Source organism: Mus caroli, unplaced genomic scaffold (genome assembly GCF_978045245.1).
Source record: "Mus caroli unplaced genomic scaffold, Mus_caroli_1 scaffold_3, whole genome shotgun sequence".
Lineage (NCBI taxonomy): Eukaryota > Metazoa > Chordata > Mammalia > Rodentia > Muridae > Mus > Mus caroli.
In genome coordinates, this window is record NW_028227258.1 from 5,152,687 (window position 1) to 5,283,858 (window position 131,172).

Sequence of the window (131,172 nt, forward strand, 5' to 3'; positions counted from 1 at the left end):
CGTTCCTGGTGAAATGATCTGTCTATTCTCTGTGCCAACATGTCTGCTCTGGTACAGCTCTATCACTGGTTATCACAAAGCTCCATTGTTCATCAGAATTAAAACCATCTATAACAACAGGACATCTTGACAAGAGAAATACAAAGCAGATGGCAGACCGCATGACTCCTCAACTTTGGCTACATAATAGAATCAAGAAAATTAAAATATTGATGCATTTAAACCTAGATATATCTGAAGCTTTTGTGGGGCAAGAGTTCACTCATAAAAGTGCCCCATAAAAGGTTGATTCTCCTCCTGGCTGGGAAATTGCTGTCTTGGAAATTTTTCTTCTCCTCACTTTTTAAAAGGGGTCAACACTGTGAGCTTTGGAGCATGGACCGTGTTAACGGAAACCCAGCCCCTCAGAACAGGCTGATACCCAACAAGGAAATGTTATCTGGGTGCCATCTGGAGAGCGGTTGTGACTGCTGGCTTACTGTGCACTGTGGGGTCACTCAGGTTTGAAATAACAGAACTTTGGAGGGTGGGCTGCTGATCTTCAGGGTGACATCAGGTACAGACGGTGTCAGATAGACCACATCTTCCCAGAGTGTGTGTGATGGACCATGTCTTCCCCCCATGGCCATCACACCCCTCTCACACTTACCTAGATTATATACATATCTCATTTACATTTGCGACGCCTGGTAGATAATGCTCCCAAGAACAAAATGCTGAGAGCCATACATTTCTTCTCCACCAAATAAAACAGGATTCAAACACATATAAAGGACCTTTTCAGGAAGATTTGCACATTACCTTTCCCACCTCTCAGGTGTAAATAGAAAGAGGTAACGTTTCCAAGAGACAGTGAATTTCTAAGGTGGCTAAGATACAATACCCATGCATGAACTTAGGAATAATATTTAACTGTCAGATAAGTGATTAAAACAAAATCAAGCCATCAGCCTTCTGGTAATCTTTGGTAAAAGTCAAATGTTTGAATAAATCATCACTTTGATTTAAATATAGGCACACTACCTGTGTGGAATGTTCAGTACCCTCTCCCCCCCCCCCCGCCCCAGTTCTCTGTTTGGGGCCACAGCTCCCTTGAGGGGACATCTACTTGAGCTATATCATCATGGTTACTAACCTACTGACCAGTGTCAACAATTGAGACCAGCTCAGGCCAGCAGTGAGCTAAAAGAAACGCTGAACTCCTGGTGAAGAACCCACCTCAGTCTGTTCCCACTCTGCATCTTTAACCAAGACAGTTTCACAATATCCTGGCAAGGAAAAAGATAGTACTGATGATAAAATCACTCAAAATAATAGTAAGTATGTGCTAGCTAGCAATGTGATGATATCTTGGAAATGACAGACTGTAAAATAAATATATTTTGGTGTTTACTAACACCATTCAAAACTTAGGCATTTTAAACATTGCATATTAAATATGTATAGCGTTTGTAATCTATGCATGGGAAACATACATTGATTAAACTTTGTAAAACATCAGAGGTAAAAGCACAGAAGCATTACAAGATTAAATGTCCACAGACGAGTTTTATTCCATCCTGCAAAAACCAAAGCCGTGGTGGCGATTTGGGAGGAATCGAGGGTGTGGATTTTATATGTGTGTGTGAAAGAAAGCTAATGTGGAGAATTCAAAATGACTTTTAACTCTTTCTTTCTGGGCTCTGTAACTGAGGGCACATTCTTCTCTGCATGCTTTTTAAATTTTTCATACAATATAATTTGGTCACACTCTTTCTCCTCCCTGAGCTCCTCAGTGTCCGACCTCTCTATTGTATATTTTGTCCTTGAGCCTTGTGAGACTTACAGACTTCAATTCGGGAAACCCCGTTTACAAAGATGGCGTGTGAGTAAAGGACCACAGAGAGAGCTCCTTTGCCTCCTCTGAGTGCTTTAGCGCCTCCCCGTGTCCACCAGACCCTTCAGGCCAGCTCGGGGCTGAGCAGCACGGAACTGAAGAACACATAAGAACATGGGAGACACCAGTGAAGGCTGCGTCACAGACAGGAGACCCATGCGAGCTTTCTAAGATGTCCTGGAAACACACCAGACTGCAGCTCACCGGCTGTCATGAGACCTCTTACTCAAGGGCACATCGGCCCTCTTACGTTCTCTTTGCAGTCTCTCCAGATGCTTCTGAGTTCTAGAAAAATCCAGTTTCCTTGGAGGTGCTGCCTCTAGACACACTCTGCTAAGCTGTCTCTCTCTGAGACACTGATTCTCTGAACTCTTCAGCTGCTCCTGACTGGTGTTCCTCGTCCTTCCCTGTAGACCCTGTGTCCTCCCCAGCAGTACCTGTGTGCTGAGAAGCCTTTGCTTCCCCTCCCTCTCTGTCCTGCGCTTCAGGCGCCTGTTCCTGTTCGGTCTCCACCATAGCCCCTGCTGATGTCACTTCCTCCACCACTGCTACCTTCTCTGTTCTTGGCGTCATGTCCTCGGTGCCCGTCCTTTCTTCCACTGCTGCTGCTTCTCCTAGAGCCTCACCTGCCCTGTCCCGGGTTTCCTTTTGAGCATTTGCAGTGGAAGAGACCGCAGGGATCCCATCAGCTGACTTTGACTCTGCCGACTCCTCCTCCCTCTGCTCTGCAGTTGGTTCTTCAATTCCTCCTCCATGTGGATCCTCTTCAGCCTCCACTATGCTTCCTCCCATGTTCCAGTTTTGCCCTGTCAGGCTGCCAGTCCCTGTCCCTGGAAGACACTCTTTATCCTCGCTCCCTTCCCCCTGCGGGTTCTCACCCTTGGCTTCTCCACAGACCACCACTGCCCTGGTGAGCCTTTCCTTGGGAAGGTTTCCCTGGGTCATTCTCTGGATGTCCTCTCTTTGTGCTTGCAAAGGCTGGTCTTCCTCCAGTCTCTCTGGCCCCACACTGCTGTCCAGTTCCTTGGCAGCCCACTCTTCACATCTGGCTGTGAAAAAGCCCTCTGGTCCCTGGGCTTTGTCTGCTGGCTCAGGTCCAGGAGCTCCTAACAGCCCTTCTCCATCATGGCTGAGGCCCCTCCCCTGAGGCAATAGAGCCTTGCTCTCCTGGCCTGGCAGCTCCTCTCCTCCTTTGTGTTCTGTGGCTGTGGCTTCACTCTCTTTTGGGGATTTCTCAAACTGAGGTGTTGTTTCAGACAAGGTAATGGCTCTTTCTTTGGGAGGATCTTCTAGAAGCTTTGTAGCCTCCCCCAACTCAGTAGCCCCTGTGGGTTCTACATCGTTGACATGAGCCTCCATCTCAGGGCTGGATACACGGTCCTCTTCCTCAAAACCCACTTCCTTCACTGTGCCCTCCTCTTCCCCTTTAACCTTTTGCTTTCCTAACAAGTCTTCTGTCTTCAGCACCTCAGGTCCTGTCTCCTTTTCTCTTTCAGATCCAGTTTCCCTCAGAGGTGGTGTGAGCCTCTCAACTTTCTCTATGCCTCCAGCTGCAGCTAATTCCCCAGGGAACACTGCTCGCAGATCCTGTTCCACGGTGGATTCTGTGTCAGCTATGACGCCCTCCCTTGCTGTGTCTTCCTTACAGAGTTCCTCATGGTTGCCCCTGAAAACCTCCCTGGGGCTTGCTTGAACTTCTGTTGAGGTGCTGAAGGGAGCTTCTTCCAGAAAGTCCTTCCTCTCTGTGGCTGCTCTCTCTCCCCCGAGTACTGTCTCTTCAAAACCATCCTTTCTCTCTGGCCCTGTGTCCTCCATAGGCCCCATGATCTCCAGCTCTGTAAGAGCTTCCTCTTCTCCTTGGTCTCCATCTGTTTTGGGGGAGCCCACTTCCCTCTCTGCCTCCTTCACTTCAGAAGTGCCTACTTCTTTCAGAACTGCTGCTTCCTCAAGAGTCTCTGAGCTGAGCCCTGCGCTGTCTGTGAACTCTGCCTTCTCCAATTCTTGCCCAGCTTCAGAAACTGCTCTTCCTTTCTCCATCTGTGTCTGCGGCAAGGCCTGCCTGCCCAGGTCCTCATCCTTCTGTCTGTCTCCAGCCTGCTCTACACTTAGAAACACAGAGCCTTCTGCTGCTACCTTTCCTGTGGGGATCAACTGCTCCTCCCCATGCCTGCCACTTCCTTCTGTGCCTGCCTCTGCCTCGCTAGCTATGTTCAGATAACACTCCCCTTTCTCTGTAGACTGTTCTGCTGATGCCAGCAGAACTCCTGTAGGACTCCTCTCCCCTAAGGGAACCTCTGAAATCCCTGCTTTCTCCCTCAGTCCCACATCCATGTTAGCATTCTGGGGATAGCAGGTACCATCTTCCTGTATCCCTGCTCTCTCCCTCAATCCCACATCCATGTCAGCATCCTGGGGATGGTGGGTACCATCTTCCTGCATCCCTGTTCTCTCTTCCAGTTCCACATCCATGCCAGCATTCTGGGGATGACAGGTACCATCTTCCTCCATTCCTGCTCTCTCTCTCAGTTCTACATCCATGTCAGCATCCTGGAGATGGTGGGTACCATCTTCCTGCATCCCTGTTTTCTCTTCCAGTTCCACATCCATGCCAGCATCCTGGGGATGGCAGGTACCATCTTCCTGCATCCCTACTCTCTCCCTTAGTCCCACATTCATGTCAGCATCCTGGGGATAGTGGGTACCATCTTCCTGCATCCCTGCTCTCTCCTTTAATCCCACATCCATGTCAGCACCCTGGGGATGACAGGTACCATCTTCCTGCATCCCCACTCTCTCTCTGAGTTCCACATCTATGCCAGCATCCTGGGGATGGCGGGTACCATTTTTCTGCATCCTTGCTTCCTCCCTCACTCCTGCATGGGCATCAGTATCCCCAGGCTGGAAAGATTCATCTTTCTTCATGGCTTCTTCTTTCAGTGTGTGCATCTCTTGTGCAGCTTGCTCTGGTTGCTCATTTGCACTGATGGCTGTTTTTTCCTCTGTCCCTAGATTTCCATTCAGTGCCACAAAAAGAGAGAGGCAGGGTGGGGAGGGAGAGGGAGAGGGAAAGAGAGATATGAGAAATAGGTCACTTAGATCAATGTGTACAAAGCAGAATCTAAAATATAGAATTTTATAGGCTATGTATGAGATTTTATATGTCATCAAGGGGGACACTAAAGTTATATATCAAACCTTCAGTTGATAAGATGTTAACAACATGGACCATGATTGGGAAATGCCTTTCCTTCATTGTGAAAAGAAATACTTTCAAATTTAATAAACACATTAATATAAAAATTGAACATCGGGCATGTTGAAGTGAGCAAACACAACACTCTCCACTACACTTATATCTTATTATCAATAAATTATCTCACAATTACAATGCACAATATACCCTACTTTCATTTCAAATACTAATATTTGAAAGAAAATATTTCACAATAAGCAGAAAAGTATTTATATGTCTTCAAACTCATAGCCTCCCACAACATCAAGAGTACCTCTACCTCAGTAGACATTTAGACACGGGGCCATGGTCCCGACATAACAAATATATCACATACCACCCCAATATGTTAAAGCATCTCTGGTTAGATTCAATCATCAAAAAACCTTTATTGTTGAGGTATGACATTTTAGTAGAGATGCCAATTTGTATTCCATGTCGGGTTACATGCCATCTATGCTTAGAAACCAATGAATTTGTCAAAACAGGACCACAGAGTGAGACTGGACCTTGTGGTGTGGGACAGTGTCCAACATAAACAACATTTCTACAACACTGCTGAAGTATTTCACAAGTTCTGATGTAAGACTCCCTGGAGAATCAGGATTCACAGGTTTGCTATGTCTTTGAAAGTTCACTTGGGTTTCCGAGTATTTACTGGGTTACTCGTCCTTCTGAACGATGCGTGCAGGAGAGATGAAAGTGGGTGACTGCGAATTCCCAAATGAAGGCTCAGAGACACAGAGCTTCCAAGGCATTATCTCAGCATTTTCCATTGCCTTAATGATTCATTAAATATTAAATCTGATATATGATGTGTTTCTGTCTGGTGTGTGCATGTCCAAAGCAGGACCTAACCATGTCACAGGACATCTCTGTGGAGTCAGTTCTCTTCTCCACCTTCCTGTGTGTTGCAGAGGTGGAATTCAGTCACAAGACTTGGCACAGGAAACGTCTTTACCCACTGAGGCATCTCTCCAGCCCAATTATTCTAATATTTTTCATTTACAAACCAAAGTTAGGACTGGGGAGATAGCTCAGTCAGTAAGGCATGCTGTGTCCAGGTGTTGTAGTCCACACCTGTAAATTAGCGCTAGGGATCAGGAGGTAGGTGGGGTCCTGGGGATTGCTGGCCCCTCCCACTATGTTACTTGAAGGTTACTTACAGGTTCAGTAAGAGATTCTGTCTCAAAACAAACCAAACACAACAACAAATGAAACAGGATGAACAATGCTTTAGAAATGACAACCAAGGGTGACCTCTGACCTACATACACACTTGGACATTCACCCACACATGCAGGTACACGCACACACCAACATAGATACCGCGGTGGTTTGGATGAGAATGAATCCCCAACGGTCATGTACTTGGACATTAGTCATGTGGTTTGAATACTTGTTGGAACTGCTTGGGAAGGATTAGAAGGTGTGGTGTTTTGGCTTGGAATTTCCTCCCTATGACCCCTTCTCCACTCTTCAATAGTAATATATATTCTGTACCATTGTGTATTGCAAGCATTGATTTAGGTTTTTTTTTTCTTTATTTTACATGGGTTTAGAATTAAAGCATTGCCTTGAAGATCAGAAGACATGTAGACTTGGATACGTATTCAATGTTGAGACTGTAAAAGCCTACAGGGACTCTTGAAGTAGGACTAAGTTAGTTTTGCGCTATGATGTGGCTACAGGCCTATGGGGACAAGGAATTGGAATTTGGTAGGATGAACGAGTGTCCCCCATAGGCTCATATATTTGAATACTTGGTCTCTGGTTGAAGGAACTGTTTTAGAATGATTAGAGTGTGGCTTTGTTGGAGGAAGTGTGCCATAAGGGGTGAGCTTTGAGGTTTCAAAAGACCAGCCATTCTCAGTGTTCTCTCATGACTCCTCCTTGCACATCACATGAGCACTGGGTGGCCTGTGTGCTGCCATCATATGCTCCAGTCCTCTCAAACAATAATGCAAAATTAAACTAAACCATTTTCTTTGATAAGTTGCCTCGTGCTATTATTGGTTGTCAACTTGACTACATCAAAAATTAATTAAAATGCAAAGCACTGTACACACCCATGAGAAATTTTTTTCTTAATTAAATCATTTAAAGTGGGAGAGCCACTTGTAATCCAGATCTTTGAGGTGGGAACATCCACCTTTAATTTGGCAATACCTTTTTCTGACAGCCTATATAAAGGATATGAAAGAAGGAAGCTCTGTCTCTTCCTTTGTCTTCTCTTGCTCTCTCTAGTAAGTCCATTTCTTCATTGGCATTGGAGCCTACTTATTCAGAACTCAAGCATATGATAAAGACTGGATGAGATTGTTGGGCTGAACAACGATTATAGGATTAGCTGGACCACAGTCTAAAGATCATTCTAATAAATCCACTTTCTGTACACATAGAGAGATCCATTTTATACATTGTTATCTAGAAAACCCTGACTAACACACTTGGCCATGGTATTTTATCACAGTAATAGAAAATTACCCAAGACAGATAGACAAATACATACACATGTACATATACACACAAAAGGACACATGTACAAATTCTATGAATTATTACAAATTATTCTACCAGTATATAATGTAAACTTATGCAAACATATCTTCCTTATTTTCTTTGCTCCCTTGAGTCCTCAATTTTTTTTTTTTTGCATTTGTATATTGTATGTGTGGGGAGTGGTTGTTTGACATACCACAGTGCACAAATGGAGGTCAGAGGTCAACTTTCAGTAGTCAGTTTTCTCCCTCCACTCTGTGGAAGCCAGGGACGGAACTCAGATCATGATGTTTGATACTGAGTCCTTTATCTTCTCAACTTGGCCTTGATTTCGATTTTTGGTAACTATTTTACCTATAGTACTGCCAGTGAGAATCTAAGAGAAACAAAACCCTGGTCTTATCTTCCCCTTTCCCTCCACAGACTCTACAATGTTGACACTCCACTCTTCAAACATATTCTTTGTTGTCTGCCTCAGTCTCTTGCCAGGTAGTACTGCAAACCACTTGGATAATAGGCAGAAAAATAGCTGACATGACATTCCCTTAAAACCTATATTTAGAAATATATTTTTACATTTGTACAAAGGTGTAAAATTTTAATAATAATGAGGCTAAGGTTGGCTTTTATGAGTCATCTACTTATAAGGGATTCAATTGGTAATTTCGAAAACTGTACATAAGAGCTCTGGAGGGATATATAGAGTCAAATTGCCTGCCCAGATGGCATGTAGCAAAGTCACCTGAAAAAAGATGTAGTCCATTTTTATTTCACTACAGACTGTGACTGATTTAGAACACAACTATGTTGGAACAATGGTGAAAAGCCCAGGATGTCAAATTTCTTCTTAGTTTATCTGTCACTGTTCAAATTCCTGCACAAAATGTTATTGAAGAGTCAGTTATGGAAAACACTTAAATAATGTCATCTGGTTTTTAAACCTGCCCTCTAAATTTATGGATTAATTAAAGAGCATTCATGAAAACAGGGGAATAAAATTGCCTAGTCACCATGTAATAATATACTGTCTAAATTCTGGGAGAAAATGTGCTAATGACACCCAGCTGAGCTATTATATGAACACACACAGCACAGAGAAGGCAAACAGAACATTCCCAAAGCACCAGAGAGTGGGTAATTGAAGCCTTCCTCAGAGATAGCAGTGAGTAAAAAGAGTAGTTTTCATGGCAATCTCATGAGCTTTGAGGAAGCATTTTACAGAGCAATATTCATCAACAGGCCCACTGGATCTGTGTCTGGAGCATGTGCCTGGTGGGTGGGGGTCAGATAGGCTTAGTGCACATGTAGCTCTTGTGTTTACTAGCTACAGGAACCTAGCAAAAGGCACTTCTCTAAGCTTTCATTTTCTTATCTATAAAATGGTAGTATCCATATTCAACTGGCAAAATTCTTGTGGCAATCAATAGTATTGTTCGTGTGGTCAGTACTGCATCTGGTTGTAAGAGCCTCATGACTCCCCCCTTTTTCTTCCCAAGGCCTAGACTTCCTTCCTGGAGTGCAGTCTCCTCAAGAACATCCTTGTATATAATGTGTGTTTGGGAGGTTCACCAGAATTCCTCTAAAGGGATGTCCCCTCCAATAGTTCAGCTTCGCTCTCCTGTGACTCCACTGCAAATGTCACCTGACCTTTTCATGATGACCAAAGTGGAAGGATGTCTCTCGTGTACCTTCTATGGCATCCATGAAGCTGTCTCATAGTGCTTGATAACTTGTGTTAAACATTGGAAATAGGATGATGTGGTGAAAAGAATGAGTTCCCATCCACATATACATTCAAACCAGAGTGATTTTAAACAGCATTCATCAAAGACACAGAACATTGAGCAGATGTGTGAGTCACATTCGTTGACTTGATGCTTAGCTGGCAATCCTGAAGATGAGCTATCAGTCCCATTATACATCGACAGCACTGAATTCTTCCCTAATTCTGAAAAGGCTGAAAAGTTTACACGAACCCTTGTAAAGAATGGTCTATCTTGGGTATCCTAAGTTTCTGGGCTAATATCCACTTATTAGTAAGATACCCAAGATATAAGATACAATTTGCTAAACGCATGAAACTCAAGAACGAAGACCAAAGTGTGGACACTGTGCCCCTTCTTAGAATTGGGAACAAAACACCCATGGAAGGAATTACAGAGACAAAGTTTGGAGCTGTGACGAAAGGATGGACCATCCAGAGACTGCCATATCCAGGGATCCACCCCATAATCAGCTTCCAAACGCTGACACCATTGCATACACTAGCAAGATTTTGCTGAAAGGACCCAGATATAGCTGTCTCTTGTGAGACTATGCCAGGGCCTAGCAAACATAGAAGTGGATGCTCACAGTCAGCTATTGGATGGATCACAGGGCCCCCAATGGAGAAAGTACCCAAGGAGCTAAAGGGATTTGCAACCCTATTGGTGGAACAACATTATGAACTAACCAGTACTCCGGAGCTCTTGACTCTAGCTGCATATGTATCAAAAGATGGCCTAGTCGGCCATCACTGGAAAGAGAGGCCCATTGGACTTGCAAACTTTATATGCCCCAGTACAGGGGAACACCAGGGCCAAAAAAGTGGGAGTGGGTGGGTAGGGGAGTAGGGGTAGGGTATGGGGGACTTTTGGGATAGCATTGGAAATGTAAATGAGGAAAATACCTAATTATATATATATATATATATATATATATATATATATATATATATATATAAAGAATGGTCTAGTGGAGCTCTTAATGTCCATTACCTTGTTATCAAAGATATATTCACCTGTTTGGTCAGTTAATGGAGAGTATGGCTATAGCATATGATTAATCTGAAAATTAACACCAGAAATTTTATTTTTGTTTTTTATCTTAAGCATCAATGCATTTTTAAAAACACAGCATTTATAGCTAATTTCAGTATCAAAACTCCTCTTCAGGACTCTGGGCCAACTCCTGCCATCATATCCCATATCCATTAGAAGAGAATAAACTTAATTATAATTAATTTAAAAGGGGCAAATGGACAAAACAAGGACTTGAAGATGAAAGACAGAGACAGGGCAGCATCTGTGTATAATTCCTAAGGATCTTCACTAGGTAACGACCAGCCCTTACCTCTGCCCAGGTTGACCTCCGGTTTCCTCATGGGTGTCACCCCATCATCTGTGGGGCTAAGTCTAGGAGCAGTGTTAGAGCAGCAGTGACCAGGTTCTTGGGCTTCACCTGTTATCTGTCCGACTGATTGGAGAGCACATAAAATATCAAAAAGCGTAATAAAAATATTAAAAATCAAAAAAAATATCAAAAAGCATAAGAGAGGCCATTGGAACACCAGCATTTCACATCATTCAAGCAAATGGGATCAATTTAATTTAAACAGATTCACATGAAAATGTGACTTGTTTCTAAAAATAGAGATCAAACAGACACCAAGCTATGATTCTTGGGTTTTTTTTTAGAGGAAAACACAGCACACCATAGTCAATCATGAAGGGAGGAGACACATGCAAAGAAATACTTCCATTAAAATAAGACAACAGCCAATGTAGTGATAGTCGCCAAGTGCACATGCCATGATGTGAGTGGAGAAGCAGCCAAGTTGCTTTTTGCTTTTTAGAAATGTGTGTTCTCTATTTGATGCTCCTTTAGACAGCTAACCCTACTCCTGCTGACTGCACCCAGAGCATTTCACCAATTAGTAGATTTAATGATTTGACCCCAGTGCTCACCCAATATGAACAGAAGCCATAAGAGGCTGCCACCGAATTCCTATCAGTTTGACAGTACACACTCCTACACGCAATTCTATTCTATGCTAATTACTACCATAGACCTCCAAGGCACAGAGGTCCAGGTTCAAGTTCCATGCTATCTCTTTGGCTTACCTATCTGTCAAAAGAGATATGGAATCACAGGTATCAGAGGGATTAAATGAAGTACTGTATACAGAGCATGCTGGGCTTCCCTGTGCTAACAAGTGCTTCTGTGGACTTGATAGCAGTATCTACTGTTGCAGGACAGGGTCAATAGTAAGCATTTTGCATATTTTGCCACCCATGCCCAAGCCAGCATTGTTTACCAAATGTAAAGTCAATTACATTTGGTTTTACTGTCTGACAATTCTGTCTTCCTCACTGCTGGCCATCTGAAGGGCTGTGCCTCTAACTTCATAACGTCCATGATGATACATCACCTTGTGGTTAACTCCATCAATAATATGAGACTGAGATCTGCTTTCTGGATCAATCTCCAGTCTGGCCCTCTACTTCTGTGCCTGCCCCCCCACTTTTTTTCTTCCTCTTCCCTACCCTCTAACATCATGATCCAATGACTATGCTTTGAAGGAAAAAAAAAAAGAGCTATTATACCTTCTCTAACTCTTGACTAGTTTAAAATAAATTTCTGAGAGGTAGTTGGGAAGAAATACTGCGGTATCTATGGTGAATCTCAGTGGGTGAAATGATGAATTGATTATTGATCTTAATACAAATGTGGAAACAAAAAGGAATGTCATATAGCTCAGATATATTGTTTACATTTTTCTTTGAGCATTAGGTTTCTTCATACATCCAATATACAAGCTGAAATATTTACGTACCACACTACAGTTTGGAGTCCACTTTCCCTTGTGACAACCCCATTAGAGTTGGATGTGTTTCTAAGTCTGCTTTAGGGCATTAACAAATGGAGGATACATAATGCACATATCATTTTTCTAATATGATAATGCCATCGTAATGTGGTGTATTTAAGACTTAAGTAAGCAGTGGTTTGGGGATTTGCGTAACAGTTCAGTTGACTCAGTGAGGGCAATCACCATGATGTTAGGGCACAGGGTGGAGGTTGACTCAGCAACTGCTGAACAAGGCTGAATTTTTGCAGTAGCATCAGACACCTGGGTCTATCTTAAGTACCAAAATCTGCTAGGAAATGAGGGTTTGGTTTTTTGGGGGTTTTGTTTTTTGTTTTGTTTGTTTGTTTGTTTGTTTGTTTTACTGAAAAAAAAAGCCAAACTCCAATGGACAAATACTGCATGTTCTCTGTCACATGTGAGCTCTAGACGCAAACTCACTTTTGTTTGTAGATACGAAAGTGGGTGGTGGCTTGGAATAGAAGTAAGAGGTCTTGGGGGATAGAAAAGGCAGAAAAGATCCTGTCATGGGAGAGGCATGATGTAGGAGGGGTGTTTGTGATGGAGGAGGGGAACCAAGAAGAAGAGAGTGAGGAGGAGGGGGTGGGTTATAGTTGAACCAGAAAAAAAGTGCATTATATGTGGATGTGAATGCTGTAATTAAATAATTACATAGTTAAATAATTAAATTATGTTAACTAAAAACGTTGAAGAAATATGGCTAATAACAATATAATTAGTAGTAATGATAACAATGATAAGAAACAATAGTTAAATAGCAACCACTGAAACAAAACTAGTCTAAGAAGCTATGCATTCATCTCACCACTATGACTCCAAGTCAACAGTGAGGCTGCCTTCTAGTGAGTCAAGGCTGAAGTTATCATCTGGCTGGTATGCTGACCTCCCCAGAGGGGAGTGCTATGGAGCTGAAGTGGCCTCTTGGCAGGGAGGCCATTCTGCTCCAGAGGCTCCAGCTCTGGTCAGGCCCTCACTCCCCTTACTGCCATTGTGAAGGAGAGTGTTCTCATTTCCCTAAGCTGTAGCATCACTGCGAGCTGACATCTAGGAAGAGTTCTTACAGTTTCTGTGTGTTCCCTTCCCCTTTCTCGTGAGAAATGACCTCCAGGGAGATCCTTGTGTTTTCCTCCCGTGCTCTTGTCTAACAAATCCTGTGGATTGTGCAAAATCTGGGTAGAGAAGATGCCTGTGGCTCAAGAGAAAACTTGAAACTTTCAAAGTACAGTCTTTTACATTCTTCCTGATTTCAAACACAATGGAGGGAGGGAAACACTAGGCACAAGAGCTCATATCACTGAGTGCACTGGTATTCTCCAGATTTTTCTGCTTTTTCTTGAATGTTTCCAATTCCCCCCTTATCCTCTGCTAGAGAAACAAACTGAGCTGTCCCCACCTTAAAGCATACTGAGACTACTGAGATGCTCAACAGCAGATGAAAATGATGCCAATGGTTTGATCTAAAACCCTTAAATCATCAAAAAATTCATGGAAATAGAGTGAAGACACACTGAAGTTCAGTTTCAGCCCACAGTCACCTTGGAGAGTACCTTTGTGTCTTGATCATTCTTTATAGATAGTCATTTATCGTCTCAAAAGCTCACCACGACAAAACTCACACCTCACATCATGTGCCTCCACGGTGGAGGTGTTCTGGTGTTACCTTTGACATTGAAGCATGGCCCACAGAACCCAGAATTAATTACAAACTCGAGGCCACAGCTGTTCAAGGGCAAATTCTATCCCTCTACTGTGGTGAGAGTCATCCTTCTTAAACTTTCTGATCATGTCACCTGTCCACTCTTAAATTTCCAGTGAACATATTTCCCATGGCAGAATGAGTGCTGCACAGTGTTCTGTAAGTCTGCCTCTCTGACCTCACTTCTGTCTGTGTCCCTCTTCCCCTACCCATCCCCCCTCCCCTCCCCTTTCACTCAAATCCATTACACCAGCTTCCTCTCCAAACTTGTGCCAGCAGCACCTCTCCAGCCCAGGCAGCCTCCTAGCTGTCCTTTAGATCTTCTGCAGGTGATAGAGTTGCTGCCCTCTGCCCTGCATCATGCCCTCTGCCCTGCATCATGACCTCTGCCCTGCATCATGACCTCTGCCCTGCATCATGACCTCTGCCCTGCATCATGACCTCTGCCCTGCATCATGACCTCTGCCCTGCATCATGACCTCTGCCCTGCATCATGACCTCTTCCCTGCATCATGCCCTCTGCCCTGCATCATGACCTCTGCCCTGCATCATGACCTCTGCCCTGCATCATGACCTCTGCCCTGCATCATGACCTCTGCCCTGCATCATGACCTCTGCCCTGCATCATGACCTCTGCCCTGCATCATGACCTCTGCCCTGCATCATGACCTCTGCCCTGCATCATGACCTCTGCCCTGCATCATGACCTCTGCCCTGCATCATGACCTCTGCTCAAATGTTCTATCTGCAGAGAGGCCAGCCCTCAAAGGCATCCCCTAGATAATCAGGTCTGTGCCCCCTGATAACCCACCATGCTTACTTTCCATTTGTTAAACCTATTTCCTCCCTGATTTCAAGCTTTGTATAGTCATGGACTTCATGATATTCACACCAGGAACAGTGTTTGACAGAAAGCATATGCCTGGTGCACAGTGGCAGAGGGATTTACTGGAACAGACCTTGAGTGCTTCCACAGTCGTTCAGACTTTATACTTAGACCTCAGCTCAGAAGGTTTGTTTTCCATTCAGTCCTTTTGTGTCCTGTGCACATAATTACAAACCAAATTTTACCTTATTTATTTTTAATCTACACATAAAAATACAAAATAAAGCTGCAGATATTGATGGAGCACAAACTCAAGTCCCTAGGTTCAGTTCCCAGCAACACAAACACACACACACACACACACACACACCAGAACTTACTTCTGTAAGCCTTTTATATTTTATATTGTAGCTAACAGAAAACTATTCTTCCCTTATATTATGTTCACAATCTGTATATATATCTCTGTAAATTTTCTAGGATCATGAATGTTTTGTTAGCCACAGCTACACACATGAGAATGGCGGGAAGCTGTGCAGAATAAGCTTTGACTCTCGCCCTGCCCACCTCCCTGTGATAGTTCAACTTTGAGCCAATTGTTTGTAAGTGAGAAAAAAAGTTTATAAAGACCCATGGAAAATCTGCAACGTTTTATCCAGGAATTTCATATAACCTATCCTAAGGAAAAATTTGTGAATTTGAAATAAATTGGGTAATCAAACATTAAAGTAATATTAATCGTAGTCAATATTTAAAATCTATAATAATGAAATGGAAAACTATAAGCATTCAGCAGTAGGGAAGTGGTTAGCTTCTGAGGAAACCCCAGAATGCCTCCTCAAGGCCACAGCGGAGTGATTGCGGCCACACATTGAAACATAAGGCAGACCATGCTTTAGAAGTACTTTCTAAATTTATAAAATATGACAATTAACTATAAAGTGTCAGTTTGAACATTTAAAATCTGACAGAACATTGAAAGAAAATTTGCATTTAAAATGCATGAAAAATATGTAAACTTTATTTATAGATGTTATTCCATGTGTATTATACAAAAATTAATGAAAAACAAACATTAAAATTAAACTTAGCTCATGCTTTAAAGCTTAACAAAGATAAAAGCTTATCCCTTGCCATCTAGTGACAAGCCTATATTAATAAAAAGATAACAAAACATTTGTGAAATTAGAGATATCAAGTAAAAATATTTGCTACTATATAGAGAAAATAATAAACAAATATACTTATCATTTCTAAAACGTGAGGTATAACATCTACTGATATGCTCATCATCAGTTACTTTCTTCATCAGCATATTACAATCCATTTTATAGAACCTTATTTTTCAAAACTTATCTACTTAAATAAATACAGGTCAAAACTTATGCTTCAAATATTTCAAATAACTTGGCCCTTTCTGTCATATATTTTGATATGTGGTATTTATAGGATGAGTTATTTACTCTAAGTTCTACTTTCGGCTGCTTATTGCCCATGTCAAGTGATTCATGCATGCTTAATTTGTTTGGAATATTTGGAACATGGAGTAGTTTTGCCTGCTTAAAAAGCCATGTCCTTATCTTCCAAGTCTATGAGTATCACTTGGCATTGCAAACATGACAAAGAGCCTTGATGGGAGGAGTCTGTTGTGCACCTATGTGCACTTATGAGACAGAGGCAGAGGGGCAGGAGATAGATGAGGCATGGCTAGGGGAGAAAAAGTCTGAAGGAAGAAAGACTTAGAGATGGTACAGCAGGATTTGAAATGAAGCTGATAAGAGATTGACCCAAGTTAAATGGGAAACTGGAGAAGAGAAGAGACTGAATTTTCCTCAAGCGTCCAGAATCAATGCAAGTCATCCTTTATGGTGGTTTTAACTCTACAGGGCTCTGATTTTCATCCAAGAAGCATTGCACAGTTAGTATGTTATCTCAGACATTAAGTCTAGTCTATTAGACTTTATTATAACAGTATATTATTATAGCAGTAATATTAAAGTTAAAGATAATACTTATTTAAATATATTATGTTCCTATACATTGCATTAATATGTATAATATGTATACTGTCCTTGAAAGATGTATCACTTAGAAATATGTGTATGTATGTATCTACACACAGCAGCAACATAAAATGTATGCACATATATACACATATATGTTGTTCATATATACAATAACTTGACATTAAGTATATATTTTACCCATGTTATGAATCTCTTAAGTATGAGATGGCCTTCTGCTCATCTTAAGGAACAGAGAAACTCGACCACCTTGCTGATATTTATACTATGCAACTGTATTGTGTATTGTGGGCCACAGAAAGGGAACAGTTTCTAGGGTGGTTCTGGATTCCCTGAGAGTGCAGATCTGCCGAGTGGCAGGATTCTCCAACTCCACTGCAACCACAGTGGGCTTTCCTCAAACCATCACCCTTAATCCCAGACACTCATTTTTTCCCAAATATATGTGATTTAACACTGAAAGAACTTTCAAAACAAATATTATCCTAAAAACAGTCCATATATCACTTTGTTTGAATTGCAGTAAAGCAATAAAGTCAAGAGTATACACAAGTGTGAGTGTAGACACAGTTCATCAAACCCCGAGGGAAAGGGAGACTGGAGCAAGCTGCTAAGAGAACATGTGTGCCATCAAAACATGGAGTGGGTTCTGGGCTTAGGCAGAAAAAGGGAGAAAGGATCCAGGATGGGGGAAAAACTGTCAACAAATACAAATTGCACATGCAAATATCATAATGAATTCTAATACTTTGCATGCTAATTTTTAAAAAGATAAATAACCAGTTTTCTGAAATTAAAATAATGACAAAAATCAATGTTACATCTGTGTGTTTTTCCAATGCTGGAGCTCAAATCCAGAGCCATGCTCTGGGCAAGCTCTGTACCATTAAGCTGTGTCCTCAGCCCACATGTCAGCCTTCCTTGTTAATAACTTGCTAAATTTCTCAGATCTGTTATACTATGCCAGAATATAATGACTAAATCCAAGATCAAAGATTTTAATTATTTTTATCAAAGTGTTTCAAGAATATTTTAATAGAAATTTTAGTCTGCATAAGACAAATCCTTTTGAAATGTCAGTACTCTTTGTAGAATAATTTGAGGGCCAAGATTGATAGGCCTAAGAAACTAAATCCCTCTGGTCTTTTGGACCATTTAAAAGTATAAAAATCCATTTTTAGCTTATACTACCTACTTTTGAGGGCGTACTTGCAGGTCATGTCCCTGTGTAGATCACCAATCCAGATCACTTTGCCTTGTGCCCCCACACATCCAGAGCACCTTGCCTTGTGTCCCCACCTTTAAACTTGAATCCAGCCTTAACACAGTCCTCATGAAACCTTGCTTTCCTTTTTAAAAAGATCTTGAGATTATAATGTAATTTCATCATTTTTGATTTCTTCTCATCTCTCTGATTTTATATGTAGTTAATGACCTTAGCCCTGTCGTTGACCCTTCTTAACATGTTCTGGTAGGAGTTTCCTTTACACATTTGTTTTGACTATACTACCATGATACACTACAAGATTGCATTAACAGTTCAACAGGAAGATAACTGTTCAGTACAAACTATTCCTACTTTTAAAGATCTAAAAAGTATAGCAATTAATAGGACTCGAAGTTTAAAAAAATAGCTGGACTTTGTAATATTAAAATGTGAAACAAATTTATTGTGGAACCCTGAAGAATGGCTGTGGCATAGTCAGGGGGAGGGGAAACCAGGGAAGGGCAGGACCTGGAGGTCTGGTAGAGTTCAGGGTGCTCTTTGAGAAGCAGCTGTCAGGCAGGTATAGTTCACCTGTCTACACACTCAGCTCAGTCCCCTACTTGCTTCTGAGAGGTGACAGCAGCCTATGGCTGCCCATGCATCTGTGGTCCTGGGGACATGCTGCCCTACATCCTAAATGTGCCTCTTCAAACAGGACCTGCCCATGTACCCTGGAACCCCCAGGATGGTGAAAGAGCTCAGAGTCAGGAAATATTTAAGAGTGAAATTGAAATATCTTGGAGGATCTTCATATTTTTATCAAATCTAAGTTACAGTGACAGGGACATAATAGAAGTCTCTAGAAACTCTAGAACCACCCCACCTGACCCAATGCAGAATGCCCTTGGCTGTTCAGTTCTCAGCAGTGTAACCCTCTTAAGAAATAGCTGCTTCCCCTAGAACAGAGATGGCAGTGCTTGAGATGTAGTGAGTTCATATCCAATGTACAGTCATGCATAAGACATGCTGAGCACCATCCATGTGAGCTATGCACATACAAATGTATACATGACTCAGAACAAAGAGCAATGTTAGTATTAATCTCTAAAAGGCCAGACAAATCTTTGACTTTATACATGCATTGCGTTTTATTTGATTCTTGAGATAGAATTATCATAGGAAGGAATTTACAGAAAATAGGAAACAAGCTATTTAAGAATGATGAAGTGATTTTTAAAATGCAATAGAAGGGAAATAGCAAGCTGAAAATACATGTGTAATTCTGTGACAAGAAGAAAGGGAAATAAAGAATCCTTCCAGAATCATCCAGCCAATTGCTCTGGCAGTAGCAATGACCAAATCAGCTTCCATGCACAGGTACAGCGGCATGTCACCTCATGGGCTGTACTTACCCTCTTCTTCCACCCCAGGGAGGCCTGCTTCCTTCTGGAGCTGACTCTTAGCCCTCACCTCTGAAGAAGCCACCCTGTGTTCACTCTCCGATAAAGCTTGGATTCCCATAGTTGGTTTTCCCTCAGTAACATGCATACCGCTGAGCTCGGTCAACCAAGGTCCGTTATGCCCCTCGGTGATTTCTTGCTCTTCGATCTCAGTTTCCAAGTACTTCTCGATTGGAAAGTGTGGTTTTCCTGGGTCATCATTTTCCCTCAGATCCTGAGAAGAGGAACTTCTGGAACTTCCCCCTTGGCTGACAGAGTCGGCTTCCCCACCCACCTCTGTAGAATCATCTTCACTTTCGCTAGAGTAGGGGTGACTTCTAGATGAGATTGATGACATGGTTTTAACATCTACAAAAACAAAAAAAATGATAACATTTTTGTTATATTCTGAATTTATCAGCTGACATGGAGCTATATTGGGAAATAACCATATAAAATCTGTAACAAACGTTAGGGGAAATTGTTCACTTTCTCAATGCATTCTGTATTATCATAATAAAAGAAAAAATGATCTATAAACCACCAAGGTTTTTTTTTATGGGGGTCTTTGTTGCTTTGTTTTGTTTTGTTTTCTCTTGTTATTTTGACATGGAGTCTCCTGCACTGCCTTCATTCTCCAAGTGTCCAGCTTCTACCTCCCAAGTGATGCTCCTACACCTGTGCCCCATATTCAGCTTATGAACAACGAAAGATTTTTAATAGACCACATTTAACTGAAAACCAACTCCAGGTTTGACTTGTCTCTGTGAACCTCTAGAACGGCTATATATATTTTTGTTATTGGAAATTTTGAATAATGGTTTGTTTTTTATAAGAACACACATTTCCTTCCTCTCCTGGTTAACCACATCAGTAATTTCAATTATTTTATCTACTTTAAAATATACCATCCTAGAACGCTCTGGTGTCTGGGTACTATCTCTGCATTTACAAAGTAGGTAGGTGTTAATGGTTTTAGGGTCTGTGTATAAGTAGATACTCCCTTCTTAGAGTCACTCTAAGCAAGATCTTAAAAGGAAGCTGCCCACAAAGAAGACATGGAGTACAAGCTCCAGGAGGAAGTCTTAGGGGAATTAGGAAGCCAGACAAGGATGGGAGATAGTAAGATCTGTCTCAAGGGACAGCTCAACTGAAACCATGGGAACTTCAGAAGGGAGAGCTGTCCTAAAAGGAAATAATAAAAGTAACAGGGAGCTGGGGTTTCACACTTTGAACCAGTGCGATATTGGCTGTGAGCAACCCTAGGAAGATATGAACTCCCTGGTTTCTCTGGGCATTTTATGCCCAAGGGTGAAGAAATTCCAGTAGCCCAAGGCAATCCATGAAGAACACAAGAGACAGAAACCAGGAAGCAGACCACAGAGCAAAAACAGAGGCCCAAGCTGAACTCCCAGATGGAGTCACAGATTTTCATATATATATATGAAACATATAGTAGTCAAAAATAGCTTGCACCTGAACCCAACAAGACTTGTGGAAGCTCCCAAGAATTCACACACATGTTGAATATCTATAAGGAAGAGGCACTGTGTAAAAAGTCCCTGCTTTCATAACATTACTTCAGATGAGAGAAATACAAAGTTAATGTTTGCTTTCTAAAACAATTGCTCTGAAATCATTTTATAAATACTTTCCCTCGGTGGGGCATCAGGGACCACACATTAGTATAGACTCTATCAAGTGCATCCAGGGCTTCCTAGGTTTCCAGTTCACTTGCTGATTCGTCTATCACTATGTGACAGCTACAGACACTATGTCAGCTAGTGTGGAGCTAATGATGAAAACTAACTAAATAAAACCACCAGCCTTTCCTTCCTCCTCCTGTCCCTCTTGGCTCTTCCAGCTCCCAGTGGCTCATTTTCACATTCTAAGTACAGCCATGGAGACATACCAACACTTCCAAGAAGGCACAAGTGAGGCTCGAATGGTTTCTTTAAGCAGCAGGCCCTTTTAAGTGCCATTCATCTCATCTCAATACCTCAAGAGAGCCCTCGTCTGGACCGTTGGCTCCCTGTTCTCCCTTCTACATCTGCACCTGCCATCCAGAATTCAAGAGGACCGACCTCTCTTATTTGTACCAATCCAAAAACTTTGAGTCTAACACTCAGCAGCTCTTGTAAATGCTTCACACAATTTTAAAGAGGAACAACTCATACGTATTAGTGGTCCCATGGATGACTCTATCTGATGCACCGTGAGCTGAGACATGATGCTTAGCTGGCTTAGAGACCCCAGAACTGCATGTAATGACCGGGTATCTATTGGTAGGATGATTCCCACTTCGGGCTCAGTGAATCATTCACATGATAATAAATAGCCACCCCCCCCCCCCGATCATTCTTTAGTAGCTTCTATTAGGTGTATTATCTGATTTCAAAAGGCTGACAGCTCATCATGGTTCAATTTTGAGTAAGGTCAGTAAATAAAGAAGGGGAACTGAGAGACCTCAAAGTGGCAAGCAGACCTAACATCTGATACAAACTCATTTCCGTTTCCAAATGTCTCCTTCATCTCCTGATGTAATTTACACTCACGCTCACTCCTTGTTCCCATTTCTATACAGACCCTGGGGTAACATGGGGCCCAGAGAAAAAGCTTCAGGATCATGCAATGGGATTTCCACCATGAGTTGTGTGTGGTTTTTTTTTTTTTTTCATTTTATTTTATTTTAGAAATTAAGCAAAATTTATTTTTTTAAAACAAACGTCCATATAAAGCAATCTTGAGGACATATTTGAAACTGTCATTAGAATAGAAAGGCTACAGGAGGCAGATAGTAAAGCAACAGCCTCCTGCCTGACTCTGTCCCACAAAGTCTCCCCCACCCCAGTGCTGTGGTTCAAGGACCCTGCTCCTGGTTTCCTTGGGCAGGAAAGGATGCATCCTCGGTGTCTGAGATTCTGCCAAAGCCGACTGCATGTTCCCCACTGATCCCAGCCCCTAGCAGAATCATTGCTTTCCCCTGGACATCCATTCAGTCACCATCTCTCTTTTTTCTGTGTCATTAACAATATCAACTAACTACATGGACTCACCACCCATAAATGCTGAGAGCATCCCATGTGCCCAGAAATATTCTACAAAGGAAAGAAAGCAGTGCCTTGGCCTCTGTATAGAGTGCACTTTCTTGGGTGACTATCTATTGGCTCTCATTTGCAGAGGAGATGGATGACTGCACTGTATACCTGGTGTTTGTTTACTTCCCTAGCAGCACCATGGAGACCTCTCAGAAAGGGTTGCTGCCTTACCATCAGGACCTGCACGGTCTGTCTTAAACCGGGGGCAAGAGCCAGCTGGGTTTTCAACAATCCCCTCTCCTCAGTACGGAGCATGCTTTAAAATTTGCTAGTTCCTTATAGTCCTGGTTTTTACCTTGTTCTGTTGTTGTTTAAGCTAGAATCTAAGATATCTTAATTAATTTTGATTAAAATTTTATATCAAGTCCATGGAGCCCAACCCAGTAAAGCCCACAGCTCTTTCAGCTGTGATACTAATGGCATCTTTCTTATTACTAAGTTTAAGAAGTCTTGATGAATGACACTTTTTTATCTTCTTCATCAGTGTCCAGGACATATGGTTACATGTATCATGCACACATATATGTCATACATATATGACACTTGGATACTCATTAGTTTGTGAACTATTATATCTCATACCAGGTATCAGGATTCAGGTGAACTCTCCACAGACAATACCTAATGAGACAAGTAATTGATACTTAATGAACATTCTAGAACAGTGGTTCTTAACCTTCCTAACACTGCAACCCTTTAATACATTTCCTCATGTTGTGGTGAAGCTCATAAAATTGTTCTCATGGCTACTTCATGAATCATAATATGAATATCTGACATGCATGATATCACATGCCCTGACCTACATGTTGAAACCCACTGTTTTAGAATGAATAGAGAATTTAAAATGTGGAAATACAAATTAAACTAATATATGAGCTAATCATTTGTCCTAAAAGCAGGCATATGATCACCAAAAAATATTTATCACTCACTTATTTCAATCCACCAGTGAGATAAATGTATACATTACCTTATAAGGACATATCTGCTGACAATACAGCTACAACAGGAAGAAAGGGCCCCAGGGTGTGTAGCCACCTTTGCACTGTCTAGTTGAACCTGCTAAGCCTCGTAGTGAATACAGCATTGAGATTAGAACAATCACAAGTCACACCATTCCACCATTCTATACCTTTATGTATTTGTATACTGATCTGGTCAATCAAGCTTCCTTTGGAACTGTACTAAGTCACAGAATCACTACTTGTACCATCCAGGTCCAGGAGTGTAGTGAAGACAGGTACTGTGGCCCGTGCTTCTGTTTCCAGAATGTGAGAGGCTGAGTCAAAAGGACCTCAAGTTCAAGGCTAGCCTTAGAAACACAGTGAGATTATGCCTTGAAAAGTCAAAACTATAAAGAAAGAATTAACTTGATGTTATTTTTGTGTAAACTACTCAATGGTGAATTTAACCAGTTTTTTTTTTTTAATCTGTGAATTCCTACTCCAGGAACCATGTTATTAAGAAATGACTAACTGTGACCAGAGAGGTGGTTCAGCAGGTAGAAGCACTTGCTGTTCTTGCAGAGCTTTTGGGTTTTTTGTTCCCAGCACCCACTTAGAAGTGATTATAATTCCAGTTACAGGGCATCCAAAGCCTTTTCTTGTCTCCACAGGCAAAAATCACATGCACCATGTACCTACATACATGGAGGCAAACATCCAAACACGTAAATTAAATAAATATGCAAAGATTACAAATAAAGTCTTTCCATCCATCATGGATATTCTGCTTATGGTTCTCCCCCATCCGAACGTGGGCACAATATACTGTGAGCTCAGTACATGACAGCATGCCCAATACAATGTCAGTATAGAAGGCGACCTTGCCATGTGCCTCTCTTCAAGTTCATACATAGTCAAACCAGTATGATCAAAATGCATAGTGTGGACATATGAAACTCTCAAAAAATACATTCAAGTTAAGTAAAATCCAAAACCGGTAGAACTCTTGATGTCAAGTAAATTGAATATTTTGTGACTCTGAGATTTTTAGGTCTATGACATGTACTTCATCAGATTGAAAAATACGCAAATGAATGCTTTCTTAGAAGAAAAAAGATGCTTCCAGTCTGGCTCTTTTAGCAGTCTGAGAACCAACACTGTCCGTCCCTTGATCTCTTGCCTCTCTTTGATGTCCCTCCCTTCCCTCTCCTGAGCAATTAGCCTTTACCTCTTCACAGGCATTGTTACCCAAAGTGCCCATGAAAAGTGTATTCCTAGTCATACTGTGTTTTCCCATCAGAACTACAGCATCCATCTTTGACAATACATTTTCTGCTGGTAAATTAGTGTCCGGGGTTGCAAGCACAAATGCAGAGAGCAGAGCTGTCATTCCTCTTAAATGGCAGGAAACTGCACACATCATTCCTGGAGCAGGGTCCTCTCTTAGTCGGCTATTCTTTATCACTCATGGGCCACAAAAATGTGTTCATCAAAGTGCGCTAGTGCAAGTGTTAGCTGGCAGTTTAAACAGGGCTGACTTGCCATGAGAGTGACAGTCTGGGCAATTGTTTGCCCCTGGGAACAGGTGCAGGCAGGTTCAAATGAAACACATCCAAACATGAACAGCAAGCTTCTTAATCATGTCAATAAAAGGGATGAATGGGTGTCTGGGATTCAATGCCTAAGCTATGCTTCTCACACATTCGTAGGTGAAATGCTGTATTTTCCATGAAATCCACCATGATATTGTCATTTTTAATAAATGCTATGTACTAGCCAAATAAAATCACTAACTCTTATACTTCTCATACTATCAGGCATACTGTTGAACATCACAAAGAAACATGATTAAAATAAAGGGTCAGGAGACAGGAGAGACATCCTGGGAACAGACAAGTGGTGAGATTATATTTCAGGGCACTGCTGAGGTGGCAGTGTATGTGCACAGCCAGGATGCAAAGATGTCTTTGAAAGGGTACTTGGATAAGTCCATTATTGAAATGAGAAGAACTAATAGATGGCAAGTTCAATTCTGAGTCATAAATTTCCAGTATTTGTGAAATGACTATGACTACAACCATATTAAAACATTGCATATTTTGCCTCTATGTAATAACGGGAATTCTACATAACTTTTTCAATGACTATACCAAGAACCACATATCATGAACATCGATCAGAGATCACAAGAGTACTTGAGGTACTTTGGAAGGTATGCTACAAAACCTCTTGTGATACTATCCCTATGAGAAGAAAAGCAAAACAACACCACATCCTGGCCTCCTTCGCATCGTTTTGTTTGCTATGAGTTTGGCTAATTTCAGAAACAAAACTTAATACATGGAAATGTCTGAAAACTGACCCACTACAGGATAGGGCTTAGAGGCTTAGCTCAGGCTGCCCCGGAAAGCAGAATCACTAGGAGGAGACCTTACAAAGCTTAGGAATGAGGAGGGACATCTATGCATGGAGACAAATGCCAATCTAGCAAGACTTAGAAACTGATCATTATTTATTTCTCTTTTGCAAAAACAAAACGGGCTAAATGAGAAACTAGAGTTAGTGGAAATTCAAAAGGCCTCTGAGCTACAGACGCCCCAGAAAAGAAACAACTTCTTTTCATTTGGGTTGAAAGGCTGTTCGAATTTTAGGTACATGGATATTTTTGGATTTTGAAAATGTATGTTTCCGACAAAGTCCAGGTTTTGAGGTTTGGTTATAATAGGAACTGTATGGCAGTTCTTTCTGGCTATGTACTGGCTTTGGCATTATTTAATTTCGCTATTTGCAAGCTTATGTATTGTGAAATGTAGATAAAGGGGAATGTAATTGCTCTTCAGGTTGTTTGGGGTAAATGACGAGTTCATGCAGCATATTTAGTGTGGGGCTCAGCACATAAAAGGATTCTAATAGACAGGAATCAGCTCACGAGCTACGGCACCGCCTCCGTGCCTCCCTGCCTCCACAGCATGCCTTTCCAGTCAGGGACTGGCAGTGGCATTGGCATCAAAGTTTCCCAACCCTTGGTTATTCAGTAATTATGGTACAAATAATCAAAGCTTTCCCTTTGAAAAAAGGCAAGTACTTCCTGTATCCTGCTCTTTGTGAATATATACATATACACATACACCCACACACACACACACACATACACACGCATACACACACACACACATACACATACATACATACACACACATACACACAAACACACATACACACATACATACACACACACATAGACACACACACACACACACACACATACACAGATGAAAATCTATGTGATCTCCAGAAAGTGTAAAACTCAGATAATTGATAGCCAAGGACTTCACAGAATCTTTGTGATATCCACAGCTTCATAATCTCCCACTATTACAACAGGCATGAAAACCCAAGCCACGTGTATTCTGAGCCACTTATATTTATACCCAAATACATTTTCAATCAGTTTATTAATAAATCCCATGGATAATTTCCTTAAGAATATTGAATGAGGTGAATTCTTTTCTATGACACTTTTTATATTGACTAATTTAGTTTTGTGTCACAAAGAAATATAAACTAAACTGCTCCAGCATGTGTATTCGAATTGAGAAGAGATCTTACCTACTACACATATTTAGTGTAAGAAATATAAAGTGTGAATAACAGAAATTATAGAATATTTCACTATATTAAGATACTGTAATGTTTGACATTGTAATAAATATGAATGTTGATCTCATTTGCAAATGTGCTGAGTTAACTTCATTCTGATTTTTAAAATTATGTTTCATTTACTCCTTACCTTAGCCATTGAAGAGTTTAGTTTAAATATGTTGTTGTTGTCATACTCATGAACCCATTTTGGTTTTGAAACAAAACCATTTTCTCTTTTACCCTACATAAATCTCCTGGGTTTGCTTTAAATACACATACATTAAATATTAGAACAAGTTTTCTTACATTGTAGTTTAAGAACGTGGAATTGTTAACTAAATATTTTCCAAGAATGAAACCGATTACTTAATTCCTTTTAGACTATCTAAATAATTCCCAAATTCAAGATTTGGTAATTTTATGTAGAAAATACTCTGGAATAAAAAAGAATATTTTAAAAAGTTGTCAATTCAAAAAGTCACCAAATGTGACCTAATTCTCAAGTTATAAATTTCAGAGCCATGCAGACTTAAATATGTAAGAATTATTGTTATTATTATTGATAAAAACCATGAAGTGCCAAGAGAAAATTTTCAGACAAAGGCCACAGATCATAAACCAAATATGAGTATCCAACAAAATAGACAAATGTAAGTCAATTACAATCTTTTAAAAAGTCCTTTCCTGCCAAAAAATGACCTTTATTTTTCCTTTGAACACTTACAGCTGTCTTAAGCTGAAAGATTTTAAAGAAGCCACAGACTGTTCTATGAACTTAGTAGGTCTACATCCTCTGATCATGGCAGAATTAAAAAGAAATAAAAAGAGACAAGTACCCAAAGCTATTAGAACCCATTTTGTAAACAGAAGCTGCTGAGCTTGGGTTAGGGTCTCCTCAGGCCAGGTTCACATGCAGCAGCTTCATTCTCTACCCTCAGAGCTGACCCTGCCATTCTCACTGTCACAGGGAAATGACAGGCACCCAACTGATACAGCCTGCCTATGAGCCTCTCTCTGTCAGTTTCAATGTCCCAAGGAGTTTTTAGGATTCCCAGTGCAATCAGGAGCACAGGGAGCATGGCAGCATGTGCAGTACCATGGACACACTAATGGGCTGAAAAGTTGTCCTTCCTCCCGCTGTCTGAGCCAGGAATCAGAGTCAGTCTGGCTGCGGGCAGGTATCAGGTGTTACCCACGAATCATATGACCTAGGATCCCTGGAAACTGTGAGGGGACCTTCACTCAGAACTCCTGCCACACTGTGGACTTTATCTCAATGGTATTAGTAACACTTCCAATAAATCTGTTACCCAAAAGGTCAGCCTGCCTCACTATCTTTCTGGAAACCACCCAAGCCTTTTACAGGAGCTACTTTGTGTGTAGACATGTGTGGGCATATGTGTGTGTGTGTGTGTGTGTGTGTGTACTGAAATATTTTGAGATCAAAGGATGTAGTAACTTTTTAACTAGACAGAACCTAAGTCACCACAAGCCTAATCTGACATCTTGCTAAAGTTCCCCAAACTAGGGAAAACAAGCTGGCTAAGAAACAACTCTGCAATTCAGAAGTGCACTGAGGGGTGGCTGGCTGGGACTCTTGGGTTAGGTAGTCACACATCTGTCTTCCTTAAAAGGAAAGGTGAGCTCCCCTCACAGTGTACCACACTCTGCCACCTGCCTTGTCTGTCATCCTCTTCACTGTCCGAGCATCCGGTATCCTCGTTCTCACTGTCACGGGCAGCTACGCCCTTCTCTGAAGAGGTTTCAATCTTTTCGGGGTTTCGGTTGTCTTTTTCACTTCCGGTGGGTGTCTTGGATCCTCCACTCATCTGGTCATCAGCCGGGTCCTCATCTTCATCCACCTTCTCATCCTGTTTGTCATCATCTACCTCAAAATCTTCTTCATAGTCTGAAAGAAGAAGCTTCAGTGTAACAATGAAGACAGAAGCCTGGGAGCGTCAACTACTTTACTCTAATGGGATCTCTGGCTCCATTGTCCTCTGGCTCCTGGGTCTTTCTCTGCTGCTTTTTAACACATTTATGAAACAGGGATGACTAATAGTCAATGGTCAGAGACTGCAATCAGCTACACACAACAGCACAAAAAGAAATGAAGCCCAAAATGACAAGGCTGGAAGCTAATAAAGGCTCATTTACAAATGGACACCATTACCCACGGTGACCAAATGGAAAAGGGGAAGCTTTATATGAAAGAATAAATTAGAAGTAAATTAAAAATGAGGAAAACAGGATTACAATAATAGAAGTTAATCTAGAGACCCAGTGAGGTCATATTTCATATGAAGATTGTTCAAAATATTTGGATATCACTCTAATTAATAGTGAAGTGGAAAAATTCAATTAATCACATCCAAAGGACCTGAGAGATAGCCTGTGAATAGCATGTTGAGAGCCGAATGGACAATGAGCAAAGCTCTAAAGATGATTTTAGAGCTAAGCCAGAACAGAAACCATGTAAAGTGTTCATTCCTACAATGCAGAGAATAATTACAACTCAAGAATAAAAACTCTACGAAATAGAACATCGCTGTCACAGCCTCAAATTTACTTCATTCCCTACAGGGACAGAGCAAATTTGTACCAGGGAAAGCAAATTGTCACATCGTATAAACTCCAGCTGTCTCTCGTGGTTATAATTTTTCACCTTTCATATTTAATTGTTTCCTCTTAATTCACCACCCAAACTTAAAATCTCAAAGTGACAGCAGACTGAAGACAGACAGCAACAGGCTCTCATGCAGAACCAATTAAGCAAGTAAACAATTATCCTCAAGCTAAAAGATAGAAGGAAATAAAAGGTTCCCAATTTTTGTGTGTTTTAGTTACTAGACACTTCGGCTCTTCTGCAGTGGGGCCTCCTGGGTAATGGACTTGAGAACTGCCCACCCTCTGCAATCAAAGAAACGAGTTTCCTATCCACAGAAAATGTCTCCTTTGTGAAAACAAGAGTAAGGTAAAAATAAGAATAAAGTGGACACACCAAGATGGCTAACGTGAAATCTGCCATCTCAGGATGGCACATGTCAGGAAACAACACCATAGAAGAAATGGCAGAGTGCAGGATTTAGCTTACATTTCAACAACAGAGTAAATGCTAAGAGAGTAAGGTGATTAATATTCAAACACTGCTGGGCAAGTTACAGGGCAATTTCTCTCTATAAGATTTTATTTTTATGTGTGTGTCATGTGTTTGTGTCACACATTTGTGTCGTGTATGTGACACACATCACGTGTCATGGTGTGTCATGTGTTGTATCATGTTGTGTTGTGTCACATGTATATGTCATGTGTGTCACATGTATGTATCATGTATGAGTCACGTGTGTGTGTCACATGTGTATATTGTGTTATGTGTGTGTCACATGTGTGTGTGTCGCATGTGCAGGTGTCTACAGAAGTCATAGGGAGCATTAGATCCTCTACAGTTGGACTTAAGTTGTTGTGAGCCACCAATGTAGGTGGTGAGAGCTGAACCTGGGTACCCTGGAAGAGCAGCCAGCACTTTTAACAGCTGGGCCATCTCTCCAGCCCCCAAGGAAACTTCATAACTGATCACTAATAAGCTTTAATTCAGAAATTTCTATGTAAAAGAGTATAAAGTTTCAAAAGAAGACATGATGGTAATATAATTCCAGCCACCAAGGAATCTCCAGTCTTTGTTAAGGAAATATGATGTAGGTAAATAGTGCACTCACTATCTGCAGCAGTCTCTGCGGTTACCTTTGACATGTGAGTGTTCACAATGTGGGTTTTTAGTTAGAATTCATCATTAATTATGTGAAATGGTACCAAGGGCAGCTCCTGCTTTATCCTTGGTTTAACTGTGTGTGCTTTCACTCTCCCATGCTCAAATGCAGTCAGAAAATAATACATGGGAATTCCTAGAAGTTAAACTATAATTAAAAATATAACTATTACTAGAGAATCCACCCGTCCTCTGGAGGCTGAGCTCAGGGTCTTGTGAGTGCTAAGTAAGCTTAGTACCACTGAGCTAACCCTCAGCTCTACCCTCACCATGTGTTCTCATAGTTATCCTGTTGTAGGAGTTATTGCTATTAATCTTCCGTGACTAATTTATGAACTACATTTTGTTATATGAATGTATGTATATTTAAAAATGTGTACAGGATTCATCATGATCTGTGGCTTTAGACATTGGCAGAACACTTTGGGACAAAGCTCCACAGATGAAGAGTAAACCTAAGTGAAATGAGATCAAAGAAATATTAGAAGTCAGATTAGTGTATCTGTGTGTGTGTGTGTGTGTGTGTGTGTGTGTGTGTGTGTGTGTAAGTATGTGTATGTCTGTGCACAAGTGTATGTGCATTGTGTGGCTGTGCCTACATGTATGCATGTGAGTGTATGTGTGCATGTGTATGTGTGCAAGTGTGTGTAGTGTGCACATGTGTGTGGCTGTGCACACACATATGTGTAGATATGCACATGTGTGGTTGTTCACATGTGTGGGCACATGTGTGTCTACGTACACATGTGTGAATTTGTGCACTACTTGCACTTGCATGTAGATGGCAGGTATCCTCCTCTATCTCTCTTCCTCGTCATCCCTTCTTGCTCTCCATCTTTATCCTTTGAGACAGGGTCTCTCACTGAACCTGCTAGCTGCTGGTTCAGCTTCTTCATCCATGTCATGGCTAGCACAAAGCTGTGGTATTAGAAGCAGCAATACTCAACCCAAATCGTGAGCTATAGGTCATCGGGAGCATATGACTCAGCACTAACAAGGTTGTCAAGGGCGGTGGAAGAGCTGGTCTTAAATGGGACAAATGGGACAAATCACATTAAAGTGCTGTTGTTTGGGAGCACTTTACAGGTTACTAGAGGACCTCACTCTAAACCAGCACAGTGGCCACAGTCAGGCCAGGGACAGGAAAGGGGCATCCAAGGAAAACAGAAATAGCCCTGCATCTTATTTTTGAAAATTCAACCCTGCCAGAGCACTGTGCTAACCTCTCATCACCCCTAGGAAAGCTCAGTCCTCCATCAGCCACCAGCCTTCCGTTTTCATTGGAACATAAGAAGGTGACCTTTGTGTCACCTACTCATGGCTTAAATGGGAATGACCTGGTGGTTAAGTGTTTGAGCATCCTTCCTTGCATAAGGTCTGCTCTCCTATCCCAAGTTCTTCAGTTAGATTGTTATCTCAAATACCCACTTAAGAGGAGGGGCACTGGGTGAACAGATGTGGAGCACTACATCTGCGAGAATCTCTCCTAACACCGCTCCGGCTATGTGATCAGCCAAGGCCATGTAGAGAGGTGTGACTTGCTGCCAGTTCTCCTGGGGTCTTCATGGAATTGGCAGTTAAAGCCTAGCAACCTCGAGGTAAAGGCCACTGTCACAGCACAACCATGTTGGTGAAAGGAAAACAAGGGAAAGCAGTGAAGCCTCCCCTTGCCCATCCTTTTCAAGCCCCATGTCTTATGAGAGAAAGCACTGGGACGTAACTCTATGCCATTGCTGCAATGATGCCTGATAGATTAAAATTCCCCATCCAGAGCAGGAAAAAAGCTAGGGCAGATCATAAAGAGAAGAGAGTGGGGTTCCAGCATTAGGAGTGAAATAGCCACATTATCTCTGTCATCAACACACGAGACCCAGAACGCTGGCCTTTCTCCAGGATTTCTGAAACTCTTGTCCAGCCGCATAATGTAAGAAAGAGGATTCTGAAGCCAGAACTTCCATAGAGAATGTGAACCTGTGGCTACTGCTCCACTAATCCAGCCTTTGTGTTCAAGAAGTAAGGGAACACACTATCATAAGTGGCCTAGTACTAGCTGAGAACACTGGTACAGAGTGAACGATTCAATAGTTTGAAAATAGAGCCACATGGGTACGAATTGGAATTCTGCTATGCTGCCTACGCATGAGTGAGACCTGTTTCCAACTGTAAAATGGAGAGAGGAGCATGCTTCCATGTAGGTGAGAGTGAGGGGAGGGAGTGGGGAAAGTGTCTGGCAACACGCACTGCTCAGAGCCTGGCAACATTATTCTTGTTACTATCACTTTAGGTTACACTGCGCAGGTGTGTGAGTGTATGTCTCTCAGTGTGCTTGCATCTGTGTGCATATGGATGTGTAGAGAGAGGAGTCAAGAAGGGAAGAGGGAGACGAAAGAGGGAGGAAAAGGTAGAGAAACAGAATATACAGACTCTAGGGCTTCTAACTGAATACAAGCTGCGGTTAGAATGTAAGTCCTAGCTCCAAATGATCATGAATATTGTACTTACCAAACCCAAAATGGACAACCAATGTCACTCCTGCAACCATGTCCAAAAACTATATAAATAGACACAATTTTATTTGTTTGGTCAAATGATCTCTATGGGTGTGAATCTTGGCTCTGGCAAGCAGGACAGAAACTTCCTTATATCTTCATACCTGTAGCAAGCACCTCCACACTCACGAAGCCAGGAAGCCTCCCCTCAAAACAGCACGGGACAAAGTGAAAGAAGTAGGCTGTGGCTGCCTACAGATTACAGCTAATCTACAGTGCACAGGTTACTATGAAGACTTGAGACAGCTATAACGACAAGGGAAGCCCGCTCTGGGTTACCGTATTTAACAGCGTTGTCCTGGTCCTCTTCCCAGGCGTCTTGTCCTGACTTGCCCTTCCATTCCATTTCCTCAATAGCCGTCCTCACTTCTTTGACCCCTAATTTTATTTCCTCAGCTGAAAAGGCAGCTGAGATGCAGGACTCTTTCCTCTCCATCTCGTTCCTTTTCGATGGTGCAGTCGTTCTGTCCTTCCTCGGTTTCCCCTGACTCTTCTTTGCTGGCTCCTCCTTTTTCTCAGCAATCTTTTCCTTCTTAGGTCTTGTGGAAGATGGTTTTCTGTCAAGGCCCATGGCGATAATGCACCTGTGAGAAATAGCAGCATGAAGCCTTTACCAACTTGTAGAGTAGGTTGATGGAGTCGTAAACTTTATAACTCAAGTTTATAACATGTGTACCATGTTCTAATAAAATTAGGAAAAATATGCTACCTGCTTTCATAGACTGATTTAAAATAAACAATTTTATTTTTATTAATATAAAAATCTTGCATATGAACATAATTCTTAATTTTAACCACAATAACAAATATTTTAAAAGCACTCATCAACCAAAAACTATAATATCAAATTTTTACAAGGCTTATTTATATAAAGGTAATTTATATGTGACTGTAATTTGTATACAAATGTAATTTATATACAAATATAATTTATACATAAGTAGACACATAGGTAATGATTCAATAGATTGTTATATGATAGGTAGGTAGATGGATGATTGATTGAAAAATGCATGATAGATAGATAGATAGATAGATAGATAGATAGATAGATAGATAGATAGATAGATAGATGATAGATAGGCCATCAATCCTTAGCTATTATATAGGGCTGGAGAGATGGCTCAGCACTTTAAAGTTCCTCCTGTCCTCACAGGAGACAAGAGTTTCGTTCCTAGAAAACATGACTTGGTTGCCTCATAACCACCTGTAACTCTAGCTCCAAGTAATCAAATACCCTTTTCTGGCCTCTGTGGCACTACACACCTGTGACATACACTCATATATATATACATGTACGCATAAAATAAAGCTATTAAACAAAGGAATGTAAATAATCGGGAAAAAATGTTATTGCCTTTGCAATTCATTACTCCAAGAACACATTAATGACTTGCATTTAAGTTCAATTCAAAGTGTGTAATTAGTTTTTAAGAAACAAAATCATCCATTGTTTGTTGTGCGTTTTAAGTAACCTGGGAGTCTGTGCATTGTTTTTAACAGAATTTCCATTATTGCTTTTTAAGAATGGCTTCTTCTTTTTTTTTTTCAAAGCCCTTCCCTACAATCTTCTCTGGATTCACTGGTGGTATGCTTTCATTCCTCAAAACTAGAAACACTCTGTAGAAGTCATTGCATCTCGAATTTAGTGACCCATCCAGATGTTCTGAACATTTTGTGTATGTGGAGATCAGAGAAACCCTCAGCTGCTGCTTGTAACCATACTCCCTCCTGCTCTGGGACAGGGTCTCCTGTTGGGTCTCCGTACACCAGCTTAGCTCCAAGCTTCTGGGGAGTTACTAGACAAACACAGCCATTTCACCGTGGAAGGAGGATACACAGCCATGTCCAGCTTGGTATAGCTTCAGTGCATAACTGAGGCCCTCATAGTTGAGCAATCACTGAGCCATGCCCTAGCCCAGGACAATTTCTTAAACTGAAGATTTTTACTGAATTTTCAGCCATCTTGAGTCTTCAAGTAGCATGGAAATTGCTTAGTCAGTTTTTTCAAAAATGGTAGCATCAAGAAGTACCACATTCTATCACCTAACATTGTAGCATCCCCTTGTGTGACAGAGCTGAGAGGACTTGCACTCCAGCTGAAGATCAAGCTGTCAAATAAGAGGAGGTGGGAACCAAGCATCTCACCCAAATTAAGCATGATAAGGGCTTTTCCCGTCATGATGATGTGCTTAGTGTGCGGTGTACCCCAGGATAACGATGCCACACATCTTCACAGGGTGTCATCATTAGCCTTGCCTTCTGTACAAACATTTCTTCCTTGATCAGTGGCAACCACAAATCTAGGGTCTAGAGTCTGTGATTCGCTGCTACCTTGAATGTATGCTGTGCTGGGTAAAGGCTTTGGGGCCTCCCTGCTGAAAGCTCAGACGTTTTATAGCCCATCTGCTGAAGGGAATTGGACAGAGTGAGTAACATCTGGCTCCCCCAACACTGACTCCCTCTTTCACTTCTGAGTGTAATTCAGCATGATGGTTCTGATTACTGACGCTCAAATAAATTACTGGAATATCTGAAGTCATCTAAGTGGGACAGAAGTCAAGTAAACAGGACTCCATGACCACCCATCCTTCGCCATTTCTGTTGCTATGAGAGGAATTTTACCTCACCTGTGACAAGTAGACAGCAAAGGAGAGTTCCTCAAGCATTCACCGATATCTTTGGAAGAAGTGGGTTTGAAGCTAAGGTTTTAAAAAGTAACTATCAGAGCCCCCAATGGAGGAGCTAGAGAAAGTACCCAAGGAGATGAAGGGGCCTGCAACCCTATAGGTGGAACAACAATATGAACTAACCAGTACCCCCAGAGCTCTTGACTCTAGCTGCATATGTAGCAGAAGATGGCCTAGTCGGCCATCATTGGGAAGAGAGGCCCCTTGGTCTTGCAAACTTTATATGTCCCAGTACAGGGGACCACCAGGGCCAAGAAGTGGGAGTGGGTGGGTAGGGGAGTGTGTGGGGGGTAGGGTATAGGGGACTTTCAGGTAGCATTTGAAATGTAAATGAAGTAAATACCTAATAAAAATTGGAGGAAAAAAAAGTAACTATCCTCTAAGAACTGTAAGTAAATCACTTGAGAGTGAAGAGCCCCATTCAATTTCTGTTTTTGTTTTTGTTTTTTTTGTTTCGAGACAGGGTTTCTCTGTGTAGCCCTGGCTGTCCTGAAACTCACCCTGTAGACCAGGCTGGCCTCAAACTCAGAAATCTGCCTGTCTCTGCCTCCCTAGTGCTGGGACTAAAGGCATGCACCACCACGCCTGGCTGAAGGGCCCCATTCTTTAATCTCATAACTATTTTTATATCCTTGGAAAGAGCAAGAAAATAAACTCATAGGATTGCAGAGAAGGTAGGAAGCACTGAGAAGAAAAGCAGTTGTCAACAGTCACATGTTGTGCTCGTTCCAAGTCCCGCAAAGAGAGTGCTCAGAGCTTAGTAATCCAGTTTCCAATTACGCAACAACTCATAAAGAATATTCTGTGCTTGGGTTACTTTTCTGTTGCTAAGATAGGAAAGGACAGGAAAGTCAACGTGGGGAAGAATGGGCAAGTTTAGCTTGCAGTTACAGAGAACTGGAGTCCATCCTGGGAAGGAAGCTGCCAGTCAAAAGCAGAGACCTCTCATCTCATCCACACATAGGACTCAGGTTGAACAGGAAGTGAGGCCAGGACATCAAACCTCAAAGCTCTCCCAGAGTTGTACTTCCTCCAGGAGGCTCCTTTCCCTACAAGTTCAATTTCCTTCCCAAGCAATGGAACAAATCGATAACCAAGTGTTTAAACGCAGGAGCCCAACTTCTCATTCAAGTGCCCTGACTTCACATGGATGATTGAGTTCAGTAAAAACCTCTGAAATGATTTCCCAACAACTGGATAGTACATACCAACTGGAAACAGAATGCCATCCTGCCTGGGCTAAGCTGGGCCTTAAGGGACCTTTCACTTGCCTACTTGCCATCCTGCCTGGGCTAAGCTGGGCCTTATGGCATGGGACCTTTCACTTGCCTGCTCTCTGGACTTTGTTTCACATCTCCTCTCGTCTCTACAACCTCCCATTCATCCTCAACCACAAGTGAGAAATGTATTTCTTTTTTGAAGAAATAGTGCAAATAGCGCTTTCCAGCAGCTAGTGCCCATGCACATCCACCAGCTAACATCCACTGCACACCCACCAGCAATACCCAATGCACACTCACAGCTAACACCCACTGCACACTCACCAGCTAACACCCACTGCACATTCTGCAGCTAACACCCACTGCACACTCACCAGCTAACACCCACTGCACATCCACCAGCTAACACCCACTGCACACTCTGCAGCTAACACCCACTGCACACTCACAGCTAACACCCACTGCACACTCACCAGCTAACACTCACTGCATATCCACCAGCTAACACTCACTGCACACTCTGAAGCTAACACCCACTGCACACTCTGCAGCTAACACCCACTGCACACTCACAGCTAACACCCACTGGACACTCATAGTTAACACCCACTGCACACTCTGCAGCTAACACCCACTGCACATTCACCAGTTAGCACCCTGCATACTCCACAGCTAACACCCACTTCACACTCATAGCTAACACCCACTGCACATTCACCAGCTAACACCCACTGCACACTCTGCAGCTAACACCCACTGCACACTCACAGCTACACCCAACGCACACCCACCAGCAAGCACCCACTGCACACTCACAGCTAACACCCACTGCACATTCACCAGCTAACACCCACTGCACACTCTGCAGCTAACACCCACTGCACACTCACAGCTACACCCAACGCACACCCACCAGCAAGCACCCACTGCATACTCACAGCTAACACCCACTGCACACTCACAGCTAACACCCACTGCACACTCACAGCTAACACCCACTACACACTCACAGCTTACACCCACTGTACACTCACAGCTAGCACCCACTGCACACTCACAGCTAACACCCACTGCACACTCTGCAGCTTACACCTACTGCACACTCACAGCTAACACCCACTGCACACTCTGCAGCTAACACCCACTGCACACTCACCAGCTAACACCCACTTCACACTCACCAGCTAACACCCACTGCACAATCACAGCTAACACCCAATCCATACTCTACAGCTAACACCCACTGCACACTCTGCAGCTAACACCTACTGCACACTCACAGCTAACACCCACTGCACACTCACAGCTAATACCCACTGCACACTCACAGCTAACACCCACTGCACACTCTATAGCTAACACCCACTGCACACCTACCAGCTAACACCCACTGCACACTCTACAGCTAATGCCTGCTACACAACCATCTCTTCTTTTCTCAAGAATGAAAGTTCTACTTGAAATCTCAATCCAAGTTTCTCAAATCTACTGAAGTATTAAACTCTAACAATTTCTCCCTTTATATATCTAAGTTTTTCCCAAGCATCAATATTACCTATTAGCATAAATTAATGCATAATACTGCATCTTGTAAACTAAGAGGCCCTTCAAGCCCTATACTGTCAAGGAAACCATACAGTTATCATTTTTTAAGGAAAATTCCCATAAAACATTTTCTGTATCACTAGTTCACTCCTTACTCTGTAAGGTCACTGTGGTCAAGTTCCCATCCCTGCTACCTTGCTTGGATGTTAATTCTGGTTGTCAACCCAGGAGGATCAATAAGCATCTATGGTATCTATTAGTGAGGCTCATCTTTGTGTATGTGAGGACTTTTCCAGAAAGAACTGACTGAAGGCAAAAGACTTGGACACAGGCAGCACCATCCCACAGGCTGGGGTCTGGTTTTCCACATAATTAACCTCTCTGCTTCCTGACCATCAAAACCTCCACACACTCCTGTTGCCCAACCTCCTTGACCGTGATGCCCTTCACCCTCAGACCGTGGGCCAGAGTAAACCCTTCGCCTCTCCAGCTCTTCTCGGGTATTTGCTCACTTCACTGTGAGAAGTTTAAGACACCAGTCTTCATTGTACTATGTAGCCTGTCCACACATTTGGCTCAGGAAATCACTGCCTTATTCTTCAAACATTCACTTCTAAGATAATCCTCCCTCTGGGCTCCCTTGTGAACATTGCCCTTCCTTCTCTAGAGGCTCCTCCTCCATGAGATCCTGAGGGGAGCAGTATGAAGCTTGCTTGTCAGGAGTCCTCACTGTCTTAAGAAAGCCCTCCCTCTCTCGATTTCCTGCCATCGCTATACAAATTATTCTCAAATCCAAACAGGTCACCTCACCCAAGATTCAGAACCCAACTGGCTAGTCACCATGAATTCTGTCATTTGAGTTATCTCACAGAAATCTAAAATTTCCTGTGTTCAAAACTAAACCCCATTCTTCCACCCCTCCAAACTGCATCTTCTACCACTAATCCTAAATTCGTGTTGAGCGCACACCTTTCTGGTTGTTCGGGGCAAACCTCTTTTCTTTAGTTCTGTGTTTGGTTTTGGTTTTGGTGTGAGAAGGGATGAAGCAGCCACTGAGTTCTGTGAATAGAACAATACCTGGATATCAACCTCCATCCCCTCTGAGGCAAGGTCTCCCGGCTGATCAGCAAGCTCACTGTTTCAGAGGCTGGCTGGCCATCAGACTCTTGGGATCTTCTTGTCTCTGCCTCCTAATGCTGGAGTGCAGACACATGAATCCATGTCTGAATCCTGTGTGCTGGGATATGAACTTGACCCTCGCTTACACAGCAAGTATGCTTACCCACTGGACCATCTCATCAGGCCCTAGGACAAAAATGTTGGAGTCACCTTTGACTATGCTTTTCAAATTTATGCCTGGATCCAACCAGTGCAGCCATATCCCAGAATACACGAGAGAGAGAGAGAGAGAGAGAGACAGAGACAGAGACAGAGACAGAGACAGAGACAGAGACAGAGACAGAGAGATATTATGGCACATGGGTATGGGGTATTAGTCTCTGGCCATTACCAAGAATAACAAGAAAGAAATGATGAAAATTTGGCTCCTCTCCCCACAGAGGTAGAAGTTAAGGCAGTGTGAGGTAAGCGATGAGAAGTGAGACAGAATTCAAAATGTTACCACCTTTTATCTCATCTGTATAACACATTTGGGAATCTGTTTGACATCTTATAAGGTTGTATATACTGATTGATTTTCTTTGAGAACTGTGCAAAGAAAAGCATTAGTGGAGGAAAACCTGGCATTGTCCTCTCTAGCAAAGGGCATGCTCCCATACCTGTAGCAAGGAGATGCCTTCTCCACACACACGAACCCGAAGTAGCCTCTCTTGCCTCCTAGGCGGGTGCTTCTACGGTGCTTGAACTCACAGCAGGAGCTGATCCTGTTCACCTGAATCCCATTCAGAAAGAAGGTGAGGCTGAAGGGGAAGCCGTGGTGACGCTTGGAGATAAACTGAAAGGTGTCTGGAATCAAACACAAACAGTCCCTGAGCGAGCGAGCGAGAAGGTGGGCAGGCGGCGAGGCTGGCTTCCTAAGGATATCTTATTAAACACATTTTTCTTTTCTTTGCAAAAGAATGCATTATGCTACAGAAAATACTTTTTTGTCTGAAAACTTTTTCTAGTACTGGGGTGGAAACCAGGATCTCACACGTGCTGGACCATCACTTCACAGCTATGCTCGGTTGGTCAGGAGCTTCCCTGTGAACGGAAGAGCCCAGACTGGTTCCACAGAAACTGTTTTATAACAAAAGTCAAGAGTACTCATCAAGGGCATCTTCTGTCCTCCCCCCCCCCCCCCCACACACACACTCATACACACTACAGGCCTTTACACATAGTATTATATTTAAATGGTAGCATTAAACAGTCTAATTATGATGCATATATTGGTGAGTTATTTTAACTCTAAGCTATACTTAATGCTGTTTGTATTTGAGATTCTTTTTCTTCCTACCTTCTAAAGCATCTTACCAAGAAATTAAGAATCGATGTTTGTGATGCAATTTTAATCACTCCAAATCTTTACAGTTCTCTAATAAAGTCCCTTCCACGAGATGCTCTACAGAATGACCCAGACTTCTGCTTCACAGGACACTTCCAGGAGCCCTTCAAGAGGTTTCACCTCTCTGCCATGCACACATTACCTATCACAGCTCTTGTTACAATCTTAAAATATGTTTTCACTGGAGGATTTAAATTTTTAATGTGCAGTGAAACCATTTAGAGGACTCCCAATCCTCTTCACAGAGGGTCTTCTTGCTCAAAGATGCTGTAGTAGAGCTGAGGACAAATTCTGTGCTTTCATCTGTTTGCTTGTTTGTTTGTTTGTTTGTTTGTTTGTTTGTTTGTTTGTTTTCTAGCTTCCAGGTGCTCCTGCTGCTGAGACTGGCTCACACCTCAGAAGCCCAGTTGAGATGCTTGCTGTGCAGTGTATTTGTGAAACCGTGAGGCAATGCTCGTTGATGTGTCTTGCTTCCTTCAGATCCTGCCGCAGTGGCGGGAGGCCCTGGATAATCAATCTGTGAGTCATTATTTTAACCTCTTCTTGCTCAGGTATTGACAGTGTCTATGAGGCAGCAACAGTGAGCTCTGGAAACTGTAAATCAAATCCAACTTGTCTTTAAGAATTAGATGTACTGGAAAACCTCGCTGAGACACAATGGGCTCAAAAGTGCACCGGTTCTAATGATAATCAGCCTCTTCAGTTAGAGGCTAGGAAGGCAATCTGAACTCATTACAGACTGACCCCGAGTCCACATACTGCAATTTCTTCTGCTGTGGCTTGTTCCTTAGAGCTCTAAGAATACCCACCAGGAGAAGGTACACTCAAGGAAACACAGGGAAGGGCTCAGCAGATGAAAGTGCTCGCTGATGTTACAGAGGACTCAAGTTCAGTGTCTAGTATGCACCAGGTGGCTCACAACAACCTGGAAGTCCAGCTCCAAGGTATCCAACACCCTCTGGCCTCTCTGGGCACCTCCACATGAGTTTACATACACACATAGAGACACAGACATACATAGACACATAAAATAAAAATAAAACAAATATTTAAGTGAAGAAAATTTAGGAAAATGACACTGCCAGGGATTCAACTACCAGATGTGACAAACCCACCCACCCACCCACCCACCATGTGCATGTTTCTAGACATCTTCCTGACATTAGTGACGCTATTCTTTCATGGTTTTCAAAATTAGTGAACAAGATTTGGTGTCCTCTGCCCTTATCTCTGTTCTGTAATTTTATTTCTTAAAATACGATGATTTCTCCCACTTATGAGTTAGTGGCTTCATTAGGGAGGAGTCAGAGAAATGCAGAACAGAGAGCATGGAGTTTGAGTCCCTGTCACCATCCTTCACTGATGAACACTTACCATCTTTAACTTGGTTGTGACAGTGCTGGGAGGTCCCATGCCATAGTGTGTGGCATAAGACAGAGCTTGATAGTGTTTGGAAAGCAGAAATGTTTGCTGTTTGTTGATGATGAGTATTATAGGGGTACTAAAGGAAAAGACAGATACTAACTGTGAATGGATAGATAAGTAGATGACAGATACAGAGATAGAAACACTTGTGTGTATAGAAGTCTGTTCATTTAAGAATCTATAATTCAGCCACAGAGGAATAATCAATTCACTGGTTTATGAAGTAAGGGAATCAACTACTCTTTCCTTAAACATGTCTTTGGAGATTGATAACTTAAAGTGGGCAGCATTTAATTCATGCAAAACTCAGACTTCATGAGACAGCAGGAAGAATCTGTGTCCTTCTGTCTGGGGTTTCCCACACCTCCTGTCTTCTCGTTACCAATGCTCTAAGTGGGTACAGAATGGAAAAATGCCCAGAAGCTTCCAGGCCATGACGCCTGCTGTAATTTGATGCAGAAGGCAATAAAGCCCTGGCTTAGGACATTTCCACTAATGGGTGGATGTTTCTAAGCAGCTCACCTGGGAGGTCAGAGGTTCCTGGAAACTTGAGTCTGAATTAATAAATCAACACCCAGACCTTGACTGGGAGCCACAGGCAATGGGGCAATCATAGCCATCTTCCACAGCCCTCTATGCAGCCTAAGTTTTCAGGAAGCAACCTGGGTCTTAGTATACTCACCCTATCTCATGAATCCCAGTATACCTCCCTCTTCAGCTAGGCACAGACGAGACAAGAAAGCCTGGAGGAAAAACCAGAGCTGGGGTATGAAAATTCCCCAGGCATGGAATGTTTCCTTGAACTCACTGAAGTTCAGAATCACTCATGACTTCTGGGTGACCCTGTCCAGTTACTGTTTAGATTTCAGGGACATCATTAATGACGGCTCAAGAGGAAGGTGTTCTGGCTGTTGGTTTTCCCTGAATCTAATACCTGATGTTCACACACACACACACACACACAGAGACACACGAACACACACAGGAACACACATACAGAAAGGAGGCCACACAAAGCCAGATAGACACCTCAGTGACAATGTTGTCACCAGCTGAGGACTGATCCGCCTGAAGAGTCAAAACTGGACAGAATCAAGGAAGGTTTATGGCCTAGAGCTTTGCAGGTAATCCAACTGGGATTTTCTTCATTTTAGATTTCTGCCCTCCAGACACAGACGATAACCTCCTGTTGAAGGTTATTTTCTCAGCCCTGGGAAACTAATACTACACAAATTGATCAACTAGTAGAAGGACTGGGCCTCTGACAGGTCACTGGTGAACACTTGAAATCAGAAACCACCCTGAGAAGTAGGTGCTTCACTAGCTAGCTGTACCAGGGTCCTAGGGATGAGAGTTCATGTTGACTCCAGACACCACCCTGAGAACTGGAAACCTCACTAGCTGTACCATGGTTCTGGAGACAAGAATTCCCATTGACTCCAAATACTCCCATACCCCTAAACACAATATAGAAAACTCAGAACCCAAAGTGCATAATATGTAATATATGTAGTAGGTACATGTAAGGGAATAGGAAGTTGGGGTCCACACAGAGGGAAAAGGGCAATCCAATCCGTTTTAACAATCTAGTGAAGAGAAATGATGTGGGGCTCATCTCATATCTCTTCTTGACAACATCTGGAATCAGCTGAAACCCAGGTTGCTGGGCAGACCTGTGAGGGATTTTTTAGTCAGGATACTTGAAGCAGGAAGGTTTGCCCTAATTCTGAGCCATGCCAGCTGGTGGCAGCCCAGGTAAAAAGCTTGGAAGAAGGAAGTTTGGCTTCCTGCCTGCTTGGCAAACACTCACTCTCCTTGGTAAATCTACCCAGCCTGCTGCTGAGACACAAACATATGAGAACCAACTTCCGGATTCCAGAACAGACTTAAGACCTGCAGCTCTCTAGGAAACCTTGAACTCCAGTGCCAGATTGGGACTGAGGAGACATTCAGTCTCATAGACAGCACAACTTTCCATTTTTGGACCCGGATCACAGCCTGTAAGCCACTCTAATAAATATCTAGCACACACACATAGATATATATCAGTTCTGCTCCTTTAGAGAACCTTGACTAAGACAGATTACAATGTGTGTGTGTGCAAACATGCTACAGCTCATCCTTGTAGGCATTATTGTTATTATCACATGGATCACATTATAATATATTAATATGTTATTAATATTATTGCTGTTTGTAACCCCATCTATCTGGAATCATTCTCTGGAGAGTGGATGTAGTCATCTGTACAACAGGTTCCGCATTCAGCAAAATAAAGCAACTGCTGATTCAACAAGACAGCACAGAGAGAGAGAGAGAGAGAGAGAGAGAGAGAGAGAGAGAGCTGTCAGTGAGCAGAGACCATAATGCACAAGTCTGAAATGGTTGCACAAGAGCATCCCCAGGTTTTGCACAATCCCTGAATGCCATTAGCTGGCACACATATAATGGGTAGGTATTGTGACATTTCACTTATATCTTGATAAATCTACCTTAAAAGTCAAAATCAATATAAAATGAGAAAAGCAAAGAACAGTTAAATAAGATCAGAATACAGCGGAGAACATCTGATCCCAGTTCAGGCAGACTCCCAATGTAGCTCTTAGGAGAAATCCCAGCAAAAGTTGTGTAAAACCCAGAAACACTTCAACTAGACTCATGGCTAAGTGGGATTTAGTTTAGGTGGGGAGAGAGAAGAGAGATCATCACGAGTCAAGTAAATATCCCAGGAAGAGGACCCTCTATTTGGGAAAGAGGTTTGTTATAGAGAGAAGGCACGTGGGAAGAGAAAGGTGGGATTGGATTGTGGACCCTGAGAAAATGAGGTCAAGAGGCAGAACTAGCAGAAGACTAGACAATCAATTACAGCTTCTATGCCCCACATGAGCCCACGGGCTAAAGCTTCTTTGTTTGAAAGGATACACACAGCAAGTCAGAGTGCCTGGAAGATACTGCAGCCTTTATGAGAAGTGAAAACAGGCCAGGCTCTCCGTGGGTGCATTAAAGCAGCTCATTGTGCCTCAGACTTTACAAACCTGACTACAACAAGCACCGGGAATTACTTTGGGACTAAAAGGATGCTCTTAGCCCCATTCTTCCATCATCTTTATTGTTATTCTTAATTTTCAAGAAGCAAGAAAAGTTAACAAATGCCACATTTCAGCGAGTGAGCTATTCCAAAAGTACAAACGGATGCTTTTATTTATTCTCTACGGAAACCTAAAACCTATTCTTGTTTCACAGAATCACACACCACTGAAGACAGATCTTTGATAGCCTGGATAAATCCCTCTGGCTGCTGCACCTCATGGTAGCTCCTAACAAAGGCACTCTTCAGTCTTGAACAGTTCTCTCCGACTGATCAAGCTAAGGGGAGACTACATTACAGCAGGGACAGAATCCATTATTTACGTCCCCATTCCAAGCCGTTATGTAAGATTATTCAGTGTCTCAACAGAGACCCAGGATCAGTGTATACACAAAATAACCCCTGTCCAGCAGCACCCTCCTCCACCAGCTGTGGGGTCTGCATTCTTGGTTCACCCCATGTGTTGTTTGCTAGGCCACCCAAATAAGATCTCATTTGGGAAAGTCACATTTTCCACTAAATAGCTGTTCTGTATACATGCTGTTAAATCAAGTGTGATACAGAACCCAGCAAACTGTTTAAACATAGACACCTAAACATAAGCATTCTAATTTTACATGATAGATACTTTCATTGATTCTCATAAATTAACACCCAGACAACATACTTGTAAAAACAATTGTGTCCGAGCTGCTTGGGTTAAGATAAGGGTGTGTGCCTCTGTCCCTACATGCAGAGCCCATTGGAATTCATACCTTTCCCTTCAGGAAAAGGTTGGCACTTTGGCTACTGAAAGCTGAGGTAGCATTGAACCGTAGTCCCCACCCCACCTGGCCAGAGCTATAGGGATATCCTTCAAAAGCCACCCCAGCTCAGGGGCATCTTCCCTCCCTCATCTACGAAGAGATGGGAAGGAATGCTGGATGTGACTGAGAAACACCCGAGAGAATTCCCACATTCCACAAATCTGTAAAAATGATAACAGTTCTCGACAAACTGAGAGCCATGGTTTATTTTACTTTAACATAAAGCTGATGTTCCAGAAGCACTGTTTATTGGGGAGGCTTAAAACATGTAATCCCCAAATCTGTTGTTATATTTGTGGCTGTTTTTATTAGAGTCACTCTTTTTGATTGGAGAAAGAGATTTCAAAGAAAAAAATAATTCCATGTGCACCAATGTCACCCTTTCTCAGCTCCCCAGTCTGTTTGATTTCCTATATAGTTAAGAAAACTAACAGAGCTTCCTAAAGAGATTTTCCTATGCAAACATGTAAGCATGCCTCTTTCCATTGCTGCCCCACTAAACTAAATATTGAAGGAAACACTACAATACAGTGTGTGGGGATATGTATTAATAAAAACCTCTTATACCAACAGATATGGACAGGATCAAAGGAAAGTACAAATTACTAAAATGGGCATTTAAAATGTTTTACATCATTACTTAGGTGTGACTCATCATGGAATCTATTGAATCTTCAATTTTTGTCTCCATGTATTCTAACAAATTACCAATCTGTAGTTTTTCTCTTATGATTGATTACCTGTGATATCATTCACCATGGAAAACCAAATAGTTAACTTGCAATGTCTGAGATAGCATATTTCTAAAACATTTAATGATCATATATATCTGTTTCAAAAATCAATCTGTTACCAGGTTAAATCACTCCAAATTCTTTCTCCTACAATCTGCAAGAGCAATCGCTATTCCCATTTCAATCAAGGAGCTGTGAATCTAGATTTACTCTTAGGCAGCTGGTTTATAATTCCCTGGATGTGCATAATTTCACAAAGTGGTTAAAGTTATTTTGATATTATGTCAACAACAGCTTATCTGGAACATTAACCCAAGATTTTTTTCCTACATTCATTTGTACCTTTCTCAAGCAGTTTCCCTTTGTAGACACAAAGGTTCTCTCCTCCACAGTGCTGTTGGTAAATCTTGATTTCATCTCGGAAGTCTATGTCATCATATGATAGGTGCACATTTTTCCCAAAATAGACCATTGTGATAACTGCATTGCTATGCGGCGCTGTTTTATAAATCCTTCCAGGTTCCTAGAATAGAAGAAACAGGGACTAAGTGTCTCCCCAGGGGGCTTCCTGCTCCCATATGACTTTACAATACAAAGAACAGAAAGATATAATTCTAAGCACCTTGTAACAGAATATTTATAGAGTCATTGTATACAACTTCCAAAAATCAAAGCATTACCAAATACACTCCTTTCCAGGTCTCTGTAGATTTTGGCTTTGATTTTTGTAAATGATAAAGATTTTAAGAAAATTTTTTATTTTCCACCTTAAGTTCTTTCTCTCTCTCTCTCTATGCTAAGAAGGAAGTACTTTTGACTCTTCCAGCTAGTTTTAAAACAAAATTCAAACAAATGAACTGAATGAATGCTAATGAATGCTATTTGGAGTTAGTATTGATCATGACACAGTGACAGTTTTGAGGTGACAGATCTCATCTTTATAAGTGAGCAAAGACAACAGACCCTTTCTTAGTCCATTCCCTCTGAGAGGTGTGTAGATACATGGACTCCTGACGCCCCTGGAAGGATAAGTGATCATATAGGTCAAGGGCCTGGGATTACCATGTAGAAGTCTAATTGGCCTTAATCCCAGCACTTGGGAGGCAGAGGCAGGCGGATTTCTGAGTTCGAGGCCAGCCTGGTCTACAAAGTGAGTTCCAGGACAGCCAGGACTATACAGAGAAACCCTGTCTCGAAAAAAACCAAAAAAAAAAAAAAAAATCCCAGCTAACCAATTATAGTTAATTTCAAGAGTTGAAAGTAAAAGTAGTCACTTTTGAGTTTGCATATTACAAAAAACAGGTCCGCTTGCTGAGATGCATACTAAAGATGGCATTGATGAGTTCTTTGATCATGGGTCAGTTTTTTAACTTGATTTGCTTCATCTCTAAAGTAAAATTGTAGTGTCTTCTTTTAGGGTTATTGTGTATATGGTATGTTAAATGCCACATTCTAAGGACCACTAAATAACATATCTCATTAGTATTGCCTTAAGCATAATTTTTTATATTTTGCTAAATGTTCACAGAGCACACATATAAGAACAGACAATCAAATGAAAATCAGTAGGTGGTTTGGAGGTAAGTATATTTCCCAAGGAGATGATATAAAACCATGGAATGAAGTGTAGGCCAGCTGAAACTAGTAATTCAGGCTGGCTTGACAGAGGTGGGAGAGAAGTCTGGGTGATGGGTGGAACTGAGACCTTGCTCATCAGTGGATAAATATGTATAACTTCTTACTATGATATTTCTGAATTTCAGACTCTATTTACCTGGAAAGGACAAACTGTCAAACCATACGGGAAGATGATATATCTCAACAGAAAAGCAAGCACCAAGGTTGAAGTCATGCTGATGCTCAGATTGAGGGATAGAGGTAAAATAAAGAGACGAAGTAAGAGAGAAAGCCTAGGAAGACAAGAGCAAGGCTTTGAAGAAGAGGGAAGGAGTGTGCTGGGACTAAGCTTATTAATGGAGTAGAAATCCAGACAGAATTAAACACAAACCATCAACCTCCTACATTAGCACATTTAAAGCCTAGATTTCATGCCTAAAAATCCAAAAGGCTAAAAGTAATAAAATGTATATGAATAATACATATATAATTATACATATATGAATAATATATATTCTTTCTCTTTATGTATTACAGAAAGAATATTTTAACACAAAAAGTAATGAGTAGTATGAGAGATTATTTTTCAATGATATGGAATTTCATCACTAAAGCCAAAGAGTCCTAGAAGACACCAGAAAGTCCTGGACATTCACAAATGAAACCAAAACAATCACAAGAAGCTAACAAACTCACAGTTTACAGAGTGTGAATCATCAGTAAACTCAGTAATTGAGAGACCAAGCAATGTTTTTAAAATATCTAATAACATAGAGCAATTTGTTAGACACTAATTATTCTGAATATCAATTGGCCTCAACTCCTCAGGAAGGCACTTCAATAAAGAGCAATCTATGACAGAAAGTATTGTAATTATAAATATGTATGTACAAAACATGGACACACCCAACTTCATAAAACAATACTACTTGATGTAAAACCAAATATTAACCCTCACATAGCAACAATAATTTCAATACCTCGCTCTCACTAGTAGACAGGTCATCTAAAGAGAGAAACATCGGAGTTAAATGACATCATAAATCAAATGGACCTAAAAGACACCTATAGAACATTCCATTCAAACACTAAACAGCACACATTCTTCTTAGCAGCCCGTGAAAACTTTCTCCAAATTTGGTCATGTATTGGGATACAAAGGAAGTCTCAACAAATATAGGAAAATTAAATTAGCCTATTCTATTTGACCACAATAAAACTAAACTATGAATCAACAACAATATAAACTACCGAAAGTACTTAAGGAACCCAAACACATGGAGACTAAACACACACTACAGGATGATTATCAGGTCACTGAAGAAATTAAAAAGGAAATTTTAAAAAATCTCTAGAGTTGGGTATATGAAAATACAACATACCAAAAATCTATTAGACACATTTGAAAAAAGTCAATAGTGTCAACTTGAGCTATCTCAATAACTTAAGGACATACCTTAAGGCCTTAAAAAACAAGAACAAAAATAAACCCCAAAAAATAATAAACAGAAAAATATAATCAAAAATCAGTGAAATAAAATGTCAAAAGCCACAAAGAGTCAATGAAACCAGGAGTCGTTTCTTCAAAAAGAAATACAAGATTAAAAGATCCTAAAAGAAAATGTTGCAGCAGACACCAGTGAAATTCTGCAAACAATAAAGCAAGATGTGCTATGTACATTAGCATGCGTATATACAAGTCTCATGGGAACATTGAAGAGGGAGGAGAAACAACGTAAGAGATGGAGGTTGGGGAAGAAAACTGTGAAGAGCTGACTTTGGGACTTGACATAGCTGATATACACAACGCCATGTGGTTGCCGGTCTACACTGCAGCATGGGCTGGGGATGAGCCTCTGAGGCTCTGCCCCTATCTGAGAGGCTTTTGCAGTTGGTGGCTGTTACAGGAGGGACAGTCACTTTATCGTGGGAGGGTGATGTTGTTACTAATAGGTTGTCCACACCCCAGTGGTAGCCCCACACTCATTTGTAAATGATCAGCACTAATAGATTCAGGGAGGCTATTATTATTATTATCATTATTATTGACATGAAGTTGGGAGCAGATTGTCTGTTGGCGGATTTGAGAGGCAGTCGGAGACATGTAGTTGAGGGTATGAAACTGCCTATGAAATTTTCAAAGAATAAATTTTTGAAAATGTAAAGGGAAAGAGAAAACTTGTCTAAGGTGCTGTCCACATAGAAACGATTTGATAACTTTATCTAAAGCCTGCAATCTGTCAAGAAGCAGAGATAACATGACAAGACTGAAGAGGCCAACTGGGGAAGTCAGGGTCAGGTCAAGATCAGGCACCCAGGCTAAACAAGTCTTCAAGGAAGAGAGAGGCTCTGCCAGAGACAGCAGCAAAGGGAGAGAACTGAGAGAAATCTGAGCCAAGGGAGATATTTTGAACATGCAGGGAAAAAACTTCCTGGCCTTTTAGAAGGTTAGAGGGGAGGGCAGATGATAGAGTGAAATACGGACAGATGGGGCCTTGAGAAGGGTGTTTGAGGCAAGGCTGCCTTAAAGGAATGGGATGCAGATTGGTGTGATGTGGGGACTTCATTACTTGTTCAGTGGGGAAAATGCCAACCCCATTATATGCTAAGAGTCACAGGAGGTATGTGTAATACATGTGGTTGTCTGTTGCGCTACAAAAAAGAAGAGTTCCTTTGCTCTCTTACTAGACTGAAGCTGTGTAAAGTTCAGCTATGCTTACAAGAATGTGCTATAATAATGCTTTGGGGACATGTGGGTGACAAACCACAGCACTTCCAAAGAACAGTGGAAAAGTTGGTAGGCAATATTCGCTAATTTGCAACAAACCATTAAAATAAAATTCAGCTTGTATTACACTCTCTAGCTGTGCTTAAATTCATGAATTTTCATGAATTAAATGTGAAGATTCTCTGAATGATCAACTTAAGGGAAATGAAGTTGAAGTCTAAACTGAAATCTGACTGCTGGAGTTGATGAGTAATCTATCATCACTTAGGATAATTGAGTTGTTTTCCTAATTACTCAAATGTTGCCTTTGACTCACAGGTTTTTTACAGCTGTACTTAAAAAAATCCAGTAGAAAAAAGAGCATTTTCAACAAAAGGTGCTGGCTCAACTGACGGTTAGCATGTAGAAGAATGCGAATCCATCCATTCTTATCTCCTTGTACAAAACTCAAGTCTAAGTGGATCAAGGAACTCCACATTAAACCAGAGACACTGAAACTTATAGAGGAGAAAGTAGAGAAAAGCCTCAAACATACAAGCACAGGGGAAAAATTCCTGAACAGAACACCAATGGCTTGTGCTGTAAGATCAAGAATTGAAAAATGGGACCTCATAAAATTGCAAAGCTTCTGTAAGGCAAAGGACACTGTCAGTAAGACAAAAAGGCAACCAACAGATTGGGAAAAGATCTTTACCAATCCTAAATCCAATAGAGGGCTAATATCCAGTATATACAAAGAACTCAAGAAGTTAGACTCCAGAGAACCAAATAACCCTATTTTAAAAAATGGGGTACAGATCTAAACAAAGAATTCTCAACTGTGGAATACCAAATGGCTGAGAAGCACTTAAAAATATTCAACATCCTTAGTCTTCAGGGAAATGGAAATCAAAACAACCCTGAGATTCCACCTCACACCAGTCAAAATGGCTAAGATCAAAAATTCAGGTGACAGCACATGCTGGTGAGGATGAGGAACACTCCTCCATTGTTGGTGGGATTGCAAACTGGTACAACCACTCGGGAAATCAGTTTGGTGGTTCCTCAGAAAATTGGACATAGTACTACCTGAGGACCCAGCTATACCACTCCTGGGCATATACCCAGAAGATGCTCCAATATGTAATAAGGACAGATGCTCCACTATGTCCATAGCAACCTTATTTATAATAGCCAAAAGCTGGAAAGATCCCAGTGTCCCTCAACAGAGGAATGAATACAGAAAATGTGGTACAATTATACAATGGAGTACTACTCAGCTATTTAAAATAATGAATTTATGAAATTCTTAGACAAATGGATGGATCTGGAGGATATCATCCTGAGTGAGGTAACCCAATCACAAAAGAACACACATGATATGCACTCACTGATTAGTGGATACTAGCCCAGAAACTTAGAATGCCCAAGATACAATTCACAAAACTCAAGAAGAAGGAAGACCAGAGTGTGGATTCTTCGATCCTTCTTAGAAGGGGGAGCAAAATACCCATGGAAGGAGTTACAGAGACAAAGTGTGAAGCAGAGACTGAAAGAACAACTATCCAGAGACTGCCCCACCTGGGGACCCACCAGACACTATTGTGGATGCCAAACAAGAGCTTGCTGACAGGAGCCTGATATAGCTGTCTCCTGAGAGGCTCTGCCAGTGCCTGATAAATACAGAGATGGATGCTCACTGCCATTCATTGGATGGAGCACAGGTCCCCAATGAAGGAGCTAGAGAAAGGACCCAAGGAACTGAGGGGGTTTGCAACCCTATAGGAGGAACAATATGAACTAACCAGTGCCGCCAGAGTTCCCTGGGACTAAACCACTAACCAAAGAAAACACATGGTGGGACTCATGGTTCCAGCTGCATATGTAGCAGAGGATGGCCTAGTCAGTCATCAATCGGAGGAGAGGCCCTTGGTCCTGTGAAGGTTCTATGCCCCAGTATAGGGGAATGCCAGGGCCAGGAAGCAGGAGTGGGTGGGTTAGTGAGCAGGGGAAGTGGAGAGGGAATAGAGGGTTTTCGGAGGGGACACTAGGAAGGGGGATAACATTTGAAATGTAAATAAAGAAAATATCAAATTTTTAAAAAGAAATTACTATTTTAAAAATCAGGAAAAATTACTATATTAATATAATGCATTTTTGTACCTGATTCTAGAAAATTCTTACACTACAGATCTAGAACCCAGCCGGTGTGCCATCACTAGTGTTACAGTAACAAAAGAACACGTTGGGCATAATCACCTTGGCAAAGAGAGGCTCAAGGCCATTGGGAGCCGTGATGGGACGCAGCCTCTTCCTCCTCCAAGATTCCAACCTCTTATCCCTGAAGTTCTTTCCTGCTTGGGGCTGCGGTGTTGGAGGAACAGGTGTGTGGTAACTGTTAATGTGTGGAAGTTGGTAGAGATCCTCCTTCTGGGAATTGTCCATGTAGTTCCTGAATTTCATCATTGCCTTCTTTCCCTGTAATCATATCATGATGTAAGACCCAATGGCACACAAGCTGAGCCCCAGTGCAACTCAAATCAAAGCTTGGATGACTGTCACAAACCCAGCTAAGAACAACACACCAACTTCCCATTAATGACTGATAAAACGCATGCTCCTGCCTATGAAAATCAGTTTGTATCTATTGCAAATTCAATAAGCACATATTTCTAACCTTGTGTGAATATATGGTTTTAATAGAAGATTTTGAGAGAGTAAACTTAGTGGATTTTGCACTGGAAGGTCTGCAGGGTTGGACCCTGAAGTAGAGACATTCTGATCTTATACACCCTGAGGATTGAACAGGCAGGAGAAGTAAGCCTGTAATCAAACACCAGTGAGTGTGCTTGCTTGAAATCTTCAAACTTTGGGAAGGGCAATCAAAACTATCCACCAAATTTCAAAGAAAACACTCTTTGACCTCCAAGTCCTGCCATAAATCCTATGTAGATAACTGCACAAGTATTAATACCCTGCCATAAATTGTGCATTTGGGCATACAGATACACATGTGTAAGTGTGTGTATATATAAAAGATGTGGAAATACAGCTGAACCATAAAAACTTTAGCACCCTAAAAATCCATAAATAGAAAAATGGTTCACTAAATTTGCTTTGATTCTTATATTATATAGTCTCCCCGGGGTATAGAAATGTGGATCTATTCTTACATAATAGTACAAGCAATATTTCTTTTAAGTAATTTACATGTAGAGTTTGATTTAAAAAGCAAATAGAAGTTTTTAAATATTAATTTATCTTTGAGATATATATATGTGTGTGTATATACATATACATATATATATATATATATATATATATATATTTTGTTTAGGAGTTTAACCAAGATACCTTACCGTAGTCATTTAAAATCTTTAAATGTATAACCAAAAATATTTATCAGATAGATTTGCACGTAAACATTTGTACAAATTGATTACTTTTTGTGTATCTGAAGTAAATTTCCAAATTTTAAGAGACCTAGATGTTTTTATCCATTTTATACCAATTTACCTTAAAAATCTTTATATATATATATAAAGATTTATATATATAAAGATTTATATATATAAAGATTATATATATATAAAATCTATACTATATATATATATAGTATAAGTACATTATAAATGGACATTACATTTCTATTTTTGTACTCATAACTAATTTTTAACCACTTTAGTCTATATTTTGAGATGCTTAATAATAAAAATTTTAAGAAAGGCTCTCCCAAGGGCACTAGTTACTGAATCAATAAAGGCAGATTAAGTCAAAGCATGTACAGCCCAAATCTTGAATAAAACCAACACTTTTGTGTACGTAGACTCTATTGTTCGGTTGTTAAATTATATTGAGTAACCTTACTTTGTTTTCAATTTATTTCTCCAATAGACTAGCCTAGAATATCAAACCAAAATTAAATGAACGTAATACAAATATTAAAATCTAGGACATTAGAAATTTGGACAATTTTTAATCACTTTTAAAAACAAATAGCACAATTAGGTATCAGCTATTTGTCCTGTTTTGAAAATGATTTTAATAATATTTCTAAAAGTAATGCTCTTGTTTTGTTTGTAACTGATGGTATATTGGATAATTTTCTAAACCATTACATATAATTACACTGTATTTTTTAGTTCTTAAGCATTTATACTGTATTATGTAGTCTTTCTCACTTGTTCATACTGTAAATATGACAGCTCAAAGGGTACTTAACTCTTCCTTTGCATGTATGTGTGTGTTCCTGGGATAGATTCCTACAGGTTATGATGTTGGTAGACCATCAGGTGGGGCCTTGAAGCCACTTGTGCTGATGCCTCCTGACAGGAGAGACTCCCTCTGAATATTTGAAAATTTTGCCACAGGATGAGTTTTATTTAGTGGCATCAAAACCAACTTGTTGTTGACTAGGTCACTTTTCCCAAAAGATGCTCACTCTGGCTGCTGTGACAAGCTCAACCTGGTCTTCTCCGTGGTCCTTCCAATCCTTATACCTATATCCTCTTCAGTATTTCAGTAAAGCAAGAGGGTCTACCTGGTGCTCACTATGTACTTAGCAACACTACAGACCACCATCTTTCATAAGGAGTTTGTCTGGTAGTCAACTCTTTCACCATCAATACCACTAATAAAAGCATGTCTTTTCATAGTATATTTAGCTTACACATATTACACTGTAAGCTCCAGCAAGTGACTTCTGTCTTCCTTGGTAATCAATAATAATAACACTCATTCTTACATCAGCATCTAGCCTGTCATAAGTGCCCAAAATATTCATTGAATGTAGCTAATTGAAACTACTATGAAACTAATCACCTTCTTGGTGTATGTAAGCTGCTCAATGACTTTCCTTCAGAAATAACCCACACTCTCAACACGTAGAAGCAGGAAGATGAGATTGTATATTGGTTCACAATGTATACATAGAGAGGTCACTTGTAGACAGTGCCTCAGAGTAAATTTGGAGGAAAATCATTGAAAGGTGAAAAGTTCAGTCCCTAGATGTCAAAGACTGTCATTTCCCTAGTGGTGTTCTTATGTCTAGGGGGAAAAAAAAAGTCGCCAAGATAGAACTTAGAACTATAGAAGCTTAGAAAGAATGTAATCACCGTGGCAAACATGGAGAGGACCCATTGAAGCACTGTCTATGGAGAAGGAAGTTCTACCCAGCAGGCTTTGAGTATGCCCAACCCCAACAGCAAAGCTAACCCTGGAGGACACAGAGAGGTTTAGGCAAAGACCTGTGAGTTCTCTGGTGTTTTTGGTAAGCTCATTCCTGAGATGAGATGGGCACCTCAGGAAGCCTTAACCTGATCCAGGAATACTGCCTTGAGTCACAGCCCCATTCTGACTCTATGGTCACCAGGCAACCTTCTCATTGTGACTCTGCCTCCCACCCAGGCGGCTCTGCCAACCAGGGAGAAAACATTGTTGCTATAAAGTTTGACCATTTGATAACTTTTGGTGAATTAATTGTCCCTGATGGAGACAAATCTATTTTAGATTACTAAAAACTAACAAAGAATTTTGGCTACTCCTGGACAGTAGCTGAAATGGTCTTCCAAATGGGAGTCTTCAACTGTACCCTAGACTTAAGACCCAGGAGCCTGCCTCACTTCAAGAAGTTTCTCTCAAAAAAAAAATAATTTCCCAATTAACTTCTTTTGGTGTTTAGGAAGCTACCAGGAGACAACCTGAATGAGGTATGTAAACCATTCTCATGAGCTAAAACCACATTCAGTGGACTGAGGTGCTGCACTTGCCTCTGAGTATTTAGTGTGAAGTGAAACCACTTCATCTGCGTGAAGGGCATGTGTCAGAGTGAGGGCACCGTTTCTCAGGTCCATGAGTAGTATTTCATAGAAAGAAATGAAGCACATTCATCCCTTTCCTGTAATGACAGTTATGTTCATGACACAAATTCTTAAGCTGGCAAATGTTTCTGCAAGTTAGGAATACAGTCTCTTCCCATGTTGGGAATGGCCTGGCCTGTTCCTCCCTGTTTAGGTAGATTCTGTTTTAGAGTACCTACACCTAGGCAACTCACACTCTAATGAGCAGAAATTACCTAAGAAAGCACCTTGAAAGGGATGCAGCGTCAATCTCTTAGGTTGATGACTTCAGCACATTTAAAAGATAGACTCTCCTTCCTTCTATAATTCACCCTCCAAGTAACTTTACACACTGATAGGATAGAGAGTCCCCACATGAACACAGGCCTGCCATGCAGAGTCCCATTGTCTGGTTCTCATGTGCTAAAATCTGAAAGGAGTCCACCCAGGATCATTTGGGGAAGTCATATGTGACTGGGGACAGAGCACCTTTGTTTCCCATTTGGCTCATAGTGAGCTAAGCACTGAATGTCATCAAAATTTCACCCCTTATAAATCCTGTACAGTGACATGAAAAGTAGGCAGTCTCATTGCAGCAATATACAGTTATCACAAGTACAGAGTAAGTGCTCCGTGAACGTACAGTGCAAGTTTCCCTGTGTGGATGAAAATATGGCATCTTAAAAACTTTGATAGTACATGATTTTAATCAATAATTGAAAAACAGATGTTTCTTAAGGAAAATAACACTTACCCCAAGAGGAAAGAGAGCTTCACTTTGCAGCGATGAGCCTTTGGGTTTGGACCCTGAAGTTATCTTTGAACCATTTCTCCTTTGGCAGTTACTGAGAAGAGGTTGCAGACGAACCGGAGGCTGCATATTTCCTGGGGCAGTATATGGTCGAGGGGCTGTCTAGACGACGATGGGGGCAAATCCCATTTAAATTAGTACCTTGACATGTTTCCAGAACCAATTAATAACCCAACAAATTACCCAGAGTAATTAATGGTGCCTTTTTACTGAACAGATTAAACTTTAATTATATCCTTCCATTATATATACCCTTCTGACCCCAAAGTATTTGTTAAAACATATGGTGTTGAAGTCTTCTACATAACCAAATGCCACAGGGATGGAGCCCTCTAGACAAAAGAGGTGGCCTCTACTGGAGTCCTATATTTTTGCTCATACTGTAAATTCTTTATTGTGCTGAATATGGGCAAAAAAGTGGCTTTGCTCAATGAAATGTTAAGTGAGATAATGTCCTCTTTCAGAGAACTGAGAGGATATTATTGGAACAGACTCATTTCAGTTTCAATGTTTTCAATATAAAATCTACTTTGAATTCATTAAGCGGCAAGGTTGGCACCCAAAGTAAAAGCAGACACCAGGAAAGGCAGGTGCTTGGCTATAATGTACCACCAATTACGTATCTTCAAATGCTTCCTAGAAATGTAAGAAAACATGATGAAACATTATAGCTGACCAAATTGGGATGGACTATATAAAAATGGATGTTTCCATACTGAGAGTTGCCCATTTGTTCTTCTAGATCTCCTGTCTACCTTCTCTGTCTGAGGAGCTCTGGGCCCTGTAAGCAATTTCTTAAGTAATTTACTAACCAACCTCAGGACTGAAATTAGATTCTACCAAGGAGAAGAACGATATCAGAGAAGATTGGAAGATGAAATGGAGGCTTTATTTCCATAATCCTGCAGGGCAGAAATGGTTTCTACCACCTAAGTGTTTATGCTTCTATGGGGAAGTCCTTACCTGCTATGGGACCTACTTACTTCTTCTAGAACTCAATCCTTCCCATCCAGACTCCTTTTCAACCTAGGGACTGTGGCTTTCCATTGTGCTGACCCCAGCAGGCTTACCATCCCTAGTTGGCTTTTCTTCACCCTGCTGTATCTTCCTAAATAGTTTCTTTATTAAACAACTTTGTAATTACTCTATTTGTATGAGCCATCTGTTTCCTGCTGAGCCCCCAACAGAGACACTTTCCAATCAAGAATGTACTGCAGTGAATACAAAAAGTGCCAGCGTGGAACATTATAAGTGCCTTTGGGAGCATCAACAGAATAAGTTTAGTATAAAGATTAGCAATGCGTCAAAAGTGGAAAAAAAAAATAAAGCTTTGGCCCAGTTGTCCTATTCTACTAAGACAGTAGAAAACATGCCAAGAATAGGGCAGGCGTATGTGGGCAAAGTGGTGTGAGATAGATGGTATATAAATGATTCATGAATAGAATTTTGTACATTGACTCTAAAGGGTGGTGAGCCACAAATCTTCCATTCTGCAAAGGCATGTATAAATAAACACATGAAAAAACTGGCAGCCAGAAACTCCTACCAAGCACTGGTTCTCATAACATCTTGAGAAACATGCGTGCACACACTGCTGAAACTTTTGATTTCAACAGTTGGCAATACTGAATCTCCATCCTAGGCCAAGTAAGAAGATAAAAAGTAATATGTAACATCCAAAGATTCTATTAATCAATCAGGCTGATTAATGCCAGAGAGCATGACTTAGAATAATGCTCTCATTATAGTCACAGTGAACCAAGGAGGCTAAGAAAAACTAAGTTCTCACAGAAGCAGGTGAAATTTTAGCCAAAGATGAGGAAGATGGTCATTTGAAAATCCAAATAAGAGCCAGTTCTGAGCCAGGATCACAGAAGAGCAGCAGAGACCACCCTGCCCAGTATTTGCTCTCCTTCCTTCTCCAGTCACAGAATTTTCATTTGCGAACATGGTTGGCACAAAGAGTATGTTCCCCAGACTTCCCCACAACGCTGTAAGGAGATGGCCTCTCACTTAAGGCTAGAAAAATGTCAGCCAAAGTAATTCATGCAACTTGCAGTTCACTCGTAGCAAAGGGAGGCACGTCCTTACTTTCCTGCTGACCCCTTCCCTCAGGCTGGAACATCCACATGGTGATACACAGCCCTGGCTGCTGTGGATGAAGCAGGCACCCCAATTTGGTGGGTGAGTAACACAGAGGAATCCAGGTGTTTGATGACTTCATAGAGTCACCTAAGACTCATGGGGCATGGGTTGGGGTGGAGATGAAACCCCATGAGTAAGTCATTGTTACTTGGGTCTCTTGTGGGGTAAATATGAAATGCCTCCCACTGGCTTTTTCAACACTTGGTCCAAAACTGGAGTTGCTCTTTTGGGTTTTTGTGGGTCCTTTGCTAGGAAGAGGCTGGCTAGAAGAAGATTTTCTCTGAAAGGCAGGCCTCAGTGTCTACAGTGTCTCTATGCCTGTCTCTGCTTCTTGTTCTGACAAGATGTGAGGAAAAAAGTCCTAGATCCATGCCCCCTGCACAGTAGAGCTGCCTGCTGCCTGTCTTCTCCACCATGTGGACTCTATCTCCTCAAGCTATATGCCAGGCAGGCTCTTCTTCTGTAGTCATTTCTTGAAGACATTTTGTCTCAGTAACAAGGGAAGTAATAAATACAAACCTGAGCCACCACAAACACATGTGGATCAACTGGAGTAACATACGAATCCGAGATAACAAGAGATAAGACTATAGAAAGATCTTAAAACTCATGTACAGAAACTAAACGACATTTCTAAATAAAAGACTCCCAAACATGAAAATCGTGTGTAGAGATCCAGGAGAGCGGGTTACTACAAACCAGAACACTATCTCTCAGTGGCTGTGCTCTTAATTTTACTTCTGTGCATTTGCATACAAATATCATCCAGTTAGATGGATGTGGCAGTCAAATGCTCAACTGATCACATTTATCTCTAAAAACAAATCTGTCCCATTAAGTAGCAGCTGTGAGCCCCAAACTCTTGTGGTTCATATCAGAGGCTACCTTAAGCTTGCTATGTTTTGCAATGTGTAAATATATTTCTCTATAATAAATATGGCACCATCTTAATGTGCTCAAAGATGTGCCAAAATGTGAGTTGAAATTGGCTACCTGGTAATTACTCAGCTTAGCCAAGCTTTGCTAATTCTCAAGAGGGTCACAGGGGCTGAATTTCTCAAAGACTTACAGAATCCGTGGAGATGACTTTCCTCCATTTAAATGGAGAGAATACAGCTAAATGCTTGCACAGTGTTTGAAACTTTAGCACAATTAGCATCAAAATGCAGGATTGGCATTGAAAGCTTCTCTTAGAGAAGAAGTTCAGGAAAAATGGTGATGTCTCATAAAGCTTCCTGGCTCCATCTAGGGTAGTTGGTAGTCAGGGATGAAACTGAGAGAGGATGTGTCCAGGATACAATGGACAAACCTAAAGGAGACCTGAGTTTCTGTAAAGTGGGAAATTAATCTTAAAAGCTATCCTAAGGTGCACAGAACACTTAGCATGCCACCAAGTATCAGGCTCAGAGTAGTGTAGCCTCTAAGTTTTAAAGGACCCCCTCATTTTTGCACAGTGAACTACAGACTACCTCCTGATGGGGTTCATCTGGAAAACTGAGGGGACACAGGGGACAGGGGTTTTCCCTCTCTGAACCAGGTAGGAGGACAGAAAGTAGCACTATTTCCTTTGTTTCTTCCAGGGAAAGCTTTGGAGATACTAATGAGTTGATGTATTTGTGTGTACAATTTTACATTCAAATCAGACCCATTGGAAGAGGAACATCCCAGAGAGATCTGGGGCTTTTCAGAACTTGTGCTGTTCAGCCAGGACAGGTCAAGATATGTTTACCTTTTGCAGAACGTTGAAGCTTAATGCTGTCAGTGACAAACTTACCTCAACTATGTGTGAAGGCTTTGTAATCGCTCTACAAATATTGTATAACACAAATAAAAATGATCAGACTTGCAAGGAAAACACCCTGTCACACATCCAGTCAGGCAAACCAAGGGTAAAGATGTCACAGGGAGTTTAACCCAGCGTCAACCACCAGCGTCCAACAAACTTATTTTAAATCTTCTCTGAATCTATATTGTTTTGAAAGATCCTGCCTTCCTTCCAGCAAATGTCACCTCTGGGTCACAGATGAATCATGCTAGCATAAAATATCAGTGTATAACTTCTTCAGATGAGATTTCAGTACATTTAATTATCTCAAGGTAGAAACATCTAATTTTGATAAACTGAAATGGTAGAATGTCACCAACCTGCAGCCTGGCACTGCTGAATTTGTGCAGATAAGGGAATAGCAAGAATAATACCCAGAAGACACAGTCAGGGGCTCAATCCTGCCATACTGCCAAGGGCTGAGGGGTAAATACTGAGAGACATAACTTGAAGTTGTCATGTGTGATCTTAGATACCTGGACAAGTTTGCTCTTTTCTAAAGATAAAATGGAGCCAGGGGTGGTATCTGGGTACCTACATAACCACAAGTCATCTCCACTTCAGAAACTTGTGTGTTAGCTGCAAGTACAGAGATTAACCCATAGCCATTTCCATTGGAGTGGGGACTTGCAATGCTGACTTTTAATATTGAGTAATGAGGAGCCTGTAGTTCCCAGTTGCTTCCTTTCCTTATGTTTTCACTTCTATGGGGTTGTGCAGACATGCTTCCCAGAGAGCCTTCTTTCTCAGATTAATGAGAAATCATAAATTAATTAGCTGGGACAGAGTGCTTAATAGGGCTCACCAGTGTTAATGGACTAGAACGTCCTTCCTCAGCCAGAACGCTATGGCCACGATTAGTCTTTGGGCCAGCTGGAGGATGGGGAGTGAGAACGGGCATGTTATCTTCAATAAATCGTCTTGTGTGTTCTCCCTGGAATGAGAAAAGAATTGTGAAGTTGACATATAGGTGATCAGGTTAGCTTAGTGCCTGACACATATCCATACTGTGAGTTCAAAGCCCTTCCCACTAAGACTGCCATTCTGTATCCTGATACTGAAATTAGCAACATTTCTCTAGCCCTGTTAGGGACAGGGTGTGGTAGGCACTAAGTGACAGAAAATGGAATCCTCTCCACCTGCACACACAAAGGAGTCATCCTGAGAGAATATTCTACTTAATGACAATGTTTGTTGGGCCAACAAAGTGCCCTTTGCGCTTCACTACACTGAGGGGTGCACACTACCAGAAAAGATTAAAGTTTTTGTTATAAAAATAGTAATTTAAAAAATACAGTTCCTTTTCCTAAATCATGCCTTTGCCAATTGCAAGTATGCAGTGAGTTTTGACGAGCAGATGTCAGATGGGAGTAACTGGAGTGTGCCCTTAGCACTGTCCTGAACCCTCATCTTCCTTCCCAGAACCCTCATCTTCCCGTCTACCTACTGCCTCCCATTGCACAGGGCAGACGAGCCACAGACACACAGCACACCCTGTTTTAGACACTGGAAATCAGAATTTCCAGTTATTATTGCTTCCACATTCTGGCAAACAAATCACAGAGAGTGCAAAACCATGATGCAAGGCATGGCCAGCCAAGCTGAATGAACCTGGAGCCTCTGCAAACCAGCTCCCCTGATTCCAAGAAGGGACCCGCCTCCTGTCACCTGTCACTTAACACTTCAGTAATGAGCTTACTCTTAGTCTCTGATAAAATAAATTTGAGTCCATCAACCCAGAGAGGAAAATGTTACTCTTACAGGGCGAGCTGCCCTACGAACGCTTTACAAATGCTTATCAGTTTGTGAAATGCGTTTCAGGCTCCACATTTGTAATACTATAGCAAATTAAGAACAAACAGCCCATGATTTCAAATAGCTCAAGAAATCAAATAAATCTGCCATCCTAAACTGAAACTTCTCAAACACGCCTAATTGAATCTCTCATCCCCTGATTCAAATTGATGTGTTCATAAGTTCACTGCAAAGAACAAAAATAGAGAACAACCAAAGGATTTAAAAATACCTAGCACAAAATGTTAGGTCTGTTCGTGCTTCCTTCTACTGAGGAAGCTTGTTCCCACCATAGCTTTCAAGGGTGACAATCGAGTGAAAATGTGTGATTGTATAATTCTTCCGATGTTTTATTTTCCTTCAAGCTGGAACATTACCATCTCTTTTTATTTTCTTAAGACTCATAATATTCTTTGGCCTCTGCCACAAGAAAACACAAAAGCCAGACAGCAAATCCAACTGTTTTCAAGTTTGTCTTTGAAAGTTTTCACCTTGCTGGAGTGTGTTTCTCAGGAGCAGGGCCTGTTTTATCAGGATCTATACTGATGGCACTGAGAGCCAGACTCCATAGAACCATTTGCTTGGTCTCAGCTGTGTGTGCTGTCCAAAAGTAGGGGCCCCTAGACTTCCCATGATAACTGCCTGGAAGTTCGAATGCTACCATGATATTAAAAGGTAAAAGAGTTTACCTTCAACCTCTGAATCCGCTCTTTCCTAGCTAAGGTATCCAGTTTCCGCTTTATTTCCAGCTGGTGGTAGCGCTGTGGAGGATAGAACCATGCTAGTTAAAGCCAAGAATATTTTAGAGGAAAATAATCCCAACAGAGGTAGCTCTGTTTTCAATTACCCCTCTTGTCATTTGAGTGGAGAAGAACCACCTGCCTAAGTGTGCAGGTGGGAATATCAATTGCCACCACTCTTTGGGGGGCCAATTACAAACACGGCTTAGCTAAAAGTATTCATGCCCTTTAGCCATAAACTTTGTTCCTAAACTGAAGAGGAAAACTGAGTAATGGCTTTTAAGTGTTTTGTACAAAAAAATACTATCTGAAAGCCCCCCCCCCACACTTTTTTTGAATAGTGCAATAGTCATGTAAATTTTGGGGGAAAATGGTTAAATGTTTGGAACATCCATGGGCTGGAACAAGATAGAATCATTTAAATAAAGTTCTTAAAGATTTTGCTTTTTTTTATTAGATATTTTCTTTATTTACATTTCAAATGTTATCCCCTTTCCTGGTTTCCCTTCTGAAAAGCCCCCTACCCCCTAGCCCCTTTTCTGCTCACCAACCTACCCACCCTGCTTCCTGGCCCTGGCATGCCCCTACACTAGGGCATAGAACCTTCACAGGTCCAAGGGCCTCTCCTCCCATTGATGCCAGAGAAGGCCATCCTCTGCTACACATGCAGCTGGAGCCATGGCTCCCACCATGTGTTTCCTTGGTTGGTGGTTTAGTCCCTGGGAGCTCTGGGGATATTAGTTGGTTCATATTGCTGTTCCTGCTATGGGGCTGCAAACTCCTTCAGCTCCTTGGGTCCTTTCTCTAGCTCCTCCATTGGGGACCCTGTGCTCAGTCCAGTAGTTGGCTGAGAGTATCCACCTCTGTATTTTTTTAATGGAAACTGAAAGTAACACAGGAGGAAGCAAGATACTGAATACATACTACGAATCCAGTGACTGGTGGAGCAGTTTACCAGAGCATCCCTGGAGTGAGGAGCTGCTTTCTACGTCTCTAGTTTCAAGTCTATCACATTTCATAACCAAAGAAACCGAATCACACAAACACAGGTTTGTGTCTTGGTCTCACTTTCTATTTCCGGTTTGATGGCTCAAACCCATGTCCTTGTCACAACATTGCATGATGATTTTCTTCTCTGTGTGTGCAAAGGATGGTTTTATTTTTATTTATGTGTCTTTGGACATGGTGGTGGAGGGGCTGCTTCTTGATGCTGGAGTTACAAGCAGACATGTGCAGCATGGAACGGGTTCTGGGAACTGAACTCTGGCCCTCTGCAAGGGCAGCCAGTGGCCATACCTGATGAACCGCATTTGAAATCCACTGTTCACTGTTTGTTGTGAGAGGTTCTTGGAACCTAGCTCAAGATAACCTGAAACTCACTACATAGCCCAAGTTGGGTTCAAAACTATGGCAATCCTCTTGTCTAGTCTTCCTGAATATTAAGATTATAGCCACATGCTACCACACTTGGCCATATCATGGTTTTATTGGTGTATAAATATGGCCAGAAGATATTTTTAAAAAGAAGTGTAGAATAATAGCCATCTCTGAAAGTAGATTCCTTTTGCAATTATTTTTGCTTTATGATTTGTCTGTTTTCCAATTATTTTCATATAATAATTGGTGATTTAAAATATACCTAAATAGAAAAGGTCTCCCAATGGGACTTGAAATCAGTCTGCGGTTTTCTTGTCTCATTGTTCCTTTAGGGAAAACCTTTTCTCTGGTCTTGGTTCCTGCCGATTCCCTCACTCCTGTCCTGAGTGTCATTGTCTCTTGACTCTTCTTGTTCTTCTCCCTCCTGCTCTGATCTTTCACCCATTCAGCAACAAATTTTGTTATATTTACTATCAATCTGTTCCCAACTTGCATTTGTCCCAAACTCTCTGCAGTCAGCAGCTTGGCACCTCATCACCATGGCTGAAACTCTTTCCCCAAGCCCTAGGTGCCTCCTGGGTCCAGGACCCATGTGGAGCCATTCTGCAGATTTTGAGCACCTGGGCCTCTGGCTCCCAGACAGCATTCTCCCAGGCCTGTTCCTCACCAGTGAAGAGTTTCTATTCCTGTGCTTCTGCTCATTCCTTCCTCTGTTCCTCCTCATTCAGTCCCTAATGCTCTCTCTCCACAGCTTTCTCCTTCTCTACTGTCCCCATAGACAGCTGCCTCTCCCTCCCTCTCTCTGGCACAGTTAGCTGAACCCTTTGGCAACAGATTCCTAATTGACCTCCCACCTCCAATCTTTTCCAGACCATTAATCCATCCTCTGCATCTACAGCAGCAACATCTCAAACAGCTCTGCTCATCTATTTCACTCCCTTGCTGTAAAAGCATTCTCATTGCCTCAGCACCTACACTGCAACCTGCCTTGGGAGGTCAAGACTTTCCAGAAACAAGGCTTCAGCTTCTCAGATGGTGTTACTTCCTCCTGCCAAGCAGCACCCCCTGAGCGGTCTTTGGGCTTTCTTTCCATCCACAGGATGCTGCATATGGCTGTCCTGCTCTGGAATTCCTCTCCTGAGCTCTTTCCCAGAAGCAGGACCTCTGTGCCCCTTGCACCAAGGCCCACAGGACACCTCCTTGTTTGCAGGATCCAATTTGACACTTCCCTTTTCTATGCAACCGCTGTACCATATTTCTATAAACAGTGTCTTGCAGCCACAGGACAGGGTCCCCTCTTGGCACACAGTGAGCCAGCTACTGTTGAGCGAGGAATGCATGAACACCTACAGAAATGTCAGGGAAAACTGTAGCAGTTTCAAGCCAATGGGAGGCACTGTGCCAATCTGTAGACAATCCTAGCTGTTCAGGTATATTAACAGATTAGGTATGTCTTCTGAAACATGGCTAGGGAGGGGTTGAACAGTTCCTCATTCCACTGTTTTCCACGTTTGTGGATACCTGTAGACTCTATGGTTTAAACACTACTAATATGAACGTGCAGAGCCCTCTGAAAGCTGAAACCCTTAAACACAAACACCACGTTTACAATACTTTCAAGTTCTGAGCATCTCATATTTATCTTTCTAACTGTACATGTGGGTTTGTGTGCATGAAATATGCATCGTATGAACCAAATGTCTTGGGTGTACATGCAGAGATCAGAGGATTACACCGGACGTCCTGCTCCATGCTATTCTTTTAGGACAGGGTCTCTCACTGAACCCAGAACTAGGCTGGCAGCAAGTCACAGCCAACTTCTGTCCCTGGGGTGGGGTTACAGGCACATGTGTGACCACACTGGGTTTTATCCGGTGTGCTGACAACTGGAACTCAGGATGTTCAGCTTGTCTAGTAAGTGTGCCTACCCTGTGAACTGTCTTTGCAGCCTCATATTTCAGATTTTCAGACTAGAGAAGGTCAAGCTCCCTCCATATTATATTTACTATACATTCTTTTAAATGTCATATGTTGTTAGAATGTGAGACTCAGCTGAAAATATATGTGACAGTGCTGATGTATCTGATGTACCTACAAACTCTAAGGATCTGGACAACATTGAACTCAGCACTTCTAAAACTAAAAATCACGTAGGGGTTAATTTAATAACATAAATATTTCTATTTTAATGCACCATTCCCACTGGTGCATTTACAATCAGCAAATTTGGGGCTGTCAACCATGAGTCTACATAATTTGTGGATACGATCTGAAATTTTTTTTAAAAAAAATGAATTGCTAAGTAGGCAGAAACTGTATTGTGCAATATACATCTTAAGTGAGCATTCGGAATGATTGATGTAATAATACAGTCAACATAACAAATATTTTCACTGGTACTAAACTTGTTGCAGGTTTACTGATAGTTTATCTGCATTTGTTTAAAAAATGTTAACGCACCCACAAGTCATAGATTTTCCAAGCCGCTTCTCTGATTTACTGCTGTGTGAATGTGCCAAGGAGTGGTGTCCTTTTTCACAAAGACTAAATGGTGTTTAACGATTGAAACCACCGTTTTGTGGCGCAAAGCTGCAAAAATTTATCAGGTTAGCTTCATATCCCACTAAAAGTGCAATGTCAGATTCCACAAAACGTGTTATGCTCAGCCTGTAAATCCGTGCTGACCAATGTGTCCTAGAGTAGGAGGGACAGCAGATGTTTCAATGCCTATTCTGTGAAACTTAACATACGGCTGAGCTACAGAGCCTTAAAAGAATAACAGGTCTGGGATAATTCATGGCACTGGAATTACTGATATTTAAACAGATGTCACTTTTTTTAGCGAATGGAAATTAAGGTACAGATGGTGAGGGCTGGGTAGCCATTGTGGATTAAAAGAATCTACATTTAGAAAATTAAATATCACAAACTTTATAATCATGTCCATATTTCTTCTGAACTAAAAAGGAGGAAAAACTTGAGAGTCGGGGCTCCTAGATACTTAGGAACAGGCCAGTTTCCCTTGGTCCATTCCTTTGTTGTTTAGAAGAGTTACCCAGTCTAGCATACAGAGGGAGGAAAGGCGCACCTCCATATCTAGGACCTTGTGGAAAATGGCCCGGGCTAAGCACTCTCGGATGTATTTTTGGTGATCCTGCTTCATGTTGTTAACTTTGTATTCCTTTTCAGAAAGTATCCTCCCACTTCTCGTGATCTGTGGTGAGAGAATAAAAAGTGTGAATAGATAAGTAAAACTCACAAAGAAATACAAAGTAGCACCATGTGTTGTTAGGTACCAAGAAAGGCCAAGGGAGAGAGGAATGGGGGAGGGAGGAGAGAGAAACAAAGAAAGGGGAGGGAGAGGAGAGAGGGGGAGAGAGAGGGAGAGAAAGGAGAGAGAGGGAGAGAAAGGAGAGAGAGGGAGAGAGAGGGAGAGAAAGGAGAGAGAGGGAGGGAGGGAGGGAGAGAGAGAGAGAGAGAGAGAGAGAGAGAGAGAGAGAGAGAGAGAGAGAGAGAGGAAAATGGCCTTTTCAAAGCCTAAGGAGAATACCATTGTCACTAATGAACTTCTGCTTTTAATGAATATTTCATCAAGCAGAAAGGAAAAAGGAAGTCTCTCTTACCTGTCAGTGTGAAAACACACACAGGTGGTACACTTGACGTTTAAAACAAGGTTTTCATTAGAGTAACAATTTTCCAGTGACGGAACCCAGGTGTTCTTTTCAGTCTCTGAAAGCACCCTGGGAAGAGGAGGTGCTGCCTTGAAAGAGCTCAGGAGAGCAGGCCTGCGGACTCCCCAGAAACCCTGGCGGGGGCTAGGCAAGCAAGCCACTGAGGAAGCCTTTGGTTTGTCTTGAGAAATAATTGGTTTCATTGACTCTCTTTGCTCCCTCCACTTTGCAGCCCCAAAACATAATTTAATTTGCTATGATTTAGAATTTTACAAATTACAGGGAAGTGTGCAGAGGCCTTAATATATATATATATATTGGTCACAGCAGGGATCACTACTATGTGTCCCAGAGTGTGGATTTCTGACCCTCACTCTTTGCTTGTCTTGACTCTGTCCCTATCTGCTGTTGTCCTCTGAGCTCCCTGTAAGAGCTGCTGGACAGCTCTACCTCCCATCAACATGCTCCTGTTAAGTTTAAGTACAAACCACCTTTACATTCCCTTTCTTATGTTTAGGTGCATGTGTGTGTGTGTGTGTGTGTGTGTGTGTGTGTGTGTGTGTGTGCTCGCGCCTATGTGCATTTGACTGAGAATGCCAGCCAAGGCAGCAGCTGTTGAATGCCCTGGAGCTGAAGTTGCTGGAAGTTATAAGCTGTTCTGTGTGCTCAGGTGCATGGTCTTAACAGGAAGCCATCTTTCCAGACCCCACATTCATGTTCTTCGTTTCCTTCTTCAATTTTAGCTGTAATTTTATACTGTTGTTGCTTCCTATTACTTCAGATAACCCACTTAGGGTGTCTAGAATGCACCGACTTCGTGTCACTGCGAAGTGTCTAGAGTTAGGCCTTCCTGACTGCCATTCCTATATCTCCTTGGCAGTTGGCTTGTTTGTCATCGTTATCTGTCTCTGGGATTGTCTTCTCTCCCCAGTTAGGCTGGAAGCTCCTGGAGAGTCACAGAGCTCACACTCTGAGTGAAGTGGGTATAAATCCCCCCAGAGGGATCGAGAAACAGCAAATCCCACAGGTCTGGGGTGAGTTTCAAACTCACATCTTCTAAGTAGTTTCTGTGTGATGTGAGCCTGGCAGGCTGCAGGCCTCTTCCTGGATCCATTTCTTTAGAGCAAGGAGCCATGCTGTCCTTACCTGACTTGTCATACTTGTAACAGTGTTCATTGCATGCTTAAGGATGGTGTTAAGTAGACACAAGAGCCCTGCCCAATGAGCAGGAAGCTCACAGCGTTCATAGTCACACAGGGATTACACGGTGACTCACTGCAGGTCCCTAACAGTAACAGGCATGGTGATAGTGGGGGTGTGGGGGCTTGGGGGTGGAGGGTTACCTTCATTTCACAATTGAGGAAGTTGGGCTGCAAGTGGTATACCTGCAAGTCTTATTCCTGGCAGAGCCAGGTTTCACCTCACCCTTCTGATAACAATGCCCCCAGAGGCTGCAAGGAACTTTCTCCTGAGCTCCACCTAGCCAGTGCCAAGCACACAAACAACAATTAGAAGCACAATACAGTTCTTTCAACATCAAAACAAGGCTGTACTTTAAGAAAGGAAACAGCCAACCCAGGCTAGAGCCACACCCCTTCTCTTTCAATGGAAAACCATAGGGTTTTTTGAGTTAGATTTTTCCACGGAATACACATTTAAAGGAGCGGAAACTGTGTGGGGGAAAAAGGGCTTTGAAGCTGATGGAAGGCACTAAGGTATCAATAAACCATCACAGGGAAATGAAAGTTCAAAAAAGAAAAAAAAGAAAAAGAAATAGACAGAAAAGGAAGCCAACTATTTATATTTGCCACACCATATTCTGTGAGTATTAAAAACAATATTTTTCTTCTAAAACAATAGTCTTCTCTGTCCTCCTTACTCTTTAACAGTGTCTGGTCCATAGACTGTGTGCTAATGAATGAATAAATAAACAAGTCAACTACGCTGCTGTTGAAATCCCTCAGGGAATTTGTCAATAATTTATGTTTCCTTGGTAGCCATTGTAACCTCTCTCCTTTGTTTAGAAAGAGCTCCAAATAAATAAATCAGAAGTTAAAAGGGAAGTAATTTTTCCGAATTAGTAAGGAGAAAAAGATGTCACAGACTCAAAGGGAATCTGAAGAAAGGTTGGGAATTTGGGGACTTAATTAAAGAAGAAAGTGACCAGAACTCAGAGCAGTCTTACCAGCCCGGATCTTAGGAGGTGCCGCCTGATCCTGGTATTGTTAAAATACCCAGCCAGGTGTTTATCCGTAAGGCTATTATATGTTGCAAGTAATCTGAAACAGAAAGGAGAAACCATTAAGGTTTTATGAGGGTTGCTTGATAACCAAGGCCATTTTTGGCAACACTGCCTAAGCAAGCATTTGTAGACAGATTTAACAGCTGACAGCCAACGATGCATTTGAAGACAGGTACAACAGTCAGCTGAGAGGCTGTGTGTTCCAGGTCTTCTAGTGAGAGGCACGGGACCCTCTTGGTTTGGGTTAAACAAAAGAGAAAACCAGAAATGAGCACTTAAAACGTGGGTGAAAGGTCAGAGAGATCTTAGCAGTGGGGATGACAAGGAAGCAACAGCTGCTTCAGCATTCCTCTGCTTCTCCTGTGAACCCTAAACCCAGACACCTCACACCTCATGCTTCTCTCCTGCCAGCAGGAGACACTTTGGGGGGCATCCTCCATCTGCCAGGGGGCTGGGAACTGCTGACACTCAAGTGCATCCTCAGAAAGCATCCCCTGGTGTGCCTCTGGCTTCTATGTGACCCTTCCTCCACATCAGGAAGCCCCATGTTACATCTCTGATTCCACAATGGAGGATTCCTCACTAGCCCTCCTCCCCCTCTGGCTCTGAAGACCAAGTGCACCCCTTGATTCTAAACAATCCTCCTGATGTTGTCTGCTGGGATCTTAACCTGTAAATGTCCTGAAGAAATAAAGATACCATTTTCTGTGGGATTTTTTTTCATATTAACAGAAAGTCCTAACTTATGCCCTAACATTTTTGACTTCTCAACTTACTCATATTCATCTAGACAGCTTCATTAGACCAGTGTCTAGTACCAAAACTTTAATGTATGGAGTATCTTAGATTTTTAGGACATTTTAAGAATTAAAGGAAGCCAGATGTAGTGACACACATCTAAGATCCCAATATTCCTCTCGAGACACAGAAGCAGGAGGATTTCGGTTGGAGAACAGCCTGATCTATTTAATAAGACTCTCTCACCTTAGGACAAACTGAACTCTTGGCTACATACTGTACCTTAATACATGCTTGTGCTCAGTCTACAATTCATGCTTGAAAACTGGAAACTGCTTATGCTCTTTAAACCTAATTTTATCATGTACCTTAAAAAGTATGCACATACTTACATGTATGAACATGCAGGCATATATATGTTCATATATATACATATACATATATATGTATATGAACACGCATATATGGGTTGGATGTGTACCATATGTATGTATACATCAAGCCTTACCACAGTCCTGTCCTTTAAAAAATGCATAAAATGCAGCAAGGATTTGAACACTTGAACAGCTGCTTCTTAGCTTCTTCTGACACTAGAGTAAGGACTCATAGACTGGAGAGAATGTTAACAGGGATTTTATTTAGCTATTTGCAAGACCTTAATTGTGTGGAGATTGTGTGGTGACCTTTTCCTGTCTCTCTTCTCCTTAACAACCCATCTCAGAAAAGTTCCATGCTGCCAAATGGTCAGGAAAGTTTAATCCCCCCCCCCCCACACACACACACACAAAGACTGAAAAGCTGTAACAAAGCCCAGAAGCCAAGGTGCCACACGAAGGCTACAGACAGGAACAACTGCAGAAACCATTCTTTCCCTGGGTTTATGTAAAAAGACAACCCAAGAGTCTCACCGAGGCACACACAAAACCCACCCCGGATAATGCTTTGAAGCCATCTTTTAAACAAACTGTCTTGGTGTCCTACAGTTCATCAAAGGTTTCCTGTCTCTGAAAGGTCAGCCTCCTATCCCTTACCCTTTCTGAATCTCAGAATCTCTTTTCAGCTCTTCATTTCCAAAAAGGTGAGCAGGTGCCTCTTAGTCCTAACAATCCAGATTTCACAACTCACAGATTCTTAAGATAAATCATTACAAGAATCTCATAGATAGTCTTCTATCTGTCTTGCAGATCCACGTTTAAAAAAATAAAAACCAATACTTTTGTAATAGAGAGGAGTGTTGAGACCCTGATTAAATAAAGTGAAGTTAAAAAGTTGGGGAAGACAAGAGCTCACTCACTATTGATGAACAAAGCAGCCCTTCTTCTAATTCAGGCTTCATAACTTGCTAAATATTTAGGTTCTAATACCAATGGCCAGTCACCTTCAGTACCACCCAATTATAGTCTTCCTCTGTTTTCTTAGCTCCCTCCAGAGGAGTGTGTGTGCAGGATGCTCCCCAGTCCCACTGAGGCAGGAGGGGAAACATGTAGAAGATGGCCCACCCTCAGTATGACTGAGGCTTTAGGAGAGCAAGCTGGACATTTTTATACTCATCCATTTTCTATCCATTCCTATTTAGGGAAAAATGTGCGTCCCTGGTTGGGGTTTTGCCTGTAAAAAAAGTCCTTCTGCAACCACTATCCAGTGTCACACAGCCAGTTGTGATAACTTGGCAGACACACCATACCCTCCAGGCTCACCCAGCATTCACGATTGCATTTTCAGACAATGACTGAATAGGTTTGTATTTGACCTAGAAATGTAGACTAATTAATTAATTGATAAGAAGTTGTATCTAGTGAGTGATGTACACACCTAGCTCAATGGTCAATTTTTCAATAGATAATTTAAAATGTCAGCTTCGTTCTGCTCAGCAAAACTCGGTTTCTAGAGAACCCATCCCAGTCTGTACAAACAAGACTGTGGTCTTACTCTTTATGTGTGTTTGGCATGGGCCCATAGCCCTCCATTGTTTCTAATGAGCCTTTGCTTCTACTGAGCCACATGTGGCCCAACACAAAATTATACGTGTGTGTGTGTGTGTGTCTGTGTCTGTGTCTGTGTAACTCCATTTTGTAGTTCTGAAGAGTGACATCTGTACATGACAACACAAGGTCTCAACATCAGCCCAGCTAATAAGAGATCAACTGACCAGAGCACAAACAGGGGTTAGCAGAGCTTTGTTTCATCCACTTTCACTGCACATTTTCAGATTTTGTTTTCTGCAATGGGTGAGAAAAGGGTACCTGACTTGGGTGTGGTGACCAGACTCCTTCCTTCCCTTTGTCTGTATCAGTTGTCATAGCTGACTTTCAGTGTCAGTCTGTTGCTGACCTGTGATCTCTCTTGCTCACTGTCCATCACTGACCCCATTTGAATCACTCCATTAAAAGGTCATGCCATTCACCTAGAGCCTACCAATCACTGATCACTGTCCAGACGAGTCTGGCTTTCTTTCTTTCTCTTTTTTTTTAAATGACGGGTAACCCCAGGTTCCTGGTGCAGAAGGTCTGCTCTCTGAATTCAGAGACTGGAAGAGTGCCCAAGAGGAAACAAAGCATGCTGTGTTTGTGTTTGTGCTGGATTGCTTCCCAGCTTCCACGCACAGCCCGCTTCCTTCAGAGCCTGATGCTGAGTCACTGTGAGCCCTGCTTTCCCAGATGCGGCTTTTCAGCACATATCCCGGAACCCTCACCACCCACCAGGCAGGATGTATAAACAGGGATCTATAGAAACGAAACTCAGCAGTTCCAAACAGTTCCTCCATCTGGCCCCAAACAGTATGTCCCATAGAAATCTGAAGCAAAGCAGAAGCACAATCACCGTCATTAGTCACCAACATTTATTGAGATTGCTGATATTTTTAGATCATTCTGTAAGGGAGGGTGCAGAGACGCTACTGTATTAGAAAGTCCCAAGCCAGCCAGAGATGTGCATGTACAGACCACATGTGCCTATGTGAACTCACGTTTGATCTCTACCAATACCGTAGTCTAATTCACCCAATAACACTGTCCAGTCCAGTGTCTTTGTGGTTCAGTCCTTATAGGTGCTTGCACACAAGCTTGGCGACCAAGATCTCATGCATGCCTGCATGTTCAAATGCATTAATTAATTAAAATTGCATTCAGGGTTCTGAGAGATGAGCAACAAGTAACATGCCAGCTCTTCCAAATTCTAAAGTGGGAACCTCCCAAACAAGGTGACAGGCAGGGCTGGGAGCTCCTTCTGAAGGCAATAATCCCTGCTGGAGCCCAAGGAGGAGTTCATTTCCCCAGCCTACAGCAGTCTTTCCCAACCCACTCCCCACCCCGGACCCCCTCACCCTGTCTTCCTTTGGGAGGGGTTAGGGATAGAAAGCTGTTAAGACTCCTGATGCTGCTTGGTCCACCTCCCCCAATATCAGCTCTGTCACTGGAACAGGTAACCTAACTTCCTCTGCCTCTGTTCTTCCACTTCCACAAACCTACACACAGGCCTAGACACAGGTCCATCAAGTGTTCTGCCAGTTAACAACAAAGATTATTTGTCCTCCAATTTCAAATAAAGCATTTCCTGGGTTTCATGTGAGGCTACATTAGAATGGCTTTAACATATGTAATGTTCCAGTGCTCCTTATCTAAGTACATGTTCACTAACAAGATGCAAACCTTTTCCTAACCAACTCTCACATGCCCTTCAATGCCATATTGTCTTTTCCTCTGTACCTGTTCATATTGAAATCAACCAGGTGGGAATCTAGGATCACCATGGAAACAAATCTCTGGTCATGTCTGAAAGAGAGCTTCTAGATTATTTTCATTCAAGTGGGAAATCCTGTCTTAAATCTGAGTGGCACTGTCCCTTGAGATAATGGAGGCATGGGCTTATACAAAGTAGGAAGTAAGTTGAGCACCTGCTTTCACCTCTCTGCTTCCAGACTGTGGATGCCAAGTGACCACCACCTACAAGGGTGGACTGTACGCTCAACTGTGACTCAAAGTAGCCCTGACCTTCACAGGGCTTTTGCCAAATATTCTGTCACAGCACTGAGACTAGTAAAGAATGGGCACACTTAGCAAGCACCTCGATATGCTGTGAACTCTGCCGGCTATGCAGCTCCAACCCCAACACACATACACCTATAGGTGCTTAGGACAACTTCACCCTGTTTTCTATGCCAATTTTTAGCACACTTTGGCTGTTACGGCAGGCTACCACAGTGTTTCAGCAGTTCTGACTTGTAGTAGAGTTAAGGTTTCCTCTTCCCTACTGAACTGGGGCATCACAGCATGTTACTTCTCAGCCCATTGCATGATCTCCACCCTCCAGCCTCCAGGAGTATAACCACCACAGCTGATGGATGAGGCCACCATGAAAATACATAATGAGGAATTACAAACAGTAACTCCCTCGACTCCCACAACTTTTGAGAAGTAAAGTAACAAGGACAGTATGCTGGACACTGAGCTGCCTGGTACTGAGGGATGGAGGGAGAGGAGCAGACCAAGGCTCTCAGTTACTACAGGAGCATCAGGAGAACAGCAGAAGACAGAAAAGTCATTGTGAGAGGGAGCAATTAAGATGAAAGAAGTATGTGAGACAGGCCCAGCTAAAGACAGATGGAGAAGAGGAACAGAAATGCAAACAGGAAACTTAAAACAAACCCATAGGAGAGAGCCAACCCCTGACACTATTAAAGATACTCTGCTTTGCTTGCAGACAGGAACCTAGCACAACTGTCCTCTGAGAGGCTCCACCCAGTAGCTGATGGAAACAGATGCAGAGACCCATAGCCAAACATCAGGCAAAGCTTGGGAAGTCTTATGGAAGAGTGGGGGATAGGATTGAGAGATCCAGAGGGGTCAAGGACACTGTAAAAAGACCTACAGAGGCAACTAACCTGAGTCCATTGGGGCTCACAGAGACTACACCACCAACCAAAGAGCATGCAGGGGCTAGACCTAGGCCCACTACACATTTGTAGCAGATGTGCAGCTTGGTCTTCATGTGGGTCCCTGACAATTGAAACAGTTGTCTCTGACTGTTGCCTGCCTTTGAATTCCTTTCCCCTAGCTGGGCTGCCTTGTCTGGCCTCAGTGGGTGAAGGTGAACCTAGTCCTGCTGTGGCTTGAAGAGCCAGGGCAGTTACCTATGGGGTGTTCTCCTTCTCTGAGGAAAAGAGGTGGGGTTAATGGGGGTGTTTGTGAGAGTGGGACTGGGATGAGAGGGGTATGTAAAGAAATGCAATCAGGATGTAAAGAGAGTGAATAAGTAAACAAATTAATGAAAAAAGAAATGGTTGAAGAATGTCTACTGAGAGAACACAAACAAGTTTTAAAATTCCAATCATCGCCCTGATCCCAGAAGCACAGATCTCACTTGAGAAATACATGATAAACAAGAGTTAAGGAAAATTGACTTCTTCAAAACTTACCAATTCACAAAAATAGACTCCAATGAGAGTAACCTCGATGAAGTCCCAGACAAAGAATTCAAAAGAATTATTAAAGAATGTTCAAGAACATAAAATAAGCACGAAAAGTAATGAACTCAGAGCACTGATAGTCGGATGAAATAAAATGTCAACCCAGGATATGAGGGAGGAATTTAGTAATTTAGTAAAGAGATGGAAAACCTGGAAAAATTCAAATTGAAATTTTGTAAATGAAACAAGGAGAGGAGGCAATTAAGCCTTACCAGTTACCAATAGAGTGGATTGAGTGGAAGAACGGACATCAGGTCTTAAAGATAAAGTAGACAAATTTGATTGGTTGATAAATAGATAATAGATAGATAGATAGATAGATAGATAGATAGATAGATAGATAGATAGATAGAGGATAGAGGAAAAACAATAATAACAAAATATCCAAAAATCAAGTGTATGAATCATGGCCAGAGAGGAAGAAGTTTAAACCAAAATTAATCAGCTGAATTAAAGAAGGCTGCTTCATGTTGCTAAAGAGGCCGCTCCATCTAAAGCACATCATAGCTCTAAACACACTTGTGCTAAACAGTGACATTCAACTCTATGAACACTACTGCATGTAAAGGCACAGATTGACCCCATCACAATAACGGGGTTGATTTCACCAATCCACTTTCACCCATAGATGGGTCATCCAGACCAAAGAATAAAAATCAAAACAAAACACCCAAGTGTCCCATGACATTATAGATCAACTGTACTGAGTGTTCCTCTTAGTGCGGCAGAATATACATTCTTCTCAGCAAGTAACAGTGCATTCTATAAAACAGAGCATATTTTAAGGCATAAAGCAAGTTTTTACAAAAACAAAACAATTAAAATAATTTTGTGATTTTCATCTTATTCCAGTGGAATTAAATTAGAAGTCAATAGGAAAAAATTCACAAACTGTTAGGGGTGACCTGCTCCTCATGAATGGCAGATCATTGAAAAATCTGAGGGAAGCTTTCAAAATTCTTATATTTGAATGAAAATACAACACAAAAGATCCTGCCGTGAGATTAAAGCGGTTCTAAGAGAGAAGATGATAGCTACAACTGTTAAAATTTAAAAGAAAAGCAGGGAACTCTCAAATGAGTAATTCAGTGAATTTATGTTAAAGTCTTTGAAATAAAAAACAACTTAATATAAAAGCAATAGATAGAAAGAAATAATGAAGGTGAAGGCAGAGATTAATGAAATGGAAGTGAATAATATGAAGAATCTGTGAAACAATAGAGTTAGTTCTTAAAAGAATCAGATTATGATCAATAAATCCATATCCAAACTAGTCAGAGAGAGAGAATACAAATTAATAGAATTAGAGATGAAAAATGAGATTTCACAATGAACACCAACAAAATTCAGAAATTATTGGGGAATGCTCTGCAAACCTGTATTCCAATAAATTGAAATTTTTAGATGAAATATATATATTCATAAACATATATGGCCTACCAAATTTAAAACCAAAATTTAAAAATCAAAAATTAAAACTTACATAATAAGCCATGCAACTGAAGAAGTAATTATTAGCCTGGTAATTAATAAAGAAATAATTAGTCTGTTAATTAAAAAGAAAACAACTTAGGACCTGATAAACTACTGCTGATGTAACAAAGTAAAACCAGTGTTTCTCAAACCATTCCAGAAATTATGAGGGAGCGGTGGGGACGGCTGTCCACCAGGAGGCTCTGTGGGTAAAGGCATTGCCAATGAGCCTCACAGCCTTAGTTTTGACCTCTAGGACCACATGCTAGGAGGAGGGAACAGATCCCCCTAGATTTTCACCTTACATTCGCATGGTGCCACAGCATTAACATAAGAATAGTGAATAAATAATAATTTAATCCTTTAAAATAAAATAGAAATACCCAAAGATTCATCTTATGAAACCAGTGTTACATTGTTTATAAGCACAGCAAAAAATAAAATTATATATTGATTTCCCTGATGATCATAGATGTAACAACTCTCAACAAAATATTTGCAAACTGAATTCAAGTACACACACAAAAGATCATTCATATGGCCATCTTGGCATCATTGCAGGATGCAGAGTTGGTAGAACGTAAGCAAATCAATAAAAGCAATAGAGCACATTAATAGAGTTAAGAATAGAAATTGCCTGATTGTCTCAATACCTGCATAAACGGGATCTGAAAAACTCTATAACTCCTTGATAAAAAGCCTGTAGAGAACAGAATTATAAGGATCACAACCCAAGATAGTAAAGACAAACCAATAACCAACATTAGGCTAAGCAGGGAAAACCTAAAAATAATTCTGTGTCCATTTCCTTCAGTCTTACTCAGGATAGTCCTCTAAGAATTAGCTGGAGCAATAAGAAAAATAGTAAAGGAAAGGAATACAGATAAGGAAGTAGGAAATCAAATTATCTGTAATTGCAGACAATAAAATCATATCCATATTTAGCCCAGTACCCATTCTACCAGAAAAGTCTTAGAAACAGTTACACTTCCAAAAAAAGCAGTGGGATAAAAAAAAAAAAAAACATTCAAAAGCTTATAGCTTTTTATACACCAATGACAAACCTTGACATAAAACAAAGTCAGTGAACCCTCATCCACAATAGCTGAAAAAAATACTTAGAAAGAAAATGACAAAGGAAATAGAAGACCCCTACAATGACAATTTTAAGACACTGAAAAAAGAAATAGAGGGGACACTACAAGTTGCCTAGCTTTTGGTCATGGATTGGCAGAATCAATATCATGACAATGGATACGTCGCCAAGCATGCGTGATCAACAGCTCCTACACGATTCTTATCTGACTTCCAGCGACATTTTCCACTGAAAATGAAGAAACAACAGGGCGGGGGAAGCATGGGAAGCACAATTATTCCAGGGATCCAAAGAAAAACAATCTCAACCCATACTACAGAGCCAGAATAACAACACACACGGTGCTGGCTCAAAAGCACCAGAACTGATTAAAAAAAAATATCAGTGACCAGAGCGGGAGGGCTGTAGTCAAATCCATGTAGAGACACCTTATTTTCCATTCTCCATTCTTTGGAGAAAAGACAGACTCTCCAACAAATGCTTCAGGAAACGGAGTATTCATACATGGAAGAAGGAAGCCAGATCCCTGCCTCTCAGCCTGTACATAAACCAAAGTGCACCAACAGCTTTAACCACCCAGACCTGAAACTCTGAAATGGTAGATCAAAAGAAATGGTTCAAAAGTATGAACATAGACAAGAACTACTGAAAAAAGTCTGGAGTCACTAAGAAACCAATACCAAGAAAACAGCTAAGGTTGTGTAGGGAAGAGGGCAGTGACTTGAACAGAGAGATGGCTGACATAGCAGAAGGATGCTTTCCTAGTAATACATGAGGGGACTAATATTGAGAACACATAAAGAACACAAAAACTAAATTGCACAACAAACAACCCAGTCAGTAAACTGGCTAAAGGGACAGTTATATAAAGCAGTACCAATGAAAATAAACATGAAATACAGTGTGTGACACCCTCAGACAACACAGGTCATGCACTGCATAACTCGATATTCTTTCTCATCCCAGTCAGAGTAGTCATCATCAAGAAAACAAATAACAAAAAACGCTGGTGAGGGAGGGAGAACCTCATACTCTGCTGGTGGGGATGGAACCCAGCAAGGGGCGTACTCAAAAGACTACAATTCCGACCTTCACTTGACCGAGCTATACCACAGGTAGGTACATTCCCACACCATAGAGGTACCTGCACCGCCCTTTTGCCAAAGCTCTATTTACAGTTGATGGGCTATAGAATCAGCCTAGGTGCCCATCAAGAGCAAATGCAAAGAAAAGCTAATTTCCATCAATTTCTGGAAAATGGATGTAACTGGAGATCATCATATCACGATGTAGATATAATAGTTATTGACAATGATGATGACTAACCTGATTAAAAGCTTTGTGGGTGCTTGTTTGTTTGTTGTTTTGTTTTGATTGGTTTTTTTTCTTTTTTTTTTTTTTATCCTTTTTATTTAATTGATGGTAAGACCAAGAGCAGGCTTGTGCCTCTGAAAAGTTTCTTGGTGCCCAAGCTCAGGGATAAAGCATTTTTAAAAGCAAAGTCCACAAAGATACATTACAGTTAGATGATGGTCAGAGTAATCCTGAAACATTCATTCCTGCAAGCACATAGTCGATATTTTAGACCTATCTTGTCAATTATTTTGGTTAATACACCTGGACCATCGTCTATGCCATGGAAATTTCAAATGTGCTGCCAAGGCTGACTGGGCTGAGAAACACAAAATGGATTCAGAAGAGGATGATATTACATTAGACATTTTATTCCCCCATTGTGTGCGTGTGCGTGTGCGTGTGCGTGTGCGTGTGCGTGTGCGCGTGTGTGTGTGTGTGTGTGTGTGTGTGTGCTTTTATAACTTTGATTTTGGTTAAGGGGTAAATACTGAGTCCTGAGAATCATTAACTTAACAAAGGTAAATTTTGTTTGATGAACTCTAAAAGGCAATTTATTCACAAAATAAATATAAAAGATAAAAAGGAATACTTTAAAACCTAATAACATCAGTCTCTTGGAGTGTGTTCTCGCCCAGTGACACATGAGATATGTATTACATTTTTTTTTTGAGAAATTTTCAAGATATTGGTAGCCTGGAGTTTGTGGGTAGATTTCTACCACAGAAATTGACACATACCTTAAATCAAGGCTCTTTTTATTTCCTGAAAATCCAGATTAGCAGCACATAATGATATGCATAATGGGGATAGGCGATATGACTCAGGACAAGAGTGTATGGACCTCTGCCAGACACTTCCCATGCATTGACCTAAGGGCTCATCTAGCTCTTCTCCTACTCCCTATCTCTCATACAAGGATATAAAAATTATGTCAAGTACAGAATCATTTTCATATACATTTCAATTTAAAAATATTATGCAAGGTATTTAATTACATTACCATGAAAGGAAAAGTTTACCTTGCTTACCAACCTGGGAAAACTGGTGTATTTTATGCTGAACAGAATAGATTCAAGTGAGACTTGTGTGAATAAGCACAGTTTTATTAATGAGAAGGCAAAGTCTGGTTGAGAGGTGCTTTGTGTTTCGGATGACACTAAATCTGCAATTTGTAGAACTTGAGAATGCTCAAGAGGGTCTTGACAAACCTCTGCTGCCTTCCTGGGCTTCCAAGTCCAGCCAGGGTGCTTGCAGCTTGTGAATCAAGGAAGGCTTGTTAAGCAAAGCTCAGACTGCACTGGCTTGTTGGCTTGTGTATTACCTCGCAGTCAACGACAGAAAGGCTCTGTTCCTTGACTCAAATACTTCTCCTTTCTCTATTTGGAAATCTAGCTCCACGTGAACGAACTTGTCGTGTGTTTCTCAATCTACCAAATCTAAGGTTAGAATCTCATCAAGATTCCTAATGGAGAAGTAAATGTGTCTAAATTTAAATATCATCTCCAAACTAAACAGCTGAGAGTCAGTAAGCAGAACAAAACGGTACCTCCACTCCATAGAATTTAGTTTTCTATTATTGAAAATTTCATGACTCTTATGTAACTGTTAGAAAATTTAGTAAATATGAGACCAGACAGCACCTCTTAAGATGTACAATAACTTTTCTGCCACTATTTACAGCAGGGAAATCCATATTGCTTCCTACTTAATGAAAACTTTGATGAAATTAATACAGATACAGACTAGGAACCAGAAACCTGAAGGTCAGAGCTAGTCCTACCCCCACAGCCACACACATGGCCCCGGGGAACCCCTGACTTCTTCCCCTGACACTCAGCAGCCAGTGCCTACTTCCTGCTGTGAAAGACTTATTTTCAGGCCTGAACATATATTTACTTTGAAGTATTGTGACATCATTTGCACATAAAATTTGCACTCATAAATGGCCACCTCGGATCTACCTAACCCAATCATTTTACAGTCAGAGAATATAAAGTTCTAAAAGAGAGTGTGATCCATTGATGAACACAAATCAAAGCCATAAAATCAAGCCAGACTATGCCAGGAGTGGCCATAGGACAGTACTGGTTGACTTTCTACCAGAGTGAGGCTCATTATTACTCAGTGGCTCTGGATTTCTATGGACTCCTTCCTATAGCCCTTCTTATGTGGAGCCTGGCACCACTCAGTAAATGAGTAGGTCAGTTAATGGCAACAAAATATGTTGTCTAATCTGTAGGTGCATATTTGTATCATTTATAGAAGTCACAGGTGAAGGTCAGAGCTTTCCTTTTATCATTGCAGAGCAATAACGGACAGCCTCAAGGCAGGAGGAAATGTTTGATGTCTTCTTGCATATCCCTTGCCTTTACTAGCAAGCAGAATGTTCCAGTGGTCCTCATGCCCACAGCACTGAGGATGTATCTTTGCAAAGCATACACAACCACTTTGGAAAACAAAGGTCCTTGAAGGTGGGAGTGAAATACATCCCTCTGAGGAAAATTGGAGAAAAACTAATGCAGAACAGTGAACATGAAGGTCAATTCATTTCCAGCTTTTTATAAAAAAAAAAAATTCTTGCCAACTAGAATTAGAGCAGATCTCTGAAGCCTGCATCTTTGTAGGGGTGACTTAGCTGATTCCACTCCAGTGTTCTATGTATTACATCACACAGTACTTTTTATTTGTATCCAAACCTGCCAGTACTTTTTATTTGTATCCAAACCAACAATTATGCTAAATATTGATTTACAATTTATCCCAGCATATTGTAACAATGCATCTAGAGGCGAGCCATAATATTATTTTATTTATAGCCTTAGTAGAGTGCTTTGAAATGATTAGTTAAAAACCAGGTCTCCAACTGTGCCAGCATCTAGCAAGGCAGCCTGACAGTGCTCAAAGATCAACCAATAGGAAGCCTTGTGTGGCAACGTGCCTGGGACACACCAGCTCCGAATAAGGTGTGCTGTATGGCTCTGAGATCTTCTCCTTTAAGCCTTCTATGTCTTTAAACAGGAAAAAAAAAAGCAAAAAACAACAATAACAAAAAATGCAACCACTTAAAAATATGCATTAACAGAAAAAAGAACTCAAAGTAAGAGAAGCTAATGAGGCAGTTAATGCAAAGGTAAAGGATGGGGAGTTCTAGAAAGCAAACGTTCCTATCAGGAGCATCTGTTGAACAGTTACTTATAACTTTGTAGTACACACAGGAAACACACTAGACAACATGCATTTCATAAAATAATTCCCACAGCTAACTGTAGTGCACCATTAGCCTTCTCTTCATAAAAGTGTATGTCTGCCGTGTGCTCATTTCACACGTGCTTACATAACCACCCCATGAGCAAGGACCCTTCTGCTTTCACCGCTGAACTGAAGTGAGTCTGTGAAGGTGGCCTGGAGAAGGGACCTTGAGAAGTCTGTGCAGTGAATGACTAACCTGTATGGAGGCTGCAAAGGGACAATTACAAAAAGCAATGGAAGTACAGGAGTGGTACATTGACTTAACAAAACATAAGAACTTAAAACTCCAACAGAGGGGGCTGGAGAGATGGATCAGTGGTTAAGAGCACTGGCTGCTCTTCCAGAAGATCAGGGTTCGGTTCCCACCACCTACATGGTGGCACACATCCATCACTCCAGTTCCAGGATATCTAATAACCTTTACGAGCCTCTGAAGGTACTGCATGTGTGTGCTGAAGAAGATGTACACACAGGCAAAATCCCCATACATATAAAGTAAAACTAAATCTCAAGAGAGAGAAAGATTCAAAGAAAAAAATCTAAATAATAAAAATCTGCCCTATAAGACAGTGTGGCCTGCTTTCTCAGGTTTCTGTGGCAGCTACACAGAGGTTCTAAAGAGGGAATGCATGGGCAGGTTATTGTGATTTTTGCAATCAACCTCCCCCTGCTCATACCTTAGAAGCAGAGCATGCTTACCCTAGCTATTTAGTTATTTAGTAGGTTGGTGGCCAAACACAAGCTCCTTCCCTCCCCCATACTTCATATCCTTCACTGAAAAGAACCAAAACAAGTGTGCTTCCTTGGAGAGTCAGAGCATCAAATGGGTGGCTGTGGATGCAGAAGCCAGAAGAACCCAGACTCTCTACAGAAGATGACTACTCAGTGGCAGTTAGAAGAGCTCCGTGTGCACATACACCCTCACTCTACTGATAAGCTATCCGGGGACAACTAACCTCCATGTACCTAAGGACATTCTGACAAAGTAATTCCTCCTGAGGATTCCACTCCCAATTCCCACATACAACTTTCCATGTTAGCAGGAGAATCTTCCTTGGAAGAGCTACGCCTAAACCTTGTTTCTTCCTATTTCTCCTTCAAAGAGCTGATAGGTTGGTCATCATGCTGTTAGCAAAAGGCACACCTGAGGTGACATGACGTGCAGTCCCCTTGCTCTTAGGAGCCAGGTACCCTGTCATGTTTTTTGTAGAACTCACTGAGAGCTCTGACTTGGTCTTCTTCATTGCCCAGTGTTCCAGGGGCAGAAGAAAACACCCAACTCTTTGTAAATGTGAAGCTAGACTGCTCTCTTTGTATAACCTCATATTATTTCTAGTTGTCAACATCTTTCTGAGAGAACAGGGTGGAAGACTGCTACCTTGCAAAAAGATTCTGAAAAGCCTCTATATGATCCTGCTCACGTATTCTGATGTCCAGTCCGGGGTTAGGCAAAGCTTGTTTTGCATGTACTCAACTGTCCTCTCTCTTTTTTTATTGGATATTTTACATATTTACATTTCAAATGTTATCCCCTTTCCTGGTTTTTCCTCTGAAATCCTCCTTTCCCATTCCCCCTCCCCCTGCTTCTATGAGCAAGCTCCCCAACCCACCTACCCAAACATTCCTACCTCACTGCCCTGGTACTCCTCTACACTAGGGAATGGAGCCTTCACAGGACCAAGGGCCTCTCCTCCCATTTATGCCATACAATGCCATCCTCTGCTACATATGCAGCTGGCTGCCCCACCTGGGGATCCACCCCATATACAGAACGAAACCCAGACACTATTGAGGATGCCAAGAAGTGCTTGATGACAGGAGCCTGGTATAGTTGTCTCCTGAGAGCCTCTGCCAGAGCCTGACTAATACACAGGCAGATGCTCACAGCCAACCATTGGACTGAGCACGGGGACCTCAATGGAGGAGTTAGAGACAGGACTGAAGGATCTGAAAGAGTTTGCAATCCCATAGGAAGAGCAACAGTATCAACCAACCAGACCCCCTAGAGCTCCCAGGGACTAAACCACCAACCAAAGAGTACACACAGAGGGACACAACTGCCCTTTCTTGTGTCCTTTTTCTGTCTGAAATGCCAATCCTCATGACCGTTTAGCATGTCAGGTTCTTCTTTCTCCTTCTTCTTTTTCTTCTTTCTCCTTCTCCTCCTCCTCCTCCTCCTCCTTCTTTTCTTCAATACTGCCTACTACTTTGCTTCTATTTTTACTTATTCTCAAGAAAGATATTCTCAGAGTCGTGCAGCATTCATATTGAAATGCATCTTGGGGAACAAGATGCTTCCTAGGTATCAGCACTGTAAAAGCAAAAGGGTAGAAGCAGAATGAACAGAGAGGTCACGTTGCGCACAGAACGAGCTGGCCAAATCCACACAAGTGTTGTTCCTCAGAGCTGCCCATCCTCTGGATGGAATGACCAGGCTCTGCTTACATCCACACTCAGCTCCAGTGAGCATTCATTGCTCAGGAGGAACGCAACCTCAGACTGTGTGTTATGCTTCAGTCTAGGTAGACCCTGCAGATACTGACAGCAGGAGGAGACACAAATGGTCAGTGAGTGTTTCCTTAAAGGAGGCTCGGTGACGTCTGTGTCAGGGATGGCCATATGTTCCTGCTGGCAGGGAGGGAATCTTTACACTTAAATACAGTCAAGGTCTGCAGTCTGGAGGGTATCCTCCAATAATGAAATACTAGTAATCAGGACACCAAGACAGAAAGGATTCTTTCTGAAATCCAATATGGAATTGGCAACATCTCACAAAGATTCCAATTACTTCCATAGAATCTGATCATTCTAAGCTAAGGTGACAGGCATTACCAAGTAGCTCAACGTAGAGGCCCTCGGATATTACAGCTGCTTACAATACTCTTTCCTTTTCCTTCCTTTCTTTTTTTAATACAACTTTAATTTTCCTTTGGTAACTCTCAGTTTACTTCTAAACAAAATATGGATTCAGTAAGATAATTTTGAACTTTGATTTTTTTTTTATATGCTTCTGCAGAGCTCTAATTCTTCAAGTCAGTTCCCAGTCAACATTGAGCCCTTCCTCTGACCTCAGCAAACATAAGCACAGTACACAGCTCTCAGCCTCCTGACCTGTCAGGAGCAACTACTAAACATGGAGCAGGTGATCCTACCAGCAGCTGAGCATTCAGCAAAAGCCATGCTATGTTGGTTGTGTTTCAAAACATAATATGAAGCATATTATAAGAGAAAAATGAAAATTGTCCTAAAATTGTCTAACACCTGTAATTTTTTTGAGACAAAGTTTACATTACTTTCCCACGATCTTGTTCCTTTCTTTCTGATTCCTGTCTGTCTGTCTGTCTGTCTGTCTGTCTGTCTGTCTGTCTGAAGCAGCAGCCCTTTCCATAGTCCTAGGGGTCCTAGAACTATGTAGAGCATGCTGTCCTAGAACCCTGAGAACTGCCTGCTGCCACCTAGTGCTGAGATTGAAGAAGTATACCATCATCGCTCTCTTAAGATATAGTTCTTTTAAAGTCTTGTTTTTCTAACCTTTTTTGGAGACAAAGTTATACATGTATTATTCAGATTTCCTGCCCCTGGGGAACAAGAGGTTCTAGTTCAAATCTTCTATTTCCATCTCTACTCTCTGGCTTTCAACAAGTTGTTTTATTGCTATTAATCTCAGTTTCATCATCGGAGGGGAGAATAACCCTGTCTTGTGGGCCTGGAGCTTCTAGTGAGAATTAAGTATGACCTTAGAAGCAAGTGGTCAGTTTTGCCAGAGGCGTGGATGTTGTGGTAGTCACATTAGGTACATCATGATCTTATGAGCCAGCTAATGTCTGCCTGTGCTCTGGGAGGAGTGTGTATAGCACAGTTAGAATCATCCAGAAGATAGGACATCAAGAAGGAGGGCATTGGAAGGAGGGCATGGCTTAAAGCCAGGAATTAAACAAGACTTGAGCTTGGAGAAGGAAGCTCAGCAAGTGCCAGGTCATGTGAAGGGCGAAGGGACAAGGTAGGCTTGTCTTGAGGAAGATAGTGGACATCTAAATGCTAGGGATGGGAGAACACCACAGGGTACCCCCTGCGCTACCGTCTAGCCAGAACCTCTTCTGACAGTCCCTCTGTCTCCTGACTTGCCTGCTCTATACCTCTGCACCATTCCAGAACCCGCAGTGGAATCACTGAGGACACCACTATGTCACCATAGTGTCTCAAGGACCAGTGGGTGGCCAGTCAGCCAGCCTGCCATGGAGAAGTCTGACACAATAAACCCAGCCTGCCCCGGAGTGCCTGTCTGCCTGTGCTCTCCTGGAGTCATAAATCTGTGTAAGCACAGCACTGGCTGTGAACAGAACCCACCCAAGAAAATGGTGCTGGCTGTTGAGGGTTGGTCTAGTGCTGCTATGTATTTAAAGGATAAATGCTGGCCCTCAGGATCTGGCTGCAGTCCAGACAAGCACATTCTCACATACACCAAATGATGTGTCAGCTTTGCTTTCCTATTTTCTCTGATTGGATAAATAAAAGTGGATGACAGCCAATTATTGGTGAGAATAGAGGTAGGCAGGTCTCCAGTTCATGTGCTGTGGATCACAGAGAGACAGTGTGGGGAGGGAATTGGAGAACCAGGAAATGGTCTGGTAGAATGAATCCAGTACAGACGGGACAACCACTGGCAAGTAACTCGAGGAGCACAGCTAGCTAGTCTAGAGTAGAAAAGTAGTTTAGGGGCAATCAGTCAGTAATTGTGCAAAAACCTATTAAGTAAATTTGTAGGACTCTGTCTCAATTACCGGGGAGCTGGCTGGGTCATAATAAGAACTAATAGAGTTATTAAATATTCAATAACATATCTGGTATGATCAGATAAACTATACTCAAAGCAGCTGGGACTTATTGTGTCTGTGTCTTGTGGAATCTTCAAAACACCCTGTGTTTGGTTGGTGTCTCAGAGTCTCCAGGAAGTAGAATCTGAATAGGATCCTATGTGACAGGCCAAGGTTGAGGGAATAAGCAGGATATGGCTAACCAGTGATAGGGACAGAGGGACACACACACACACACACACACATACACACTTGTAGGAGCATAATACTCCGGGAACCAGAGACATAGATCTTGAGTTTCCAGCAGCACACAGTGTAATAAAAGGAGGCAGACTCTAAAGTACTAGTGTATATCAATAAAGTCAGTTAAAATGTTAGGTCAAATATTCTTTCCTGTGCTTTTGGCTTGGAAATCTGAACATTCTATGTTTGTAAATGACATTAGAAAAGAGCTTATTTTGGAAATACATGGCCTGCTTGAACTTTTTTTATTGTCAAGAAGCCTAAATGTAGGCCTAGAGAGAGGGCTCAGTAGGTAAGAGCATTGGCTGCTCTACCAGTGGACCCAAGATCGACTCCCAGCACCCACATGGCAGCTCACAATCATCTGTAACTCTAGTCCTAGCCAATCCAACATCTTTGGTGTCTGTGGGTTGCACACACATGGTGCACAGGCATATATGCAGGCAAAGCACACATATTCATAAAATAAATACATTTTTTTTAAAAATCAGCCTAGATGCTTGAGTTTATATGTGCACACACATACTCTATAAACATGCACAAACACACCGTACAACCCTCCCGCACACACATACCCTATGCACTTACACAAAACATATGAGCACACATATCACACACGCGCACATACACACACACACACACCACAAAGAAAGAAAAATAGTCCAATTGATTGAAGAGGGTAATGCATGAACTGTGAACTCCTTCCTCACCCTCTTTCCCTATCACCTTGGATACACCTCCTCTTGTTTTGAACAATATACTTAGTTTATTTTTGGTTGACATACTTTAAGAATTAAAGTCTAAAAGCTGAGGTAATATATAGTTTCCACAAAGACCAAAAGGAATACACTGTAGCTGCCATTCATCAAATCTCTATTATGTGCCAATATGTCTTCAGGAGAGGTATTTATCAGCCTCGTGGCTGGAAACAATAAATGTGGCACAGAAAAAAAAAATGAGCTTTCCCAAGTTCACAAAAGGTATAACAGGAAAATAACTCCAATTCTACAAAGCCTCTCTCTCTCTCTCTCTCTCTCTCTCTCTCTCTCTCTCTCTCTCTCTCTCTCTCTCTCTCTCTCGTGTGTTTGTGTGTGTGTGTGTGTGTGTGTGCTCGCAGGTATATAATGGTTGTTCATTTTTAGTGTCAGCTTGACTGAATTGTAAAACATCCATGAGACTACTAAATTCTACTTCTGGGTGCATATGTAATGACATTTCCAGGAACAACTAGATCTCAAGAGCTCTGAGCAAGTAGATGCATCAGTCCCTTGATGGATTCACGCTGCGATGGCTTTGTAGGGGAAGGGAGAGGTTAGGAGGTGGGCCTATTTGGATGCAGTGGGCAGTGAAGGGGATGTGTCCTTGGGAGCTGTATCTTGTCCTAGCTTTCTTCTATATACCCACTTTCAGTGTTTTTATTGAAAGCTTTCCTTCCCCAAGTTTTTATTCCAAGTATTTTGCTTATAGTGACACAAAACACACACATACACACACACACAGAGAGAGAGAGAGAGAGAGAGAGAGAGAGAGAGAGAGAGAGAGAGAGAGAGAGAGAAAATGGAACACAAATGAAAACAACAAGTTTCAGAAGGTTGGAAGCCTTATCTCGCCTCCTGGAAAGGGTTTGTCCTTTCCAAGCTTCCCATACATTCCCGAGTCTCTTGGAGGTTCCCTCTCTACAGCCTGCCTGAGCCTTCCATCATGGGATTCTGGGATTGGGCTGTTGCTTCATGCATCAGTCTCAACTAACCCAGACCCCAGGGAGTTCCCAGAGGCTGAGTCACCAACCAGGTGACATTCACTGGTCTCAGGCCCTCGGTAAGGTAAATATGGAACAGGGGACTGCCTGGTCTGGCCTCAGTGGGAGGAGATACACCTAAACCTCATGCATGAGTCTTGAGGTCCCAAAAACCTCATGAGTCTTGAGGTCCCGGGGAAGGGGGAGGCTGGGTGGCAGGGGAGCACCCTCTTGGAAACAAGGGGGAGGAGGAATGAGATGAGGAGTTGTGGGAGGGGGAACCAGGAAGGGAGAGCAATGTCTGGAATGTAAATAAATAAAATAATTAAAATAAATAAATAAAATCTAATAAAAATTTTTTAAAAATCCAAAAAACAAAAAGCAAAGAAACATCTCAGAATTTTGGTGAAGTGGGCATTTTCTGCCGTTAACAGAAATTCCAAACTATTGATTTCAAGGGACTGAAATGACCAACTTTTACACTTACAACCTCATCAGGAATAATAATTTAATTTCTGACTTAAGCTTTTTAAACAAATATCAGTTAAGAAAGAGAAGCCCTAGTGTACACGTTTTTACTTAAGGTGTCAGATATGAACAAGAGACAGCGGGCACGTGTTTAAACGGCATGAAGGCAGAAGCTCTAACTTAGGACAGGTCATTCCTGTGTGATGTGGGCGTACAGCATGCTTGTTCCTGAGAACACGACACCTTAGTAACGTCGCTGTTCTACTTCCCTGCCTCCCACTATGCTGATAGGTACGATTTAAAGAGACAGCCTCCTCAGACTTCTTACTTATGTCTCAGCCACACGTAAATCTCTTCTCCAAGATGAGTTCTTTAATCATCTTAATGTTATTTCCAGCTCAGGAAATAAATCTAGACATTTTATAGAAACCCGGGTCTGCTCGTGCACTATGGTCACATGAAGAACCAAGCACCAAGTATTAGCATTTCATATGAGCCAGGCTCTGTGCTAAAGGTACTATCACTCCAATTGGTCACAACCACATCTTGTAAGAAACATACACCTCCCACAGACAGGACTCAGAGCAATCACAGATCTGCCTGGAGTCACATGACTCCTATGTGGCAAGGTTGACATTCCAGAACTCAGACCATCTAAGCCCAATCTCAGCCAGCCAATAACAATAGCTCTGTGGTAGACATTGAGCTGTCTAGGAAAGGCCATTTCCAGTCCTCCCTCCTGGGTCTACCTGCCCCCGTAGAGTCAGAACACCACACACACACACATTTTTCCTTGTAATATGAGTATATCCACAGATGCAGTTATGGTTAATGAAACACACCACAAAAAAAAAATGCTGAAAATATCCTGTGAATGTGTTCCTGGCCCATCACTTCCCTTCATACTTGTGCTGGTTTTATAAAATAAAATACAATGCCTGAATTTAATTTTTATATCTTGCTATCATAGAAAAATATTAAGAAATTTGCAGAGATCAAGACTTACGAAACAAATCCAAGTCTTGATAGTAATAAAAACCTTAATCACCTGTATGTACGCTGCAGATAAAACAAATCATAGCTTTTGTCATGGCCTGAGTCTCCACTTGATTTCCTTTCTCCTGTTTGCAGCCAAAGCGATTCCTGACACAGGATCTCTGGCTGCCCAAGGGCAATAAGGTTCAGCAAGGACTACTGGCTTTAAATCATGCCCCAAACTTGTTATCCAGGCCTTTTATGACCTCAGATGGGTTCCAGAAAACAGAGTCTGTAGGCCATAGCAATTCCTGAATGTGGCATGACCACACAGGGAGACTCATTTGAGTCTCAGGGGACTGCATTTGAGTGAATGCCTGACTATACTCTTGGAACATAATAAATGCCTGTTTGTGTGATGGTTGATCTTAGAGTCGCCAAGGAAACAAAGCTCTGGGCAGGCCTGTGAAGGGTTGGGAATTCAGTTAATTAAGAATGAGAAGACCTAGCTGGGCGTGGTGGCGCACGCCTTTAATCCCAGCACTCGGGAGGCAGAGGCAGGCGGATTTCTGAGTTCGAGACCAGCCTGGTCTACAAAGTGAGTTCCAGGACAGCCAGGGCTATACAGAGAAACCCTGTCTCGAAAAACCAAAAAAAAAAAAAAAAAGAATGAGAAGACCTGCCTTAAATATAGGCAGCACCGTGAGCTGGGGTGCTGAACTGCATAGAAAGGGGAAAGTGGGCGGAGCCGAGCGCCAACGTTCACAGCTCTTTGCTTCCTGGCCACAGATGCTGTGTGACCAGCTGCCTCTTCATCCAGCATCCATGATCATCCAGCATCCATGATTCTTTCTCATGATGGCCTACAGCATTAAACTGTGAGCCAAAATAAATCACACACACACATACACACGCACACGCACACGCACACGCACACACTCTGTTACCTTCTAGTCCCAGAAGTTCAGGAAGGCTTCCAGCAACCACTGAGCTAATTTTAAAGCACAGTGGCAGCGATACGGTGAATCCCAGAGACAGAGAGAGATGTGGCCTCTTACCACAAGGGCTCGCAGTTTACATGGAAGATGGAAAGACTACTCAGATGCTATGTTGGTGTAATTTTAAATCAGTTGAGAAACAGATTTTCAAATAGTGTAGTTTTGTCAAAACAGAGGTAAATGGTAGGGACAGGGAGTGGAAATAATATAACAAAATGCTCGCTGTAATCACTGACGGGAGGGTTTCAAAGACACGTTGATTTTCTCCCTTGTTCTTGTCATCTCAAAGTGTACAAAATTTCAAAATACAGATGAGTGGAGGAAGGAAAATTAAAAACCACTTGTGTCCCTCGTACCCAGCGATTTGAAGTTCCTTCTAAGTCTGTTCTTCTAATTTACCACAGATTATTTTTATTGGATCCTAAACAATAGAGATGATATTACTGTAAATATCTCGAAGCAAACCATGTAGAGAAGGAACTGCACGATACAAAAGGCGCATAATCGCCACAGATAAGGAGTATCATAGCCCATCGCACAGAGAGAACGACAAATTAATGGCAACTATAAAAAAGCAATGTGATCCTATCCCATTGGAAACCCACAGTTTGCAGGGCTGTTCCATGCGTGCTTTGTGCAATTTATGTTGCCGCTTTGGCTCCCTGCTGTTCCTTCTTTTCCTTCAGCATTTTGACCCCTCCCCCAGTATTTTTGTTAATTTATAAATGTTTATAACTGTTTCAGAAAAATAATAGCAGTCACAGAAAAATGGATCACCAGTTTCAAATGATCGATTTTATATCCCAGTCGGTACCAGGTACTGAGGGGTGGGAGGTGTTGAAGTTAGATCCTGGTTCATCATCCCAGTCCCATGCTCCCAGAAATAAGACTCAGACTTAAAATATATTTACAAATACCTTGGCCATATATATAGCTAGGCTCTACTCTGACTAGATCATAACTAAAATAACCCAATTATTTTAACCTACATTTTGCCACATGGCTGGTTACCTGTGCTCGGGTACCATCATCTGTCTCCTCCCATCTTCCCAGGTGGCTCTCCAGCCTCTGCTCTATCCCAGAATTCTTTCTCCTCCCAGATGTCCCATCTCTACTTCCTGCCTAAGCCATAGGCCATAGGTCATAGGCTTTTTAATTGACAGGTGATATATCCATACAATATACAAGTTATCCTAAAGGGAGGAACTTGACTGTTGAGCAGACTTAACATGCCCTAGCAGAGCTCTCTGGTCTCTTATCCCCATTAGCTCCTCTCAATGGGGTTTTCCTCAAATTTGCGCTGGGTTTGGATCTTATCTCCCTTTTGAGCCTTTGGCTTCAAATATCAGTGTGTTAAGTAATGGACTTCGGGCTTAACATGCACACTCAGATGTATGAATTGAAATCCTAACCTCCAATGTGACACTATTAGGAAATGGGGAACTTTGGGAAGAGTTTAGAAAAGAGTTAGGCCCTCTCACAAATGAGATTAGAACCATGGAAAAAAAGAGAAAAAAAAGGAAAAGAAATCACCTTAAGAGTCCTGATATGCAGGCAGTGTGGGGACAGAGACAGGAGGCAGCCACCTGCGAGTGAAGAAGCCAACCCTCTGCAGATGTCACCTACCTCCCTGAACTGCCTACACTCCAGAACTGTGTGAAATAAATTTGGACTGTTTTTAAGCCACTGGTCTATAGGATGTAGATACATTAAGACACCCATTACTGCCACTCTGCCAATAGTCAATCAATCATTTGTTGTCTGTGACTCTGCAGTTCTTATAAAGACTGTGGGACCGTGAAAGGCAGCCTGGTTTTTTGTTTTTTTTTTGTTTTGTTTTGTTTTGTTTTGTTTTGTTTTGTTTTGTTTTGTTTTGGTTAAGCAAGACTTACTCCGAAGACCCAGTAGAAACTCTACAAGGGACGGAACAGTGAGCCATGCTCCCAGATAGACATAGGTGCCTGACACCATGGAACCCCCAACTCCATAATCCTGTGACTATCAGTCAAGCAAAGTCCCAAGCTCCTAGCATTCTGGCTAGACTCCACCCTCACAGTTACCTGATAATAGCCAGGCATGCTCCTCCTCACAGCTATAAAAGGGGTTGCTTGGCCCCTCCTAGATCTCTTAAGCTCTCACCTCTCTTATTCTCATCTCTATCTCTCCTTCTCTCCCTCCCTTCCCCACTCTCTCCACATGGCCAACCCAAGCCACCCTTGCCCTCCGAGCAAGCAGCCTGAGCTAACCAGACTCTCTCATCCCAGCAGTAAACTGCCAGGGTTCTCCCCCTACCCTCCCTTTAGCCCCTGGGCCAGAGTCTGTCCTAGGGCCCGTTCTCAGATCGTCCGAGACATAGAGCAATGTCTGGGATGTCCAAGACTGAGAACCTGTCATCTCTGGCGTCCACGAAGCCCAGAGACCCCGGATTGCTCCTTCTCTACCTCCACAGACTGTAATTCCATGGCTTCCCACAGCCAGATGCCCACCTGGGCAGCGAAGAGAGCGTGCAGCAGTCCCGCCCGCCCAGAGCACCAGACATGGGCTCTCTCCTACCCCCTTTATTTCCCTGCACCCACTGCCCTACAAAGACTTACTTCAGCTTTTCAGGACCAGGTAATAAAAGCTTTCAGCTATTATAAATAAGTTGGTGAGCTCATTAAGACTGTCATAAAATCATATCACAGAACAGGCAGGTGACCTACACAGCATGCATTTATCTTCTTGGGCTTCCCGAAGCTAAAAACACTGACTTTGGGCCAGTGTCTACAGAGTTCATTGCTCCTGAGGGCTATTTAGGAAAGATTATCGCCAGCTTCTCTCATTGGCTCATGGATGACCACCACATTTGTAATGTTCCCAGCCTCTTTCTGTGTGTGATCATCTGTGTCTTAATGACTATTTATTGTACGGACACAAGTCACCCTGGATTGGGGATCTTACACTTATTACTTATTTAAAGATCTATCTCCAATACAGTCACCATCTGAGATGTGCAGTACTGAGCCTACAACAACAGAATAGCCAGAACAGTGACCAGTTTCTGTAGGCAGCATCCACACAAGACATAGAAGTTAAGAATGTCTTTCTTGAGCACCTCGAAAGCTTGGTTCTGGATTTTCTATGCTTGCAAACAGAATGCAACCATTGATGACCAATCAGAAATGGCACAGGAACCCTGTACTGGCTGGTTTTGTGTGCCAACTTGACACAAGCTGGAGTTGTCACAGAGAAAGGAACCTCCCCTGAGGAAACGCCTCCATGAGATCCAGCTGTAAGGCATTTTCTCAATTAGTGATCAATGGGAAAGGGACTAGCCCATTGTGAGTGGTGCCATTCCTAGGCTGGTAGTCTTAGGTTCTATAAGAAAGCAAGCTGAGCAAACCATGGGATGCAAGTGACATCCCTCCATGGCCTCTGCATCAGCACCTGCTCGAGTTCCAGTCCTGACTTCTTTGGTGATGAACAGCAGTATGGAAGTGTAAGCTGAATAAACCCTTTCCTCCCCAACTTGCTTCTTGGTCATGATGTTTGTGCAGGAATAGAAACCCTGACTAAGACAAACCCTCTGGGTCCTACCACATTTGTCCTGACAGTTGTACGAGAGGGGAAGACCATAAGGAAGCCATGCATCTTTAAGTAGATGAAGCTCCACATCACAATAGCCTCCCTCAGATCAAGAATCGGCCACAGGAAGGAGATAGGGAGAAGGGATCAAGGATCAGAGAGGACTCGCAAGAGAATGAGAAATTATTAACGAATCCAGACCACTATCTCTCCACGTTCCAGGGTTGTTCACTGTTTATGTTTATTTCTTGAGGCTCACTGTACAAGCAATGGTTTGTCAACAATTTTCTAGAAGCCTAAAATCCTAACACCAACAGAATCACAGTAAAGCATGACTACTCAAAGTGCTGTGTTCAGCTTGTCACATCCGCTCCTCTCTCTGCAGAAGACACATTACTCCAATGAGCCAAGCTCCCAGATGAGTTACTTTGGGCCAAGTAGCAACAATGTTGCCAGTGGAGGATGTGTCTCCTTTCTGGACTTGAGGGAGACAAGAGTGAAAAAAAGATCAGTTTTCCAAAGCTGGAGTATTCTGCTTGACTGTTTTAGGTGAAGTTACAAGTTCTTGAAAATTGTTTAACCTATAAAACCAACATGGGGTTCTACACATAATTCACTACTCAACTGCTTTACATGTGCCTCACGCGGATAATAAAGACGAATAAGCCAAGGGAAGGAAGAAAACAACCAAGGAGAGTGTGTTGACACACCCAAGTCTGGGGACACTGCATAACCTCATTATCAAACACAGTTTGGACAGCTAGTCACTTATGCAAAACATAAGTCATAACTCATAACTATTCAAATATACTTACCTTAAATGCTGCACTTGAATACACAGTACAAATATATGTCTGATCGCTTTATGTCTTTGCTAGTTGAGAGTTTTCCTTGAACTAGCCAACTGTTCTGCTATTTGTAGTAAAGTATGCACACAGTCATACCATTTGGGGATTTACAATCTGAAGAAAAAAATGACAAAGACGCTCACAGAACACAGTGTAAAGGCTGCGGTGTGTGCTCTGCTTCTTTGTGCTGATTTTAGTGCCACTTAAATGTGAGAGTTTCCCTTTACACTTGGTATTTATGAAATCATCACATACCATGTAGTATTCTGCAATCTGTGTAGGGGAGGAAAGATGCTCAGGGAGGAAGGAGCCACGATTCTCACTCCATATGTCTTGGTCTGGATCGAAATGAGTCACAGAAGACTCAAAACTAACTACAGAATTTGAGGTTTTCATTAGAAGTGACTTTCCAGAATCCTAAAATCCTAACACCAGCAGAATTATCCACAATTATTCAAACCACGATGTTCAGCTAAAAATTTGAAGGTTCAGAAATACATGTTCCCTCAGGCTTAGATTATCCTGGTGCTATGTTAGGAGTTAAGAATCCAGTCAGAAAAGCTGTACTTTCCCCTTTTGCTCTGAGTCCAAATAACCTGAAGAATACTCAGTCTCTCCTTCCTGTGTTCCTAAGCAGAGGCTCAGAGAACAGATGAGAGCAGGGAACCCTACAAGACCTTATGATGATGATGGTCTCTAAACCAGTTTGTAAACGTGGATTTGCACAGTCACAGGATACCGTAAAAGACACTTGAGCAAGGCTAGCTTCGGTAGACGTCTACTCTACCCTCCGCTTCCTCCTGTGCTTTCTTAAAATGGAAAATGTTTTCTTCACTGATTCCCACATCCTCATACTTGCCCCACTACAAATTATAAACCTCTTCTGCTCCCATGAAAGTGAGGTAGCCCACACCCTCTGTTATCCCACTGGGGAGCATGGAGCTTAGGAAAGGAGAGGTGTGAAGGGACAATCTTACGTATAGTCTAGGTGTTGCTACAACAAACACCTTCCACACTGGGCAACTAGTCTGAATAAAAATCCAAAAGCTTCCAACCCATTGCATCAGAAGCAGTTGAAAGCTCTGGGGAGCCATTAGACGGAACATTTATGGGGCCCAGGTGACTGAGGTTTTGATACTCAGCTCTGAAGGACTTCAAAGCATTATTATTACCAGGACAAATTCCCCTCCACTCGCATCTCTTTCTATGAATGGGTTTGTTCAGAATAAGGAAGACTCATGGTATCCATACTAAAAAGAAAATTTAGGATTGTGGCATAAGATCAGAGGAGAAGCCAGGACTGGTGAACCTGTTAAATCCAACCATTAACTGGAACCAACTTGTTTCCTAAAATTAGCACGTTGGCCTTCAGATGAACTACCAAACAAATTCAGATAGTTAAAAAATAGCGACTCTGAAATTCTGTATTAAAGAGATGATTTGGGGGATAGACATGAGCAGTGAACTAGAATCTTCTGCTGAGGGCCGGGTGGTTAAGGATGGAGGGAAAGACCCTGAAGACTGCTCAAGTGTGTAATGGACACATCTATTGTGCACAACTGAGTGGATTACAGTGTCACCAGGGAATCTACATACTCTCTAAAGATGCACAACTGATAGTATTTGGCTCTCTAGAGTTGTCAGAAAATACAACCGTTTAAAGCTATATTTTCTGCATTTTTCCTTGTTATGGAGTATAACTTTTCTCTCCTCGTTACTCAAAGATGTATATTTGATGGTTCTTCTCAGTCGATTGGCTCTCTCGGACAGAGACCCAAATCCCCGTAGATTCAGAGCTGAGCATGAAGAAAGGGCTCTATGTTTTGTTCTCCTCTGAGCTGGAGGATGTAAGAGTCCCCATTCCACCCTGAGTCAGAGTGCCTCAAACTCATATAGAACCAGCAACGTGGGTGGGACCTAGTAAACTGGAGGGTCCATGAATCAAACCTGTTCACGCTAAAACTCCTTTCATTTCAGACAGTAGAACTGGCGATGATGTTTCATAGTTGGTATCCACCAAACGGAGAGGCAGCTGAACCGTAACGTCTATGTTATTTTTGCAAGACTTTTTAGGATCATTTTTATTTACTCCCAAACTCCATCTGAACAGAGCCCGCATGGGGCCCTGTGTGCCTTTTATATCCAGTGTTTGATGATGTAATTAAGTAGGTGAGCAACTCCGAGGGGAGAAGAGCCAGGGGAAAGCATCAGCCGCTATTACCCGACAGGAAGAAGTTCAGATGCACAATATCTGCTTTATGGTAATACTGCACTTTATTGCCATCTTATCTTTAAAATGTAATAATTATGAATGATGAAGAAGGCATCTCAGCTTTGATGAGACCCTTTATTTGCTACTCAAACTTTTACTATTTCCAAATGGTAACATAAACAAGAGAAATAATTACCCCTTTTATTTGAGCAGGAGACTTGCGTCAATTTGAGTGCTTTTGTTCTTGGGTGAAATTTAAGGCATGTAGACTAAATACATTTCTGCTTATTGTTTCCATTTGTTTGTTTTTTTTCCCCTTATTTTGAAATAGAGTCTCCTCGTGTAGCCCTGGCTAGCCTGGAGCTTCCTAGGCGCAGGAGATTGGTCTTGAAATCATAGAGACCTGTTTAGTTTTGCTTTTCAAGTGATGAGATTTAACATTGTAAGCCCTGTAGCTCGCATCTATTTACTTTTACAAAGCAATCACAACGTACTTACACAGGCACTATTAAAAAATTATTGCCATCCTCTATAGTAATATTTGGTCGCTGTGTCTGCAATTTATCAGATGTTGATCTGATCTGAATGAAATTTCTACACATTAATGCTCATGTATATTAGATTATTGCATGGGATGATGAAGGGCACAAGCTGACCAGAGACGCTGGCTTTATGTTTCGGCCCTGGCCCTTCCAAGCTGAAGCATCTTAGAAACCTCTCGGTCCTGATCTTCATTGTCTGTGGAAACCTCAGTCATTACTCTCTCTTTTTGTGTAGTCAATGAAATATCTCATGTTTACACCAGAGCCGAACCTGGCTCGCATAAGTATTGAATGTCTGTTCTAACAGGCTTTTCTTGGGTGGCCGCATGTCCTATCAGCCAGTACCACTCATTCAACCAGTGACTCTTAAGCTTCCCCTTACCCTGAACAGTCCTAGATACAGAGAAGCGAAGCATATAAGGCATGGAGCTAATACTTCAAGAAGCTTTGCATCTTAGTGCAGGATGTGTGTGCCAACCCCACATCATCCTTGAACAGTACCGCACAGTGCGCATGTTTATTCGGCCCCCTTTCCCCATGTGCTCGTAACTAGTGGGGCTTCGGAAAATTTTGACTTCTGTTTCTGAAATCTTAATCTTGGCACAGTGTAATAAGCAAATGCAGGTTTGCCTGTATTTTCACATAAATGATTAAATGGAATAATCAGATTCCAACTTAGTCAAAAACTTGACAAACATAGGAAGAGACCGTGACTGGCACATTCATTTTCCTGGATTCAGACAAAGTGCCAACAGCATCTGCAGAAAACATATTATTCCCATCCCATGGGACCCATGGCCAACGTCAGTTGCTCAGAAACACAGCAGCAAAACATCAAAGCACCAAAATTCGATTTAGCACGGTGCCCTTACTTTCCAAAATGTTCTGAAACCACCTTCCGCAGGACAGCTTAGAGGGCTCTGGACTGTTCAAACATTACTGTTTCCTGTCCTTTCCCTGGGAAAAAGATCGTCAAGTGTGACTGTAAATCATGAGAGCAATAATGAATATGGTGTCTCAGACACTACCAATCCACTGCTCCTTAACATGTGTAGTAAATGGAATTGAAAATCATTTTCAAATTACTTGCAAAACCGAAGAGGGGAGGGGAGTGCTCTGTGCACTAGATACATTTGGTAATAAATGCTGATCTAATATGTGTTGCACACTTAATTCAAAAGGCAAGAGGATACTCTCCCTTTCACAGAGAATGAAGACCTCACTGTCTATTATGCATTGAATGTTGCTAATATGCCTTCTGAAGAGTAGTCGCCCACAGGAGACTGTCTGGATGCATGAGCACCTCATTCGTTGAACTCTTCCTCTTGCCAGCCATACCACTTTCCTGGGCCCAGGTGGTTCTAAAGAAGGCTTTATGGTGCTTCGGCAACTAGGAATATACATCCTGACATAAGGGGCCTCCCTCCTACAAGGAGACCTTCCTAGACATAGAAACAACCTTTCCTTTGTATGCAAGCCACAGAGAGAATTTATTTCTGTCTCGAATCTCCCAACAAATGCGTATTCAGTAACTTCTACTTTAGCATTTAAACACTTGCGTTCCACACTGAGGGACATTCATCCCAGCTGACATCCGTCCCTGCTTATTGTACGCGGTTTTCACATCCATTTTTCCTGTCTTTCCAGGCTGAGAATTTCAAGAGTGGCGAATGTTATGAAGAAGCGAAGATGGGTAGGGAGGAGATAGGACGCCTGGGATTTCTGCCATCCTCCTGCAACCTAGAATCTGTGTATGTTTTCCCCTCCCCCAGCTCTCCCTCCCTCTCCCTGTCGCCCCAGAGCTTCGCAGCAGGAGGGAGGAGGAGGAGAGCCGCTGGCTGAAGCCGCCACCTGCCACAGCTAGGCAAAGCCAGTTGTCACTTACCCAGCGGGGTGAGAATGGCTCATTTTTGCAGAATCCTTTTCGGACCCCGCTGCAGGTGCAGATGCGGCTAACGGTGGCTTGCTGCAGTGGCGGGGACTGGGGCACCTGGACTGGGCTCCGCCCTTCCTCACCCGGGCTCCCCGCAGCCTCCCGGTTGCTACTCGGTGGCGTCCACAGACTCCCAGTTGCTAAGGGAGGAGGAAAGGCACGCACCTAGGGCTGGGAGAAGCAGCGGTGCTGCTGGAACCAAGCCTAGGCAAGCTGGAAAAGAACACTGCTCCCACCCTACTCGCTGGGCCGTGATATGGGAGGATATGGGAGGAGGTCCAGCAGGCCGCTGCGCGGTTCCTCTAGGGTTACCGTTCACTAGGCACCTGAACCCTGAAGAAAACACACACACACACACCCCTTTCTGGCTCAACTTCTTCTTGCTAGGCCCCTGACTGGATGATGTCTGCTGGCAGGAGAGCCAGGAAAAGCCACAGTCAGGTGCCTTGGTTTCGTTCCTCCTAAAAACAGACCTAGAACACTCGTGCATGAATGATCCGGTTTCCCTCTGTATGGGTGGCAGCTTTTGTTTCTATAGCTGCAAAGAATTGCCATCAGCTTTCTTCCTCCCTGGAAGTCCCCATCTTTGTGTCCCAGGTCCCCATGCCAGCAAGCCGTTCCCCCGATCCCCGTGTTGAGAGGGTGGAAGGGAGTTTTGTAATGACAAGGGTAGCTGTGGATTGAAACCCTGCAGGAAACTAGTTTAAGAGGAAAGGCTTTGGTGGGAAGCCTGCTCGGTCCTGTGCAGAGATGACCAATTGTTGGTCTTGCTTTGTCAGATAGCTGCGGAGTCAAGGGCTGGTTGGGTGGCTTTTGTGGTGGCCGGATACCACGAGGGTGGTTGAGCGATCACTGGGTCTCTATTTCATCTGTCTTCTAGTTCTCCCACACTCAGAGGTGGGAAAGCCATTGCCTTCTCCGTCTGTCTACACTCTGCTTTTTCTCGTATTTCAAAAGTCTGCTGAGCATAAAAGGCCAGACAGCTTCTATGGCATCTTCCCCAGCACCATTCCTCAGAGTCACTGTGACACCTCCTCCATCTCCCCCACCTTAAATTCTAGCGGAAGCAGAACCTTTCCCCATTCCTTTCATGAGACTATAACCCTACTCTTGACTACCTGGGCAGAGAGCTGCTATCTGCCCTTTGGTACTCAGTTTGAACATTGCTTTCTTTAACATCCTCAACTTTGCTGGTGAGCTCTGTATTGATGACAAAATCTCTGTCAAAATGTGCAACGGAACCATCTGAAGGAGAATGGAGTTAACTTTTTACAAAAGGTCTCAGAGGGGTCAGTCTGCCATTGTAAGCAGGTGACCATGATGTTAGGAGTTTCACTTGCAGGCAAACCAGGAAGTGGAGAACAGGGCTTCAGCACAGCCAATCAAAGATAGACGAAGGCTGTGACCCATTCTCTGCCCACCAAGCCTCACCTCCTAGAGGTGCCACAGTCTCCAGAAACAGCACCCCCCCTGTCCCTCTCCCTCTCCCTCCTCCTCCTTTCATACCCCTTTCCCCATTCCTCACATGCACTGGCATTGCTGAACATGTCTGTATACCTTCTCCATCTTTCCTAGCTGAGAGAAAGATCTTCCATTTTGCACATTTATTTTTATTGTGTTTTCAGAAGCAAAGTAGCAAGTCAACAAATGTTCAGAGAAAAAAAAAAAAGCATGCTCTTCTAAAGTACATGGTTTTTACTGAGTGCTCTGTAGATGCTTTGTCAGAGAAACAAGGAAGCAATCATTTTCCCCACGTCCACACTGGTCTCTAAACAGAGAAACCAAAACTCAAACTGAGATCTAGCTGATTCAAAAGAACTATAATTTTAATCATTATAATGAGATTTCTTTCCTCCTGTAGCTCCTGTAAACTGCTGCAGAATTCAAATTATGCTTAATCTCAGAGTTATCAGACCACAAATACCAGATATCCCAAGGGTAAGATTAAGTCAACAGATAGATAGATAGATAGATAGATAGATAGATAGATAGATAGATAATAGATAGACTGATGATAGATAGAGAGAGAAGCTAGATAGACAGATGATCTATAGATAATAGATAAGTGGTAAAAAAGATTGATGATTGATAGATTATAGACAGATAGCGTCTTAGTTAGGATTTTATTGCTCTGAAGATGAACCATGGTCAAGGCAACTTCTATAAACATTGAATTGGGAATAGCATACAGTTCCAGAGATTTAGTCCATTTTCACCATGGTAGAAAGAATGGCAGTGTCCAGGCGGCTGTGGTGCTAGAGAAGAAGCTGAGAGCTCTACATCTTGATGCACAGGCAGCAGAAACAGACTGTGTATCACATTGGACATAGCTTGAGCATAGGAGACCTCAAAGTCCCCCTCCCACAGACACGCACACAGATAGTAACACACTTCTGCCAATAAGACCACACCCACTCCTACAAGGCAACACCTTCTAATAGTGCTGATCCCTATGACACAAGCATTCAAACACTTGAGTCTATGGGGCCATACCTATTCAAGCCACAACAGTTGGTAGATGCATACATGTACTGGCTAGCTTTATGTCAACTTGATACAAGCTAGAGTCATGAGAGAGGAAGGTGCCTCAATTGAGAGAATGCCTCCATAAGATCCAGTCCACTGTGGTTGGAGCCATTCCTGGGCTGGTGGCCCTGGGTTCTTTAAGAGAACAGGCTGAATAAGCCAGGAGAGGCCAGCCACTAAGCAGCACTTCTCTATGGCCTCTGTGCCTTCTTGTGTCTCCAGGTGAGTTCCTGCCTTCATTGGTTTTCATGATGAACTGCTATATGGAACTGTGACCAAAATAAACCATTTCCTCCCTAAGTTGTTTTTTGGTCATTGTGTTTTCCTAATTAAGACAACAAATAATAAAATGGCACATAGAGAGAAATAGAGGATAGACAGACAGATAATTGATGAACAGAGAGATAAGGCAGATAGCAAAGGCAAACAGACTTATCTAGATCAACAGCTTATACTAATTAATTAATCAGTCAGATGAATCAGACTGAAGAGTTCAAGGTTGCCTTGGGAACCAGATCTAGAGATGGGTAGAAGTCTGCTCCTTTCCCAGAAGTCTTTTCCTGCCGCACTGGACGTCCGAGTCTTTACGAGGATGCAATACTGTTCCTTATCATTAGATTCAGCTAGATAAAAATGGAGGCTGGAGATGAAGAGGTGGAGGGAGTAGAGGTAGATCCTACAATGCACCCGAGGTTCCAGCATTCCTAGGGACAGCACAGACAGTGCAGCCCTCCATGGACGCCAATTAATTTCTTCAAATACCAAATGACACTGTCTCAGTGATGGAATGAAAAGGGAAAATAAAACGCATGGATGGTATGCTGGAGTTTGTAGAAAAGGGTCCTCTGGCAGGCTACAGACAGGCCCCCTTACCAGCATGTATTAATTCATAAATGGGTTTGAGTTCTCCACCCCCGTGAGCTACACCATTTCACATCCCTGATGAAAACTGCGAGGAAGCCCCTAATTTTCACTTCAGAAAATGCTCACTGTGAAAATGCATTGGGAATTTAGCCAGAAGGAATTTTTATGTTAATTTCTGTTATGGAGAAAGGGTAAGGGAATGAAGGGAAAAAAAACTAAATTAAACGATTTCAAGACCAAATAGTCACTAGAGTCATCTCATTTTCTTTTGAGAAAACAAGCCCCCAGATGTGCCCAGTAACATCAGAGAACATACGGATATTTCTGCTTTGTAGAAAGATCTGTGGTCTGGGAGCGAGGGTCAAACGCTGAGGGAGCTGTCATGAGGCAGGAGCACAGGACAGTGCTGCGTGGTCTCTACAATCAGTGATGGGCTCACCCATCCAAACTCTTACAGGCCATCCTAGGAGACTGGCCATCTGGGGTTTGCTAGCTGAGTTCCACCCAGTGTCCAGTTGTTTTTGTTCAGCCATCAAACAAGAATTTATTAATGGTTTATTAATGGTTGGGGGCAGGGAGTCTTAAAAGTTATAGAAGAGACTTGGAAATCCTATGAAATTTACAGAAGTTCTCCTGGAGGGAACCACACCCATTTTCAAGAGTGTCACCTTTACTGCTCCCCACGTCCCAGGGCGGGGCAGAGTTGCTCCCACGGTGGCCTATTCTGCACAAACCCCAAAATACTCTTAATTTATACAAAATGTTTTCTAAGAAAGCTGCCCCTGGCCTATATCAAGTTTACAGTCAGAAAGCTATCTTATTCAAGGCCCTTGCTAAGCTCTGAAAAAGCAAACTAAGAGTCTGGGACGAATGCACAACAGTAACACGTTTGTTTTTTCCCTGGCCTCCACACACATGAGCATACACATGCATAAACAGCTGTACAAGTACACCTGTACACCCATGAGCTTACACACACATATACAAACACCTACATACACATACACACACCTACATATACACCTACATACACACACATACAAATACCTACATACACATACACACATCTACATACACATACACACACCTACACACACACATACACACACATACACACACCTACATACACATACACACATACACACACATACACATACACACACATACATACACATACACACATACACACACATATACACACACCTACATATACATATACACCTACATACACATACACACACATACAAATACCTACATACACATACACACATCTACATACACATACACACACCTACATACACATACACACATACACACACATACACACACACATACACACACCTACATACACATACACACACATATATACACACACACACACATACACACACATACACACATACATACACATGGACACATATGCATACATACATACATACCACACACGTATACATACACACATAAACACACACACAGCTGAAAAAGAAGAAAAGGCTGGGGAAAGAATGAATGGATGGAAGACATAAGTCCTTCCACGTGCTTCTCGTTTGTAAAAGGAAAACAAAATCAAATAACGAGGACTTTCATCCAATGTAACCCAGCGGTGCCTGGCAGAAGTTCTGTGGACACTGCCTCTATCACCATAGACCCTAACAAGCCAGAGTCTTGAGAGACAGTGCTCTGATGGTTTCCAGGGACACCTTCCTTGGCCAACACTATGTAAACCTCAGTTGGACTGGGGGTGAGCAGAGTCAGCGTTTCACAAGGATGTGCCCAGTTGTGCAGGTGGTTAGGTTTACAAGAGAGCTTCCTAACTCCTGATGGCCTGCTAAGCTGGCTGTGTTGCTCAGAGCCTTAAACTCAAAAGCAGGAGACAGAGAGTCAGTGCATCAAGACTGCACCAGGCTATTCAAGGTGGGAATGTGTTTCCATGAAGTCGTTTCACAGTTGCTATGGTCTGAAAGTCCCTTACAATGGGTGTGTTGGTCCTTAGTCACCTATGTGACAGGATTAAGAGGTAGAGCCCTTAGGAGGTGAATATGGTTTGAGGGCAGAGCCTTCTAGGTGGGATGAGAATAATAAAGTCCTTATCATCGACTTCATGGAGGAGCTTCACTCCCTCCCACTCCTTGGCCTTTCTGCCAGAGCTGGACATTGTTCCAGGAGACATAGCAACAAGATGCTCTCTTAGAAGCAGGCAGTCGTCCTGTTAGACATCAGGACTGTGTGTACGAATATCCTTGGGCTTCCTGGGTTCTAAAACATTGAGAAATAAAGTTTATTTGTTTCCAGACTATTCTGTTTTTAACAGTGGTACCAGACTAAGGCACCACCTTTCGTAATGAGCTTGCTCCAGTGAGCCAGTGGGTGAAGGTTAGCTAGATGTAAGAAAGCCTGCAAGCAGGTAGAGTGGCATACTCCCAGTGACAAGTCAGATTTCCGAGTAGCATGAATATGGAGTGTGTCTTCAGGGCCTTCTGTTCCTACCATCCCTCCTTCTGAACTGGATCAGATCTGCAAGCAGACCTTCTGGGGATATGGAGAGTTGATGGACTTACTTAGTGACTGAGAAATCAATGGCACTCACAAGCCTGAGGCCCCAGCAGTGAACAGGACTCCTCTCTGTCTTCACACCTGAAGTCTGTCAGCTGAAGACAGGGAGATAAAGAACAGCAGAGCAGAGGGTGGAGGAGAGGTGGCAAAGTGCCTGCCTAGCTCACACGAGTACCTGAGTTTGTTGCCCAGTGCTCAGGTAGAAAATCTAGGCATAGTCCTGTGCATCTATAACTCTGCTACACGGCAGGGGAAGTGAAGACAGGCAGAAGAATCAGCAGAGCTTGCTGGCCATCCAGCATAGCCCACGGGTGAGCACTAGGTTCTATGAGATCCTGTCTCAAAAATTAAAGTAAAAAGCTATCCAGGAAAACATGATGCCAATCTCTGGCCTTACACACACACACACACACACACACACACACACACACACACACACACACGTGCGTGTACATACACACATACATGCATACTTGCACATACACACACATAGAAGCACTCACACATGCACACTTGGGTGCACACACACAGGTACACACATACCATGCACATTCACACATGCATGCGCACACACACTTATTCACACACGAAAAAAATATGAACACACGCACATGCACACACATGTACACACAATACATGGGAGAGCTAAATGCTGTAAAGTGCCATGTACTGTCATCTCACGTACCTGCCCCATCCACCCTCACTATCCCCAGACATGTGTCCTCTATGTCCAATGTTATTACTTCCTCCTAGCTACTCTATTTCCTCTACCCTGTGCAATGGTCAGTCCTAGGTATCAGCTTCACTGGATGGACTTCTAGATGATGTCTGGACATGTTTGTGTTCCGAGGAGGAATGGCACAAGAGTTAATGAAGACCATACATATTCACTGTAGGCTCCTAGTGGGTCTCTTAAACAAGCACACTCCCCACCCCCATGGTACCACTTATGTCTTTCAGACTGTGACCACATCTTTGACCAAAAGGAGTTTAAGAGTGAAACTACTTACTCTGACTCATAATTGGGGGAAAGTCCACCATGGCAGGAAAGGGCTGGCAGTGGGAGTAGCTCTCAGCTATGGCCACAGGAAGCAAAGCTGTTGCTCACTTTTGGGTGCTTTGGGAAGCAGGGAGACAGGGAGAAAGGCTGGTTAAAAACCCCAAGGCCTGCTCTCCTAGCAACCCACCTCTTAACAGGTCCACGACCCTCAAAATGAGGACTATCACTCAGCAACCATGTGTTCAAACACACATGAGGGACATTTTGCATCTCACATAAAACACATCTGGAGAAGAAAGAAAAGACTCAAAGATAAGGTTGGTGTTAAGGTGAGCCTTATGGGGCATGCACACGTTGGCTGAAGATCAGGACATGGAGGCAAGAGTCAAGTTTCCCCAAGCCAAGCTCTGGACAGTGAGTCTCTGCAACCCCTGTGCTGCCTGCTGTATCCCAAACACAAGTGTGTTGTTAATTGAGGCAGGAGAGAGTGAGAGACAAAGAAGAGACAAGAGATGATAATTCATCAAGGAAGCACATTCCCGGCGGATTCACACCAGATTCGAGTGTGGCACGGTGGCTGCAGGTTCATCGCTCTCCTGTAACTCACTGATACCACTCTTGATACTGGACTCTGTAGGTGCATGCCTCATCTCCCCAACCTGAGATTTAGTCTTTGTTCTTTTCTTGAGTGCTAATCAATCACTGTAATTTAAAGAGTGTTTAGTAAGTAGCTGTTAATTAAACGGCAGGAGTGTGGTTCCTATTTTCCTCCATGTTTCAACCAGAGGCAAGAAGTGAAGAACGCGATAAAACTGGACTCACAAGTATTTCTCTTCATTGCACTGTGGTAGATAAGCGCTTCTTCAACTTAGAACAAGACCCATGGCCTCCAGCAGAAGACTTGCAGATTCTTACCTGGAAGGGTGTGATAGACCATCTCAGACAGACAGTCAGACAGGACAGACATAGAGAACTTGGTAATTTTCACATTTGTGCCTTCCTTCACACAAACTAGATTAGCATTGCACTAGGTCTGAGATTGTAAGGTCCTTGAGGAATACATATTGAATGATAATGTGACTTGGCATTTATTACATTATCTCATATGAAAAAGCAACCTTAAAAGAGTTTAAGTTGTTTTTCATGAACTTAAATATTCTCCCAAGAAGCATGTTTTCCCTAGAAATTGTTCGGCTAACACTGTCACCCTTAGGGCATGAAGATTAACAAAAGCGTTGTTGTTATTGGAGAGATCACAAAGTCTCAGTTAATGTTCTCTTGTGATAAAAGATGAGTCAAGGGATGTTGTGAAACAGGCCTCAAAGAAACTGCAAAGGGGAAAACAGAGTTTTGGACTGGTAAGTGACGACAGCAAGCCTGCCTCTGAGCTGCTTGTCACTGAAACAAGCGCTGAGAAGATGTGTGGGGAGAAGATGCTTGCCCTGGACTTGTTCTGGATCTGGGCATGGGCAGGTAAGTCAGTCACATGTCATGGTCAGGATTGTATGGTGGGACAAAACTTCTCCCTCCATGGCATGCACGGCATGACCTGAAAGTGATGAGAAGAGAAAGGAAAGATCTGGGCAAGGTCTGAGTCACCCCGAGGTGACAACCAGGCCCCACATCTTAAGGTTTCCACCAACTCCAAATATGGCCAAACAGTGGGGCTTTAAGAGACATCAAGAACTGAGGACAACTCTCCGTTACCTGAGTGCTACAGGAAACCCAAGGTGACAGTAGTAAATTCAATCAACAGACAAATACTATTCCCAAAAGCTTGACCCACTCACCTAAAAGCAAAAGCCAAGAGTCCCTGAGTTGAACTGTTTGTATACAGAACTGCGGGTGATCGGAGATCAGACCCTGAGACTCGGGGCGGGGCTAGGGATGCAGCTCAGTGGTGTGGGCGGGTTGCTGGCCTAGCAAGCACAAGGCCTGGGTACCATCTCTAGCATGCGTGAGAGCAAGAAGGGAGTGCCATGTTCCTCTGCTTCTTCTTTGGTGTTTTCCTCTTCCCTGGTAACAGCCACTCGGGATTCTGGGGATGCGAATTGTGGTTAGAGGCTTATCTAACTGTGCAAAGCTGTCACTACTGAAAGCTCCCAGCCGTGCGCCAAATGGTTGGTCAGACAGAGCTGCTGGCAAGAGAGGTTCAGATGAGGTCAGGTTCACACTACTGGAAAGGGAAGCAGTGGGACTTGGTGGCTTTTGTAGTCTGCCGTGTTCTACTAGTACCCAGCAGTAGAGGCTGCGTTCTGAGCCGAGAGGCAAAGGACAAAAGCTGAATGGTTAGTACTGCCGTTCGCAGCAGTGTGGAGAAGCCTCAGAACGAGGAAAGAGGAAGCATAGAGTGGTCTGTGGAACTCTCATCTAAAAGGAAGTAGACAAGTAACATAGGACAAAATCCCAAAGGGAAAATGGGAGTGGGGGTGGGGGTGGGGGTCAGCGTGTATAGCCAGCCACAGACAGCAGAAGCCCCTCTACTCGTCCAGCTTGCTTGGTCTCATGACTTTGAACTCAGACTTGAGTAGTTGCATATGTGAGGTGTCAGAAGTTCTGAAAATTGTTTTCAGAGATCACACTGCACAGAACCGACATAAGCAGAGGTCAGAAGTTCTCTCTCCCCTGCTTGGTCCCTCTGTAAACACAAGTCCCAGCCATGCGTGTCGCTATGGAGATGTAACCTGTGTCCCCAGCATTGGCCTAGCTAGTGTTGGCATGGCGAGAGACTTTTATAAATAACAAAGTCTGAGTGAAAACTACATGTGTCACTACTGGGGACACTCTTCAGCAGTCCCTGGAATGCTGTTGCCCTCTCTCCCTCTCTCCCTCTCTCCCTCTCTCCCTCTCTCTCTCCTCCCCCTCTCTCTAGGTGTGTCTTTGTAAATACAGCCAGCAGGATGAGATGAGCGATGAACAGCCTTTGCTGTTGAAAGCCATCAGATTTTCTGTCAGTCATCACAGAGAAGCTGGCCTGAGGTGATTCACAGCTGTGGAGCGGCTACCTGATTTTAAGGGTCATCAAATTTTGGTAAATTAGTCTTTCCTGCAGGAAGGCATTACTTGCTGTTCTTGGTTTAAAATAATCTTGTTTCCCCGGAACATTTGACTTGAGATAATATAAAAAATATTATACAAAGACATGCTGTTTATTTTAAGGTTGTTAAATGCCGGGTGTGAGTTGAAGTGAGCTGGAGGTACTCTCTCCCCTGATCTTTTATAGTTCACTTCTGACAACCCAGACGGAATCCAGAGACTGCAGGAGGAGGCACAGATGCTGGAGCGATGGGGTAACCAGGCCAGTGTTACAGAGACCATCAGGAGAGAGACTCCGAGCCTCCTGGGAGGAGAGCCATCCCTCTCCATTTAACTGGTTAAAGGGAAAGCTGATGGTTAGAATAGAGACGACAGGATCAAAGCCATCCAGTTATTTTGGAGGACGGTGACCAGATACCTAGAATTTGGGGGAGGACCCATCTCAAAGGAATCAGCAGGAGACTGTGGGTTAAAAAGATCCAGAGTCAGCATGGAATTCTGTGGCTATCCCTCCTCTGCCTCCCGCTCTGCCTCCCTCGCTGGAGAGCCACTCTTTATTCTCAGACCGACTAAACTGAAGGCCTTCAATCACCAAAAAGAACAAGGACAGTGGCAAGGAGTGTTTCAAAGAGACTGTCCAGATTTCTGGGGGTCCAGACATGGGCCTCATCATCGAAGCTAATAAATTCTACCTCCGTGGCCCTATGAAGGATGGTAGTAATGACCCGAAAAAACAATGCTGGTGCACAACGAGGGCCAGGCTCTGTGCCAAACGCTTTAAATGTCAGGTCTCATCTTAAACTCAAATACTATCATTTTCAGCTTTTTTACAGAGAATGATTCTGAGAAGCAGGGAATTGAAGCACTTTGCCTGAAGTCACACACTCAGCTAAGTCGGGGCCCCGCCTTGGTTGGCCGTCAGCCCCGGTGTTACACTGCCCCCTGCAGGGTGGTTAGGGAGGAACAACTTAGGACCAGGGTGGCAGCTGAGATGGCAAACCTATACCTAATGCTTCCTGTGTCCTAACAGGCATCTCAGGTAATTCTTGGTTCCTCTGCGGGGATGTTATGTTCGTGGTACACTTGAAATAGATGGGGCTTCAAAGGGTTAATGGCTGACCAACCTAGAAGACAGTGTGAGATACTAGCCAGGGCACTGCACATTCAGCCAGTGGTGGCTGCCTAGGAAGTAAGTTGCTTCTAATCGAGCCTCAGAAAAGGATTTTCACATATAAGATATCAAGATATCTGAGTCAATATCAGTTCACATGGTAAACAGATGTTTGTTTCGGCCATCTTGGGAACTATTCGTAGTCATTCAGTGACACGTGACTGTGTAACCATGGCCCATCACCCCCAGTCCATTCTCTCACTGGTCATGATGGCCACACTACTCAAGCTTCTGCTTTGTGGACACCGTCTTTTGGGTACACCCACCCTGAGGAGGATGTGTCACCATCTGTTCACACTGACAATGAGCTGAGTCTCAGGTGGGCTTGCGTTGAATACATGTCAGCTACACACTAAGGTACCTGTCACTGGCGTCTCCATGTTGAAAGCAGGGGTCTTCAAGCTGCATATTCTGCAAGCCTCCTTGTTTGCTTTAAGGTGAGGCAAAGGGATACTTCTTCCTCTGGGCACATGGGTGTGGGGACCAGGAGAAGCAGATGAGTTTGAAAGTCTCTCCCGTGAAGCCTATACCCTCAGCTCACTCCAGCTCCTTGAGCACGCCCACATCTTCTTTCTATCACAGCCTGGCAGCCCTGATCAGCCGCTGAATATCATCCCATGTGACTGTCACCTCTGCAGGCTGTGCCAGCTATCAGAGTATCGGCTGGGAGTGTGCATTCAGTCCACATGGACTATGACACAAACAGTGAGTGCCCTTTACAGCCGTACGATGACAGAGCGGCCTTCGGAACACACACTCAGCCCTGTGTGGAAATTACATAGAAAATTTACTCCCAGGCATGACAGTCAATGCTCCTAGACAAAAGGGCTGAGATGGCAGTACTGAGCCCTGTATGGTTTGTTAACATGGCAAATCCTGGGAGGATCATTCCACAGAAGAGACCTGTGACAAGGCTGTGAGTGTGTAGTCAGGCTCCACAGGACTATGAAAAGCATCTGCAGAGGTAGGTGTCTAAAGTTTTCTAAATAGAAGTCGGGGGACAGTGGGCAGCCCCAGAAGAAGGCGGCTACAGGTGTTTGAATCCTCCCTCTTCTTCCATCTTCACATTTGGAAGCTTCAGTCAGGCCTTATGTGCCAAAGCAGAAAGACGCCGGAAGTCTAAATGTCAGCGAAGGGGCTCACTTGAGGGTTTTGTTTGGTTCGCTGTAGTTTCTGCTAAGCCTCCGTTGTGAGGTGGGTCTGATCTGATCTGGAAAGCTTTTCTTCTTCTTTACAGTATCAAGCAAGAAGTCAAATGCCAAAGCTGGAAAAACAGAAGGTGCTGGAGGGCGATGTCTTCCCACACAGCCATCAAAGTTGGCTGTACTTCAGCTGCTGACAGTCTTCTAGAAAAGCCTTCTAAGACTAACACATCTTCTCCTTTTGACAAAGAAGCTGAAAATCCAGATGGCTTGGGTGAAACATTCTAATTTTTACAACACTATACAGGGCAAACAAAAAATATCCCTGGTCAGAATTTTGTCTGCTGGCTCCAACTTGCAAAACCACGTGACAGAAAACCACGTGACAGAACTCTGCTGTTCTGACTGCGGATGGGAAAGGGGTGGGCGAAGCTCACGCTCCCGCCGTCTCCATGGAGAACGGGAGGCTGGTGTGGTGATGGAAGATGAAGCTTCCGCCATCTCTCCATGAAGAACCGGAGGCCAGTGTTGGTGATGGAAGATGAAGAAAAGTAGGGACAGAGAGGCTCTGCTATGACTGGGAAGTTAGACCACAGTGACATCCTTTCCTGCAGTGCTCTGAGGGATCAGGTCCTAAGCACTGCAGAGATGCTGCCGAGGCCCTCTCTCCACTGAAGAGCCAAGGCTGGGTGAAGCACTCCTTGGGCAACAGGAGCCTCTGTGGCGAGGACGCTTTCCCTAGAGGGTACAAGGAGTCTCTTGGGATCCGGAAGCAGGAAAGCCATTCTTGGGAAGGAGCAGAGACCTACGAATTACAGCTTTCCTCCGCCCCAGGAAAAGTCACCCTGCTATACAATTTCAAGTCTATTTTCCTGACAAAGATGTAACATTTGGTACAGCTTTGACATCAACCGTGTTCTCAGATGCACCCCCTGGCAGCTTGTTTATGGGGATTTTAATTTTATCACAGGTTTAGTTGTACAACAAAGCATTAGAAGCCCCAAAACACAAAATAACGGTGTTTCACCGAGTGAAGAATAGAGGTTCTCTCTCCCCATTCCCTCCCCATCTCCAAGTGCTCACGGCCAGGTCCTCTACTCCCTTACTCTCCTCTACTCCCCTCCTCTCTCTCTCTCTCTCTCTCTCTCTCTCTCTCTCTCTCTCTCTCTCTCTCTCTGCCGTTCTCTCAACTCCCCTTCCCATGCCCTGAGTCAACTCTATTCTATACTTTAAAAAAAAAGAAAGGAAGGAAGGGAAGGAGGGAGGGGGAGAGGGAGGGAGGGAGGAAGGGAGGGGGAGAGGGAGGGAGGGAGGAAGGAAGGAAGGAAGGGAAGAAGGAAGGGAGGGGAGGAGGTTTAATTTTGAAGGAAAAGGATAGACTAACACCTAGATCACACTTACAGACATCCCTTAAATGACAGAGATGCCACAGAGCAAGTGTCAGGCTTTAAGATGGGAAGGACGATGATGGGAAACCCTCACACATTGTTTGTTTGTTTTTTTAATGTATCAAATGCTCAACACACTTGGTTACTCAAAGGAATTCATCAACAAAGAGACCCAACCCTGTGATAAAGTGACTGCTGATTCAGAACAGACAGCGTCTAGACTGAGCTGCCTCTGTGCACAGATGCAGGTCAAACCAGGTCACACCCAGCCCTTGTTCTATGCAGACACGGACAGTGTGGGAAGAGAGCCCAGGACACCCAAGGGAGGAGTACTTCTTCCCAGCACTGTCTGAGCTCAGTGGGTTGCCGGTTTCCATACATGTCTTTGGGGCAGACCAGACCTGAGCCACTGTGTGCTAATGAGTGTGAACTTGAGAATATGTATCAGGCTGTCAATCATTTCTCAAATTTAGGACCACTGCACAGGCTGATAATTAGCCTGAATAAAGCTAAGTTGATGTTTTCAGTTGCTCCAGGCAAGTCAGCCAAGCTACCAAGAATTAGCATCAGTGGCCTGGAGTTAAAAGCCGAATCAGATTCCCCTGCCCGGTGTAATGACAGATCCCCGGCTTTGCTTTTTCCTGGTTCTTTGAGCAGCCGGCCATGGTGGAGCTCATTACTGCAAAAGGAAGAACAACCTGTATTAATAAAGCCAACTTATTTGGGGGGAATTGACAGGATCCGTGGTGATAAGGTATCTGATTACAGATAAAATGCCAATGTGCGAGGCGGCCCCACCATCCGGTGGACCCTGTGCACGTGCGATCTATCTCACCACCGGGACCTCCTGGGAGAAAATTAATTCTGCTCTGGACGGAACATCAAACAACAGTGCTGGTCATCTTGTCAGGAAACGGAGCCTACTTGTCAGCCGTGAGCAGGACGTTTGACCAGCGTGGTTAGTAGCTGAATAGAGAGTCAGTTCAACAGCCAAGGAAATAATGAATGCTCGTAGAAGCACAGGAAGACAATCTCTAAAAGCCACCGTTCCTTACATGGATTTCTAATATCCCCTCAGTGTTTGCATTCGGATCCCAGCTTGAGCAGTGCAGGGGAGGGGTTTGCAAAGCTTAATTCCCTACACTGTTTGACTTCTTTTATTAGCAAATACTTCACACATAACCCATACAAAACCCTAAGCCTGAATGGAAGGAAACGTTAGGAAGGATTCAAGGATGTGGACTCTTGCTAGATTCACGTCTATCAATGTAAACCAAATAAAAATGGGCCTATTTTATTTCCCCGTTTCTTTTACCCAGCCAGTGAGAAGTTCACTGGAATAACAGCTCTCTCAAAATCCGTGCCAGCCAAAAGGTGTGCCTGCAGCAGCACCACACAGGTCCGCAGCCTAAGTCCACTTATTCCTTAAATAGAAACTGCAAGACACAGTAAAACTTACAAGTCTGTGCATATATTGAAATAACCTTAGAATACAGACCGCTGCTGTTGCACAGTACACACTTTAATTTCAATTTTCTCAGTGAATATTTACCAAGTTTACTCAAGGCAAGATTGTCTTCCAAATCTGGAGTGACCCTGCAGTAGATGGGCCTCATTTGCCTGTACCTGAAAGGCCTAAGAGGTGTTTCATCTGATGAAATATCACTGAAAAATTCAAAAGGATCTTTTCACTGGGAATCTGTGGGTCCGCTGGTCCTAGGATTCTTAAACACACTAAGTCTAACAGCCCCCTCTTCTGCAATGACTTCTGAGCCTTAGATTTGGGGGTGTTTTGAAGATGTAGCCATGGGACTGGTCTCTCAATTTTTATGTGAAGCGCTTAGCACTGCCTGTGTAACATGATTGGTGAGCCAGGCAAGGTGCCCTCGCTCTTCTCTACAAAAGCAAAGTGAAAGCTGTCAGAATCAAACAGATGCCTCTCCCAACCCTGACAACACAGAGTGGATGAACCCCGGAGGCTGTGCAGGAGAGGATCTAAGGCACGGCTGCGTGACGGAAACCACCAGGACAGACTCTGCCAGGACTACTACCCACATAGAAGCCACCACAGCCTTTACAAAAAGTACCACTCTGGGGACACCTGCCCAGGAGCTAGCAGTTCCCCTTCTGCCGGAGGTGTCCTGCTACTAACCCCTTCAGCCAGGGTGATTGCTTCATAATATCTGATGGATCCTCTTTAGTTTTGTCTTTTTTAAATCTTCCCTTCACACTGGAGGTGCACGGTTGGTAGAGAAGCTGTCCTTGCTTGCAGCCCTAAGTTAAGTCAGGAAACCCGACTATGGAGATGCAACCAGAGACCCACAGCTGAGAGGCAGAGTCGGAGAGATGAGAAATTCAGGGTCGTCTCAGTTACACAGTGAGCTTTAGGCCAGCCTAAACCCTGCCTTCCCCCAAAAGAAAAAGGGGTGAGGGAAAGGACGAGTTAAGGAGACAGAAGGATGATGGAAGGGAGGAATGGATGGGAGCAAAGAAGTAGAAAAGACAACAACAAAACAGTGTATCCTGGCCTCAACAATTTGAATGTGGCCACAGTTCACTGTGGCACATGAAACTCCCTTTGCGGTGCTATTCCCAAATAAGTATTGCTATTCTTTGAGTAATCTGTTTTTATCTGTGTTGCTATGTCTAATATTACTTCATGCTAATGAAGTATTTTAAGAACAAAGCTGACTTAAAGGCACTGTCTCTCATGATACCCTTTGCTGAAGGGTAGACAAACTTCGATTAGAGCCACATCCAGCCCTGGCCACACAGACAGCGCCCACGGGCAGGCATGCCCTGCACCGTTAGCTGTCAGACTACTTCTCCTTCACTTCCCTGAGCTGCGGGGGCCGTGAGCCCCCATCGCTTCCCCACTCCGCGCTCCCCGCCCCCCCCCCCCTATATCTCATGCATCAAAGACTGTCAGCCCAGGCCGCTCCTTTTTCACTTGCTTCCCTGTCTTCACTGGTTCTCAGTTTGTGAAAGTGTCACCGGGTCGCGTTCACAGTGATGTGTGGTGGAACATTCTTTGCCCGGGTTCTAGTTTTGGGAACTTGTGCCAGCTGGCAAAGAAGGCACACTGCGTTCAGAGCCTTGCTTATCTCCTCAATGTTCCAGCTCAGTCACAAACGGGGTCTGCGTTTCGCTTGCGAGGAGCTGCTTGTATGGTGTGTAGCTGTAGCTGCTATGGTGCCATTACCGTCCCCGAAGTGTTGATTTCACGACTCACATTTCGCCCCTGTTCCTAACTTGATGCCCTAGCTTATATTTTTATTTCACTCCAATCATTTTTTAAAGTTGAGGTCTTCCATTTTACTTTAGCAAATTTCGGTTGGAACACTGCGTTTGGAAAAAAGAAAACGCTTATAGAAACGCTGAAGGTTAAATCAGCTTTCTTCTGTAAACAGTGCCTAAATTATCATCTCCTCCCTTAACAGCCCAATTAGTGAGTTACAACAAAATCACAAAGCTGGAGAGATTTAAAACGTGGGTCTAGTGCGCCACCTGCTGGTAATAAATAAAGGTCTTTTTTTTTTTTTTTTTTTTTTTTTTTGTTAGCAAGCCACAAAAGCTACACCAGACCATGTCACCCTCCTTTAAACCTGTCTTTCGTGAATATCTGGTGTGCTTCAGACCCTGAAATGGCACCGAGATACTTGAGAGTGGCCGGTTTCATCCTTATACTCAAGAGTCCCTAGGACTCCGGGAAGAATTGTTCCTATTTACTCGGCAACCCCCAGAAAGATCTGTAGCCAAGAATAAAGGACACTTGTGCGTTCACAGGGCCGCTTTCATTTCGGAGGTGGCCCATAGAGTTGCTGATGCAAGCCTTGAAGGATGAGGAAGTGTCATGGGAACAAAGTGAGAAATAGCAACGCAGAGTGCTGGGGACAATGCGTGCCTACGACAGGGGCGCACAGTGCACATTCACTGACGGGAAGCAATTTTAGATTGCATGTTGGAGGCAACTCGGACCCTGAGAAGAGTAAGCATGACGGTGGTGCTGTTCAGCTGCACGTGAGAAACAATAGCACCTGCGTGCATTATAGAGGAAAGCTGAGGGCCAGCAGTGTTACAGGCTGCTGAAGGGACACTTCAGAGGGTGTGGCTGCATCAGGGCCAGGAGTGTGGAGACCTGCCCAGGAGATCACATTAACGATCTAGATGTGGACTCAGAAAGATGAGACTTTTGAAAGATATTTTAGGTTACATAGCTGCAAACATAAAAGGAGCGTTTCTTTAAACAAGCCCAGCTTTCTAATGTAGCTCCTTTCCCCCTTGCTCCTGGTCATAGGGATAATGTAAGCCATCCTACGTTGTAAGAGGTCATGACTGCTGTCAAACTCAAGCACACATTTGCCTGCACGTAGCCATGCTCCCCACCATGATAATAATGGACTGAACCTCTGAAACTGTAAGCCAGCCCCAATTAAAGGTTTGCCTTTATAGGAGTTGCCATGGTCGTGGTGTCTCTTCCCAGCAGTAAAACCCTAAGACAGTATATAACATGCATACCTATGTATATATTTATATCACATTCCCCACAAGAGTCTCTACCCACAAAATATAAGAGTCTAGAAATATACAGCTTAAAATGCCTTCCTTGTTAAACATTTGACCTGTGGCAGCTGAACAGCAGGACCAATTACCAAATTCAGCCTTTTAAAAAATAAGAGTGTAAACTCTGAGCTCTCGGGCAGAGCCTTATGTCTTCACCCATCCCTGCAATGCTGCCTAGCAACAAAGCCTTGCTTCTCAGTTACATACATGAATATATACCATATAGGAACCTCAAAGCAAGGACAAAGAATTCAAATTACTGACAAATTAACAACCCAAATTTTAAAAATTGCCAAGATGCACACGTATACCTTTCTGTGAGGACATATAGGCATTACTAAAGTTTCACTCCATGTGTCATGTGGAACATGATCTGTGAGAATAATCGCTCCACGGAGTGTTCTTTCCAAAAAACAGAATAATGAAAAATAAGAGACCAGGCTGAGCATGCAAACCCAGCACCCGAAAGGTAGAGGCAGGAAATTTGCAACAGCAAGGCCAACCTGGGCTGTATACGCAGGTCCTGTCAGAAACAAAAAAATAGCCCAAAGCATGTGACCTATGTGTATACGCATGGGTGTTTGTCACCCATGTGTATGCACATGTGTTTGTCTCCTGTCATTTGTGTGTCTCCCATGTGAGAGCACATGTGTGTTTGTTACATGTGTATGCTTATGTGTGGTGTGTTTTCTTACCATATTCACAAGAGGCTGGTGAGGAATCCAGTTGGTAAAGTACTTTTTACATAAGAATGACAAGCTGAGTTTGGTCTCTAACAATCACACAAAAATCAAGCCAGACCATATGAAATCCTAGCATTGACTGGGGAGTCAGGGATGGGGTCTCCCCAGGGCTCACTGCCAACAACCAAGGCAGGTCAATGAGTTCTAAGATGGAGAAAGGTTGACGAAAACACCCAGCTCTGATCTCTACATGCATATGCATACATGTGCATACATGCTCACCTGAACACACATGTGCACATAAAGGAATAGGTAAAAACACAAGAAACACAAAAGAATAAAGGCGCAAGCCTAAAGCGACTCAGTGCTGGTGTCTACTCTTCAACTGTCACCTGAGAACACAGTCTACAGTAACTGAACAGCAAGCTGAGTTGAATTTGTTCGAAAATATATTTGGTCAAAAAAATTAAAAGTTCTGTTTACTTTGTAGTCTGTTTTTTTAATGGTCTGATTAATGCCTCTTGTAATTCTAGTGGTTGATTCATACCCACAGGAGACACTTGTTCCTGTTCTGGATTTTATATAATTTAAGTGAATTTCACGAATTGTAAAGAAAGAACAATGCAAGATTAAATTCCTTTCTAGACTCATCTTTGCCTGCACAGGTCTTCCTCTGGCAGCACACTGATCTAGGAAACCATGTGCTTTATGAAGGGTGTGTAAACAAGTAATAACGGTAGCTGGGCAGGGTGTGGGGTTGCTGTATCATACCAGCAAGGGGGTTGTGTCCATGGCTGACCTTCCTACAGACTGTCACACAGTGTGGCTGCATCCAGCTGGACTGAAAATAAAGATCCACCCATTCATCTCATCGTCATCATCGTCGTCTTACAGGGACGGAAAGACCACCCAGTGGTTAAGAGCACATGCTGATCTTCCAGAAGATCCGATTCAGAAGAGCCAAGTTAGTTCCCACAGTCCACAGGAAGCAACACACAGCCACCCATGACTCCAGCTCCAGCACCCTCTTCTAGACTCTGAGAGCATCTACACACACACACACACACACACACACACACACACACACACACACAGACACACACACACACACAGACACACACACGTAATTAATTAAAAAAAAAACAAAGCTACCTTAATTTCTTTAAATATTTTCACGTAAGCAGATCTCATTGCAAAATGGTTTTAAATTAAGCTGTGATTCACAGAGCTATGCAAATGTCTGTGCTGGTGACACAGAAATGCACTCGGTGATAAACAAGCCACACAAGTATGCACCACAAACGTTTAGAGACATGAAGGATCATAGTTAAATCTGTGAACCAGTTCCTGAACAAGAGGATGAATGAGGGCCCTGGGAGCACAGAATCCCACCATGCTCTCCCTGGGGCAACCCAGTGGCCTCTTACATGGCAATTCACAGGCTTTGCTCTACAGCGAAGCCAGAAGGCCCTGCTCCAATTCACACATTTCCTCCTGCCCTGCTAGAGCAGTAGCTAAGCGCTTATAGGTTGATCCCTCAGCAGGAGGCAGAGAAATGCAGCCACTGGGAATGGTGTAGGCTTTTGAAGCCGCAAACCCCACCCCCAGTGACACATCTTCTCCAACAAGGCAACGCCTTGTCCTTCACCATCAGATCCACCAACTGGGAACCGAGTTTCTAAACATATGAGCTTGTGGGGGGCCACTGCCATTCAAAACACGACAGTTCCAGAATTGAATTTTGTCCATCAAGCCTGGCAGAGATCCATCCTGCTGGCCTGTCTACTGTCTGCAAAACACAAGCTGGGCAGCCAGATTTGGGGATGAAATTATATCATCTACAAATTTCAGGCACCCAAGCAAAGTTTGAAACAGGAAGCTAAACAGTACCGTCTTCCTGTCTTGATCACGGCTGCTGGAAAGCAGTGTGTAGAGACACTTAATCCTCCTGCCTCAGTGCTGAGGTCCACACTGAGTGTATTCCTTCCTCCTGACAGGAATGTTCCTTCCCTGCCTGGAAAGCAGTCCACCCAGATATCTATTGCAGGACCCAACTTCCTATAGGTCTTCTGTCCGAATATTGTCCCCTTACAAGGACCAGCTTTTGCCACAAGCCTGACTTCATCATCAAAATCCTGACACATCCTGACCTAAAACTTAATGGGGCTTTCCAGAATATATCTAAAAAGGAGACAGCTCCGATCCTCTCCTGCCCCTTCCTCTGCCGTGTCTTTCTGTATCGTCTCAGCATTAAAGCCTTTCCTGTATTCGTGTCTCTCCACTGAGCTGCAGACGCTGTGAACATGGGACTGACATCTGTTATCAGCCACAGGATAGCGCCTGGTCAGGGTAGGTGCTTGACAAATGTTTGTCAAACAATTAATGTCTATTTTATGGAAAGTGTTAGTCAGATTGGGATGCTAGAGGTTGTCCCAGCCTACCAAATCATTCTCTTTGTGGCAGGCACTATTCTCTTCCTTATATGAGACAAAATTCTCCAGACAAATCCCTAACAGAACCAAACAGAACAGCGGGGTCAGGCATGTCCACGGACAACCAGAGCCCACCCACTCATTTAATCTTTATTTACAGAATATTTATAAAAGAGAACTAAAGTTGGGTTTTTAAAAATTATTTTATGTGCCAAGATGATGTAGAGTCATAAGCCGTAGCCAGTGTGTTTTCCCTAACAAACCGAGCGAGCGAGTACTTACTATAGCAGATGTAACTGAGTAACACAAGGCCCATAATCACTCCTCTTAGGAAGGGGAGACTATACCACTTCTCTGACCCTGTTATTTTGGTATTTAAAGAGAAGAAACCTAAGCCTCGGTGAACCGAGGGAAGCTTCCTGGTGGAAGCCTCATGACAAACCTTCCAAAGGAATAAGCTAGAATTTGGAAAGAGTGGAATGTACAGTCTGCTGACCTGAAGCCAAAAATATTATAATTCATTTAAGAAACAATGCAGGCTCTGGTGCCTTTATTCTTATTAATGAACATTAATTTTCATGTTGCTGTATATTTGCTAGCAGAATATAATGGAAAATACAAGCATATACTCGCATGCCTGGTTAAAAACAATGACAAAATCAGTTAGTGTGCCATGGAAGCCAGCAGCCAACAGATGACCAAGGGAAATGGGTCAGAGATGAGCAGGAAACTGGAGGAAGAGCTGGCATCCCAAAGTTCAACAAAGAGATATGCCTGCAAACAGCACTTCCCATTTATGGCGCATAATTAAATAACTTATGTGGCAATTAAATTACATGCCAATTAAGTAGAATTGCAAGCTCTAATGCAGCGAGCGAAAACAAGTGAAGCCGTCACCAAAGCACATCAATTGCTTTTCTCTACTAAGCTGAATTGACATTTTAAAAATGATTGCTGACCTGTCTCGTGTAATTCCAGCATTTAGAATATAAGTTTGAATTAGATCATTAAAAATGTAAAGGTAAAATAAAAAACTGAATCAGGTTATGATAAGTAGATTCTGTCTCATCCAAACAAAACAGTAAACGAAAAATCTGTTGCAATGAATTGTTTTACTATAGTTATTTAAATCCATTTTTGTGTGTCTTTGAACTGTTAAAAATGGGGTTTTCCCTGAAGGAAAATGGTAAGTACTCAGAACGGTGTTTAGATACCACAGGAAGCCAACTTCTTCACCCATGCACCAAACTTTACACATACTTTACAGTGCATATGCAAATCTGTCTACATCCATAGCTGCCAGGTCTTCTGGGATGTGATTGGAATTCTATTTATTGTTTGCTTAATGACTGCATTTTAATATAATAGTTTCTTCACAAGCCTGATGCTACAGTTTTCATGTCTCCTTGAATGGAGTCAGAAAGACGTTACAAGCAGGAAATTGCCCCCAGTCTACATAATCTTTTACCCATTACCCACCCTTCTGCCTGGCCTTCTAGTTCATATCCGTCACACTGGGTTCCAGCACAAAAACAGGGGATCAGAGCAGCACAGCCCTTCAGGGCTACGTGCCCATCCTGTGTGGTCCCTGGGTCCAACCCTCAGGGCCATATGCATACAAATAATACAAATGAGGGAGGGGGATATCTACTCCTCCTAGTCAACAAACAGCTGATCCCACTGGAGTCCACCAGGTCTATCTCTTACCTATAACAACCATTTGCCTCCACCTAGGTTTGGGTGGAGGCTGGTGGCTGGCTATGCACACCTCCTGCCTACCTTCCTGACAGAAGAGACGTCCTGTTCATCTTCTGGATACAACAGCAGAGATATGCACAGATAATCATGATGCTGACTAACGATGAACTTCCAGGCTTATGTGGAGAAATGGTGACAAATGGAGAAACCTGTCGTGCGAGGGGACACCCTAAGAAAGAAGGGTAAGTTGGAAGGGAAGTCTGGCGGATCCTGCTACTGGACTAGCGTGTGCAAGTGGGATGAACCGTGGGAAGGTGGAAGTTGAGGTAGCTTACAGGTTTCATTTGGGGTTATGTTTCAGTGAATGGCTGCTGTACAGAGGATGGTGATTCTAGATAATTAAGTTATTCTGGTGTAAGCCTAGGTAAGCCTAGGTAAGCCTAGGTGTGTCCTGAGAGACATTAGACCAAGGTATTCTAAAGGAATGAACAGAGGGGACTGAGGTCAAAGGGCAAGTATAATTAAAATGAAAGAAATGATTGAAAGTATAATTACAGTGAGAAAAAAAAGAAGTATGTGAATATTTGTGTCTCTCCAACGTTCATACGTCACAATCCTCCCTCTGGTGACCACAGAAATGGATGCCTGTTATCTGCTGCTCTTGCAGAGGACTGGAATTCAGTTCCCAGCACATATATAACTCCAGCTATGCCCTCTTCCAGTCCCCCCATCGACTCTCTTCCTCTTCTTCTTTTTCTTTTTCTTTTTCTTTCTCTTTCTCTCTCTCTCTCTCTCTCTCTCTCTCTCTCTCTCTCTCTCTCTCTCTCTCTCTCTCTCTCTCTCTTTCACACACACACACACACACACACACACACACACACACACACACACACACACACACTTTAGAAATTCCTTCTCCTCCAAAGATGATGATCTTAGGAGTTCTGGCCTTGGGAAGAAGGAAGGCCTGAGTTCCCAGGAAGACAGTCCAGTCCCCCTTCCACCGCGGCAACACATGGTTGGATGTGTTCACTCCCCGTGGCAAGCACAGCAGGTCAAGCATGCCTTCATCCATCTTCTGGGACCTTCGTCTTGAAATCACAGCAGTAGGAAAGAAGCCCCATTGCTTATAAACCACCCAGCCTCCAGTCATTTTTCATAGCAGCCTAAATAAGCTGGTGATGGTCTCTTATCCGGAATCAATTCTACCAGCTCTCTTGTTGCTTTAAAAAGTATGCACACTGATTGTCACCAGTCCTTGTCACTAAGGGAGTTGAGAATGAGACAGATGAAGTCACATTAGTGATAATGCAGGCTGTCCCAGTGATCCTACTGTCTGGCTTGGGGTTGATGACTCACTCCTTGCAAATTCTCCAACAGCCATTCATTCCTTGAGGGCCCAGGGCCATATGGACCCATTAAACTTGCCTTGGTGTGGCTGGGGCAAAGTCTTGCAGGCCCTGGCTACTGCTGCTTTCCCTGGTGTGCTTGAGTATGAGCACAAGACCTGGGGAGTACAGGGGATGTGGGGAGAGAGAATTGACCTTGAACACTAGAGGGGGAAGGCTGATCAGCTCAGGCTTGGCAAACTACATGTGGCTCCTAGTCCTCTGAGACTGAAAACACTGGAGGATGAATCAAGTGTCACAGGCAATTGCTCAGGAACAGAGCAATTCTAAGCAACTGGGGGAAGACAAAACTGAGAAGCAGCAGCCAGTCTAGTATATGGGCCTCAGGACATGGACCAAGCTGGAAACAGGTCCATAGTTATCAACACACCATGCTACCCAGGCCTGGGCTCATGAGTCAGGCGAAGTAAGGCACACAGAGGTAAAGCACACAGAGACTCCAACAGTGACTTCCTTCCACTGAGAAGGAAGGGCTCTGGGAGAAGAGAATCATATTGCAGTTGTAGAAGTCAGGGTGGAAAGGAAGTGAGGTGCCTGTATCATCACAGAGGATGAAGATGTGGGGACTCAATACAGCAGAGCTAACAAAGAGGCCACAACAATGGGATTTGGAGACATGCTTGTATGTCATATCTATACACACGAGACTGGGACAAGAAGATGCAAATACGTTTGTGGATGCAAAGTGGTATTTTCTTCATTGTGAAGAAAGAAATCCAGTTAGGTGATCCACCACCGGAGAGAACAAAATGCAAAGAAAGAGCATTCTTCCTTTGGTTAATCAGCAGGCTGGCAATAAAGACATAAAGAATTCCAGCAACTTAAGGGTTTTTGTTTATGCGGGAATGTCGTTCCATAGGCATTAAATGGGAACACAGTCTGAGGAGCACTTGGAAGCTGTGGTGATGACCTTGTAAACAAGACTAGGGGAAACCCCTTAATACATCCAGCATCCTTCGCAGATGAGCCACAGCACATAAAACCCCTTAACAACAAGGAGACACAGTAAGACACAATGTGGTAACAAATTCTACGCAAAATAATATTTCACCAGATAAGATGTGTCATCCATGAGGAGTGATCCTTGTATTTCACACAAGAAGATGCGATGAGGGAAAACCCCTAGACAGGCAGAAGCCTGTTATCTCAGGTTTTAGACTAACCACAAGGAATGGGCTAGGAGCTCATGATGCAAACATGATGTTTTCTTTCTTTTTCTCCCCCCACCCCCACCCCTCGCGGCACCGCTTGCTCCAGCCATATTTATTTCATATATGTGGGTACACTGTTACTGTCTTCAGACACAGCAGAAGATGGCATTGGATGCCCATTACAGATGGTTGTGAGCCACCATGTGGTTGCTGGAAATTTAACTCAGGACCTCTGGAAGAGCAGTCAGTGCTCTTAACTGCTTAGCCATCTCTCCAGCTCTGGTGCTTTCTTTTTAATCAGATAGTTTTAATGACCAGATAAATATTTTGTCTTTTTAAAACAATACTAAGTGAAGCTAGCAAGATGGCTAAGTGGGTAAGGATGTGGCTCAGTGTGTGAGGGTGTGGCTCAGGGGTGAGGGTATGACTCAGGGGTGAGAGTGTGGCTCAGTGGGTAAGGGTGTGGTTCAGGGGTGAGGGTGCAGCTCAGTGGATGAAAGTGTGGCTCAGTGGGTGGGGGGTGGCTCAGTGAGTGAGGGCATAGCTCAGAGATGAGGGTGTGGCTCAGTGGGTGAGGGTGTGGCTCAGTGGATGAGAGTGTGGCTCAGTGGGTGAGGGTGTGGCTCAGTGGGTGAGGGTGTGGCTCAGGGGTGAGGGTGTGGCTCAGGGGTGAGGGTGTGGCTCAGTGGGTGAGGGTGTGACTCAGGGTTGATGGTGTGGCTCAGGGCTGAGGGTGTGGCTCCGTGGGTACTTGTTGCTCAGGCTGAGTTCACACCCTGGAACCCACATGGTAGAATGAGAGAACCAGCCGCTGCACATTGCTGTATGGTCTTCACAGCCTCTCAAACATATGAATGAAAAAAATAAATATGCAAACATAAAAAGCTTTTAAAGATAAAACAAAATTTTGAAAATGACAGTTTGATATTTTAAAAAAATTGAAAACAACAAAATAATTCTCTTAACTTTCTACTGCTGGAATATAAACCATCACCAAAGCAACTTGGACAAGAAAGAGTTTGTTTATCTACAGCTTGTTCTCATGAAGGGAAGTCAGGGCAGGAACTCAAGCAGGAGCTTGGATTCAGGAACTCAAAAGGCCACGGAGGAGTCCTGAATACTGGTTTGCTTCCCATGGCTTGCTCAGACTACTTAATTATAACCCAAGATCACCTGTCCAGTGATAGCATGACTCATAGTGGGCTGGGCCCTCCAACAGCAGTTATTAATCAAGGAAACACCCCCACAATCTTCCTTATGGGCCAGTTATGAAAACATTTTCTCACTTGAAGTTCCCTCTTCCAAAATGACCCAAGCTATGTCAAGTTGTCACAAAATTAATCAGTCCTCTTGTCAACTTGACACACAATACATCATTAAACCATAACCTTTCCCTTTTCGTGTATCCCCAAGATCTCATGTTAATACGAACATCACAATATCAAATACATTCCAACTCTTAAAAGTCCCTCAGTCTTTCAGCTACTTATTTTCTGACTCTCCTGTTTGCCTCGTTTCTTCTAAAAACCTTTTGAATATTTGACAAAGGGTCTAAAAATATGTACTGAGATCTTGTTATAAATTACTTTGAAGCCAGGCAGTGGTGGCGCATG

At 42.7% G+C, this 131,172-nt stretch overlaps 1 protein-coding gene across 1 annotated transcript; it reads right to left on the reverse strand.

Annotated features, from left to right (window-relative positions):
* Positions 1-1,055: 1,055 nt before the first annotated feature.
* On the reverse strand, positions 1,056-104,343 carry Erich3 (glutamate rich 3). Its single transcript, XM_029475551.2, has 14 exons — positions 103,896-104,343; positions 72,176-72,269; positions 69,408-69,533; positions 64,892-64,963; positions 63,214-63,342; positions 58,382-58,540; positions 54,050-54,268; positions 47,809-47,989; positions 40,686-40,872; positions 33,732-34,036; positions 28,816-29,046; positions 19,424-19,819; positions 10,722-10,844; positions 1,056-4,881 (listed from the first exon to the last, which is right to left on the reverse strand). The coding sequence occupies exons 1-14, from the start codon at positions 103,916-103,918 to the stop codon at positions 2,210-2,212; spliced, it is 4,917 nt and encodes a 1,638-aa protein (XP_029331411.2). The 5' UTR covers positions 103,919-104,343; the 3' UTR covers positions 1,056-2,209.
* Positions 104,344-131,172: the final 26,829 nt, after the last annotated feature.

What these genes read in the sequence shown, in the direction of transcription:
- Erich3 (XM_029475551.2), bottom strand. Translation starts at nt 103,918, where the DNA reads ATGAGCCATTCTCACCCCGCTGG. An exon ending in AGCCATTCTCACCCCGCTGG is followed by an intron (nt 72,270 to 103,895) that starts GTAAGTGACAAC and finishes TTTCTGTTTCAG; the next exon opens with ATTACTTGCAACATATAATA. An exon ending in GGAGGTCAACCTGGGCAGAG is followed by an intron (nt 4,882 to 10,721) that starts GTAAGGGCTGGT and finishes ATGGAAATCTAG; the next exon opens with GGACAGAGGAAAAAACAGCC.